The 144,179-nt window shown below is 39.3% G+C and overlaps 2 protein-coding genes across 2 annotated transcripts in view; both read right to left on the reverse strand.

The window, feature by feature from the left end:
* Positions 1-1,205: 1,205 nt before the first annotated feature.
* Positions 1,206-79,334, reverse strand: FANCC (FA complementation group C; the record flags this gene model as incomplete). Its single annotated transcript, XM_080637960.1, has 14 exons — positions 79,167-79,334; positions 77,503-77,587; positions 68,348-68,442; positions 37,864-37,983; positions 37,011-37,075; positions 33,041-33,205; positions 30,301-30,457; positions 24,489-24,541; positions 17,818-17,917; positions 13,489-13,564; positions 12,583-12,664; positions 6,689-6,860; positions 3,858-4,058; positions 1,206-1,349 (listed from the first exon to the last, which is right to left on the reverse strand). Exons 1-14 carry the CDS (start codon positions 79,329-79,331, stop codon positions 1,206-1,208), a joined length of 1,680 nt encoding a protein of 559 aa, XP_080494086.1. The 5' UTR covers positions 79,332-79,334.
* Positions 79,335-119,265: 39,931 nt separating this feature from the next.
* PTCH1 (patched 1) overlaps positions 119,266-144,179 on the reverse strand; it is a 69,815-nt gene continuing 44,901 nt past the window's right edge. The window contains exons 16-24 of the mRNA XM_080638703.1: positions 138,941-139,083; positions 136,674-136,857; positions 134,917-135,197; positions 133,258-133,395; positions 130,014-130,156; positions 126,965-127,064; positions 125,547-125,801; positions 123,941-124,469; positions 119,266-122,304 (exon numbers count right to left, since the gene is read on the reverse strand). Of these exons, the coding sequence (XP_080494829.1) occupies positions 123,942-124,469; positions 125,547-125,801; positions 126,965-127,064; positions 130,014-130,156; positions 133,258-133,395; positions 134,917-135,197; positions 136,674-136,857; positions 138,941-139,083 (1,772 nt within the window). The 3' untranslated portion in view covers positions 119,266-122,304; position 123,941. The remainder of the gene's footprint in view (positions 122,305-123,940; positions 124,470-125,546; positions 125,802-126,964; positions 127,065-130,013; positions 130,157-133,257; positions 133,396-134,916; positions 135,198-136,673; positions 136,858-138,940; positions 139,084-144,179) is intronic.

Consider the following 144,179-nt stretch of genomic DNA (forward strand, 5'->3'; position numbering starts at 1 on the left):
AACGGCATTACAGAAAATACCCTTCCACTCTTACAGCCAAGGGACACCAAGTACGTTGTTTTTCTTTTCTTTAGCTCAGACCCAAATGCTACATTCAGAAAGCTGTGTTAATCTAAGATACATGCCTCTGATTTTATATGCATAGTATTCCAAGTAGCATATTTGGACATAGCACAAGTATTGACATTAAATGACATAGGTAATATATAAAAAGAAATTACTGAAAAGTATTCAGATCCTCTGTCATTACTATGTACTTAAGATGGAAACAGGTTCAAAAAACTTTTTGGAACAAATACTTTCCTAAGTGTAAAACACTAAGCCATTGCTCCCTGTCCATGCTGTTTTGCCTGAGACAAAAAACCTAAACATCAAAGCAAGCAAACTACCTCTGGACGCAAAAAGGACGGAGTTGCAACCATATGGTCTCTTCAGGAAATTCTGCCCTCAAAATGGGAAGTTTCCTTATGCCTATGTTCTGCTTGCTCTGTTTTATCTGTATGAAAAAAAAAAGTTTTGTTCAACAAATAACGGTATCAGGCACAGCACACTGAATGTAAACTGTACTGCAAACAACCTCTGCCTGCAGTATTCGCAGACAAAATTCAGCTATCAGTATAGTACTATGCAGAGAACACTGTCCTGGGAAAGCTGCAGTATGGAAAACAAAAAAACAACGTTTAGTAAATCTGAGGAGTTTCATTTTGGAAACATTTTAAAAATCCACTAAAGAGTTCAGGAAACAGCGTTGATTTCCTGAGAACACTGAGTGCATTCACCATGAATCACTGTCAGTTGAGATCACTGTTAGCTCCATAAAAGCAGAATTATAGAACAAAACATTTTAGGAACAACTTATCAACCAAGCAATTGTATATGATTTGCAAATAAAACCATGGGTAATTTGGGAGAAAAACTGATCCTCAGAGAGATAAACAATAAGGAGATGATTAAACTGCTTTAAATGACCTAGGTCTCCTGTTAAAGAAGGTAGTCAGAACAAAATTTTCAACCATCTTTAGTATTTACTATTATGTTGTAAAGGGTGAACATTTCCAAAAAAGGAAATTCAGATATTTATGAAGGAATACAAAGTTGCAGGATAGGCTTAAGATATATTTTTACTGTTGGAAATGTTAATGAAACACTGACACCTGGATAAAAGATCTGATTTGTTTGCTTGATAAACAGATAATACTAAAAATCTAAACTTTCAGTGTTAGTTTTTTAAGAAGTTCATTCAGCAGCTTCACAGTCCTTGTGGTTTTTTCTCCATTATGGTTAATTCTGTATGCAGTACGGATAAGAAGGCTACAGACTTCTTTGCTTGAGTCAGTTGTCTCAGTAATCTGGAGGGAAACAGGAAAGATGGGAAATAATGTAATTATGTTGCTAGGTACTAAGAAATCTCCATTAATGTTTGCAACAAACCCACAGATTTGTTCCTCACCAATGAATATATGAAATGGTTCGAGTTTAGAAGCAACTTCTGCCAAGATGTCTCTTTCATCTGTCTTGGTGGAACTGAACAATTTTGAGATTTCTACTGTTCTCTCAAGTTTAAGTGAAACAAATAAAGAGGTCAGAAAGTTTTTAAAGGAAACACAAATGGCCAGACAGTGTAACTATTTATAAGTCATCTCCTTAAAAAACAACTGAAAGCACATGAAGGTTTTGGGTGAATCTGGGGAGACAACTCAGCTCTGTGAAGCTTTCAGAAGTTAAAAAAAATAAATAAATAAAGAAGCCTCCCACAAAACATGACAAAGTACCAGGAAAAGACTCTAAGTTGTAATTTTTGTAGATCAGGAGGTACTTTATGTACTTGTTAAACCCAAAGTTTACTATGCTAACCAAAACCACTGTCATGCACCCCAGTTTTGTTCCCCAGCATTCTGCTCTTCTTATATTGTCTTCAGGCCTTTTCAAATCACATTGAGAGCCTAGCTACTCATTAATGATTACACAGAATTATAGAATGGTTTGGGTTGGAAAGGACTTTAAAAACCATCTAGTTCCAACCCCACTACCATGGGCAGGGCACCTTCCACTAGAACAGGCCTTAAACACTTCCAGGGATGGGGCAGCCACAGCTTCTCTGGGCAACCTGTTCCAGTGTCTCACCACATTCACAGTAAAGAATCTTTTCCTAATATCTAATATAAATCTATCCACTTTCAGTTTAAAGCCATTCTCCCTTGTTCTACCACTGCATGCCCTTGTAACAAGTCCCTCTCAAGATTTCTTGTAGCTCCCCTTTAGGGACTGAAAGGCTGCTATAAGGTTTCCCTGGAGCCCTCTCTTCTCCAGGGTGAACAAGCCCAGCTCTCAGCCTGTCTTCATAGGAGAGGTGCTCCAGCCCTCTGATCATCTTCATGGCCCTCCCCTGGACTCACTGAAGCAGGTCCACATCCATCTTGTGTTGAGGATTTGAACATACTAGCCCAGGTGAGGTCTCACGAGAGAAGAGTAGAGGGGCAGGATCACCTCCCTTGACCTACTGGCACTTGCCCACCTCTCAAGACTTAAGGGTACCTCTGGATGGCATCCCTTCACAGTATTTGACAGATACGATCAGACTGACATACTCTGGCCTACAACAGCTCATGAGCATCCCACACTGGGGAAATACTCAGAGTTTTGAAAGTTATGTTGCTTTCTGTAAAGAAATCGCCTTTAGTCTTCCTGAAGAGGTTTAAAGTAGAAGACTAGTATGTATTGCAGAATCACTGCTCAACAGCCACACTCCTCAAAAGAGAAACTAAACCCAGGAGACTGTAAAAAGTCCATACAACCCCTTAAATTTTATCATTATATTCTTATGCAAAGGAGAAACTGATCATGTGTGAACTTACCACCTAACATGCTAGAAATACCTTAGCCCTTCTTAAACAGAAAAATGTTATGTCTGTTTAGTCAGACAGAATATCACCAAGTTAGAACAACCACCAGAATGAACACTAAAATATGTTACCAGTTGCCTGCATTATAAGAACAGGCTCCTTATACATGCCATATACCGTATACAGATGTACGAGCACACTGCTGCTGAAAGGAAAAACATGCTAAAACCTCACACTTGCTCTAGACCTGCTTGCACAGAAGGCTCGTACTTCTTAGGAAGAGTATGGTTTTGTAGTTAGAGAGGAATAAATTCCTAATCTCATACTGAGATAGCACTATTTACCTTGAGAGAGAAAAACACATTTTACTGTTTGTACCAATATACTTCAAGAATGTCAGCAACAATACAGCAACATGCTATGGGGATGCTTCCAAATTTCACTCCTCTTTAGTTTTTTTTACACCTTAAGAGACATTCTCTCACATCTGCATTCTTTTTTTCTCTTACCATACCATTTTCCTCTCTGGCTTTGGTAAAGCACCAAGTGTTTGCCTCATCAATGCTAACACTCAGTAACTAGCTGTTTTACTTAATAGAAAACAGAAGACAGTCCCATCATCTCTGCAGCAGATCAGCAGTGATTTATAATTAGGGAAAATAAGATGTTTGGACAAGCATGTCCAAATGTCTGTGCCAGGTATAAATGAACTGTAGATATCCCTTAACTGCAAGTTAGTGCTCCAGCTACTTCTGCAGCTGTATAGTCGGGACAGCAACCTCTTCAGTGAGATCTTGTCAAGAACTGTTAAGAAGGAAAGTATCTTGACTGTGGCTGAAAATAAAGATGTAGCAGGCTAGGTGTAGCTGGTGTAGTCATAATATTCTTTAATTCTCTGTTATGTGATTTGTGGAATTTTTTTTTTTATTTTTTTTTTTTTAAGAGACAGGAACTTAAATCTAAAATAGTAAAAGCCCCATGTTTTACTTACACTGAAAAAAGGGAAATACTTACATGGTAAATAAATTCCTGGGCAATCGTATGTCCACCAGATGAAAAGAGCAAAAAGTTGGTAAGAAGATGTGTTATAAGACGCTGGTTACAACACCGCTCTGTATCTGTTATAGTGTGTACAGCAGCCTCCAGATCTTTGACAGAAAGGACTATACAGTTGAAGAGCATCATTAGATGATTGTAGACTGCTTTAGCTTCTACCTGTAGGAAACAATTTCAAAGGATGCAGGATCAGAGAAGAGTAAAGGTCATACTTACAGTATTTTTCCTTTGGATTTATTCACTACCAGGAAACTGAATCCTTGGCAGAAATTACCCAAACATGAAAAGAGTCTGAGCAGGGAGAACAGGGAAGGAAGGGCTGTACACATTTCTTTCATACTGATTCAGAGAGAGGTGGACAGAATGGATTTTTTAACTTTCTTAGGTCTTGCAAATTAAGCAGGCAGGGCATCAAGCCAGGATTTGACCTTTTTTTAATAATAAATGGAAATGGAGAAATTCCCTCAGCAGAACACAGTCAGATTTTTGCATTGTGGAAAAAAGAACAGAGGCTCCTCAAGGGCTCATTTTAGTACTGCTGCTACAAATCAATTAAATCCCCATGCAACCTGGCCTCTCCTGATAAACTGTTCTCGTAAGAATGCATTTTTTTTCCTTCTTCCTGTGTTGTTTGCAACTTATGTTTTTACCTTTTGAGTTAGCCCATAAAAACTATTTTTTACTGAGAGTAGAAAACGGAAGATTTTGGCACCTACACAATGGAAAAAAAACTATAAGCAACTATTGCAAAAAACCCCAACAATAATTTTGTTTCCTATATTAAAAAGAAACCAAACTGGTAGAAAAAACCAAAATGAGTAAGTGCAGGAACAGTGGAAAAATACACCACTGAGGACCCAAAGGAAAAAGACACCCGTTTCTAAACTGTGTTAATGAGGAAAATTTGTTTCAGTCATTCACCTGACTTTGCCCTGCACTATTAACAATTCAACATAAAATAGTCTGAAAAAGCTGCTGTTCTTGAATTATGTCACCCACCCTCGGAGACTCAGTGCCAAAGTTACTATGTCCAACCTCCAAGATCTGTTCCTCCAGTGTTTCAGACTCTAAAGGTATAAAGGAGCCTAACAAATGATTGAGTAGCAGTATATTCAGTCCTGCACATATGAGTGAAGACTGGTGAACAGTAATAATTAGCCTCCTTCTTCTCCAAATCAATTTAACTCTATATATTCCACTCTCGCTGATATTAAGCTGCTATCTAAAGTAGCAGGAAGACAAAATGTTATGTCATGAGTGCATGCCTCTCTACACAAAAATAGGCTGCATGGAAAGTCTTCCAGCTTGGCATCTGCCAGAAGTTCCCATCCCATCTTAATCCTTAACTGGTGCAGGGGTTGAGGAAGAAAACACTCTATTTAAAAGAACTGATAGCTAACCTGCCAAAGAACAAATTAAAAGAAAAAAGCAAATATCTAACTAAAGGCAGAAGCTTTGCATGAACTGTGGGAATGCTTCTGAAGTAGCCTGACCTGTAGAAAAAATAAGTCTTACTTGAAGTAACTACAGAAAATAATCATAATGAATTGAAATATTAGACCCCTGGGAAGAGATGAGTAACTGTGTGGGCTGTCAGTGGAAAAGCTTTTTTCTCACTAAAGTTTGTCACACATTATCACAAAATAACAAACTGATAGAATAGGGTGGACATAGGGAGATAATTTTGGGTATGGGACAATGTGATTTCTTTCTGTGATGCTGGAGTTAGAACAACAATACAGGTATCTGCACCTACAGTCCTTCAGTTTTTTATTGCTTGGGTGTTGCCTTCTTTCCCAAAACCAATCAACCCCAGTTTCTTCACTGTAGCTCAGCCAACACCCGAGCCCACTCCTAGACTGTAAGAAATTAAAGAGAAAAAATTTTAAGTGACTGGGATATGAGCTTGTGTTTGTAGTGCCATTTGGGTTGCAGGAAGGGAAGGGAGGAAATAGAATGTTGAAGAACATACTGTGGTACATGGACCACTAGATGCAAAATGGAAGTATGATGTTTTTCTAGCACAGTATACGGGGCTGCATTTTTAAACCAAACAGAATCTGTTTTAAAATTAAAGAAAACTGGAGCTGCTGCAGCCAAATTTTGAATCTGAGCTTTGTAAATCAGATTGCTTAGGCCAGTTCAAACTTGTATAATAGGTCCAAATTAAAGGCTTTCATGCTATTTGCATGCATATGCAGACACACAGCACTCTTCATGCAGTGCAGCACATGAGGTTAGAACACAGTTTCCTTCTGTTAGAAACCTAGCATATGGGGGAATATAACATACTTTTTACAGTTTCATAAATGCAAAATATCAGTATAGATACATAAGAGAAATCAGAATAGATGTGCAAAGTTAGGAATCATAGCTGTGTCTGAAAAGTATCTTTACTGCTTCAACTGCTGTTGCAATTTCTCTTGTGTTTCCTTATCAGATGCCGTAACACAGCAATGCTACAGGGTGATTTAAAAAATACCATTCCTAGAGTAGTTTTACCGGTGATTAAAAACACCCAAGTTACCAAAAGAAAGACAAGAAGGTGCTTATCTATACAATACACTTTAAAAACAGGGAAAATGTTTTACAGACGTCAGCAAGTAAATCCACAAAATTATCTTTCAGCTTCTCCACTGGAACACAATTCCCCAGGAGACCTTGTAAAGCCAGTACCTTCTCCAGTACAGAACTTTCATTTTTCTGGTATGCACTATTTATTTTATAGCAATAAGATATAAGCAGACTATTGACTGCTTATTGCTGGTTAACATCACTACATTACGCACCATTGTTTGAGTCCTTTGTTGATTTTCATTTTGAGGACAGTAGTAAAACGCCAGCAGCCACAGCAAAGCATCTGGTTCTACAGCAGCCTTCAGTAGCTGTTCTGCAGCAATATCGAGCCATTCTCCAAAACAAACAACCAAAAACCAGATTTCAAAAAGGTCAGCAGCAGAACTGGAAAATGACAAAGATAGAATTAAGTATTTCTTGTTATTTAACATTTTTAAATGTCTTAAGTTAACTGCAAAGGGTGCTGGCATGCTGGCACGAAAATAAAAATCCTGGAACTACTCTCCCATAGATATGCCTTACCTGCTAAACATACAGCCATGTACTACTCTACTGTTTGCAGTCATGACCAAAGGAGACATATCCACTACTACTAAGAGATTAACTTTGTCAGTAGGACAGAATATTACACCAGTTTCTGTGACAAAATATTATGTATTAAATATACATAACATTACACCAGTTTCTGTGACAAAATATTACGTATTAAATATATAACACAAAATTAAACTTTTATCAACTATAATCTCCAGCTGAAGGATTTTCAAAACTTTTAGTAATATCTCAGATGCTGCATTCTAAGACACTGTTGTTTTATATTGCCTTCCAGTTTCTTTCTGTTGCTTTCCAGGGTTATTTTCTGGGTTTTGGTAATTTATGGGGAATTACATTTAGACAGACTCAATATAAAGCTTTTAAGGATATTCATCTTCTGGCTCTTAAAATTCAGGTACTCTTTAATTTGAAGAATTAAAATTTTTAAATTAAATTTGAAAATTTTGAAGGTATTTACATCTGGGTTTCTGCATAAGAAAAAGAAAGATGACAATGGACCACAGCTCATTGCTACAGTTTCTCACTTGTACTCTTCTGAAGTTAAAATAAAGAGAAATAACAGGGAGCTGCAAACCAACGGCAGGCATCTCGAAGCACAAAGTCAAACTAAATGTGGAAGGAAAGACAGAAGTACAGCTGGAAGGAGATTAAGAATCAGATATGATTATTCCTGTTAAGTTTGGGGAAAGTTTTAAGCATTATAGGTTTTTCTTAAGCTTTATTCCAGGGGACTTCAAGAGCTGCTGTGCCATCCCTTACAGGAAACTCCAAAAGATCTGAGAAATTTCAGGAGTTGATGAAGTTGTCTGATACCATCACATTATCTGGGGAATGTGACAAGATCATAGTTGGAATATACTACTTTATATTTAAGACCTTCTGGAAGGGTGGGCTGCACAGTTTTATGGATGAAGGTATAGAATCATAGAATAGTTAGGGTTGGAAAGGACCTTAAGATCATCTAGTTCCAACCCCCCTGCCATGGGCAGGGACACCCCACACTAAACCATGCCACCCAAGGCCTCATCCAACCTGGCCTTGAACACCGCCAAGGATGGAGCATTCACAACTTCCCTGGGCAACCCATTCCAGTGCCTCACCACCCTAACAGTAAAGAATTTCTTCCTTATATCCAATCTAAACTTCCCCTGTTTCAGTTTTAACCCCTTACCCCTTGTCCTGTCACTACAGTCCCTGATGAAGAGTCCCTCTCCAGCATCCTTGTAGGCCCCCTTCAGACACTGGAAGGCTGCCATGAGGTCGCCACGCAGCCTTCTCTTCTCCAGGCTCAACAGCCCCAACTCTCTCAGCCTATCTTCATACAGGAGGTGCTCCAGTCCCCTGATCATCCTCGTGGCCCTCCTCTGGACTTGTTCCAACAGTTCCATGTCCTTTTTATGTTGAGGACACCAGAACTGCACACAATACTCCAAGTGAGGTCTCATGAGAGCAGAGTAGAGGGGCAGGATCACCTCCTTCGACCTGCTGGTCACGCTCCTTTTGATGCAGCCCAGGATACAGTTGGCTTTCTGGGCTGTGAGCGCACACTGAAGCCGGCTCATGTTCATTTTCTCATCGACCAACACCCCCAAGTCCTTCTCTGCAGGGCTGCTCTGAATCTCTTCTCTGCCCAACCTGTAGCTGTGCCTGGGATTGCTCTGACCCAGGTGTAGGACCTTGCACTTTGCATGGTTAAACTTCATAAGGTTGGCATCAGCCCACCTCACAAGTGTGTCAAGGTCCCTCTGGATGGCATCCCTTCCCTCCGGTGTATCAACCGAACCACACAGCTTGGTGTCATCAGCAAACTTGCTGAGGGCGCACTCAATCCCACTGTCCATGTCACCATCAAAGATGTTAAACAAGACTGGTCCCAACACCGATCCCTAAGGGACACCACTCGTTACTGGTCTCCAGCTGGACATCGAGCCATTGACCACAACCCTTTGTGTGTGGCCATCCAGCCAGTTCTTTATCCACCGAGTGGTCCACCCATCAAATTGATGTCTCTCCAATTTAGAGACAAGGATGTCATGTGGGACAGTGTTGAACGCTTTGCATAAGTCCAGGTAGATGACGTCAACTGCTCTACCCCTGTCCATCAGTTCCGTAGCCCCATCATAGAAGGCCACCAAATTGGTCAGGCAGGATTTCCCCTTAGTGAAGCCATGCTGGCTGTCACCAACCACCTCCTTGTTTTTCATGTGCCTTAGCATGCCTTCCAGGAGAATCTGCTCCAAGAGTTTGCCAGGCACAGAGGTGAGACTGACTGGTCTGTAATTCCCTGGGTCATCCATTTTCCCCTTCTTGAAAATGGGGGTTATATTTCCCTTTTTCCAGTCATCGGGAACTTCACCTGACTGCCATGATTTTTCAAATATGATGGACAGTGGCTTAGCAACTTCATTTGCCAGCTCCTTCAGGACCTGCGGATGGATTTCATCAGGTCCCATGGACTTGTGCATGTTCAGGTTCTTAAGATGGTCTCGAACGAGACCCTCTCTTACAGTGGGCCCAAGGTCTTCATTCTCACAGTCCCTGCATCTGCCTTCCAAGACTTGGGTGGTGTGGTCAGGGCATTTGCCAGTGAAGACTGAGGCAAAGAAGTCATTAAGAACCCCTGCCTTCTCCAAATCCCAGGTAGCCAGTTCTCCCGGTATCTTCCAAAGGGGGCCTACATTGTCCCTAGTCTGTCTTTAATTTGCAATGTTCCTATAGAATCCCTTCCTGTTATCCTTAACATCCCTAGCCAAGTTTAATTCTAATTGGTCCTTAGCTTTCCTAACCTGGTCCCTAGCTTCCCGGCCAACATCCCTGTATTCTTCCCAGGCCACCTGTCCCTGCTTCCACCTTTTACAAGCTTCTTTTTTCCTTTGAATTTTCCTGAGCAGCTTCTTACCCATCCAAGGATGTCTCCTGGCCCTCCTGCTGCACTTCCTGCGTGGTGTATGCAGATAGTATTCTGCCTGGAGTATACTAGTCACTGATGTTTTCTACAGGTATCCCAGAAATTACTGATCCTGAAAATGGTACTATCTATATAACATAGAATCTCAGGGTCTTAAAATCCTATTCCTAGAATACAAATCCACCACACTGGTATTTTTGGATATGCGTGTTAACTGACATCAGACATAAGAGGTTGACATAGAGAGAAAATAGAATACTGAGGTGACTGCTATAAAAGTCACCATTGCTGATATTCCACAGCTTTTGGAGGGGCAGCAGGATGGCTCAGAATGCAGTGATGTGTGACAAAATCTGAGATTAAGCTTCCTTAGCTAAAGGAACAGGATCAGCACTGGTAAAGTCTTTGAAGATACTAGAATGTCGAAATTCAACATTAAAAACCTTTGAAAAAAAACAAAGACATGATCGGGATCTAAGACAACAGCCTACTTATCTGACCATAAGTCAATGCTGTGGCAACGTAAGTGGATAGGCTAGCTTTGAAACCCAGTGATTTACAATCAAAGATGGAATTGAATTAAAAGTACTGAAAACATGTAACTATACTTACGGTAATACTGACAGTATTTAGGACTGTAAGTGTTCATTGCTCAAAGGGTAAATACAAATCCTTAAACTTTATGCATTAAACATTAACAAGTACTTAGCAGAATAGGATTTAATTCTTCACTATATAGCCTAGGCACCACTTACAACTCACCATAACTTTCCTGTGTCATAGAAGTGCCCAGTTTGGATTCGTGTACCCTCCAATTCTGTCCCCGCTGCTGTTTCTGCCTGCTCAGAACAGTCAGAACAGTTTCTGACTGTCAGCTGTTCCACTGTCATTGCCAAAAGCAGTCCTTCACTTTCCCTGGGACTTCCCCCCGCAAAAAGTACATCAATTGGTTTCTGATTTAAAATGTCATATAACATCTACTGTTCACTGAGATGACTTCATGTAATAATAGTGGCACAGAAACAATCTGTTGATTAGAAGTACACAGCACCTTGCTGAAAGAGTTAACATTTGGTGTAAAATAAAACCACTTAAACCAGGCTATATAAACAGACAGCACTGATTATAAGAAGCAAGAGGAAACCCTGCATAGTGGTATTTTTCACTCCTCTGTTAATCTTACTACGTACAAAGGATGCAGAATCGGGAATAAAGCAATAAAAGAAATTTGTATACAGTTTCCTTGTGAATATTAATATTTAAAAACTCAAGCCAGATGTATTTTCTTTTTAACTGAGAGGGGTTTGGTAGAAAACGTAATTGTTCCATGAGTTCTAAAGGAAGTAAGGGAATATTCTGGCAAGTACAATACTATTCAAACTAGTGCACTATCAAACCAAAGGGGGAAAAAGACCATATAAGCTAAGAAAGGGCTAGGCCACAAAAGGAGAACAGATATTTTCTATTATTGTAATACAGTATGATGGATAATACTTGTTTTATTTGTTTATTCTAAGTTTCAGTTATGTGTTTCTTTAAGAAGCCAGGGTCAGCTACTGGTCGCACTCCAAGAGCGGAAAGGTTTAACAGACTTCAGGGATGAACATGTGAGACATAGCACTGAACTGCAGCTTATACAGAAAAGTGAGAAGCTGCCAGCAAAGAGCTCAGCCTCAGAGGGAACAGCAAAAAAGCTTTTTCTGCCACTCAACAACAACAACAAAGTCTCCATGAGTTAACTGAAACCAAGTGTGGATGCAAGTATCAGTCTTCCAGGACACAGAGGGACAGCTGGGTATCTTTTGCAAGTCTATCTGGCCTAAGCATTCTATGTTTCTTTTGAAATATTTCAGGTTTAAAATAAAAATTAAATTAGTTTATTTAAAAGCTGTTCAACTTTCTTTGGAAAGCTGACTCTTGGAGCAGGTCTAAGCAAGTCAGTTCTCATCACACCTGATATGAAAGAATTACAGGGCAGCAACAGAGAGATGTATCTTTTACCATTCTTTTTGATACAGCCCTAGAGCATCTACTAACAACGTAGGATTCATGTACACAAACGCTATCATCATGATATCAACTGTTCAGGGAAAAAAAAAGTGAAGGGCCACAGGTCAGAAACATGGGAAGTCAGCTCCAACAGTAATATAACAAACAATGATACTTCAGTCTAGCAGTCATATCTATATAAAAAAAAAAAATCAAGAAGTTGGAAATTCGGATGTTTGCACAAGCCTGCAAAAAGCAAATGCAGCTAAAATGGCACTGCTCACAACAAGCTCTTTCCAATACTAGCTGCTTTTCTGGTTGGAAGAGTTCTTGTTTGCCAATCCAGAATCGGTTTTAAAAGTTGGGGAAGGAAACAGGAGAGTAGGCAAGCAAGCAGTTCTGCTATACAGCTAGCTATTTGCTTGAAATGGAAGGAACAACAAGATTTTATTTACTCAGAGGCTTATTGGACAGGTCTATAGGTGCTACAAACTTCAGGTTTAGTAAGTAAACAAAGTCCTGTTCTTCAAAACAAATCTCTACTTTGAGAATAAGAAGCAAATGATGAAATGTAGCCACTGAAGACTTCAAATGACGTCTTTTCACAAATTAATGTAAAAAGGACAAAAAATTAGAAAATATAATACTGCTTACCTAACATTTGTCTCTTCTACCAATGCTTTGAGCATATCTGAAATGTGTTTCAAATGGGCAGACCAGTGTGTAGCTGGCAGCTCTGAGGAGGGAGGATAAACATAAAACTTTAAATTCTACTTTGTCCAGCTGGTGAAATTAACCATATTAATCTATCACTAAAATTTGTGCAATTTGATTCCGTTATCATAAAGCATTTAACATTTCATTCTGAAATTTCCTGATTTTCAACAATACTGATTCTAAGTTTCTAAGAACAATTCATTTACAAAGCTAAGTGATGAAGTAGAGCTAGCAATATTCAAATGAGGCTGATGTACCCTTGTGTAAATGCTATCTTAATATATAATCAGTGCAGTAACATTGTCAGAGGCTCTTGTACTAGCTGAAATTATTGCTCATGAAAAACTGTATTATATTGAACAGTATCACAAAACTACATCATACTGATCAGAAATGGGAAACCTGAAAAAATAATAAATTTTGCAATCTAAAATGTCAGCAGAATTCAAGCTTCAGAGACAAATTGGCAAGGCTATCTCTTGTAATATACATATGAAAATTTTCATGACAACTAATATTATAAGAATATTTTGTATTTTTACAGTCTCAATAACGTGTTTATTTCTAGAAAATTAAGCACCCTTTCTTTATAATTCACTTCTGGTTTAGTTTTCTTTAAAGTTACATCTGCATTATTGTTACATGAGAACTTGTTGGTTTTTTCAGGAACCTCTAAACCTCTCCCAACCAAAACATTAAAGGATTATTATTAAAACTGATAAGTCAACATAACCTTTTTAAGAAATGGCAAAATTTTTTCTTCATGCCTTTTAAAGTTATTTGAAGAGGTACACAGATGATGCAGGTTGGCTAATGCTACAGATATTTCATGAAGAAACTTACCAAAAGGACATCTGAGTAAAGCTGTTACAAGAGGCTGGTGATGGTAAGGAAAGTACGCCTTCAGTGAAAATTTATGCTAAGATACAAAATCATTATTTTGAGAGCTTTCAGGTCAGTTTTCAAAACAAACTCACAATGAACAATCTCATCTAAAGTAGTAATTAACAATACAGACTGAAGCAAGAGAACATAAAAGTAACTCTACACTTAATTTTAGGATTTTGTATTAAAAAAGATGGGGATAGTTACAAAAAGCTTGCTTAGAAAATGTACTTATGTATTTTTTAAATATATGCCTTAAAAAAAGATTTAGACTATGAAGAAAATTACATTTTAATATTCTTAGGTTTTTTTCCCTGTAATACCAAGTCTTCAACTCTTAACATGCAGAGGTTAAAAGAGACACCAATTAGTTTAATTTCATTTTCCAGTGTGAACAGGTTCATACTAAACTAAGAACTAATAACATCTACAATACCTGCGAGTGTGGTGTGGATTATTGCCTTCTATTCAGAAATGAAAACCTAAAGATCCTAGGATCTGATTCAGCACAAGGTAGGGTAGTCATACATAACAGACTTGTCCTCAGTTTAGCTGGGTACGTGTGACTTGTATACTATGAACATTGCTGCTTGTGTAGCTGAGACTAGCAGCAACATACCTTTAATCATACCTTTAATCTTCTAGTTCTGCAAATATCTACTGCAGGCTTGTCTAATGTGTGGTATGCATGTGCAAGTGCAACATGAACTGCCTTTGAGGTGGACTGAAAACTATCTGAATAGCCACGCCCAGAGGGTGGTGGTCAGTGGCACAAAGTCTAGTTGGAGGCCAGTAACTAGTGGTGTACCCACAGGGGTTAATACTGCATTTGATCCTGTTCGACATCTTCATTAACAATCTGGATGAAGGGGCAGAGAGACAGCAAACTGGGAGAAGTGGCTGATATGCCAAAGGGTTGTGCTGCCATCCAGAGGAACCTTGACAGGTTGGAGAAATGGGCTGATAGAAGCCTCATGAAGTTCAACAAGAAGAAAGTATAAAGTCCTGCACCCGGGAAGGAACAACCCCAGGCACCAGTACAGGCTGAGAAACTGGAAAGCAGTTTTGCAGAAAAGGACCGGGGGATCCAGATGGACACCAAATAGAACTTGAGCCAGCACTGTGCCCTTGCCGCAAAGGCAACAAATTGTATCTTGAGCTGCGTTATGCAAAGGATTGCCAGCAGGTCGAGGGAGGTGATCCTTCGCCTCTCCTCAGCACTGGTGACCAGCCACTCCAGCAGCCAAACCTGGAGTACTATGTGCAGTTTTAGGTTCCTTAGTACAAGAAAGACATCAACATACTGGAGAGAGTTCAACAAAGGGCCACCAATCTCAACCTCTATGATTCTGTCATTTCAGTCTTCAAGTCTCCATACCATTGACCTTAGAACTATTCCATCTCCTTTCTTTAGGAATAAAAAAGTATCTAATAAATAGGTCATCTCTTGAAAAACAGACTCCATGGAATATATATATAAAAAAAAGAAACACAGATTCTATAAAATATAATAATTTCTGAATCCAATGAAGACCATATTTAATAACTAATTTATTTTGGATATATAGATGCATGCATCTTATAAACAAAGACAATGTGACATTCTGCTTGTACTCATTTTTTGTTCTGTAAACAACAATTAATTGAAATTACAGCAAACATATTCAGTACTCTCAGACAATCACTTGTATGGTAAGACTCTAAAAGACTACCTGCCAAGTGGAATTAAGGTAATTAAAAATTAATAATCTCTATACTAAAGTATGCATGTAGCCAACTAGTTTGCACCAAGAATCATCATGAAAAAGCAGCTCTTGACACAGTTAATAGTAGCCAAGACAACCCACAACATGAGTTACATATGAAAATAGTATTGAAAAGTCAAAACCAGTTTTCAGCATACTGTTTCAACAAAGAAAAAAAAATTTGCTTCCTATCAAGCACAGTATTTTAGGCAGTTCTTTCCTTACATAACCCAACACAAAATGCAAAGCAAGGTTCAAAGAGACAGACTGAGTCTGGATGTAGCTGGTTATAATAATTGCCCTGATGTATAACAGGAAATAAAAGTAGAACACTGGCTTAAAATATTTATCCAGTGATTTAAAACAAAATTCCCAGGTGAAAACCAATGACAATTCTGAAATGATCAAGGGAAAATAATCCTGGAGGAAATTACTGTTTCCATCAACTAAACCTTAAAACTTTAAGTTTATAAATTTATGAGCAATATGACCCACATATCCTTTGGTCAGCTTTCACTACAGTAATAAACTTGAAGGAAATCTGCTTGTACAAAGCATGGAAAGGATTATCACAACAGTGATAAAACAGTACACCCACTATTAAATTCCTTATTCAATGCCTATATAAATGGTCTTTTTTCCTAAGTAGGTCTAAATCCCATGTTCCATTTATACCTTTTTCACTCTACCCAAACACAGATGAAGCAATTTAATTCCTAACCCCTGTAGCACTTTTTCACATTCTTCAGCTTTCCTTCTGCCAAACCTTGTTCTCTTTAAATAGTCTTCAAAGTTATTAGAAAAGACAGCTGTTTCTGACAGCTGTCACACTGCAATAGAGAGTCATACTCCTCCTCCCTTGCAACCTGTGCAACTGCCAGACATGACCTGGTTCTTTTGAAAATTTTGGGGACAAATCTGTTTGCCTAGCCTTTTTTAAATTAATTGTACTATAAATTCCTATGATCTTAAATGACCCAGCCAGAACCCTCTTCATCTTCTGTTATTAATGGTTTTACCATTCCTCTGTGAAATGCTAATGGAGCACATTATGTTCTGTCAAGGGCATCCAGATACCACAAAGATGGGTGCCTTATGAATAGATGTAATATTGGTATGACAAAAAAAATGTGATCTTACTGATGGAAACAAAGTTAAGGAAGCAGTCTGTGACTGCATTTTTCTAAGCCAGCTCTTAGTTAACATTATGGCTGATTCACAAACTGATACAAAGGATTTAACAATCTAAGATAATACCTTAATTGGAGCCTATGAATTAAACTTTATATACAAGTTAAATAGAGAAAACTTAACATTTAATAACACTTCAAAAAAAAGCGGGCAATAGTCCATGTTGCAATGTCAGTAGGTGAAGGACTTTCACCCTGAAGCAAATGTATCACCTGCCCAACCGGACTGCCTCCTGGCTGGCTGATGAGCATGGAATCTTTACATGTGTTTTTCCACACAGTGTGATGCTAGCATTCAGCCAGGGTGGCATAAAATTAACATGCACAGCACCTGCATATGAAGCAAGACAGATGCACTTTCATCCTTACTACATATTGCCTGAAGATAGACAGAATCAATCACACCACTTATTACAGGACAATGCACCACAGGTTCTAAGAAATCCCAAAATTTTCTTAACTACCATCTCCCTAAACAGATGCAAAAACCAAAGGAACTGGAAATTTTCTTAAGTCTAAAGTGAGATCTATTAAAGATACGACATTTTTCAAACTTATGAATTGGAGTTAAACAACCAAACAAAATTGTCAGGATGTGAAGTGACAGTGTAAGTTGGGAGCCTAAAAAGAAGTTTGCAACCTATTAACATGACAACACTTTTTCATATCTCAATTTCAAAATTTAAAAATGAGAAGCTGATCCTGCTCTTATTTAGATTAATACATACAAAAATAATTCTACTTAGTTCAGTAAGTGCTGTATAGGAATCTGTGCAGAAGAGACATTAAGCTGCAATATCTGAATCTTTCAGCCGAGGAAAAACTTCTGAAAGCAAATGGTAAAGACCAGGAACTGAAACCAGTGTGTATTGTGTCTTTTACCTTCTGAACAGACAAATCTGACTATCTAGTATCCTACTTACAATTATTTCGAGAAATGAGGATGAGGTTATTATCTCTGTTTCACTTATCAGAAACCCTGTTACTGCAAAAATAAAACGTGCTAAAGTTTTTCATCCTTTCTATAAAAGACAGATGATCATGATCATGTTCACTATACAGATAGAAACTTAACCACCAGGTGAACTGTTCTGTGAAAATCACAGTTTAGGTTGCAGGATTACTCCAGGGTGAAGTCAGGTAAATTGCTCTCACATATTGGTTTCATACTATAATTTTATTCACAGGTGAAAATGAATTGAATTGAACCTTGGCATATATATACAGCTATAGGGAGATGCTATTATTTAACTAATTATATTCAGTCACCATTCTTAAGAGCAAAATTGTTCTTTGTGAAATTTTCTGTTCTCTTACTGAAAAGAAACATTTAGAAATAGATCTTGACTAACCTGCTTGTTTTCATTCTGATGAGCCTGAAGGAAAAGCTGTGTAAACACCTGTATTATGATCATAACTTCTGGAGTTCCATCAGTTTCCAGCAATGCATTCCTAAGCATAGAGAAGTTAGATTACGACAGATCAGATACTGAGTCTGCCTGTCACACCACTCTCAGTTGAAATGAAGAAAAAAAAAGGTACATTTTTTGTATGCTGTAGATGCAAGCTGTGTCTGAGCTCATTATGCCTGACAAGTACTAACTTTACAGGCTTTTTAAATTCTATTTTACTTAAACAAACCCCACTCCCCCCCCACTCCCACACACAGCTCCTACAAATAAACTAGATTTTGTAAGTGTATATGTAGTATAAATGCAGACATAATTTATCCCATCAATAGGGAAAGAAGTATAAAATTAAAAAAAGAGATTACCACAACTTTATTAGGAAAATTTGGCATCTGAGCAACCTTATTGGTTTCAGATCAACTATTCCCATGTCTACAGTTAAGCATACTTCAGCGTTTTGTGGGATTGCATCCCATAGGCCATCTCAAATTAGAGAGAAAGTACAATCTAGTACAATCTCCTGGGGTATGGTCCCTGGAGAACAAAACCAAACCAAAAAAAAAAAAAAAAAAAAAAAAAAAATCCACCAAAACAACCCAACCAAAACTCCTACTGGAGCCAGGGAAACTAGCAAGAAAAGTTGTTGATCATATTCACAAGTTACGTATTTAGAAAACTATACAAAGACACTGAAATGAAATATTAAAAAATACAGCTGCTATTCAATTGCTGTGACTCCATAGTGATCATTAAGCAATGAATCAGCAGCACAAACAGAAATGAGTGTGTGCCAAAGGTGTACTTTAGGTCAGTCCTTGCTACAGATTTAACCAATGCATTTCAATGTGCTTTCAATGATGAAATCATAAAATCTGCTGTGGAGGTTCATGAAGGTGAAAGCTTTAAGTGGCCTTCCACAGGGCATAATGTAACCTTGAGCAAATGGAGCAGAAAAACACATGGGCAGCAAAGCATAATAATCTGACTCCATAATGTTCTAAAAGGCAAGAACAGCTAACATTACTGTAACAGAGAAATTTCACACAACTACTACAGGCAAATATGATCACTAATATAAACACAAAAACCAGTACACAGAAACTCAAGACAGTCTAAGTGTATGGACTTCTGTATAGATGCACATAGCAACAAAATAAGCTTCTACATGGGATATAAAACCAAAAGTTTTTATATCCCAAGTAGATAAAACAATACTAAGATAAAACAATGTAGCACAATCAACTTCAATGAAAAGCATGCAAATACCAGGAAAAGTTATACCTGAAAGAGAAAAAATGCTTAGATCTGTACTACTAACCTATTAAGTACTCCCAAAATAAAAGGAGCTTTTTGCCAGCTGTAGGAACTCAACACAGTTTCCAAGCAATGAAATACAGGTTCTTTATCAGCAGCATTCTAAAATCTCACATGACTAAATCTTGAATAGCATTTTAATGTCTACACGTATCTTCATAACAGCTGAAAGGAAGTTGTGGATGCCTGACACCTGGAAGCATTCCAGGCCAGGTTAGATGGAGCTTTTGAGCAACCTGGGCTAGTTGAAGTTGTCCCTGAAGGTTGAAAGAGGTGATCCTGCCCCTCTACTCTGCTCTCCTGAGACTCCACTTGCAGTACTGCTTACAGTTCTGGTGTCCTCAACATAAGAAGGACAAGGAGCTGTGAAAGCAAGTCCAGATGAAGTCACGAGGATGATCAGGGGAATGGAGTACCTCCCGTATGAAGATAGGCTGAGAAAATTGGGGCTATTGAGCCTCGAGAAGATGCGTGGAGACCTCAAGAGCAGCCTCCCAATATCTGAAAAGGGCCTACAAGGATGCTGGAGAGCGACTCTTCATCAGGAACTGTAGCAACAGCACAAGGGGTGATGGGTTTAAACATAAACAGGGGAAGTTTAGATTGGATATAAGGAAGAAGTTCTTTACTGTAAGGGTGGTGAGGCACTGGAATGGGCTGCCCAGGGAAGTTGTGAATGCTCCATCCCTGGTGGTGTTCAAGGCCAGGTTGGACAAAGCCTTGGGCAATACGGTCTAGTGTGAAGGTGTCCCTGCTCATGGCAGTGGGGGTTGGAATTAGAAGATCTTAAGGTCCTTTCCAACCCTAACTATTCTGTAACTCCGTGATCTGAGAAACATCTCATCCATTTCTACCAAATGGAAAGGGGGGGAAAGAGTTCTGTAGTCTCACGTTAATTTTAGAAAATATTTTAAGTACCATGCCCCTAAATAAGTCAAGAAATTTGAACAAATTTTGCCACTTTATACCATCACATACAGCCTCCAGCTTAAGACATTAGTAGAGGTCTGCTGAAGTCACATCAGTTTTCATATGGACCTGTCTTTGGGAAAGACCCTGGTCTCAACTATTCAGAAAGTGTTAGCTGCACTGAGACACTGGACTGCAGCAGCAGAAAGGGCTGCCACAGCAATAGCTGCCAAGTGGTCCCACTCTCACGCACAACAGTCTACAGTTTTTGCAGCAAAGACTCTTCTGTTTTGGCTGCACAAACCTAAACATGTACACAGACACACAAACACCACAAACATGTACATCTTTTTTTCTTAAGAAGGTAAACACTTGATGCACAAAGAATTTCAGTCACTAAATGTATTTTTATAGAAACAGTAATTCTGATAATCCTGGGAGTAGATCTACTTAAACAAAAGGATAAAATAAGTCATAAGGTGAAGAAGCCACTGAAAACTGAGTACAAAGTATTGGAAGCCCTCATGTGGTAAACAATAATAGAATCATAGAATAGTTAGAGTTGGAAAGGACCTTAACATCATCTAGTTCCAACCTCCCTGCCATGGGCAGGGACACCCCACACTAAACCATGTCACCCAAGGCCTCATCCAACCTGGCCTTGAACACCGCCAAGGATGGAGCATTCACAACTTCCCTGGGCAACCCATTCCAGTGCCTCACCACCCTCTCAGCAAAGAATTTCCTCCTTATATCCAATCTAAACTTCCCCTATTCAAGTTTTAATCCATTACCCCTTGTCCTGTCACTACAGTCCTTAATGAAGAGTCCCTCCCCAGCATCCTTGTAGGCCCCCTTCAGACACTGGAAGGCTGCCATGAGGTCTCCACGCAGCCTTCTCTTCTCCAGGCTCAACAGCCCCAACTCTCTCAGCCTATCTTCATACAGGAGGTGCTCCAGTCCCCTGATCATCCTCGTGGCCCTCCTCTGGACTTGTTCCAACAGTTCCATGTCCTTTTTATGTTGAGGACACCAGAACTGCACACAATACTCCAAGTGAGGTCTCATGAGAGCAGAGTAGATGGGCAGGATCACCTCCTTCGACCTGCTGGTCACGCTCCTTTTGATGCAGCCCAGGACGCGGTTGGCTTTCTGGGCTGCGAGCGCACACTGATGCCGGCTCATGTTCGTTTTCTCATCGACCAACACCCAAAGTTCCTCTCCACAGGGCTGCTCTGAATCTCTTCTTTGCCCAACTTGTAGCTGTGCCTGGGATTGCTCAGACCTTGCACTTGGCATAGACAAACTTCATAAAGCTGACATCAGCCCACCGTAAGCGTGTCAGTGTCCCTCTGGATGGCATCCCTTCCCTCCAGCGTATCAACCGAACCACACAGCTTGGTGTCATCAGCAAACTTGCTGAGGGCGCACTCAATCCCACTGTCCGTGTCACCATCAAAGATGTTGAACAAGACCGGTCCCAACACCGATCCCTGAGGGACACCACTCGTTACTGGTCTCCAGCCGGACATCGAGCCATTGACCACAACTCTCTGTGTGCGGCCATCCAGCCAGTTCTTTATCCACCGAGTGGTCCACCCATCAAATTGATGTCTCTCCAATTTAGAGACAAGGATGTCATGTGGGACAGTGTTGAACGCTTTGCATAAGTCCAGGTAGATGACGTCAACTGCTCTACCCCTGTCCATCAGTTCCGTAGCCCCATCATAGAAGGCCACCAAATTGGTCAGGCAGGATTTCCCCTTAGTGAAGCCATGCTGGCTGTCACCAACCACCTCCTTGTTTTTCATGTGCCTTAGCATGCCTTCCAGGAGAATCTGCTCCAAGAGTTTGCCAGGCACAGAGGTGAGACTGACTGGTCTGTAATTCCCCAGGTCATCCATTTTCCCCTTCTTGAAAATGGGGGTTATATTTCCCTTTTTCCAGTCGTCAGGAACTTCACCTGACTGCCATGATTTTTCAAATATGATGGACAGTGGCTTAGCAACTTCATTTGCCAGCTCCTTCAGGACCTGCGGATGGATTTCATCAGGTCCCATGGACTTGTGCATGTTCAGGTTCTTAAGATGGTCTTGAACCAGATCCTCTCTTAAAGTGGGCCCAAGGTCTTCATTCTCACAGTCCCTGCATCTGCCTTCCAAGACTTGGGTGGTGTGGTCAGGGCATTTGCCAGTGAAGACTGAGGCAAAGAAGTCATTAAGAACCTCAGCCTTCTCCAAATCCCGGGTAGCCAGTTCTCCTGACAGCTTCCAGAAGAGGTCTACATTGTCCCTAGTCTGCCTTTTATTTGCAGTGTACCTATAGAATCCTTTCCTGTTATCCTTAACATCCCTAGCCAAGTTTAATTCTAACTGGGCCTTAGCCTTCCTAACCTGGTCCCTAGCTTCCCAGACAACATCCCTGTATTCTTCCCAGGCCGCCTGTCCCTGCTTCCACCTTCTATAAGCCTCTTTTTTCCTTCGAATTTTCCTCAGCAGCTCCTTATCTATCCAAGGAGGTCTCCTGGGCCTCCTGCTGCACTTCCTTCTAGTTGGGATGCAACACTCCTGAGCTTGGAGCAGGTGATCCTTGAATAACAACCAAGAATCTTGGGCTCCCCTGCCCTCTAGGGCTGTATCCCATGGAACCTTACTAAGCAGGTTCCTGAAGAGGCCAAAGTCTGCTCTCTTGAAGTCCAGGGCAGTGAGCTTGCTGCACACTCTTCTCACTGTCCCGAGGATCTCGAATTCAACCATCTCGTGGTCACTGCAACCAAGGCTGCCCTGGAGCATCACATTTCCAACCAGCCCTTCCCTGTTGGTGAGCACGAGGTCAAGCATGGCACCTCTCCTTGTCAGCTCCTCCATTACTTGCAGAAGGAAGTTGTCTTCCACACAATCGAGGAACCTCCTGGATTGCTTGTGCCGTATCGCTCCTCCAAAAGATACCAGGGACTGATATCTGTCTCCCATGAGAACAAGGGCCTGCAAGTGTGAGGCTGTTCCTATCTGTCTATAGAGTGCTGAAGCAGAGTCCACAGATTCCTCTTGATCAGGCGGTCTGTAACAGATCCCCACAGTAATGTCCCCCATCGCTGTTCTCCCTTTAACCCTGACCCACAAACTCTCTGTCGACTGCTCACCCGTCCCCAGACAGAGTTCCATACTCTCCAGCCCATCCCTAACATAAATAGCAACTCCCCCTCCCCGCCTGCCAGGCCTGTCTTTTCTATAGAGCCTGTAACCTTCCATTCCAACACTCCAGTCATAGGAGCCATCCCACCATGTTTCTGTGATGCCTACTATATCATACTCCCGTAGTCGTGCACACATCTCTAATTTCTCTTGTTTATTCCCCACGCTACGGGTGTTTGTACAGAGGCATCTGAGCCAAGCTCCAAATGAAGCCGGCTCATTGGCTGAAGTGGCTGGAATATCTCTACATTGCTCCGAGCATTTATTGTAGGTGCTGGCAACTGACTGGGTGTGTTGGGATGGAACAATGCCCCCCTCCCCCAACACATCTAGTTTAAAGAAACCTTGACCAGCCTGGCAAGCCTCCTACCAAAACCACTCTTCCCCTTCATTGTCAGACCAGCTCCACCAGCCCCTAGTAGACCTGGTCTACTAAATTGAGTTCCATGTTCTAGATACCCAAAGCCCTGACTATGGTACCACCCTTCTAACAATTTATTAACCTGGTCAATCCTCCTAGCCTTTTTAAAGTCCTCCTCCTTATCCTGGAGAATAGATGAAAAGACAATCTGAGCTCCAGAGCCCCTAACCACTTCTCCCAGGCCTCTGTGGTCCTTCTTTATGTTCTCTGGGCTACTGCTATTTATATCACCAGCACCCACATGGATCACTAGAAGTGGGTAATAGTCCGTGGGACTTACTACAGCAGGCAGCCTCCCTGCAACATCCCTGATCCGTGCCCCAGGTAGGCAACACACCTCCCTTGAGGCTGGGTCAGGCCGACAGATGGGTGCCGCTGTTCCTTTCAAAGTAGAGTTCCCTACTATGACCCGCCGCTTTTTCCTGGCAGCACCAGTAGTGATCTTCATGCTGGCAGGGGCCAAACCATTTCAGCATTTATAAATTTCACCTTAATATCATATTTCAACCAGAAATATCTATTGAAGTACAAAATAAATTTTAAACGTTAAAGGCTAAAATACTATCTATCTATGATTATTATAACTTTCACAAGAGTTTTAACATTTTTCAGTATTTGCAGTATACTACATGGAAGGCAACATTAAGGCATGCAGAAAAAGACAGCCTGAAATTACATTACATCCCAGGTTTATAATACTCATTCTTGTAATGAAGAAAACCTCAGTGTTTAAACTGATTATTTGAAACAATTTCCACTGTAACTTCAACACTTACTTAAAAATTTCATTGACAATTCTGAAAATGGCAGGATGGTTTGCTGCTTGTGGCTGTTGGTAAACAAATGAAAGAAATTTAGTCATTAGTAAGAAACAACTCAAACAACTGCCACTGTATTATTTACATGTTATTATTTACACTGTAAGATTTAACTCATGGATACTATTACAATGCAATTATTAAACTCTAATTCTCAGATCAAATCTTACTAAACCCTCAGATTTTCTTAGGATTAGGTTCTGCAAAATAACTATGTCATGGAAGGAGATTCACAGTGATAGCAGGTAGGTCAAACAGCTGGTATATGCAAACACCTGGGATATCAAGCTGTTTATGACAACAATTCCTAACAATACTAAAAGTGACAGAGAGAACAGGTTGTTGCATGCACTTGCAAGAGGCAAGAGATAGAGAGCAGATTTACAAAAAGCTTTTCCTTTTTTTCACAGACAATCCCTTTTGGATGTGCTTTGAGATTCTTGCTACGTCTTCAAAATTAAATTCCAGAAAATAAATTTATTTTTTCACCTTCGTCTTTAATACAACCACACACATTTTGGTTGAAGACATTTTTTCAGTGTTATCTTCTGTGAATTTCAGAGTTGCTAGTGCAAGCTAAATATCTCAGCGCATCAAAATGTATTTTTTTTTTCTAAACAACTGAGGCTTTTTATCACGCTACCACACAAAAGACTGTTTTAAGTTATTATATTAAGCATGCAGTAGTATACATACTACCTTCTAATCCCATATTCCCAAGTTTTAAGATGTATTAGGCTTCTATAGAGTGCCAAGAATAATATAAACTACTTACACATTCCCCACAGTATATTTTTCCTAAGTTAAAAAACAATTCCACACTATGTGCTTCTCAAGTTAACACCTGAAGACTTGATAAAAATATAGTTCTTGAACAATCCAGAGTAAAGTACATTTAACAAAATGCATTCTATAAACTTCATCATGCGTGGAAGGAATAGCATTTATAAATGTCATTTATTTTAACAGCCTTATGTACCTGACACACTACTGAAAAAAACCCAAACTTTTATGACTTTGTTTCAAGCTAAAAAGCACTAGTAGATTTTTTTTTTTTTTCTGCACACAGGCAGAATAATGAATTTACTGTATATGGTCCCTATATGATAATCAGAAAATAAACAGACAAAATTTAATACAAACTTGTCTAGAAAATTCCTTGTTTCTCACAGCTGTCTTTGCCATACTGCAAACATTAGATGGCACCTCATTTTCTTGTTTTACCACTCTCCTTTTTTGTCACACGGCTGTAGCTAAGTTGTCCTGTTGAACGTGTGCCATCTAGTGCTCGAGAGCATTTACAGCCGGTTTTTTTGACGTGTGGAGAACAGCATGCAGCTTTTTGCAAGGCTGGTCTCCAAACTTCCACTGCTAGAAGGGGAAAAAAACTATCTGGATGAGACAAAAGAGAGACAAGTTCATATCTTATTTTTATTTTTTATTAAAAAAAAAAAAAAAAAAAAAAAAAAAAAAAAAAAAAAAAAAAAGAACTTGGGCTAGACAATCTCCAGAGGTATACTGAACCCCAGCCATTCCACAGTTCTGAGACACCTCACCTACTTCTTTCTGTACACATGCTTTTGTGATGAGGTACCAACACACTGTTGTTAAGATACTGAATAGAAACTAGACAGGATCCATTCGCACAGTGCCATACATATCAAGATCAAATCTTTTGAACAAGACCAAAATAAATGTGCTGTATGCAACAATGAAAAATTCTCCACCCTTTCCTGCCAGACAGCAGGAAAGTCACTGCAGTACTCACTACAAGAAACCACAGTTAATAGCTCCTAGTATTTAATCTACACTACTGAAATCAGTACGAATTTCATCACTGGTATTCAAAATGTAAAACAAAAACCAATCAACCAAACCAACCCACTCCCCAAAAAACCCCACTGTTATCTAATTCCATGAGATATTGATGAATGGACTGCATGGAATTAATTTGCAAGCACTAGAAGTAAGAATGCTATCATAGTGCAAAAGTCTCCAAAGCACTCTGAAGATGTTCCTGTTCTATAGCAGGACTTGAGCAGGCAGCACAATTCTGCTGCATCCAACTGCAGTTCTGGAGTTTGGGTGGGACTATCAGTTTCAGGAGGGATTCTCATAGCATTTTCAATTGCTGACATTACCTCCTTATTTTTTCAAAATGAAAAGCATTTTATATTTCAATAATCTTGTCTGTGACTATGCAGTATTTTTCACAGGAAGCTTAGAAAAACAAACATTTTCTAGGAGCTTGTCACTTTTAAAACATGCACCATACATGCACTAAACATGCAAAATATGCACTAAGCCAAAAAGATTCAAACACAAGGAACTGGAGCTACATGTGTGATATTATGATTATGTATTTCAAGAGCGTGTGCCCCTTCAGAAAAAAACAAACCAAAAACAACACTGGGATTTCTGAAAGAAATAGAACAGCTGAAACCAGGTCAATATATTCTAACATGAACTATTACAAACACAAGTTCTATAGAACCTCACTACTCTTGTATTTATATTATCAGAAAGAAGAATCATAAACCAGTACAATACAGTACAATACAAAGCCAAAACTGAACGAAGAAATAATAAAAATACAGTTGTATCTACAGGAACAAGTAAATGGCACAAAGAAGAACAGACTAATAATCATATAGTGCATTTTGTTCACATCATAGAATGCTCTCTAAAACAACCACAAGTAAGAGTAAACATAAGATCCTGGGCTCATGACCACACAACAACAGATTTAAGGTAGTACACCACAAACACCAGTTCTCTTGACTTCCAGACTCACATGAACTTAATTCTTTTCTCATACCAAGTGCCAAATGTATTTTTATTTTGAAGCATGCACTTACTTTGAACCACAAACATCTCTTCACTGAGATTTAAAAAGCTCCTGAATTCACCAACATGATGAACAAATTAGCTTGCACCGTTTCAAAAATTCTACCATAACACAGGTTTTGAAGACAGGTAATACTGTGGGAACTAATTGTAACCTAGCCCGAATGTATTATAAGAAAAAAAGCTTCTCCTTTTCTCTCTCTGTCCTTCTTCCTTTATCCCTCATTAATGCCTGTTTCATCGGCACAGTTCCCAATGAAAGGTGAGCTTGGAACCAGCTATATTCAAAATTTGGGGATAAGGCACAATAAGAGGTCAGTGCAAAGGCATGGGAACCAGGGCACTCTCCAATGTGGTATCCTGTCAGGCAACACAGGAGTCACAGTATCACCCACTAAAACTGTATTTGCTCTATAATGCTTAAGAAAAATAACAGCAAGGGAGACCCCGCACAGAGAGCTTTAACTGCAGAGTGTAACATGACTTCAGTGCTGGGCTGGACTTGGGAATGCTACGTGGAAAAACATAACACAGCAATAACAGATGGTTTATAAGGAGAAGCTGGCCAATTTTAGTCCCTATCACCCTATTGCATTTTTCTTTCACCGTAACTTTGAAATAAATAAAACCACTTTGGAAAGCTATGTAAGAACTGAACACAAACTATAATTGATGCTGATCCATTCACATCTCTTTTTACACACATGTGCTTTAAAAATGTGTTTATATACATATCTATGCATTTTTGGTAAAGCATATAATTACAGTATGTGTAATTATTCAAATTCTAGTTGGTAACACACACACACACACACATAGAAACCTTGAAGTTACTTCAGAAAAGAAGACATCCACTCATCCACCAAATTCTAAGAAGCTAAAAAACTATTTGTGATGGCCATTTCACTTGTTTTTATTACTTCTGAGTAACTATAGAATTTCCAATATTAATTCCAGTTCAGCTCCAAAACCACAAGCCTAATAGCATACTATATACACAAGTTAGTGGACCATCACACTACAATTACTCTTGAATTTAAAATGTAAGAGTAGTGCATATCAAGTTTCTTGCACAATAGAAGTGTGGTGGTTTACAACTACCTGGGTACCATAGACCTCTATGAGGTTTACATACAGTTTGGTTACTGTATCAAGATATTTTACTTAGCTAAATTACTCTGCTAATGAAATTATGAAAGAGTTTATTGTAATTTCAGTCTTATTATATACTATAATCAAATCACTAACATATTTGTGCCTATTTGTGCTCTAGAGGTTTTCCTCCAAACAGAAAAAAAAAAATTATAAATCAAATTTTGTCTTATTACCATATCCATAAGGCAAACAGAAGTCAAATCCTACAAATAATCCAACAGCCAAAAATGCACACCCACATTCCTAAATAAATATTCAAATATCTTTCTAGCAGGCTAAATTAATCATACTCTTGGTTTCAAAGCCCTGACTGACCTAATGTCACACAAGTGTCCTTATAGCACCATTACAAGCTGCACAACATATTAAATATTTGAGAACATGATTTCTGGATCAAATCTTTTTCTTCTATACTGCCCCTCTGAAGCTCCTAATCCTTTTGTTTTTAATTGGTATGCCATCTCCCATGTATGTATCCTCACCCTTATCAAAGCCTATCAACCAGCAATATCAATCTTTCAACTGCTCTGTTCTTTACGCTTTCATTCATTCCATTCCTTGTCCACAGGATGTCCTCTCTAAACCAGCATTAGAAGTTGCTGCACTGGTCTTTGCATTCTGTGGATATTTTATTTTGAAAGCAGACTTTGGAGCAGAGGCAAGTAAGGACAACCCTAGTGTGGCAGCACAGTAATGTTGCATTCTTTTCCGGGATCAGGATGTGAATGCAAGGCAAATGTGAACGTTGTTAATAAACAACAATAAACCAGTAATTAAAGCAAAGATTTTACTTCTTTTTATGTATAACCAAGATTTTTATATTTTATTTCTATAGCCATGTGTGGTACCATATGCTGTATTCAACTCACAGTGTGTCCGATACAGAAAAATGAGGCCTTGTATATAGCTCTATCTTCTAGAATACCTAAATCCCCAGATGACATACAAAGTGCTGTTGAAGCCAAGCATTTATGAGATTTGCAAGTATAGTAATAGATTCCTAAAATGAAAATTTGCAGATTCAATTAAAAAATTAAGATTATTTAAAGGCATCATTCTTTTCTTATCTACAATACATACTCTGTAAGCAGTTTCGTAGGCTGTAGATAGATACTGCATGCCATTTTTTAGTTCTATTTTCTGAAATACATAATGTAAGTGCATAACACACATGCTATTTCACACTGTAATTAACAATTAAATTTTCTGTTGCAAATTAGCTCATTATTTTGGAAAAGTTATTGTGTCATGCTTTCTCATAGGACAGATTTTTAGTGTACTGCATAAACTGCATTCGAAAACAAATTACAGTTAGCAAATATTTTGTACTAAGAATTTTGATCATATTTGCAAACAAAACCAAATATCTAAGTAGTCTATAATAAAATAATATACAAGGAATTTCAATTGTTTAAATTACTAAACTCCCATAGGCATGAAGATTGAAGAAACAACAGTTTTAAATCCTCCCTGGCCAAAGTTTAGAATTTTTTAAGACAGAGGCAGGTGCTGAGTACCTACACTCACCAGTCAGATTCTTTTCTCTCCATCCATTCTTCATCACTGGATGAAATATTTTTACTCTTCCACCACTTCAGTGTAAAACTAAATATTTAGTGACATTTTAAGACCCCAGATTTGCCTTTTTATTAGCAAGCTATATGCCAAATGACAGCTGTCTCCCTCAAATATGCTGACAAATCTGAAACTCTCTGTCACTTCTGAAGCATGACAGAGCAGTATCAAATGTACTACATGTTGTACATACCAGTAACGAGTCTTTTATGACACAAACCACTTCCTCCAGTGAATTCAACTGTATGGAAACCAGCTGGTCTAAAAGATACAATGTGGCTTTTTCAAGGCTTGGTAAGTGACGAAGCCACAGGCTGAAGACAGCAGTTTCAGGGAGGGAGATCTTCTTCCTGGTTTAGAGAGAAAAATACCGTTTTCTCTGAGAAACTGAAAGAAAGATGAAAATGTATTGTTTTGTTGGATTTTTTTCAAAGCACATTGGAGAAAAAGAAGACACAAAGATCAACTTGCAGCAAGAGAGAGAAAATCCTGTTTACACTAGTCTGTTCAGTATATAATGGCAAAGAATGACAGGGGACCACCAACATCTACAAATGAAACCTTACCACATGTCTTTAAAACAAAAAAAATTTATTAGGATGGATGCCAGCAAATGGAAACAGGAGGCTTAAGTCTGAAGTTCCCTTCCTCTCTAGAGAAAGGTCCTGCTCCACACCTGCGCTCTTCCAAACCCAGACTGCTTCCTGTAGACCAGTCTGCTCAGAAAGTGCCAGCACCTGACAGATAAGCAGGAAGACCCTGTATAGTATGATTGCTGTCCAAATCAAAGCATTATCTGTCTTTGCAGACAAAAAAGTAAAAAAACAAATGAGGTAGAGGCAGCTAAGTCTTCAGCCCGCCAACACTGATCAGAGCTGTTAAGAAGATAAATGGTCAAGAAGGTAGTTGTTGCTTCACCTGAAGCCTTCAGTTATAGCTCAGCTGAAGTACAGTGTTGTATCACCAGGAAATAAAAGGCAGAGTTTATTTTGAGACAACATGTAACTTGTGTGGATCAGCACAACTCAAAATACGCTAAAGTAACCACCCAACAAGAAAAGATAATCACAGCAAAAAACATCCTGGAAATTTTTTTGTAGGTATCACGATAGTTGCAAATTAAAATGTTAAAAAAAAACAAGCAAACCAATAAACAACAAGAAATACATGCTTTGGTCTTAAGATTGAAAAAAATTAAAATTAGGCTGGAGAGTACATGCAAACTAAAGCTTCTGATAAGAAAGATATAATTTTGGGATCCATTTTCAAGGTATGTATTTTGCCATACATTCGTTTAAATATCAGCCCTCACAGTCTTCTGTAACTGCCCTTGCAGATGGTCCCACTGGAACAATGCTCAGTTCTGTGGAGCACTGCAAGTCCCAGTATCTAATAACCCTAGTTCCTGGAGCAGAATTCACCCATGTTCAGAAGGAAAATGAGTGTTCAGAACACAATGACAGAGGTAGGGAACACAGAATTCAGCTATTAAAGTAGAGAAAGAAAAAAAAAAAACAGCAACCAAGCACATTCACAATAAGATCACATAAGCTTCAGAGACGGGCCAGGAGTATGGCATGCAAAGCACGTGTAAGCCTATATTGGCTCTCACAGTAACCATACATTTCTGCCAAGGGCCCTTAAAGACTCAGTCAAGAGCAATGTGAACTGAATAATTTGGGCTCACTGTGATAAACAAGGAGCCCTGAAGTTAAAGAAAGCGACGATTACTTCAGCCAGAAGAACATTTCATGACCACCTAAAGGATTCAGACTCTCATCATGAAGTGGCAAAAGTATGCCATGATGGGCTGACCATCGGCTTACTGACATCTGTATAGATCACCTGTGCTGAACCTGTAAACTTGCTTTGAAAGTTTCCCAAACTGTGTTACTGCTTGTGCAACACATCCAGTCTGAAGCCACAAAAGGTGTAAAAGTGAAAGATAGCTCTCTCTTTTTTGCGACACGTTTTTCACTACAGACTTTCACATTCCTTTTCCATGTATATTCATCAACTTCTAGTAACGTGTGCAAATTAGTAATTGTGCTTTTCCACTAATTATTGATTTTTGCTGGATTCCTCAGTGGAGCAATATAACAATTTTCATTGGAACATCTCAGAAATTACAATGTTGAGTACAGAGAAAGCAATTAAAACTTCGGTTAAAATGGAGACAAATGGATAATTTAAGTGTTCACAAAGGACCTTCTCTAATATTAAAAAAATAAATAAATCTGGGTAATACAGGCCCTCAGCTATAATTTGAATAAACCAACTCTCAACCAGAAGTAGGCTGTGCTTTCCCTGTCTTTCTTTTCCTGGCATAGATAATTTCCTGATGCAGCTTCACTCAGCTGGTTGTCATCAACAGACTTTTACCAAAACAGTGGGTTTAGTGTGAGCAAAATAAGCAAAGTTATATTTCAAAAATTGCTCCTCTCAGACTCATTAAAAATTATCTGCTGAAAACCAGGAAAATTTAAAATCTTGAAAACAAATTTCACAGGAAAAAAAAAACCAACCCAGAAATACAGAAGCACTCAAACATAAGGATGTATCTTGTGCCCAGAAAAATAAAGGTGGCTCTCAAAATACCAAGTTAGGAATGTTAATAGACTTATGTGAAAGGTAAATTACACTTCTATGAAAAGTGATCAGGTCTTTCACAAAATTCTTAAAATTAATTGAAGACTTTAACCTCCATTTTATGGAAAAGTTGGGACACAATTCCAGTCAATATTTGAAGCTGTTATTCCACAATTTTCACATCAGCAACATAAAATTCTGCTTTGGCCAACAACCTGAGCTCTGCTATTTGACTGTGGAAGATGTACAGTGCATCCAGCATACAAACACAGAGAAAAGACATTTAATTGAATTAATAATGTTTAGGAAAAGAGCATAAAAAGCATACAGACCATGCTACTTACTTTAAAAAGGCCTCATTCACAGCTTCCAGAAACTCTGAACTGAGAATTTCTTTTGATGCACCTCCATGGTAAAGAAGGAGAGTTTCTAGCAGTGGAGTTAGATCAGGCAAAGTAATAAGAGGGAGGCAGAAAAGGGACACAGCATTCACATGACTGGCTGAAACTCTGAGAGGAAAAATAAATACAGTTCATATTTCAGAAAAGTCAAAACTTCGATTTCTGAAATAATAAGGTAAAAGAAGATTAAATTATTTACAGAAGGTTAAATATAAGAGATGAATATCTTAATTGCAGAAAAAATACTTATCTGAATGACTGTTGATGTGTCATTACATATTGCCTGAAAAATCTCAAAAGATCAGATAAAATTCTTCTATTTTAGTGCTCAAGGCAAACCAAATGAGGAATATCACCTCAATTCTGAAGTGCAGCCAGTTGCATTCACTCAGTAACAACACCCTCCTTAGGAGGGAATACTTGCCTTTTTCAGGATCAGCAAAGCAGAGATTAAGACTATAGATTCACAGCTGTTGGTTTGCTAGACACTCACAAAAGACCACCTAGCTGCTTTTAAGGCCTCCTGTTCCCTTCACCTTTATCCTCTCAAAAGAGACAACTTCTATGAACCAAACAGTATAACTGCTGCTGTCTTCAAGTGTTCAGTTGAAAAGTTTTTGTCTTACAGGTCTACAGTTGAAGGAATGTTTAAGACTTTTGGATCTTCACATGAACCACTCACTTGACCTCAACGCTAAAACTACATGCTTGGAAATGATTAAAGACAGTGGAACCTGGAACATAAACAAAACATGGAAACTCTGGAACATAAAGAGGAAAATAGCACACAATGCAATTGCAAAAGGAAATCACAAGTTTCCCAGACCATATGTATTTTCCAGCATATGAAACTGCAGATTTTTCTAAATGTAGTTTTGAGGCAGAAATTACACTACAGGCTGCTGTGAATAAGAGCTAACTCTACGGCTCTACATGTATTAAACCTACTCCCAAATAGATGTTGCCTAATGATCACTGGCATATGCTGACAGAAGTGCTGTGACTTGTGGACACAGGGTACCATTGTGGCTTCCACAGTGAGAGAAATAAAACATGACACATTTTCAAAGACTCAAATTTCTGAGTAAGCACATAACCAAATATGTGTTTAAGGTTTCTTACACTAAAATACCTTGAGATGCAGTTTGACTATCAGGAGTGTTTCGGTACAAATAGTAATTATTAGGCTGTTATTTAAAGTGCAGTAGTTTGGTGTTTTTTTTCCAGGATATACATGTAAAGTTCACAGACCTGAAACTTTAAATCAGTCCCCTTTACAACATTCTATTTCTATTTCCTTATCCAGGTTTAGCAAACTTAAGCAGCTTCCCTTACTGAGAAGAAAAAGCCTGCAAAGGCTATTTTCTTCTTCTTCTACATAATCGTCAAAATATGTTCTTGGAGAATACTGCACAGTGCATTCCACTGTGTGCAGTGGATTTGCACAGACATTGTCATCTGTGTTGCTGTGAGCATCAGTGAACGGAGAAAGGAAACAATGTTTACCTCTAACTGCAAACTACCTTTGTCTCTGCAACTTGAATAAACAGCCATTTCATAATTCCTATGCTCAGAAATTAACCTAAATTCAAAGTTTCCCTTTTCTCATTGTAGAAATCAATTTATTCTCTTGCCAACAGTCTCATCAGCTTTCAGCTCAGTCTGCTTCATCCTACTTTATGATGAGAAACTTAACATGAGGACTGGAGGAAAGCAAATGTCACTCCAGCCTTCAAAAAGGGCAAGAAGGAGGACCCGGGTAACTATAGACCGGTCAGCCTCACCTCCATCCCTGGGAAAGTGATGGAACACCTTATCCTTGATGCCATCTTAAGGCATGTCAAGGATAAGAGGGTTATGAGGGGCAGTCAACATGGCTTTACCAAGGGGAAGTCGTGCTTGACCAACCTCATAGCCTTTTATGAGGAAATAACATTGTGGATGGATGATGGCAGAGCGGTGGATGTGGTCTACCTTGACTTCAGCAAAGCATTTGACACAGTCTCCCACAGCATCCTCATAGCTAAATTGAGGAAGTGTGGTCTGGATGATCAGGTGGTGAGGTGGACCGCGAACTGGCTGAAGGAGAGAAGCCAGAGAGTTGTAGTCTATGGGGCGGAGTCCAGTTGGAGGCCTGTATCTAGTGGAGTGCCTCAAGGGTCAGTACTGGGACCAGTATTATTTAATATATTCATCAATGATTTAGATGAGGGAATTGAGTGTACTGTCAGCAAGTTTGCTGATGACACTAAGCTGGGAGGAGTGGCTGACACTCCAGAAGGCTGTGCTGCCATCCAGCGAGACCTGGACAGGCTGGAGAGTTGGGCAGGGAGAAACTTGATGAAATATAACAAGGGAAAGTGTAGAGTCCTGCATCTGGGCAGGAACAACCCCAGGTTCCAGTATAGGTTGGGGAACAACCTGTTAGAGAGTAGTGTAGGGGAGAGGGACCTGGGGGTCCTAGTGGATGGCAGGATGACCATGAGCCAACACTGTGCCCTTGTGGCCAGGAAGGCCAATGGCATCCTGGGGTGTATTAGAAGGGGGGTGGTCAGTAGGTTGAGAGAGGTCCTCCTTCCCCTCTACTCTGCCCTGGTGAGACCGCATCTGGAATATTGTGTCCAGTTCTGGGCCCCTCAGTTCAAGAAGGACAGGGACCTGCTGGAGAGAGTCCAGCGCAGGGCGACAAAGATGATTAAGGGAGTGGAGCATCTCCCTTATGAGGAAAGGCTGAGGGAGCTGGGTCTCTATAGTTTGGAGAAGAGGAGACTGAGGGGTGACCTTATTAGTGTATATAAATATATAAAGGGGGAGTGTCATGAGGATGGAGCCAGGCTCTTCTCAAAGGCAAACAATGATAAGACAAGGGGTAATGGGTATAAACTGGAACACAAGAGGTTCCACTTAAACTTGAGAAGAAACTTCTCAGTGAGGGTGACAGAACACTGGAACAGGCTGCCCAGGGAGGTTGTGGAGTCTCCTTCTCTGGAGACATTCAAAACCCGCCTGGACACATTCCTGTGTGACCTTATCTAGGTGTTCCTGCTCTGGCAGGGGGATTGGACTAGATGATCTTTTGAGGTCCCTTCCAATCTCTAACATACTGTGATACTGTGATCCGGCTTCAGTGTGCACTCACAGCCCAGAAAGCCAACCTATCTTGGGCTGCATCAAAAGGAGGGAAGGAGGTGATCCTGCCCCTCTACTCTGCTCTTGTGAGACCTCACTTGGGGTATTGTGTGCAGTTCTGGTGTCCTCAACATAAAAAGGACATGGAACTGTTGGAATAAGTCCAGAGGAAGCCATGAGGATGCTTGGAGCACCTCCCGTATGAAGACAGGCTGAGAAAGTTGGAGCTGTTGAGCCTGGAGAAGAGAAGGCTGCGTGGAGATCTCATAGCAGCCTTCCAGTACCTGAAGGGGGCCTATAAGTATGGCAAAGAGGGACTCTTCATCAGGGATTGTAGCAATTGCACAAGTGGTAATGGGTTCAAACTAGAAGAGGGAAGATTCAGGTTAGATATAAGGAAGAAGTTCTTTACTGTGAGGGTGGTGAGACACTAGAATGGGTTGCCCAAAGAAGTGGTAAATGCTCCATCCCTGGCAGTGTTCAAGGCCAGGCTGGACAGGACTTTGAGCAACCTGATCTAGTGAAAGATGTTGCTGCCTGCAGCAGAGGAGTTAGGCTAGATGATCTTTGAAGGTCCCTTCCAAACCAAACCATTCTAAGCCTCTCAGACCATTCTATAAACTCTCATGTGAAGCACATCTTAATAAGCTTGTCAACATCTGAAATTATCTACATATATGTCAAAATCTTTTCAACCAAAGCCTAAGTTGCCCAAGACTGGGCCTCACTGAACCATAATGGTCCAAACTAAAACATATCAAAATGGTGTTTAGATAACACCTACCTCCCCTGAATACTAAGTCCATTGAACTGATTTCCTCTGAGTTCTGTTACTAATGAAAAGACCATCTGTTAAATAAAATAAAATAAATTATACATACTTCAAATAAGCAGACATTAGTTCCACGCTTCTCTGTGTGACTGACATACTGTAGAGGTTAATAACTTTCTTTGTTCACTTAGCTTTATTTTTAATTGTTTTTTTATTATTGATGCCAAATAAAGCTGTTCAGATCACTGAATAAACTATGCTGCAAAACACTTCTGAAGCACACATTATATACCTTTCACATCTGAAAAGTAAGAAGCTGTTTGCTTCAGGTCTGCTTCCCCAAGAGTTAAGGCAAAATTTCAGAGAAGCATCACTAATAATTTTTATATGCTTTATGTAATTTAAGTCAACATATTATGAAATATTATCCCCATTATTTTTACATATTAAACCTAAAAGACAATTCTCCCAAGATGTAGGGCTCATATACCATTTTAAATGCAGTTCACTCGGTCAAAAAAAACATTCAAAAAGTTACGTTCTAATACACAAAATAATATATATATAATTTAAACTTCACAGGGAAAAACAGTGATAGGGCAGATTTTTTTTTTTGTTATAACACAACAGCAACAGGAATTTTGTTTTTATGAACCTCTATTACAGCATAATCTAATAAAATTTTTCTCGTTTGTCCAGAGATCTCCCACTTCATTTTTTCCCTTAAAAGGCTGTAAAAGTAACTGAGGTAAGAAAAGATAAACAAAATTCAGACCATGTTCCTTATCACAATGACAGCTTCATGTATGTGCTTATAAACTGGTGATTTATTATTAACAAAATCTCAATTGCACAAAATACTTACATTTTTAACTAAGTGACAATAATAATCTGCTGACGTGTAGCCAAGAGTTGATATGAATGTACTGGTTTCAGCTTCATTACTTTCCCACTTAGAAGAAGAAAGGAGATGGCACAGCAAACTCTGTGAGAAAAAAACAGAAGTGCAATGAAAAAAGTATTAGGCTACAACATGCTGTGTAAAAAGAACTCACTGCTATTGGACTATATCGGTCTGCTATTTGGGGTAAGATCTTTTGGTCAGTTGTGGCCATTTTACACCATCAACACAAAAGAGCAAGTAGCTCCCATCAATCATAAGGAAAATACTGCAAGCTGCTATGCTATAGTCAAACATGGGTTCACACACCACATGATTTCAGTAGCTGTGCAATAGCAATGGAGGCCATCCATGACAAAACCAGATAGACCATAGGTAGGTTTCAATTCTCTGGGAGAAATTTCAGTGTGGTATCATCTGGATAGCAGTAGTCAACATTGCTACACAGCAAAAAACTCACCTGTAGTCTTGATCAAGAAGAGAAAGTTCAAAGTTAGCATTTACTTTTCTGTATTGCTCCTTCAAGAGGCCCCAGTATTTTTTACAGGATTCAGGATCTAGCCTCACAATTTAATTTGCTTAATTTCCTCATTATCTTGGAAAGATAATGATAAAATTTTAGTATGACATTTAATTCTCTACAATTTCATTACGAAATGCTGTTAGTCACATTTAATAAACCCTTCTGAATATAAAATCAAAACAATCTTTTGATGATAGATTCAGAGTGAAGTCAGACGAACACACTTGGTACATTGGTTCTGCAGGCACACACCAAGGACTCCAACACCACTCTGGTTTTGTGCTTCCCCAGTTCTTCAGAGCTCTTCTACAGCTCTGCTCTTCTTTTGACAGATGTTACACCCCAGTACCTTCCCAACTGAACTACTTTATGTAAACAGTTGCGGGAAATCTTAAGCAGGTTTTTGTATCCTGCTGTCATAACTGAGCAGAAGTAGTTTTATGTTGCTTATCAAATGATCTGCTCTGAATTTGTTACAGTTTTCTTTTCTTCCTGTCCTCTGTTGCTGCATACTGATATAACAACAGCTACATTCCCTTTCCAGAGGTTCATTTGAGGGCTTTATATATCATTGAGACTTAAAGTATAAACTAAATTATTCATATGGCAATAAGAATAAACTCCTTGTAACAAAGGGTCAGGATTAGCAAGCACCGAGAAAGACCTTCATTTTAAAAATATGTAATTAAAAGGAAAGTTCAGATGAAAGCTCTGTGACTTCTGTGGTCTTAGGGTGTGTCACTCTATATTCTTTTTAAAAGAGGGATCTGATAAAAGATTTGAGACTCAAAAAACCACAAATCAGTTAGTTAATTTTATCCTTTCAGAAATACAAACCAAATATGTATGCATATGCTTTTGCCAAATATCCCTAAGTGAAGCAGAAAATTTGAGATCTATGTAATTGTCAGCTATTTCTGGCAGTAAATCCATTACCACTCACTGTCTAATCCACTAGTGCCATATTCTACACGACAGAAAAAATGGATGAGTCTGTGGCAGAACTGCTGCATTCAGGAGGAAAAATAGAAAGGTGTCATGATTCTGGAAAATGAACTGCAGTCAGGCATACTGTGAGTTCAGAAATTATTTCTTTCTTGATTTCCCTTTCTATTGATTAAGTAGGAAACAGGAAGGAAACCACCCTGGCTCTAGCTGCAATCCATCATCCATCCTGATTGCCTTGGATTAATGTTCTGTTACATCATCCCTTTCAGACTGAAACTGAATTAATGAATTTTCATAAAGCCCTTACAATGACCAACTTTCTTGAACAACCTTGCCAGTGGCTTTATTTTATTGATGCAATTTATACTGAGTATTATTCTAGCTAATTCAATTTAACCACTGCTGCACAGAGATTTCAAATATCTTTAACAGGCAGACAACCCTAGGAACATCTGCATAAAGACATAAAATCATTTACGTTATCAGCGTAAACACAGTGCTTCATATGCTTTTAGACTGGATATTAGGAAAAATTTTTTTATCAATAGGGTGATCATGTATTAGAACAGGCTGCCCAGGGAAGTGGTGGAATCACTGTCCCTGAAGTTGCTCAAAACATATGTAGATGAGGCCCTCCGTGACATGGTTTAGTGGTGGTCTTGGCAGTCCTGGGGTAATGGTTGGAGCTGATGACCCTAAAGGTCTTTTCCAACCTAGTTTATTCTATGATTCTATATCTTCCAGCTTTTGTAGTGGAGGAAGCCTGATTTAACGTTTACTCCTCTGATTTATAGATTGGCTATAAGGCTGTCCCTTATTTATTCACTCAGGGAAAGTGGAGGGAATAGACTTGAAACTAAAGACTTCTGAGAATACAAATTAAGAAAACAGGCCACCATGTTCCCTGGTTATTGTCCCTCTGTATCTAAAGAGGACTAAGCAACTGAATAACATTTCCTACATATCACTTTTCAATTAATCTAAGCCAACTCTTTCAATATTCCTCTAACTAATGAAGGCCAATTTCCATGCGCTATAAGGGATTTGTTGAGTTACTCTATGAAGTTTGTTTCTTGAAGTTGGATCTCTTGGAGCACATGCATCTATGAAAGCCTGGAGATTACTTTCCTGGAGCAGAATTTGCCCTTCCACTGAGACAAGCAGCACAGCACCAGGCAGATACCAACTCAGCTAGTGTCCACAGCTTTGAAAAGAGGAGGAGGTGCATTAGTCTTCTGACACTATCTTCACTAATCAGGGATCCAAAGCTTTTTTCCCTTCTTTCTCTAATAGGAAGCATCTTACTGCTCATGTTGACAGGGAAAAATATAGAAGCCTGAATTAAAGGTATAATTACTTCTCAAATTAGACATCAGCACAGAAAAAGCACTTGATTTCTATTACAGGGCCAGATGACAAGTTTTATGCTAGTAACTGTATTTCTGTTGCAACTGTCCTGGAATTTATGACACAGTTTCAAAGACATTCCAGGGGAACTAGATAAAAACCAATCTGTTTCTGGAAACTTCTCAACACACTCTCTTCGAAGTATTTATGATACTGATCTCAGAAGTAGATGTGAAAATCAGTGGGGAAATACATTTTGGAGAGAGGAGATGGATGGTTTCACAGGGATGAGCCATTCAAAAAGCCATGACACTACTGGGCCCTTTTTGCCAACTTGGATGAGTCTGTCAAAGTGACAGGTAGAGCAGGACAGAAGAATTTATCATTTATTTATCATACAGAACATTCCTCTTTATTGTATTTTCCTTGAAAACACAGAGTGCCAATATTTTTTGAGAAGAGGTTATTAATGATATTCTGCTGAAAATTATGATCCATGCAAATTTGTCAGAGTAAGTACGACATGGATATCTGAGAGTAAATTTCTGAAATCTGGTCAAGAAAAAGGTTTATTTCTGACCTTTCCATCTGCTTTGAAAGAAACCAGATATCCTCAGCTCTGCTAAGAAAAAGCAGGTATAATAAGAAAAACTATTCAGAGGAAACATTAGAAGTTAGTGCTATTTCCTCTTTGCATTTTAGCAGATTTTGGATAGAGTATTTCTTGTATGGCAATGATTTCAAGAGTCTGTAGATCAATTTTGTTCTTAGATGTTCCCTGTACAGTCAGGTGGCACATTGCTTTCAACACAGGTCTAGAAGACAAGAGATCAAATTCTATTTCCAACCTGGCTTTAAAAATACTTCAAAACTATGTTGTCAATCACAACATTAATTATAAATTAGATAATATGATTTCCAATCATTATTAAAAAAAATAAAAATGCTATAAAATAGGCACTTTTTTTTTTCTTTGAATAGTTAGGATTCTAACATCCCAAATTAATTCCTAAATTATTTTTAAAAGAGTCCTCGGGAAGCAAGGTATGCACATTGCTCTGATTTGTTGAAAAGTAAATTAATTTGTTTGTTTACTAGCTTCCAGCAGATCAGTCCAAACCTAATTCCTACAGGGATTTTTTAGCAATATTTTCTTTAAAATCCTGCCTGAAGACTTAAGAGTTCTATTTTGCCCCATACCATATACATCATAAACACTAAAACACAAACAGGTCTTGTATTTTTAGAACCTTTTTACTATGAAATAAACAGACAGTTTTGGAGAATCGTGGTAGCTAAGTCTGTAAATGACAAGGCAGCATGGTATTTCAGAGGCTGTTTATGAAATCAATTCTATGACATAACACAATCCATATTATTTTCACATGCTTATTCATTCATAACAAAGCCTCTGACTTTTAATTTTGTTTAGAAGACCTCTTGCTCACTTGCTCCTTAGTTCCAGGAAAGACAGAAAATTAGTTTTCCACAAACCAAAATAAAAATGTAAAAGAATAAAGGTAGTCAAATATTATACAAATTTAAACATAATGTAGCTTCCAAAGTATTGTTTTATTCTAATTAATTTTGTATTCTTAACGTTTATGAAAATCTCAGTGTATACATTAGGTGAAATTATATGGCAGATATATTGGTTAACAACATAACTATTATCAGCACATGAGAGTATATTTTATAAACTGGTAAAAAAAAATTGCCTTTAACTGCCTACCACTAATTAATGAAAATCTCCATTTTCTGCTTTAAAATTAAAATTAGTTAAAATACACTTCAAATAGACTATGCACACACGGATATTTCAATGATTAGTTAGCCAACACAACCTCCCACTTTACTAAATTGAGTCTATTTGAGTAACCTCAGTCACTAGGTTTCCCCTAGTATCCAGTAGAGGATGGAGGTTCTCCCTGGCCCTCCTCTTTTGTTCCTAATATATCTGAAAAAATACTCTTATTATCTTTAATGGCAGTGGCCAGATTTAGTTCTGTCTGTGCCTTCACCTTTCTAACTTTCTCTCTGCGTAACCTAACAACATCCTTGTACTTTTCATGGCATGACAGTCCTTCTTCCACAGGTGATAAATTCTCTTTTTCCTAGAGTTCCAGCGATATGTCCCTGTTCAGCCAGGATGGGCTCTTCCCCACTGGTTTGATTTCCAGAAGATAGGGACCGGCTGCTCTTGTGCTCAATGGATTTCATTCCTGAAGAGTGTCCAGCCTTCCTTGGACCCCTTTATCCTTCAGTAATATTTCCCAAGGAATTGTGCCAGCCAGCATCGTAAACAGGCCAAAGTCAGCCTCTGGAAGTCTAAAGTGAAGGTTTTGCTGACCTTCTTCCTGACTTCTCCAAGGACTGAAAATTCTACCATTTCGTGATTGTTTTCCCCAACATGGCCTCCAACCATTAAATCACCCACCAGTCCTTCTGTTTGCGAAGAGCAAACCTAGCCAGGCGTCTTCCCTAGTTGGCTCACTAACCAGCGGGGTTAGGAAGTTATCTTCCACACCAAATCAGTTCACTTTCAACTTAACTTTAAGAAAGCTTAGCATATTTTTCAGTAATGTACTGGATCAGGGCCAAAATGCCTAAGTATAGGGTGAGGAAGAGTTTTCTTCCTACATTTCTTTCTGGCATTTACTGTCAGAAGTTTTTTTGTTTCAGCACAGTTCATGGATACATGCATTTGCAGGATGGTTTTCATTAGCCAAATTCTATACCACAAGTTTAGGATTTACTGGAGCTCTCATTTTTCTCTTTATTCACTTGGAATGACAATCTGACATCTGCCCACATCTAAATCCCCACTGATAACCATGAAAGACTAGTTGATTGTAAACAAATTATTCTGCTAAACACTCCTACAGAGACAAGGGTCTTGCCATTTAGGAGTGTGATCAAGTTACAGAAACTCTGTAAATAAATTGCTATACTGAATATTACTTAAAAATAATAAAAAAAAAAACAAACAAAAAACCACAAACAAACAAAAAAAACCCAAACACCACCCCCCAAACCCAACACACAACCCAAAAAACCAATCTAAAACAAAAAATAAATAATCCAGGAATATATTATTCTTTCACAAAATTAACATTGGTAGATGCGCAGACTTCATTCCTTTTCACATATTCCCAGGCAGAAAAATACAGATTCTATGAAATTCTCCACACTGTACCTGACGAAGAGCCTTTCACCTTGTTCTGTGCTTGAAGCATGTAAGCAGGCTCACCTTCAGTCAACGTTTGCAGTAACACTGCTTAAGTGCTCTTACACAAGGGCCAATTGCCTTAACTTCGCTTCAACAACAGTAATTGCAATTTGATTCTTAAAAAAGTAATAATTGCAAAAATACACAAAAGGACCATGAAAACCTACTAGAAAAACTTAACTGGGGAAAAAAAAAATAATCAAAAACCCATTCAGATTTTTTGTAAGAAATCAATGTTTGCGATGAATTGTGTTAATCTTGCTGATATATGTAACTTATTAAAAAGACTACCCTCATATTTTGCCTCTATTTCTTAAAAAATGTTACATATTTCCATATAATTCAAAATGAACTTCAGCCTAATCTCCAAATTATATGCAGGAAAGAAAATTCTGGGAAAGGAAAGGATGGGGAAGTTGTGGTGTTGTTCCCTCACCAGTTCAAGCTCAGTTAGCTTCTGTGAAACTAGCATAGGAAAAACATGTTGCACTACTACTGTGGGTAAGACCACACAACCGTTTAATGGATAAGTTCCAAAGCCTAAGCTCCATCTGCAAATCACTAACAAAACCCTTGGAAATCATAAGAAAGAAGCTAAAGACTTGTGGGGTTGGCAAGCTTTAAGTCTATTCTTGGCCTCAGACAGGAAAAGCAGTTTCAGATCTCCTTCTCTTTCCTTTCTCCTTTCTCTTTAAGAAACACCCACCTAGAAAGTGCTATTACTCTTTGTATTAAAAAGGGGGAGACTTGAGCTGCTGAAATAAAACACACATTTACACTAACTTACAAAAAGAAATTCAATAGCTTTACCAGAGACAACCATTAATCTTTTTTTTTTTTTTTTTTTTTTTAAAAGCTCTCTGGTTTAACTAGCCGGAGATTTAGAATTAATTTCCCCTTTTCTCTCCACAACTTCAAAAGCCAAAATGCAAACTTCCCACAGAATTCCTTAAAAAAAAAAAAAAAGTGGAAAAGAGGGATTAATAAATTTAAGTTTAGAAAGAGTGGATGCATCATTAAAATGGTTTCACTTTTAGTTTAAATCCATAAATTCAGTAATTTCCAGAGAAAAGATAATCCCAAACATGCTTTTTTCAATAAATGTGCCAAATGTCAGATTTTTGTATTTCCAATAGGTATATGCTGCAAATACCCAAAGATCACCTAACCTAGAATGTTATTCAGGAAAAAATACTTTTAATGAGTTGGCTTTAGACTTCATAAGTACCAAGCTGTTAAAAGTTTAAGGGGAGAAAAATGATGACTGTATTTTTTATCAAAAAAGCACAAAATACACATATAATGGTGATGCAACAACTTCTGGTCACTAATGATACTAGGTTTAGCAAAAGTATATCATGCCACCAGAATTTCTTCAAATAGAGACCTCTTTTTGTTTGTCAGTAACAAATCATTATTCTTTACTAGAGCCACCTGGCACTACTAAAGTGCTCTGAGAAATGTCAGCTGGCTAGCAAATTGTGACACTTGCTGTTAAAGCTCAAGCAGCCCTGCAGGAAAGCAGAATCCTTAGTTTCTAATTCTGTTCTTCGAGATACTTAGCTTTTGTTTATTTTGGCCCAGAAGCCCAGAAATTATTTATATTCACATTAGCTTGGCATTGTTAAAAGATTATCTATTTGAAAAAGAAGTCTGTTTTCCTCCAGCCCACTCATATTATCATATTATTTTTAAATAGAAGAAAATGGTAGTACTTCCAAATTTGCAAGCATTGCAAATTCTCTTACATCCTACCTATAGGTGACCAGAGAAAGTCCAAATCAGCTTAGAAAGGTGATTCATAAGGGGTTTAGTGAAAAGGCTAACTAACAATTTAGATGTATAATAATAGGTCAGAAAAGACCCAGAACTCCCTCTGGTTGCCTTTCCAAAAACTGAAATAAAACCATCATCAACAACAACAAATACTGTCAGTGAACTCGGTAAAACTTTAGGAAAATAAGCATCAGAAATTGACTATGTGCTGTGTATGAAAATCCATCTTAATTCTTAAATGGTCTCACTTCATTTAAAAGAGCCAACCCCAATCTCTTGTTGTATGAGTATCTCTGAACGTCTTCAATCACTGTCCTGTCCCTTATGGAAAATATTATTTTAGTACATATTCCATTAGAATTCTTGAATACACACTGTATATATACAATGGTATGTACCATACACCATATACCATTACTCATCTTTGATTTATTGGTCAATTTTAACTTTCACTGCGATTTTCCTCCTCCCACATAAGTTACCCACTCTAACCACAGCTAAGATTCTCACTTTTTAACCTGCTTGAGGCAGAGCTGTGTATTAGCAAGTTTAAGAGGCAGATACACGTCCAATCTTAAGCAGGTATTGCTAGAATTGGGTTTCCTTAGATGTTTATCAAATGTAGTTTCACACTCTTTAACAGCTGGTGCAGCTGAACAGAAATGTTAAGCAATGGTTCTGAAAACACTCCACCTCTGGCTTACATATTTTGTGTACACACAGGACACACACACCAGGGACAGGAATAAAGAGGGACAGCAGCTCTGAGGAGCACATTTTCCTTTCCAGGTTAATACCCAGGACACAAACAAATTGCACAACAGACTGAGAAAACTGCTGTTATCACTCCTTACTTCCTCAGGACACACTGCAAAACAAACAGACTTGGTTTTCAAAACTGCATTTTAACCAGCAATTTAAAATTGAAAGGTCCTACATTGCATTAGGAGTTCATTAAGTCACTGGGCTTTAAAAAATTACGTCAGATCATAAAATTGTGCATATATCTCACTTAAAAGTGCTTTCTGTTTTGATTCAAATGAAAATTGACTTTCAACTATGAGTTACCTAGTGAAAGTTAAGACATTTCTTTCAAGCTCATTTACGTGTTAACTCCACATATGCCTAAACATAATGTAAAAGCTCATCTATCAAAATGTATCCTGTCATGCCCATACACTTATATAACAGAATTACAGTAACTGTCTTCAACTGCATCTGATTTACATATTCCAAAAAGGCCTGTAAATCGCTGTGTACGTATCTGCATGACACTGAGTTTAGCCATTTAAATCTATTTCATGAAACTCAAGATTACAGAAGAATATTATGCAAAACATTAAGGAGGTGAAATCAGCTCCCAAAGCAGTAAACTGGCTACCAGGTTAAGGAAAAAAAACCAACAACAAAACAAAACATAAAAATAACACCACCAAAAAGACCCCCACACACATCCCAAAAAACCTGAAACAAACCAAACAAACACTCTCTCCCCAAAAAAAACCAAAACCAAAACCAACAAGTTCGTCTTCAGTTTGGTTGGAGGAAAAATGCTGTGCTAATGGCTAGAGCAACAGTAACAGTAAAACACACACTAAGCACTGAAAGAAGAAGAAGTTGGGAGAATGAAAACAACAAAGATTAAAGGCTTTTAAAAAAGGATTAAACATTGTACAGCATTTAATATAAGTACAGAGTTTATTATTGCCAAAAATCAACAAAACATTCAGGTTTTAAAGTAACATATATTTATATCTTCAAAACCAAACAAAAAACCACAACACCAACCCAAAACTAACAAAAGCAATCAACTTTTTGAAGAGTTTATATATATTACACTATATACTATTTACTTCAAGCAGAAAGCAGAACTGATTTGGTAGGAAGCATGACCTGTATGGTTATGGCTGACAAAGGCAAGCAGTCAAAAGGAGGGGCAGAAGGAAGCTATACTTTCTCAAAATTAAAACCCTGTAGAAGTCTGTGGATTGCTGTTTACTTCAGCTCTGGTTTACAACCACTGCTGCACGGAGAAGGGACTGACTGAAATGTCTGCAGCCTGTGGCCACCCACGCTATGGGAAGCACTATGATTAAAGAGAGTGCTACGTTCTTGTATCTGCCAGCAAAGTCTGCTCCATGCTGTAATTATTATACTTGCAGTCTTATAATCTGTTGCATCTGTTGCGGCAAGTCCCCTTACATTGTCCAACAAGAAAACCATTGAACATGAATAGCAAGTTATTTTTAATGTGCACAAGTGGCTCAAAAACTGGATACTTTAAATACTTCTCTTTTAAGTTTAGGAAAACATTCTGCCTTATAGTATAGCCAGTGCCATGGTGAAAGCAGATATACTGCTGAAACATCCACTTTAACCTACTTACCAAAAGATACAGCCTGACACACCACCCTTTCACTCTGTATCTTCATGAGATAAGTCTTTGCTTTAGATCTTTAAAGTACAAAAAACTATGTGAACTGTGGATTAGACATGTATCTAGAGAGCACTAAAATATTACAATCCCATCTGTCACTTCATTAAGTGATTACACACATGAACATTTCCAATGAATCTATTATTTAAATGCATAACTTATGTCTTTCTCTTTAAGAACATTTAATATTTCATAGTAAAAGTAACTTTAAAAAGCAATAAAATAAGCCCTAAATCAAAATAAGTAGCAGTTCTCCTAGCAGAAAATTTAATTTCAAATTCTGATCTCCGCAATAACTAATAAAAAAAGTTAAAAACATATTCCATGCATTCTCCTGAATGCTTGATGTGCTACCACACAAAATTAGGCAGTAAAACGCTGTTGTTGGAAGCACAACACATAGCTGTTATTGCACTCTTCCCTAACAAATTTATGAGGCAGTCTGCACCATTTCAACAATTTTACCAGGAGCTGGCTGCACAGATGCTCCTGTGGAAAGCACATATTGTCTGCTAGCTATAAATACGAAGTGTTACACTAACCAGCATGCCACTGCCTAGCAAAGGAGGGAAGAAGGCTGTACCAAAAGCAAAGCTGAATGAAAAAAATCAAGGACTGGGTAAAAGCCCATTTGTCTCCACCAACTCCAGACCACTTCCTGAGGAAATGTCTTCAGAACCCTTTGATATAAACCTTTGATTAGAAGCAAGGATAAATTCCACATATAGTGGCTGAGTGCCACAGACTCCTGAAGGACAAGAGGAAAATACACAAAAAGTTAATATGAAAAGTATAAACAAGTTACATGCTTTAATCACCATCAGATGTCTTTCATCTGAAGGAATACAGTGCAGTCTTTGCAGTCATCAAAGTTCCTGATGATTATTTGCACAGGTTAGAGGAGGAATGATTACTCCTCATTTCCAAACATACCAAAAAAGCCGTAAGATCCCTAAAACCACAAGAGTGAGTCTCAGAAAGTGGTTAAGTAACTTTGAGATAAATTGTGTTCCAGAAGACTTAACATTTTCTGTTTCTCTCTTGGATGCATGCCCCCCGGAAAATAGACCACTCGCTTCCCACAGCTGCTAGGGAAAACCAGATCCCCCACCCCATGCTTCTCCATCCCTCTTAAACAGGCATTGCCTTCTGATTATTTTCTATTTTAACTATGGCAAAACATTATAGTGATACTATCACAAAGATAAGGAATATTCTAAAGTAACCAGTTATTCATTTTAGTCTGAATATTACTAAAATTAGTATTCTCTCCTTAGAAGGAGAAACAACAAAAAGTTTTGAACATTATATTTGTAATAAAGCCATGCTAAAACCTTTGCTCTGTAACACAGATTCTTTCTCTGCTAACTTTCCCAATAATAAATAGCAGATGAAATATGGTCATAATTTTAACTGAAATCTCAGTTCTGCTCTTAATCTCTCTCTTTCAAAACTGTCTAGATAAGAAGAAAAAAACGTGTTTCTCAGTATGACCTCTAACAATTCATAAGCTGTTTAATAGATGCATTACCCATATATGTCATTAATATAGTATTCTTATCTCATAGAGACATCATTTATTTCAAATACAACATTATTTTAATATTTTTTTGCATCAAATGGTCTTGGGGCCCATTTGCCCCTGTGAAATGACAAATTATTCAGGCTCTTCCTAACTTAATAAAGCAGACTAAAGACCAGATCTTGAGGTTCACTACAATTTGTGCACTAAAGATCTTTTTCATGTCAGCTTAGATGCCCATCTCCTACAAAAATGTGAGCTTGTAGACTTTCTTTCATACAGAAGAATACTTAAAAAATAATAAAAAAAAAAGCTTTTTTACATTATATTTGTATTATTCTTAACATACGGTGTTCTTTCCTAAAAACCTTTTCTGAGGTGTTTTTAACTGACAAAGTGTGCGTAGAAATAAAAATAGTAGATAGCTAAGTTTTATTAAAAAGGTGACAAGTATATTCACCATGAAATCAAATCAACACTCTACACCTTTAAAAGAGACTTATCAAAATTGCAGTGTACAACCTACATCTCCATGTATAACTTAATGCATCTGTATTAAAGCTGGTAATGTTAGAGAGAATGAAGACATGTAACATTGTCTCCTTAAATCACAATGATCTAATTTATATTATTTCTATAGTTTTTACTATGTGTTGCTTATAAGCAACAATAGTAAAAAGCTGAAAAATGATTGAGGTTTTTTGGAGGGTTTGTTGTTTTTTTTTTTAGTTGTTTTTGTTGTTTTTTGGTTGGTTTTTTTTATGATGGTCATACTCTTTGTTAATGTAATTCCTTTTCTTCTAAAAAATACAGAATACAGTGCAGTTGCAGTTCTTGTACTGGCATGTACTGATGCACTGGCATGCTGTCATGGTTTAAGCCCAGGCCGTAAATTAGAACCACGCAGTCTACTTCCCCCCCCCACCTTTCTTCCCCCCACTCCTGGAGGGACAAGGAGGAGAATCGAAAGAATGCAACTCCCACGGGTTGAGATAAGAACAGTTTAATAACTAAGGTATAACACAAATCACTACTGCTACCACCAATAATAATAATGATAAAGGAAATAACAAGGGAAGAGAATACAACCGCTCACCAACCGGTACCTCACCCCCACGCCGCAGCAATCTAGCCCTTCCGGGGAACTCTCAGTTCTACATCCCGGGCATGACATGCTGTGGTATGGAATACCTCTTTGGCTAGTTTGGGTCAGGTGTCCTGTCCCTGATTCCTCCCGGCTTCTCCTCCGCCCTGGCAGAGCATGAGACTCACAAAGTCCTTGGTCAGGATAAACATTTTGACCAGCAACTGAAAACATCGGTTTTATCAGTATTATCCCCAGGACGAAAGTCAAAACACAGCACTGCACCAGCTACTAAGAAGGAGAAAAAAAAAAAATGACTGCTACTGTTAAACCAGGACACATGCAGATTTCTACTCCATCAAAAGGGCATTTAAGAAAAACGGAATGTTTTGCAGAAAAAAATCATATAATACCCTGCCCTAAATTGTGGTAGGTCTGTGACCTTAAAAGGATAGTATCCACCTCAATAAATTCAATTCCTATGAGAAATAAGTTGGTAAGAAAGCTAGTAAATGTTCAACAGACAACAGCTTTTCAGGTTTGGGAAGACAAAACTTCTCAGTTTTGAATACTTAACCTGAATGCAAATTCATACTGTGGGAAACTTCAGTTTATGAGAGGATTGTATAGGTGTCTTAGAATAAGTCATTCTGCCAAGGATGGAATTGTTTCAGGGAGCCTCCAAGATGACCTATTATTTTTGTATGAACAGAACTTCAAGTAATCATCTCACACATATCAGAACGAGGCCCAACTGCTGGTGGAGCGTGCCTGGATCACCTGAATACTACTGCACTCCTGCAGTACATCCTAGTAGAACTCTGCATCATTTTCTTTATATAAGCACTATGCAATGTTTACTTCAATAACTGAAGTAAAACAAGTGAAGAGAATAACAGAAGTATTCCTTTTGTAAAAAATGTAAACATGAAGAAATAGTAAACATGAGTTTTGGAAAAGAAAACAGCCAAGTGAATCTGAGCCACATATACAGACAAAAACTACAGCTGGCTAAAATTAAGATACGCAAAAACAACCACTGATCCTGGGGGAAAAAAGACGGGCATGGAGGAGATGTATCAAGTCTCTTACCAACAGATGAGGATGGAAACAGTAATAAAACAAGATAGGGAAAAGTTCTGGGCAAAAGGATCTCATGTTCATTACTGTGCCAAAATGGTTCACCTCAAGAAACCCAGATCCTGGGTCCTCAGCTTATAATCTTGTATTATAAAAATACCTGCATAAAATCAAGGAGAAATGTCAGACAAGTAGCTTTGATCTCCAGCTCAGAGAAGATCATGGTTTTTACCATTCTTTTTACCTATGCAAAATATTTAAAATGTTAGCCCCTATCATCTGGTTAGGATGATCAGCAGAAGGGCTTGAACTCGCAAATGTTAATGTGCAAACTTCTCTTGATAGGAGAACAAAAATATTCACCAGCTGTGAAACTCTCTCCCTGCCCAAAATGAGGTCACTACAACAATCATCTAAACTAAAGAGGAAAAAAGTGAAACTGACTCCCTTAACAGATGTTATAGGACTCACCATCACAGGGGAGAGTATATTGCTGGATGCAGAAAAGCTGAGTGGATTAGATATTGAGAAAACAATTGTACATTTGAAGCTTAATGGACCCTACTTGGAAGTCTTGCATAAGAAATAATCACATTTGACTCTTTCAGGCAAAATTCTGGTCTGACAGTAGGCCAGACTAGTCGGTCAGAGATAGGTTCTTCCTAGTGGACAAGTAGCAATGAAAGAACTATGCTGGAGACCAAGTCAATCCTAAAGGCCGACTATTGCTTCAACCACGTGTACCAAAGGAGAATGTATTTTTTATTGTTTACCTGAGGAACACGGATCAAAATGCACGACACGTACGTGAATCTCAGCTGCTGAAGCACTTTGGTGTAGCAAGTTGTCTTCACAGTAGAGAATAAATCTGAGATACCCACTGAGATACTGAGGAAGACTTTCACCACAGCTGCTAAGGAAAGCCAAACATCTGATCTGATAGGTATCACAGTATCACAGTATGTTAGAGATTGGAAGGGACCTCAAAAGATCATCTAGTCCAATCCTCCTGCCAGAGCAGGAACACCTAGATAAGGTTACACAGGAATGTGTCCAGGCGGGTTTTGAATGTCTCCAGAGAAGGAGACTCCACAACCTCCCTGGGCAGCCTGTTCCAATGTTCTGTCACCCTCACTGAGAAGAAGTTTCTTCTCAAGTTTAAGTGGAACCTCTTGTGTTCCAGTTTATACCCATTACCCCTTGTCTTATCATTGTTAGCCATTGAGAAGAGCCTGGCTCCATCCTCATGACACTCCCCCTTTATATATTTATATACACTAATAAGGTCCCCCCGCAGTCTCCTCTTCTCCAAACTATAGAGACCCAGCTCCCTCAGCCTTTCCTCATAAGGGAGATGCTCCACTCCCTTAATCATCTTTGTCGCCCTGCGCTGGACTCTCTCCAGCAGATCCCTGTCCTTCTTGAACTGAGGGGCCCAGAACTGGACACAATATTCCAGATGCGGTCTCACCAGGGCAGAGTAGAGGGGAAGGAGGACCTCTCTCGACCTACTGACCACCCCCCTTCTAATACACCCTAGGATGCCATTGGCCTTCTTGGCCACAAGGGCACAGTGTTGGCTCATGGTCATCCTGCCATCCACTAGGACCCCCAGGTCCCTCTCCCCTACACTACTCTCTAACAGGTCGTTCCCCAACCTATATTGGAACCTGGGGTTGTTCCTGCCCAGATGCAGGACTCTACACTTTCCCTTGTTATATTTCATCAAGTTTCTCCCTGCCCAACTCTCCAGCCTGTCCAGGTCTCGCTGGATGGCAGCACAGCCTTCTGGAGTGTCAGCCACTCCTCCCAGCTTAGTGTCATCAGCAAACTTGCTGACAGTACACTCAATTCCCTCATCTAAATCATTGATGAATATATTAAATAATACTGGTCCCAGTACTGACCCTTGAGGCACTCCACTAGATACAGGCCTCCAACTGGACTCCGCCCCATAGACTACAACTCTCTGGCTTCTGTCCTTCAGCCAGTTCGCAGTCCACCTCACTACAGGATCATCCAGGCCACACTTCCTCAATTTAGCTATGAGGATGCTGTGGGAGACTGTGTCAAATGCTTTGCTGAAGTCAAGGTAGACCACATCCACCGCTCTGCCATCATCCATCCACAATGTTATTTCCTCATAAAAGGCTAGGAGGTTGGTCAAGCATGACTTCCCCTTGGTAAAGCCATGTTGACTGCCCCTCATAACCCTCTTATCCTTGACATGCCTTAAGATGGCATCAAGGATAAGGTGTTCCATCACTTTCCCAGGGATGGAGGTGAGGCTGACCGGTCTATAGTTACCCGGGTCCTCCTTCTTGCCCTTTTTGAAGGCTGGAGTGACATTTGCTTTCCTCCAGTCCTCAGGCACCTCTCCCGTTTCCCAAGACTTGGTAAAGATGATGGAGAGTGGTGTAGCAATGACTTCCGCCAGTTCCCTCAGCACCCGCGGGTGCATCCCATCTGGACCCATGGATTTATGGATGTCCAGATTGCTCAACTGGTCCCTAACCCATTCCTCATGGACTAAGGCAAACTGCTCCAGTGACCTGACTTCATCTGAGGTCTCAGGAGTACAGGGCTCTTCAGGACTGCCTCCGGCAGAATAGACTGAGACAAAGGCGGCATTCAATAACTCTGCCATCTCAGTATCTTCTGTCACCAGGGCACCCATCCCATTCACCAGTGGGCCAACCTTGCCTCTGGTGTTAGTTTTATCAGCTATGTATTTGAAAAAGCTCTTTCTGTTGTCCTTGACCCCTCTGGCCAGATTTAATTCTAAGGAGGCCTTAGCCATCCTAGCTGCCTTCCTACATCCTCTAGCAGCAGCCTTATATTCCTCCCGAGTGGCCAGCCCCTCCTTCCATGACCTATAAACTCTCCTCTTCCACTTGAGCATACCCAGCAGTTCCTTATTTAGCCATGCAGGTCTCCTGGCCCTCTTCCTTGACTTCCTACGTGTCGGGATGCTCTGCTCTTGAGCTTGGAATAAGCAATTCTTGAATGTCAACCAACTATCTTGGGCCCCTTTACCTTCAAGCAGCCTTGCCCATGGGACTTCCCGTAGCAATTGCTTGAAAAGGCCAAAGTTTGCCCTGCTAAAGTCCAGGGTTGCAATTCTACTTGCTATTGTACTGGTCCTACCACACAAGATCCTGAATTCCACCATCTCGTGGTCGCTGCAACCAAGGCAGCCCTCAACCTTTACTGCTTCGACCAGACCCTCCTTGTTAGTGAGGATGAGATCCAGCAGCGCTCCTCTCCTGGTTGGCTGATCCACCATTTGCATGAGGAAGTTATCATCCATACACTGGAGGAACCTCCTGGACTGTGGCTGGGTTGCTGAGTAGTCCTTCCAGCAAACATCAGGGAAATTAAAATCCCCCACGACGACCACAGCCTGTGACTGTGAGGCCGCTCTCAGCTGCCTGTAGAAGGCCTCATCAACTTCCTCACCCTGATCTGGTGGCCTGTAACAGACACCCACAACAGTATCGCCCCTGCCAGCCTGCCCCTTAATTCTCACCCACAGACTCTCAACTCGCTCATCCCCTGTTCCTGGACAGAGCTCAGTACATTGCAGCTGCTCTCGCACATAAAGAGCAACCCCACCACCCCGCCTGGCTGGCCTGTCTTTCCTGAAAAGGACATAGCCCTCCATGAGTATATTCCACTCATGTGAGCTGTCCCACCACGTCTCTGTAATTGCCACCAGATCATGATCTCCTGACTTAACACAGGTCTCCAACTCCTCCTGCTTATTTCCCATGCTGCACGCATTGGTGTATAGGCATTTCAAGGAGGGAGCTGAGCTCACCAATTTCACCCTAGGATTATAGGAGGCCTCCCAGTCTTCATCAATCCTAGAGTGCTGCCCCACTGGAGCAAGCCCAGTTACAACCCCATCCCCCTTCGAATCTAGTTTAAAGCTCTCCAAATGAGCCCTGCTAATTCATGCCCCAGCATCCTTTTGCCTCTGTGAGTTAAACCTTTCCCACGTGCCATCATCCGGACTGGAGCCTTATAAAACCAGCCATTATCAAAGAACCCAAAGCCCTGCCTAAAGCACCAGTCTCGTAGCCAATTGTTTACGGACTGAATTTTCCCATTCAGTCCCACATCATCACCGGAAGATGGAAGAACTGAGGAGAAGATCACTTGAGCCCCAAACTCTTTCACCATCCGCCCCAAGGCCCTGTAGTCTTTCTTCATCCCCCTCAGACTGCGGGAAGCAGCTTCCCCCCCACCTGTCTGGAAGACCAGCAGCGGGTAGTAGTCTGTCGGGTGCACCAGGCTGGGGAGCGCCTTGGTGATATCCCTGATCCGGGCTCCAGGCAGACTACACACTTCCCTATGATGAGGGTCAACTCTGCATATCGGGCCCTCTGTTCCTCTCAGAAGGGAATCGCCTACAACAATGATTTTTCCACTATGAAGCACTGGTACTTACAGCAAAAGAGCGTTCATAATTTGAGATCAGACTTCGAAATTCTGTCCATGTGACAGAAAAATATGCTCCACTGCAAAATATAATAGTTAACCTCTCTCTTATTCACTGTAGCAGATCAAATCAAAATCACCTAGAGTCCCTGTGTGGACCTCTTACTTACCAGTTATACCACGTAGAGAATGCTTAGAGAACGTCCTCTGGGGTTTCAGCTTTGGGAGATTTAAAAAGTGTCTGGAGAGCAGATAAAGCACTTCACTGTGTCATGGTTTAAGCCCAGCCGGTATCTCAGCACCATGCAGCCACTTGCCCACTCCCCTCCTTCCCCGTCTCCCCACCCCCACCCCCACCCCCACCCCCCTTAAGGCGGGATGGGATGAGCAATAGAAAGAATGTAAATCCCACAGGCTGAGTCCAATAACTAAAGTATAATACAAAACTACTATTACTACTACTAATGATAATAATAAGGGAAATAACAAGGAAGAGAATACAAAACTAAAAATGGAAGGGGAAAAAACCCAATAAACACAAGTGATGTAAAATACATCATGCTCACCACCTGCCAAATGATACCCAGCCCTACCCGAGCAGCAATCTAGCCCTTCTGGGTGACTCCTCCCAGTTTATATACTGGGCATGGTGTGCTGTGGTATGGAATATCCCTTTGGCTAGTTTGGGTCAGGTGTCCTGTTCCTGCTTCCTCCCGGCTTCTTGTGCCTCTCCTCACTGGCGGAGCATGAGAGACTGAAAAGTCCTTGATCACGATAAGCATTACTTAGCAACAGCTAAAACATCCGTGTGTTATCAGGCCTGCTCTCAGACTAAAGCCAAAACACAGCACTGCACCAGCTACTAGGAAGGAGAAAAGAGAGTAGCTGTTACAGCTGAAACTAGGACACACTGTCGCACACTTTCCACACCACAAGATGCTCCTTTTGTCTACCGGCATACTTCCAGTTCCAGTAAGCTTATATATCCAGATCCCAGCTAGATGGGATCACAAAATCCCAGCATCAATTTATTCTCAATCTCTAACAAACACACACATCTTTGTTTCAAACATTACATCAACAAATTTTGCTTTGGCCATCTGGGAGAAACACACTGTGACCCCTGGGCACAAAAATTTACACATAAAAATCTGTCCCACTTCCCCAGTAAAAGTCCTTTCTATTGCCATCTATAGAGCTGTTCTCACAGTGCACAAATTGTCTAGTTACCTCTCGTATACAAGCAGCAACTGAAAGATACAGGAAAATTAGATTTACTGAAACCTAAGCCTTCCTAGGACTTACCATGCAAAGTTTTAGACACTGTATTTCTAAGTCTTCTAATTCACATCTGCAGAAACCTCACATTGTATCACTCAAAAGTAATTCAAGGCAGAAGAATGAAAGAAATCTCAATCAGAAAGCAAACAAAAAAAAACCCCAAACCACTACTGTGGCAAACCTCAGAAGAGCATACTGTTTTGGGGCCTGCTAATATACTATATAGAAGAGTAATTCAAGTGCTATACATAATATGCTATGGCTACTAAAAATAAGTGAATAGGGAAATAAACTTTAATAAATACAGTACCTTATAGGGAGGTTATGTCTGGGAAATACAGCAATAATCAAAAGTACTTTTTTTTCTGAAAAGTAAGTAACTCTACCTACCTAGCTTTAGTGGATTCTCACTTGACTTGGTCTGCATTTCGACTTCTGAAATAAGCCTTAATAGATCTATTTGTATTATGTCATATTCATTTGAGACCAGTCTAAAAAATCTCCATCAAAACTAAGAATCCTTAAATCTGGGACTGAACTTTTCCCCTTTTAATATGTTTTTTCCAGTATCCTAAAGAAACCAGCATGACAAGTCTTAAAGAAACCATAAGAGCACTGCAATTCCTTTCCTTTGCCCTCACAAACTGACAGCAGTAATCAGAACTATGTTGTTGTGATCCTCTGAACTAGTATTCTTAAATTACATTCTTGTACTTTTGAATTACATTCCCTAACGCTGCCTCTAACAATTACTATACATTGTATGTTTGAAACAAAACAAGTTTAATTATACAGGAACAGCAACACCATAAAAATAGTTTCTCAAGTAGCTAGTATCCTGCCTCTGATAACAGCAAGATGCAGAAGCCGTAGGAAAACTTCTACAAACAATGCAGACATCTAGTTGTGTCTTCCTTATCCTTCCTTCATGAGGGTTTGGCTGGCTGTGTTAGAGGCCAGTTGCCACATGGTACTGTGTGAGCAGGAGCTGTAAGAAGCTGGGTCCTTCTGGCTTCACTTGGGAGCTGCATTTAAGCACAGGCAAACAAGGCTCTTGGTCCTTGCCTGAGCTGTTGCAGCCATGCCTGTCCCTGGTCATGCACCTCTGCTCTGGAACCTGACCCAGACTTCCCAGCTTGACCTTGGACCTGCTTTATCACTGTGAGCTGTTCTGGCGATCATGACTCATGGTTGCCTTGGTGATTGTCACTGGACTTGCTCTGCTCTTGAGTGGCTGTGCTGTTTCTGCATAAATCCAGAGCCGTGTCTGCCTTCTTGTGACCTGCGGACCCTGGCTCTCCTTCCCCAGTGGAGAAGACTACTCTTGGAACTTCCTCACACCAGCTGTGCCAGTGTCCATTTATCTACAGAAACTTCCTCTGGCCTGTAATGGCCACAATAATCAAGCTCACAAGGTGCCACTAACAAGTCTTGTCAATTAGCCTGTCTTGAATAGTCTCAGATCTCATACAAATTAAAACAGTTGACCCACACCTAAGTTTTGGCTCGCCAATATCTTCCAAATGCTTCTTAGATTTCCCAGTAAACAGCAATTCTGTCCAAGGCCTGAATTTACTCTTGCAAATGTTACATTTAGAGGTGAAAAGTGTCTGATTACTAAATTTTTCTTTAGACTTTTTTCCTTAGTGGATGCAACTGGTTTATTAGCATTTCAACTGTAGCTTGACTTACACCAAATAAAAAAAGAAACCCAAACATTTCACTTCATTAACTGAGCCCAGTGAAAGAGAAAAGCCTTGCTTTTGTTAGGCCTATGATACAAACAGTAGCATTTTCCTATTTCAAATCACATGACTGCAGTGATACCATCTCTGTGTTTCTGCAGAGATGGTCACAATAATTGAGGATGTTTTTCTTAAATTAATCCCCTCTGTTCCTCAAACACTTTTCACAAACTACTCATTGAATGCCCATTAAACAGTTCTGCACAATGGTATACTTGTAAGAATGGTTCAGGCAGCTTGATTAAGTACATAAAAACTGTATCCTGAAGACTTTTTATACAGTACATCCACATACATGGTACTTTTCCTTTTAATACAATCTCTCTTTCTCTACACTTCTCCACAGATATGCTACATCTATGCAAAGGCACTTTTGTTTGTTTCATTTAACTCAGAAGTTCCGCTTCTTTTGAAACGGCTTGGGGCTTCTGACCGTATTATTGTTGTGTTAGGATATTTTTATTTTCTTCCAGATTCACAGAACTTCCTCATTTGTAAAAATAGGTTGCTGAACCCCAGTGACACAAACTGACTGCTGAACCCAACCCAAATGACAGTAAACAAAAGCAGTTTTCCCTATGGAGAGGGCTGAACTCAAAAACGTTTGCTCTGTTTTTCAAAGAGGAACCCTGATGTCACAGCAAGCCTCGTATGTGACAACAATCAGAAATGTCTCTCCTTGTGTGTCAGATGTCCTCTTTCTATATATTTAACTTAGAAATCTTTCAGTGGTCCACTGCCCTGCCCAGCTTCTGGAAGAGTCACAATGCTCCACCAGGTAATTTTAGATCTGCATGCCTTTTCAGCTCAACTTCCCCCTACCCCCATCAGATTTGATTTGCCAACTATCTCTAGCAAATCAGCACTCCATCTCCCCACGCTTTAGTACTGACTGACACTGTCTTTTGCTTGCTTTTGACAAAAGTTCAAGTGTCAAATTGCTGCTTAACAAATACAAGGCATCAGAAGTCAGGTCTACAGCTGCTAACACGTATCTCACCACGTTTGAAATCCTGAGCACACTGGGACCTCTCACCTGTGAGTAAGCCCCTAAGTTTGTAAGACTGGGTATTTTTGTTTTATTTACAAATCATTTTACAGAATTTGCTCTTTTAATTTTCCTTATGCATTCTCTAAAACATCTCATTTTTATGTTTCATTTTACATAATACATGTGCGTATACATGTTTTGCATACATATCTGAAATAACCATTTACCCAGCTTCCACTAGCTGAATTAACTGAAAAGTGTTTTAACATACCAAATAATCTATCTCAGATAATTACAAAGAGGAAAGCTGCTTTCTGACTTCTCTAGGTTTTAATACCATCACCTTTGACAGAATGGCACATCTGAGTTTTCTGTATGTACTTTCAGCGATACAGAGGGTGGTGTGTTGGCATTTAATCTGTTCTATCTACAGTTGGAATAGTTTTTTAATTTTTTTTAATACATGTAACTGAAAAACCACTGTGGAATAAAGTGCTTTTCAGATACCTGTTTCATTCTGCTCCTGAGATCTAGGCTTGAGATTGTGTGCAAATGCATCGTGTATCAACAGAGGTAGACTAGATGCGCAAAACATGATTTTATGGTTACTGCCATTATTACATATTCTTTGTACAACATGGTGGACTGACAACTGTCCAGAAGATAGGGTAGCACAAGCACTGCTTATCCTTTATTGCTCAAATAAACAATGGAAAAACCACTGGTTTAACTGTTGTGACAATTACATTCACTCAGGTATGTTTGCTGTTCTTTAGTCAACTTCATTATTAAACGGATAGGTTAAGTTTTAAACAAAAACCCCTTATATTTGGCCTCACACACACACAAAAAAACCCACAACCCTGTATAAATAGAATTTTGAACATAGAATTGATAAGCAGAATCTTTTATGTTTTCCCTTATATCTGGGAAACATATTTAAACCAGCTTTTCCTATTCAGAAACTAGTATGCTTCCTCATTACTCCTTGACTTACAAGTCAAATAAAACTTTTGGATTCCTTTGATGCTACTGTGGTGGCTTGTCAACTTACAAATACCATCAAAAACCTGCATTTCCCATCCTGTCTACAGGATATGAACTTACATGGGATTTAAAACTGGATTAAAATTTCCGTGAAAGATAAGAACATTAATAATTGCATTGCACAACAATAATACGTTTAAAATTACATAAGTTACAGGTGCTTCAGTGCTCTGACTAATCATGAAATATAAGAATAATATAAACTCTCTGAACACAAACAAAGCAGTATTATAAAAGCAATCACTAGCCTGTAATTACCCATAATCTCTTGCATGTTCTCAAAAGCCTCCAGAACAGGCAATGAACAGCCACACAATATTTGGTAGGCTGTTTTTCTTTGTTTCCACTTTTTACGAGGCATATTTCTTTAATAATTGCTCTTAGCTCTAACCAAGAAGGGAAAATATTTGTAACATAGAACAGCTTAAGTGAAAGTATAATGTACAACAGCTAAGTCCCAGTTTTTATTTCCTTTTACCAACTCCAGTGAATGTCCTGTTTATGCCTAGCCTATAACAGCATTATTTTATACCCATTAATTTGGCTGCAGAAGTTTAACTTGGTCCTTCCTTAGAGGAAGTACTCATCTTTACTTGTCATCCTCATGACAAATTAAAGGTAGAGTATCTCATAATACTGCCTTTCTAACAAAACACATCCAAATGGAATCAGGGAAAGGCCGCAACGTTATTCCTATTAGTTTAATCCCTAACAACATCGAAGTTACCTGGCTGTAAACACCAGTGTGCGAGAATGCGTGTTTTTGTGTGTCCCACGTTCGTGTGGGGTACCTGCAGACAATCACTTCATACAGAGGCTGACATCTACTGGCATTTAGTGGTATCAGTTCTCACAACTTACCTACACTTCCTTGAGGCTCTGCTAATGCATTGCAGAAAGGTGACTCTTAACAAGGTGCCAGAAACAAAAGAATGGCTGCTTTGTTGTACTCGACAGTGTGGGGAAGAGTCTCATGCCTATATCAAATAAACTTCTGAAACCAGCAGCAGGGAAAAATGGGACAGAATAAATTACAATATGGGAGCAGAAAACCAAGTAATATGACGACAGAGATACTAAAAGGATTTTAGCATAGATGACTTGACCATACGTAACAGAGTAACCATACATATATATATATATAAAAATATATATAGGCTTACATAATAGAAGAGGGGAAACAAAATATGTGTTGTGCAGAATACCATTTGTAATTTTACAACATGATGGAAGGATGTGGCTTGAAGAAAGGAGTAGTTACTTATTTTTTTGGTTTTTGTTTCTGACCGCATCACAAGTCATTCATTGTAGCCACTTCAAAACCAAGGATGTTTTCTAAACTCTCTGTGTGCAGTGTTTAACACAGATCCTCAGATACGAAGCCCCTAAATACTAAAAAACTCCCCATAAATATGAAGAATTAGTTATCATAACAAGTGTTGCAGAATTCTTCTACATCTCTGGAATACTACGGGCAAGACAAAAATCAGTCCAACTGCATGCACTGTGCATACAGGAAAGAAGATCAGTAAATTAGTTTTCCTATTAGTGAGTATCCTGAATTGTTGCCCAAAATTTCAGGACAGGAATCTTAACACAGAACTCTCACTACTGCAAGCATCATCAGACAGCTAAGACTCGAAACAATGCCACACAATCTGGGCAGCAATGAAGCTGGCTTCCAATCTGGAGACCACTATTAAAAGAAAACGTTCACCTTCCCTTAGAAGATGACGTATTAGAATGCTGTGAAGTGGAAAGCTGTGTACCTATTAATATAAAACAAACATATGTGTACCTGTATGTAACAGAAAGAATGCCATCTACTGGTATTTAAGAATATACACCACTGTTAATAAGTTAGTAAATAGCTATCATAATAAGCAACAAAGTTGTCATTGCTATATACTGGAAACAACTGTGTCCTGTTCCAAACTTTTCCTCACATACTTGGCATACTGTATTTTAACAAATACACATAAATCATATATCCTTAAAAAAAAATAAATAAAAAATCTTTTCATAAAACAGACACAGAAGAAAATACAATTTTCTAATTCTAAGGTCGTAAGACCTTATTGCAGACTTTCAATACTTAAAGGGGGCTTCCAAGAAAGATGAGGAAAAACTTTTTAATAGGCCTGTTGTGATAAGACAGGGGGTAATGGTCTTAAACTCAAAAAGCATTGATCCAGACTACATATAAGGAAGCATTTTTTTACAATGAGGGTGGTGAAACACTGGCACAGATTGCCCAGAGAGGTGGTAGATGCACCATCCGTGAAAACATGTAAGGTCAGGTTGGATGAGGCTCTGAGAAACCTGAGCTAGTTGAAGATGTTCCTGCTCATTGCAGGGGGGTTGCACAAGATGACCTTTAGAGGTCCCTTCCAACCCAAACTATTCCCCGATTCCACAGTGAGAAAAAACCTATTCTATGATTCTACTTCCCTTTTTCATCTCCTGTTTCATATAAAGGCTATTTTGCATATTTTATAAAGATATGAGGACAATTCCTCTATTTCTCAAAGATAACCTAGTCCCTCTCATTTCCTTCATGCCTTACAGATGCTTTACTATGCTCATTGCCATAGAAATATTGAAAATGCTTTGGTAACTCATTCCAAATAAAGCCAAAATACATGAAAACATGCACACCTACATATCACACTCCCAGATCTTGACTTCTTTCCATTTTTTTTCCATCAGCTATTCTCCACAACTTCCCTGCAGTTCCACTAATGTCTACTTTCTACCTTCGCTCTTGTAATATTCAGGAGTAACTAAATAATCTTGCGAAGTTCCAGTAAATCAGTGAACAACACTTCCCTGACAAACAAAACAGTAAATTAATCCTTAAATCCTAAAATTTTAAGAAATACAATTTTGCTGAACTCCCGTTTTTATAACAGTGCTGGTTTTATTCTGTTCTTAAATATTGTTGCCTAATCAAGATGTATGTCAATGAGTTAAACTATTAAGAATGACAAATATTGTCATTCAATACTCAACAAACACCTGATCAGACAGCTGGATGATCCAAGACACATGCAAAAAAAAAAATCTCTTGACATCTAAACAGGAAAGGAAAACCAAACACAAATGTAAGCGTACAGTGAGATGTAACTAAGCATCTTGATTTGTAACTAAGCAGGTGCATCTGTCCCAAAAAGTAAATCACAAATGTTTCCATTCTGAACCATTACTGAGCGACTATCCTTTTAATGCTAATTCATTAGCCTTAGATATACTGCTACACAGAAAGCAAAGGTCGTAAAAACCCATTTTGCTGAAAATTCTGGCACAGATTCAGAAGTACGGGTGAAAGGTCAGTGCTTCATTAACTGAACCAACTCAATTAAAATTGTAGTTTAATTAAAAAGTCAAGATGATCATAAAAAACGCAGGTCATCCGGAGAACATCACTAAAAATCTCAAACATCCTGTGCTTAATTGGCAGTAAATTTCTTGATCTGGCTTTTTTGAGCAATCCACTGCAAAACACTTCAATATTATTTAACACAATAGACAGAATTCCATAAAATTTAGTCTAAATAAATACAATTTCAAGGTAAATCAAAAAGCTGGCATGTGGAAGACAGATATATGCCTTCCATTCTTCTGGAAAACAAGATTCCCATTCAGACGCTCTAAGGTGTCCTCTTCAGGAGGCAAGTAACAATACTAAAAGTAACAATACTAAAGACAGAAGGACTTGATGTTGTGTTTTCAGATTTATAACTCAAATTTAAAAAAAAATACCAAAGCCAAACAAAACAACAACAAAACACACACACAAAGCCAAACCAAAACACAAACCCCTTTTTACAAGGAACATTTGAGCACTGCTGTACAATCAGGCATTTCACTAAATACACACTATATTAAGCAATTCAAACACGTTTCCATGTTTGCTATTCATAAAACCTCCTAGCTCCTTAAAAACCAGAGAAACTCCAGCAAGCAAATGTTGCAGTTTTCTGCAAACGCTATATTTGGCAAAATGGAAATCCTTTACCTGAAAACATGTTTGCATTATCAAAGAGGTACTCTCAAGTGGTGGATTTTGTTCACTGAGTTCACAGTTTCCAAAGGAAATAACAATATAGTATCTGCTTTCCACAGCATACATTTGGAAACAAGTGGTGTCCACCACCTTTCCAACATTGCTTAGCACAGCAGAAAATTGCGATGCTAAACTCTAAGAGGGGAAGGCAAGGACTGCAGACCACAATTCAAAACCTTGATCTTTACCTTTTTAAAAAATAGAGTATTCCTCATCAGTGTATGCTGAAGCATTAAGTGAGGAGAAAAAATTAACTCTCAGCTGCAGAGTCAAATGACAACGCTACTGTGGAGGTCACCCCCACAGAAGTTGAACAGCAGTTCTTACATATAAACCCCTCTTCAATGGCACTTGCATCAGTGTGTACGGACCCAAAACAGAGCCCTATTCTGTGTGGTCATGGATGGCTTTCCATCCATACCTTGTAGGAAGAGCTTAAGTACCTTAGATAATCTATCATTTCTTTTCAAGTACAGGAAAGTTTTCCATAATAGTAAAAACCTTTTAAGTAGCATTCAGTTTTCAGAGCTTATTTAGAATTAATTTCTGGATTTCAATATTCGTTCCATCATGTAGCCACAAAACTGCCTCCCTCTCAGCCCCCAAGAATTTATTTCATCTATATATTTTAGACTTTCAGACATTTTATCCATAGCGTACCACAATGTACTTGGCATCTTCTCCATCAGGGAGTGAATATCCCTGCTGTAAAGAGCTCCCGTTGTTACAAACAAGGCCAAGGTGAGATCAGACCACTGCAGAAGCTGGTCATCCAGTCAATACAAACCAGCTGACGCAAACCTGAGAATAAGACTGAAAGCAAAGGTATCTTGATCTCTTTCTGTGACAATCTTTTGAGACACATCTCATAGAATCATAGAATAGTTAGGGTTGGAAAGAGCCCCGAGATCATCTAGTTTCAAATCCCCTGCCATGGGGATGGATGCCTCATACTAGACCATGTCACTCAAGGCTCTGTCCAACCTGGCCTTGAACACTGCCAGGGATGAAGCATTTAGAAGTTCTTTGGGCAACCTCTGCCAGTGCCTCACCATCCTCTCACTAAAGAACTTCTTTATATCTACCGTGAATTTCCCCTGTTTCAGTTTAAACCTATTGCCCCTTGTTCTATCACTACAGTTCCTAATGAGGAGTCCCTCCCCACATCCTTGTTGGCCCCCTTCAGATACTGGAAGGCTGCTGTGAGGTCTCCGTGCAGCCTTCTCTTTTCCAGGCTGAACAGCCCCAACTTTCTCAGCCTGTCTTCACATAGAAAATGAAGCAGTACAAGAAACAATAGTATTAAGTGTGCCCTAGATGGGTCAACAGACTTACTGGATGTTTTGGGGATTTTTAGATATAAGTCATTATCACACATGGCAAAAGAAAACCTTCAAGAGCAGCCAAATACTTAACTTGGCTTTTCTGTGCAAACAAGCATGATAATTCTCATAATATCATTAAATTTCAATGCTGATTGTAAAAAAAGGAGGCAAACCCATTTTTTTTCAAAAAGTTTTGTGATAATGCACACTGGACAGTAAGAAACAGAGAATAAATTCTAAAGATTATAAAAACAATTTAATAATACCCTTTCTTTTAATCTCAACTTTTGTACCTTGGTGCTATGCGTTTTTCATTTTCCCTTACTTATCCTTTTTTTTTTTTTATTATAAGCTTTTCAAGAGTTCTTTCTTTCCCTCCAATTAAAATACAAAAGTATTGCATTTCATATCATATTTTAGGCAACTAGGGAAGTGCTGAATGATAAAAATAGCTAGTAAAACATGTTTGCGCTTTGGATTTCTCCATGCCCTCTTCCCTATAACTTTCAGGTTAACTCTTGACCCATCAAGTCACGATGACTACTAAGATTGATTCAAAAACACAGAGTAGGTAGAAAAAATCCTGCAGGACTACAGTGAAGCTTGACTCAAACGCTTACATGTTAGTCTCAAACTAAGACCCTTTCAGGTGGCAGTGCTACCAAAAGCAGTAGCCCCAACTATTAAGTAAGAAATAAACTACTAAAGAAGCCTACAAGTATTTTCAGCTTTAGCAGACACGCACATAAATAATGATTAGGCTGCTATATTCCCACTGGTTGTAAGGACTATAAGATACAAATAAAAGCACCAAATATTAGCAAGTCCATTAATATTTATAAGCATATTTTGACATGGACCCATGGAGCGCGCAAAGATGTAAAAAATCAACAATCCTCAAACTGCTATTCAGCAATGTAAAGCACTAAGCATCAATGTGCTGCAAGTTATTTACATGCTGATGTGCTTTGCTAGTTCAGTGTGGAAATACATCACATATGAACAGATGTACCATGCAAAACCCTAAATTTGGGATTAAAGTTAAACATTCATTATTCCTTAAGCCACTAAATATAAATCCACAGACAAGCACTAAGCCTCCCCTCTCTGACTGCTTTGAAGAAAGTTTGGATAGAATTATATTCTTCATAGGCAGGAGATTACACAAAAGCAAAAAGAATAAAATGAAAGAGCAAATGTAAGTTGTTTTCAAAACAAGCTATGGCATTTCTCCAAGTTATTTATTTTGTCCTAAATAAAAGGGGTTTGGTTTTTCAATGATACTTGCTTCCCTTCTGACTGGTGCTCACTGCTCACTAATCAGTTATTTGAATAGTGAGCTATTATATGAGTTATATGAATACCTTGGTGCATCTACGAGGTTAAAACTCATCAAAATTACCCATTTTAAAATGCCACATCTTTTTAATATTTAATATAACAAATTAATGTTATAAATACAGTGATATATACCTCAACACCATATGTATGCAAGTTGTGTTTGGAGCGGTTTCTTAAATGACAGTGTCTCTATGCTATATATGCAGCACCTTTAAATAATCAATTTAATTTAAAGCAGTCCTGGGAAGGATTCATTCACTTACCCGTATCCAGCTGTTGGCCTTCAATTCCACAGGGTTCCGTGGTTCACTGCTGTATAGACAACATAAGCACCACATCAGAGTCTTCTGGCTTTCATCTGCAGGGAAAAAAACAAATAAGGATACATGTGGGAGGTGAAAAAAAGAAAAAAAAAAAGGAAGAAAAGAAAGAGAAATCAAAACACAGAGAGAAGTACACACAACAATCCCTACCATCTGCAAAACTAAAGCCCTAAGTATCAGTCTTAATTCATTATACTTCTATTCTACCAGATTCACACCTCACATTTAATGTTATTCATACATAGGTTTTGTGTAATCATTTCCTTCAATAGAAGTTTAAAAGGTATTAAAGAGCTCAAAATCTATACAATACATGCATGACCTATTGATGAATTTATATAATAATTTCAAGCGATTTCAGAATCAATACATTTCAATTCAGTATCAAAATAATATAGTAATAAACAATAATCAACAGTAGTAAAATAGTTATTACATTGTGTCCAAAGCTTGCACAATCGAAGAATGCTCACTTCTGAAAAAGTTATGAGTTCACTCATAACAATAATATAAAACATCAAGTTTTCTGTAAGAATACATTAGGATTTTCCATGCTTCAGGAAAACTACATTTCTGCAGGCAGAATAATAGCTAAATGCTGATGGAAAAAAAAATTGTATTTTGATTTTCTATTCAGAATGAGATCAGGTTTTAGTTAATTCTAAGCCACTGTTGGAAATGAGCTGCCTCCTCTCACATACTGTTATGCCTCCTCTCAGGTACTGTTATAGAACAGCTGATTATTTGGAATAAGCACCTTAAGAGCCATTCAATTTGTCATTATTTCCTGCAATTTTGTTCTCAATAGGTTTATTTGTTTGGGTGGGGTTTTTTGTTTGTTGGCTGTTTTTGTTTTTTAACATTCTTTGGCAGACACCCAGAATAAAACTTCACTATTATTGTTAATAAAAATTATGAAAACTGGATATAGTATTGTAGCCCTGATATAATATTCACCTAGTAAGCATATTAATCTTGTTAAAAATAATACAAATTAGTAATATCATATGAGTTTTAAAAGTTATATTAGGAGACAATCTGATTATCAAACTCAGCAAGTTTTCTTTTGTTTTCTGTGTATGTTATCCAGGATGTAATAAACAGCATTATTTAGAAGTGCTTTGTTGGCAAAGCCTGAAGAAAAAATAAAAGCTCCATTAAGTAATGCCTGTATTTTCACCAGATCAGAGAAGCTAATATTGATTTAAACCAGTATTCCTCAATAAATGTCCAGCAAGCCTGTAGGCCATTACTGGCCTCCCACTGACTAACATCTCTGCACAGAAATGGTTACTCAAACATACAGACTTAACTGACTACAATTTGGGATATTCTGCCATTGTGTGGGGATTTATTTATTTTTTTAATATGGATTTTTACAAGGCTAACAATTTCCTAGGTTGTTCAAGATTGGAGTTAAATGAGGTATCTTGCATACTACTCAGCAGAAATTGAAAATGTCTGTACACTCTGATTGGAACTATGTCCAACTAGCATTCAGATATCAGCACTAAGAGACAACTCCATTTCCTTCAAAAAGTGTTTCACCTTAAAATTCTGATATGAAATTATATGGGAAGAAAAATAAACAAATACTGGTTTATTCATTTAAATGACTAAATGATAGCCATTTGCTTCTTAGAAAATTAAGATTTTAAACATTATTTATTATCAGTAGTAAAATATCTGTTTATAAAGTCTGATCATTTCCAATTACATTAATTATATTTAAAAAAACCCCCACACCTATATCAAAAAAGGCAAGGAGAAAAGAAAAACAATCAAGTCCAAATCGTCTATCCTAAATAATGTATATACATAGTTCAAGTGTTCTTTCTTTTGACTATTCATACTATACATCTACAGTATGACATTAAGTTATTTTATTTAAGTTACAGTTACTTTTTTGGCTATAACCAAAATGGAAGAAGCCTCCCATAGGTCTATGAAACCTATGGGTCTAGGAAAAGGGACCAACAGTCCTCTTGCTGAAGAACCTAATGACACTCTGAGGGACACTCTCAGGTTCATCATTTTCTTTTCACAACTGCTTTAAACTGATGATGAAAGATGGGAAGATCAAGAATAAGGAGGGACAGATCTCAAAATAATTATGGCAGCCACATAAGATAACCATGCCAAAAGACCAAACACAGCCACAGAAAACCTGCTGGTGGCTTTTTTCCTCCCATTCTTCTACTAACTCTGATCTCCACTGAAAACCCATCATCAATATATGCACTGAAAACCATTATCAGGATATAAATTAAAGCATTTGATCTTACGGTGCCATGAAAGAACACTCACTACTAAGATACCCGATCAGTACATCAAGAGGAAAAAATTAGTAACTCAAAGGTGAAAAATGCATCCCATAAAAGGTCACCAGCTATCTTCTTGAATTCTTAAGTAGGTTAATATTGTAACGCCAACTAAATGAATGAAAACTCTCCATGGCACAACAACAAAAAAAAAAAAAAAAAAAAAAAAAAAAGGAAAGAAAGAGAAGAAAAAAAAAAAGGCATAACACAGTCAGTTTCTAAATTCCCTCTCATGAACAGGGCCAGATGCAAGGAACTAATCAGAAAACCCTAATCTTACAGCCAGAAATACTCTTTTTAGAGCTTCTTGTAAAGTTTTATTGAGATATATCAGATAATGTTGATTAGCTACATTTCTTGTTGATTAAATACATTTCTGTGGAAATGAATGCATACGCAAGCATGCATGCTCACACACATATAGTGACATACAGAGCCACCAAGAAATTCCCCAGCATTTATAGTATTAGTTTGGGATTCAAGATACTTGGGATCAAAACTCAAACCAGGAGTGTCCTACTGAGAAGACAATCCCCCAGGCCACATAAAAAAAATATTAGAATTCCTTACCAAGACTGAATTCCTCATGTATCCCTTGTGGCTTAGGACCACAAGTACAGCCATGAGATTTTCTTCAGTTGTGCTTCCTTCACGTTAGCATTCTAAATAAGGCTAACTTGGTCACCTCCTGCTCAGGAGTGTTTATGAGGAGATTATTTTCCCTTGGAGACCACGCTTCCTGCACTGAGTGGTCAGCCATGTCAGCTTCCAGCACCAACAGACATTTATCTGACATGATAGGTATTGTGGTTTGGACATGATGCAGAAGTATAACGTTTTTCCTCCTCCATTTATTAGTATGAAAGACTGAATTGAACAAAATTAGTTCCTCCTATTGCAAGGGTGGCCTGGTCTCAGACACAGCTGAATGAGCTATTTATCCACATGAGAAATTACATGAAACCCACTTGAGAGTCAGCATCTGCTACAGCCAGCACTATCTTAAAGAGTGCCTTCAGAACTATTGCCAAACAAAATCAAAATCCGCTGAATCCAAAATAACAGCAGTTCAAAGATTGCTCAGGTGGCTCTAAAAAGAGGAAGTGGTGGGAATGTATAAGCAGACATCTTCAGGACTACTGATGTTAGAAAATCTACTTGACTCATCTTTAAGCATTGAAGTGAATGATTCAAACTTGAGCAAGTGAAGTTCGTTGACTCAGCTTGCTTGTAGCTTTGAGACCAAAAAAAACCTATACTAAAACTTCATTCTCTTGCAATCTTAAGAGGTAATGATCGACTTGCAAAAACAGTACTTTTCTTGTTTGAGAAAATGCTGAGGTACCCAAAGAAGAGGAAAGAAGTAGAGGAAACCAAAAGCGTATTGCTGGGATTGTTGTGAAAAGGAGTCAAAAGCAGAAACACATGGCTTTCAACTGTGAGGGAAAATACAGATGAAGCTGCTTTCTAGACCAGAACATATTGTCAGCTCAGAAAAACTGATGGTCTAAAGACTTGAATACTCCAAACAAAAGCTTAGAAGAAAAGAATATGTGTAATTGTAAACATCAAAAAATTACCAACATTCTAAAAAACTAGAACTGTGATCAAAACAGGGAGCCTCTCCATTGTAAAAATGTCTACAAAGTACAAAAAGGCTTTTCTCAAAAGGTGCCACAAAAGCACACATCTGCCGCTCTGCAAAAGTGATTTATGTTTAAATCAACAGTTCCTTCCCAATTTTTCCTTTCAGAGGGGAAGTGCTGACATAACATACACCTACCATGTGTTTTGCAGACAAGTTCATTCTGCTTGTGCTTGGTGCTGAATAGAAGACAAAGCCAAACCAGAAGACATATGATGTACTTGACTTAATAAGCCTATCTTAAGAAGCTTAAGAAGCACTTATCTGTCAGCCTGACCCGGTACCGAGGGAGGTGTGTTGCCTGCCTGGGGCACAGATCAGGGATGTTGTAGAGAGGCTGTCTGCTCTAATAAGTCGCACAGACTAATACTCACTTCTAGTGATCCATGTGGGTCCTAGCGAAGTTGATAGCAGTAGCCTGGAAAACATAAAGAAGGACTACAGAGCCCTGGGAGAGGTGGTTAGGGGCTCTGGAGCTCAGATTGTCTTTTCATCTATTCTCCAGGATACAAGGGAGGACCCCAAAAAGGCTAGGAGGATTGGCCAGGTTAATAAATGGTTAGAAGGGTGGTGCCATAGTCAGGGCTTTGGGTGTCTTGAACATGGGACCCAAGTTAGTAGGCCAGGTCTACTGGGGGCTGGTGGAGCTGGTCTGACAATGAAGGGGAGGAGTGGTTTTGGTAGCAGGCTTGCCAGACTGGTCAAGGTTTCTTTAAACTAGATGTGTTGGGGGAGGGGAGCATCGTTCCATCCCAACACACCCAGTCAGTTGCCAGCACCCATAATAAATGCTCGGAGCAATGTAGAGATATTCCAGCCACTTCAGCCAATGAGCCGGCTTCATTTGGAGCTCGGCTCAGATGCCTCTATACAAATGCCCGTAGCATGGGGAATGAACAAGAGGAATTAGAGATGTGTGCACAACTACGGGAGTATGATATAGTAGGCATCACAGAAATATGGTGGGATGGCTCCTATGACTGGAGTGTTGGAATGGAAGGTTACAGGCTCTATAGAAAAGACAGGCCTGGCAGGCGGGGAGGGGGAGTTGCTATTTATGTTAGGGATAGGCTGGAGAGTATGGAACTCTGTCTGGGGATGGGTGAGCAGTCAACAGAGAGTTTGTGGGTCAAGGTTAAAGGGAGAACAGCGATGGGGGACATTACTGTGGGGATCTGTTACAGACCACCTGATCAAGAGGAATCTGCGGATGAAGTGCTCTACAGACAGATAGGAACAGCCTCGCGCTCACAGGCCCTTGTTCTCATGGAGGACTTCAACCATCCTGACATCTGTTGGAGCGATGGTACGGCCCAGCACAAGCAATCCAGGAGGTTCCTCGATTGTGTGGAAGATAACTTCCCTCAGCAAGTAATAGAGGAGCTGACAAGGAGAGGTGCCATGCTTGACCTCACAGTATCACAGTATCACAGTATGTTAGAGATTGGAAGGGACCTCAAAAGTTCATCTAGTCCAATCCTCCTGCCAGAGCAGGAACACCTAGATAAGGTTACAGAACACCTAGATAAGGTTACCTCGTGCTCACCAACAGGGAAAGGCTCATTGGAAATGTGACTCTTCAGGGCAGCCTTGGATGCAGCGATCATGAGATGGTCGAGTTCGACATCCTCAGGACAGTGAGAAGAGCGTGCAGCAAGCTCACTGCCCTGGGCTTCGAGAGAGCAGACTTTGGCCTATTCAGGAACCTGCTCAGTAAGGTTCTATGAAATACAGCCCTAGAGGGCAGGGAGGCCCAAGACTCTTGGTTGTTATTCAAGGATCACCTGCTCCAAGCTCAGGAGTGTTGCATCCCAACTAGAAGGAAGTGCAGCAGGAGGCCCAGGAGACCTCCTTGGATGGGTAAGTAGCTGCTGAGGAAAACTCAAAGGAAAAAAGAGGCTTATAGAAGGTGGAAGCAGGGAGAGGCAGCCTGGGAAGAATACAGGGATGCTGTCCGGGAAGCTAGGGACCAGGTGAGGAAGGCTAAGGCCCAGTTAGAATTAAACTTGGCTAGGGATGTTAAGGATAACAGGAAGGGATTTTATAGGTACATAGTGAATAAAAGACAGACTAGGGACAATGTAGGTCCGCTCCGGAAGATCATAGAATCATAGAATCATAGAATAGTTAGGGTTAGAAAGGACCTTAAGATCATCTAGTTCCAACCTCCCTGCCATAGGCAGGGACACCCCACACTAAACCATGACACCCAAGGCCTCATCCAACCTGGCTCTGAACACCGCCAAGGATGGAGCATTCACAACCTCCCTGGGCAACCCATTCCAGTGCCTCACCACCCTCACAGTAAAGAATTTCTTCCTTATATCCAATCTAAATTTCCCCTGTTTAAGTTTTAACCCGTTACCGCTTGTCCTGTCACTACAGTCCTAGATGAATAGTCCCTCCCCAGCAGATATCGGGAGAACTGGCTACCCTGGATTTGGAGAAGGCTGGGGTTCTTAATAACTTCTTTGCCTTGGTCTTCACTGGCAAAGGCTCTGACCACACTACCCAAGTCTTGGAAGGAAAACACAGGGACTGTAAGAATGAAGACCTTAGGCCCACTGTAGGAGAGGATCTGGTTCGAGACCATCTTAAAAACCTGAACATACACAAGTCCATGGGACCTGATGAAATCCATCCGCGGGTCCTGAAGGAGCTGGCAAATGAAGTTGCTAAGCCACTGGCCATCATATTTGAAAAATCATGGCAGTCGGGGAAGTTCCCAACGACTGGAAAAAGGGAAATATAACCCCCGTTTTTAAGAAACGAAAAATGGATGACCCAGGGAATTACAGACCAGTCAGTCTCACCTCTGTGCCTGGCAAAATCTTGGAGCGGATTCTCTTGGAAGGCATACTAAGGCACATGAAAAACAAGGAGGTGGTTGGTGACAGCCAGCATGGCTTCACTAAGGGGAAATCCTGCCTGACCAATTTGGTGGCCTTCTATGATGGGGCCATGAAGGAACTGATGGACAGGGGCAGAGCAGTTGACATCATCTACCTGGACTTGTGCAAAGCCTTTGACACTGTCCCACATGACATCCTTGTCTCTAAATTGGAGAGACATCAATTTGATGGGTGGACTACTCAGTGGACAAAGAACTGGCTGGATGGCCACACACAAAGAGTTGTGGTCAATGGCACGATGTCTGGCTGGAAACCAGTAACGAGTGGTGTCCCTCAGGGATCGGTGTTGGGACCGGTCTTAACATCTTTGATGGTGACATGGACAGTGGGATTGAGTGCGCCATCAGCAAGTTTGCCGATGACACCAAGCTGTGTGGTTCGGTTGATAGGCCGGAGGGAAGGAATGCCATCCAGAGGGACCTCGACACGCTTGTGAGGTGGGCTGATGCCAACCTGATGAAGTTTATCTATGATAAGTACAAGGTCCTACACCTGGGTCAGAGCAATCCCAGGCACAGCTACAGGTTGGGCAAAGAAGAGATTCAGAGCAGCCCTGCAGAGAAGGACTTGGGGGTGTTTTATCAATGAGAAAATGAACATGAGCCGGCGTCAGTGTGCGCTCGCAGCCCAGAAAGCCAACCATATACTGGGCTGCATCAAAAGGAGCGTGACCAGCAGATCGAAGGAGGTGATCCTGCCCCTCTACTCTGCTCTCATGAGACCTCACTTGGAGTATTGTGTGCAGTTCTGGTGTCCTCAACATAAAAAGGACACGGAACTGTTGGAGCAAGTCCAGAGAAGGGCCACGAGGATGATCAGGGGACTAGAGCACCTCCTGTACGAGGACAGGCTGAGAGAGTTGGGGCTGTTGAGCCTGGAGAAGAGAAGGCTGCGTGGAGACCTCATGGCAGCCTTCCAGTGTCTGAAGGGGGCCTACAAGGATGCTGGGGATGGACTCTTCATTAAGGACTGTAGTGATCGGACAAAGGGTAACGGATTAAAACTTGAACAGGGGAAGTTTAGATTGGATATAAGGAAGAAATTCTTTACTGAGAGGGTGGTGAGGCACTGGAATGGGTTGCCCAGGGAGGTTGTGAATGCTCCATCCTTGGCGGTGTTCAAGGCCAGGTTGGATGAGGCCTTGGGTGTCATGGTTTAGTGTGAGGTGTCCCTGCCCATGGCAGGGAGGTTGGAACTAGATGATCTTAAGGTCCTTTCCAACCCTAACTATTCTATGATTCTAGGTGAGCCAAAAATTGTTCTTTCCTGTATTTCCCCAAAAGGGGGCATAAAGCACAAGAGACAAAGTGTGACTTTTGGGGGTTTTCTTTGTAGCTGTAGTAGTAGCAGAAAGCTGGCAAAAGATTATTTTAAGGTACTCACAGAGAAGCACAGTATTAAGTTTTCTGCTGAAAAGTAGATCACAAGTTATTTATCAACATATCAACATCTCACTTCCCGAAAAATGTGCTGGAGCTGCTGGTGAGGTACACAAGTAGTGTCTCCTCCCTCCCAACAGTTTTTCTGTCCCCAATTTAATTTATCTCGTTCATTCTCACGTACACATATATACACTAGCAGTAAGAGGCTTTTAGTTTTTTATACACTTTTTTCCCATGTCATCACTTCACTGTTTTGTTTTTGATTCTACATGCATTTTCACTAGTTCACAAGATGAAGAAAACACACATTCAGAATGAACTCAATAAATCCAAACACACCCATGATTTAGTACAGCTTTACACCAATGCAAAAACAAACCAAGTATCAGAAAAAAATAATTCTTTTATATTAGCATATAAAATAGAATATTCTGACGTATAAATGCAAGAAAAATTTCTGTTGAAAGTAATCTGGAACACTTGATTTTATACATATTGAGAACCTAACAAAAACGTAATTAATATGTCAAGAAAATAAGAAAAACATCAATTGTGATGCACAGAAACACTCATTGGGTTTAAAATCTCCTGCTTCCAAGTAAAGATTCTCTAACTAATCAATTAAATTAATTAGCTCCCAAAGTAAATTTAAGATTTCATAATGCCACATATTTTAAATAATTTGGATAATCTTTTAATCTCCAAAATTTACTTCAGTAAAAAAGATTGCTCTGCTTTTGTGTAAAAATCAAAGTATATAACAAGTCGTATTTTCCTAATTCCTGTAGAATAAAGTTCATGGAACTGCTGCAGAAATATCATTACATGTTCTTACCATATCCTATAACAAAAGGATTCCAACAAAGCCTTCCTAAAAGCTGGCCAATTAAAGGGAACTGCTGGATTGCTGCAACTGAATCCTGTTAAAACACAAAAACAAACAAAAAGATAATAAATATACTGAACATCAAAAGTAGGTTAGGAGAACTGCTAATGATACAGATTGTTGTAAATTACAATCCCAATGGTTTTGCTGTATAATGTTCTGGAAGCAGAACATCTGCAGGTATGTAATAAAAGCAGAACTTCCTGAGATTGGCTATAATGTTATAATTCAAATAAGTTAAATCTTAAGTAGGTAATTTCCTCTATTTAATTATGCTAGAAAATGTGTTCATTTGCCTCACATCCAGTAATCAGAAAACAGTATTAGTAAGCAAGATTTCATGATAATAAAAGCACAATTAAACTATATCTGTGTTCATCCTCACTGCTTTACATACTGTCTCAAAGTTTCTGAAGAAATTACTATGGACAAAACTAAGTGTCTTTCTGTTACTTTTGCTTGTTTTCTTCAACTTATGTAATGACTAACCAGCCAGTAACAAACTGCCATTTAACTTTTAACCAAACAGAAACCAGCTTCATTATAAAAGTAATAGACAATGTATTTTATATACAATCCTCTGCAATCAGTCTTTTTCTTCCATTTTTGTAGCTTTACTATCTAATAAATGAAGGCTTTTAAAAATGGTGCTGTTCTGAGATAACATGCAAGTAGCAGGAACGATAACCATCTCCTGCTGCTGCAATAAATTCCTTACATTTGTCTCACATTTGGGGCTAGCCCTAGACTTTCTGGGGCCATATTCACAAGGTCCATTTCAGGCTAAGCCTCAGATTACTTGAAGTAGCAACTTTTTTTTTTTTTTATTTCCCTCTTAAGAAAAAGACATATAGAAATACAGGAAGAAACACCACTCCCCCAAAAAACTTTATTTAAAAGTTAAATTCAGTTCAGAAAATGACAATGACTCTGTAGTCTTCAGATAAAAAGAATATTTAAAAATAAATACTTCCGTAAGAAGTCATCTTTATGCCATAACACATTATTTCTTAAGATAATTATACTGAAAAAGCCATGTTCAGAAAAACATAAACACAACTAAACATATAAAAAACTAAATTTGTTTTTTAAAAAAGCACTCACTAGAGTGCAGACAATAATTAAATTGCTAAACAGAACAGTCAGCAGCATACGCCAAAGATCTGACCATTCTGCTAGAATTCACTATGTCTGTCACAACACTGGGGTTAACGTGTCAACAGACTCTCTAAGATTTAATGGATCAGTTACAGTTTTGCATGTTAAGGCCTTTAAATAATCTAATTTATGACCTGACAACCAGAATCAAATTCTTGTTTAAAATATTTTTAAAGGGTTCTTTAAAGAGGCTAGAGCATTGGCTAGGAAATCTCACATGACAACAACCAATCAAGAAGAAAAAGCTCCTTTCACAATAAATCAGGGCAACAGGAAGCACACTCCTGTTTCCATTACCTGTGACGCCCCAATTTGCCTGTCTGATCCAGCAATACGTTAGGTCAATAACACAAACCTCTTTGCTACTATTAGCTTCTGGTTTTGTCAAAACATGGTGCAGATTGTTTCTGAGGGTGTCTTCAAAACAGGTCACTCTTCCTTTTAGAGTCACTTACCATATGTTTCAAAGTTTCATAAATCTCATGTAGGAACTTTTGGAGCTGAGGCAGATGAAGGCACACATCCTTCTGGGATTCCAGCGTGGTGGCTTGACCCCATTCAATAGCTTTATCCAACCAATATTCAAAGTTCAGTTCGGGCACTGGAGTGTCCTCAGCCATCCCACAATCCTAAAAAAAAAAAATTGTAACTCCACATCAGGCAGTCCTAACACTGTCTTCAAACCAGGAATGAAAACGGGAGGAAGGATTTCTGATAACTTTTTTTGTGCTCACATGTGAAAGGGAGGCATGAGGGGTGCCTGTGTTTACATCTCATAGGGGTGTCAATTTCCTTTGTCGTAGTAAGAGGGTAAAATAATAACCCCATTGTGACAAAGTAGCAAAGGGGTCACAGTAATCAGTAAATTACCTGAGAAAGTACCACCCAGCTGTGTCTCAGGCTTTTATTACCTGAATTTGTCATCACCAATATTTCACTCAAAGGATATTAGAATAATGTAAGTGTGCATTTATTTAGAATGCTTTGCATGATATAAAACTGAAAATGTCCATTTTCGGGTAAATGAAAGCATTAAAATAAGGCTCAACCAAAACAAAGGGGGTCAGGGGACCTTTGCTCGTAATTTCTACATTTGTAATTGATCATTAGTTTTAAGTACAAAAAGAGTATTCTCCTTCAAGGAAACATACATTTAGTACTTCAGCTCTTTTTTTTCTTTGTATTATTACGCAAAAGAGAATTAAAAATACAACCACATGCAGCTTTTCATATAACTCAGTTCTGAATAAAAGCTGTACCACATATAATCTATACCCAATGGCACACTTTGCTGTTAAAACTTTGAGAGATGAGCATTATTGCCAAGCCAGAATGTTAAATTCTGGACAAACTGCCAGAGTAAAAGACACAAAAAAAAATCCCAACCAAAACCCACAACACATTTTTCTTCTGCGTTGCCATTACATTTTTCGTTGGCAGAAGGACAGAAAATAGCACACGAGGCACTACAACCACCTTTTAATCTCTCTGAAAGAAACACCTCACAGGCTGAAAGAGCAAACAAACTCTTGCAGCCATTCAAACATTATTCTTTCTGTCAAGACTGTAAAGACAACTATCAATTAACACAGATGTGGTGGCAGTTTTTAGAAAGGAACTGTTGCTCACTTGGAGGCAATTCAGACACTCACAGATGCCACAGAAATCAATGAATATTTATCTTTGTAAGCTACAGACCAAAAAAATAAACCTGAACCTCAGCAGCAGGCCTGTAAATCAAGCTACCTTTATACAGCTAACCTTTACAATCATATCACTTATATAGCATGCTAATCTGAGCCAGATAAAAGTCTAAAGATTGTTAATAAACTTGTTTAATTTCTACAAGTAATAAATAAATATATTCCCCATAATGAATCACAGCCATTATTTGGCTTTGGATCCTGTCCAGAAAAAAAAAAAAAAAAAAGTAAGAATGTAAAGGTAAAGCTGTTGGCTTGCCAGAGTTCAATGCATATTTGTACTAGACATGTTCAAAGTAGTGTAAGCAAAGCCACTGCTTTTGTTCTCTATTACACTCCTCTTTCTACCTGCAACTACTGCTGTCAGCAGAAATCTTAATGGACATATACAGTGTCAAGATCTTGTTGGTCTTCTGTGAGTGTCAAAAGCAGGCTACAAGACTTCATCACCATAGCTTCCTGAAGGGACATAGGCACTAAGCAGCAATTAGCCATCAAACACTCTTATCATCACAGGAACACGATGAAGAACAAATTAAAACCAGGATCTGAATTTACATATTTTAGTAAATTAATAAGCCTGTTTGATGTTCCCAGGTGAGATTAATCCTCCCAAATAACTGAAAAACAAGTACCCTAACAAAATGGCTCCAGAAAATTCAAGGAGAAAAAAAAAAAAAGAGTGGGAAAAGGGGAGAACCACAAGCACTCCAACATTCTGGGGCCAGCCACAGGAGTTGATTAGGTATCAACAGAGAATCCCAGGTAAGGAAATCAAGGACCTTATCTCCTATACCAGATACCTGTAACTACTATTACAGTATGCCGAATGGCACTGCCACCACCAGGTAAGGTGGTCTTTTTCCAGATGTCTGAAATCCCAGCCCCACAAGAAAGGTAGTTTACCTCCCTTCTTAATTACAGCTTGTAGTGGTTTGCACCCAGCCAGTAACTCAGCACCACACAGTCAACAGGTCACCACGCTTCTTCCCCCCTCCCTGGGTGGGAAGAGAACTGATAAAACCCACAGGCTGAGGTAAGAACAGTTTATATACTGGGCATGATGTGCTGTGGCATGGAATACCCCTTTGGCTAGTTTGGATCAGGTGTCCTGTCTCTGCTTCCTCCTGGGTAATTGTGCCCCTCCTTATTGGCAGAGCATGAAAGACTGGAAAGTCCTTTTTCAGGAGAAGAGCTACTGAGCAACAATGAAAACATCAGTGTGCTATCAGCATTGTTCTCAGATTAAAGCCAAAACACAGCATTGCACCAGCTACTGGGCAGAAAAATAACTCTATCCCTGCTGAACCCAGGACACAACTAAATAAACTGGATTGCTGATTCAGAGAGACTCCTTAGCAACTCCTTCCTGGTCCAGAGCCTTTGCCTTGCAGAAAAACTGTCAAAAGATTTATATACATTATTTTTTAACTACAAACAAACAAAAGTCAAAAGGAAGGACATCAGCATAAATAGTAGGATAAAGGAAATCCTTAAAAGTATAGCCATTCTATATGCTGCTAGCTGCAAATGTTCATTTATTACAGTTTCTGATTGTTAATTCCCTTAAAATACCTGTTCTGAGTCTCCTGGATATGAGCAAAGTAGTGTTCCATCAACAGACTTGTTCTAGTCACATAAACCTGGTTTTTCTTCATCAAGAAACAAAGTAGTTCTGTGTGCAGTGCTATTCAAAATGCTCACCTGAAATGCATTAAATTTTCACAGTTGTCTTGTTGTATGAAAGCCTAAGCAAACAACTTGCACCAAAAAACCCAACTATACACTCTAGAGCTCAGAGGCCATTTTCAGAAGGATCAATCCTAAACTTGCTCCTTTCTCATCATTTGCTGTTGAAACAAAACCAGAGTTCTGTTTCTAAAGCAGTTAAGAAATTCCAGGTGCTGTCAAATGCTCCTTCATGGAAAAGTTTACAGGCAAAAATGGAGGAATCAGTTCTCTGTCTCATTTCTAAAGTGGATTAAGGGACAAATAAATGTATGTTTCTGTGCAATTAGTTTTCTGAAACTGCTCAAAATACTATAATATCAGAAATAAGGAGCAAGGATCTTTATGACTACGAGAACAGGAAATCTGCAGCGCGTATCTGTAATATACTCCTACATGTACACTGAAAAACAAGAGGAAATAAATCATCAAGAGTTACATGAAACAAGCATTTTTGTTTGCACTCTTTTTTTGAGGAGGAGGAATGGTTGAGCATTTCTGTGAAGCTTTATGTAACTATTCTCGTCAGTTCAATGGTAGTAGCATAAGCCCTTACAGCAACTATTAGGAACTGAATGTAGTTTTTCAGAAAAATATCATCACAAAGAAAATTCGTTAAGTGCTAAAAATATTGCTATTATCTGTTTTAGGATACAATCAATACACATTCTTGGAAAACTTATCCTGAGATCTACACGAGAGTATAAAGTGACATTCACATTTCCAAGAATTGCTGCATTGTTCATACAGGCCATTGGCCTTGTTTAGCATTTTAGTATGTGCTTTGATTCATCCTTGACCAGCACACTAATATGCACTAATATTTTGCTGCATCACATTACTTATCCCAAACTAAGACAAAACCAGAAAAAAGAATTATCCCAAGCACCTGTTCTATTTTGCAACAGCATAAATTTCAAGCTGAACTTACATGTTTGCTTTCTTGAGAAGCCTCTAATGAAATAGTCTTGGAAGGAAAACACAGGGACTGTAAGAATGAAGACCCTAGGCCCACTGTAGGAGAGGATCTGGTTCGAGACCATCTTAAAAACCTGAACATACACAAGTCCATGGGACCTGATGAAATCCATCCGCGGGTCCTGAAGGAGCTGGCAAATGAAGTTGCTAAGCCACTGGCCATCATATTTGAAAAATCATGGCAGTCGGGGAAGTTCCCAACGACTGGAAAAAGGGAAATATAACCCCCGTTTTTAAGAAACGAAAAATGGATGACCCAGGGAATTACAGACCAGTCAGTCTCACCTCTGTGCCTGGCAAACTCTTGGAGCGGATTCTCCTGGAAGGCATGCTAAGGCACATGAAAAACAAGGAGGTGGTTGGTGACAGCCAGCATGGCTTCACTAAGGGGAAATCCTGCCTGACCAATTTGGTGGCCTTCTATGATGGGGCCATGAAGGAACTGATGGACAGGGGCAGAGCAGTTGATGTCATCTACCTGGACTTGTGCAAAGCCTGCGACACTGTCCCACATGACATCCTTGTCTCTAAATTGGAGAGACATCAATTTGATCGGTGGACCACTCGGTGGATAAAGAACTGGCTGGATGGCCGCACACAAAGGGTTGTGGTCAATGGCACGATGTCTGGCTGGAGACCAGTAACAAGTGGTGTCCCTCAGGGATCGGTGATGGGACCGGTCTTGTTCAACATCTTTGATGGTGACATGGACACTGGGATTGAGTGCGCCCTCAGCAAGTTTGCTGAGTCGAAGGAGGTGATCCTGCCCCTCTACTCTGCTCTCATGAGACCTCGCTTGGAGTATTGTGTGCAGTTCTGGTATCCTCAGCATAAAAAGGACATGGAACTGTTGGAGCAAGTCCAGAGAAGGGCCACGAGGATGATCAGGGGAGTGGAGCACCTCCTGTACGAGGACAGGCTGAGAGAGTTGGGGCTGTTGAGCCTGGAGAAGAGAAGGCTGCGTGGAGACCTCATGGCAGCCTTCCAGTATCTGAAGGGAGCCTACAAGGATGCTGGGGATGGACTATTCATCAGGGACTGTAGTGACAGGACAAGGGGTAACGGGTTCAAACTTAAACAGGGGAAGTTTAGATTGGATATAAGGAAGAAATTCTTTACTGAGAGGGTGGTGAGGCACTGGAATGGGTTGCCCAGGGAGGTTGTGAATGCTCCATCCTTGGCGGTGTTCAAGGCCAGGTTGGATGAGGCCTTGGGTGTCATGGTTTAGTGTGAGGTGTCCCTGCCCATGGCAGGGAGGTTGGAACTAGATGATCTTAAGGTCCTTTCCAACCCTAAATGTTCTATGATTCTATGATTCTATTATTTAACTATAGCATCTAGTCCTGAAAAGAGCAATTTTATTCATATACTTTAGTCTTGTCTTCATCTCAACATTACTGAAGAGCACCCAGTAAAATTACTGAATGTATTAAAAAGAAAATATAACACACCAAACCTGACATACAGATTTCATCCCAAAAACTGTCACAGAATATTCAGCTTATTAACAAGAGAAATATAAAACTATTAATTAAATGCAATTTAAACATCCAGACCCCAGTAATATATAAAACATGTTAAAAGACCTACAGAAATTATAAATAATAAAAACTTGATAAATAACTTGACTTGTCATACTGTCATGTGTATTCCTGAATTCTCTTTCCAGTTCGTTTCCACTCTCTTCAATTAGCTGGGGCTCCTTTTACTTTAGCTGCCAAAAAACCAAAATCTTCTTCTTACTTATGACTATTTACTCCACAATACTGAGAAATTCAGAAGCTGGATTTACTGTGAATTGCCTTAAAATATCCTCTACTTCTCGGAAGAAGAGGACAAAACAGTCAAGTCTTCCGTGCTCAGAATCTCCAGTCAAACCCTCTCGGTCTTGCACTTTCAAGCCCATGGAACCTTGCAGAGTTCAGGCATGAAGGTACTCGCTGTATCTTTCACAAGCTGAAGGCAACATTTCTAACAACGGATTGGTTTTATTCTATCAAGTGAGCTATCTGGATTAGTGTCTAAAATGTAACACGTTAGTTACTTTTGTTACCAGATCCTGAGGCAAAGCCCGACAGCATACCAAGGTATTCAACAGCAGAGCTGCTGCTACAACCTCTTGAAGACACACACATGCAAATACCACACTGTCACAGTCTTCCATGTTAGGACATGTCTGATATACTACTACTCCTCTGTGACAGAGAGCGAACTATTTCCATAGGTAGAATACACACCAACAAAGTTTTTTGAAAACTTTGCACAACTCTCTCTTAACCTACAGTCTGAAAATGAAGTATTTGTGCATTCAGCATGTTAAATACTAAAATAACGGAGTTCCTTTCTTTTTTCTTTTTTTTCCCCTCTAGAACTGTAGAAGCAAAATATTTTAAAACAAAACCATAAAAACAGGAAAAAAGAAAAAAGTGACTTCTTCACTATTATGAATTCTGAAACTTGGGACTCAGATATAATAAAAAGATAATATGTTAAAACATTACACCTCCTCAGAAAGAATTTCTGTCAATCACAGAAAATTCAGTGACAAACCTTCATACCTTTCGATGTCCCCCACATCTGGCTTTAATAGACTGCCAAAAATTACTACTAAACTTTTATTACTTAGTTTGTCTTTAATCTTGTAAATTCAGCTCTTATTTTTAAATAAATAAAATCATTTCAAGTTGAAGGATCTTTGATATACCATTAAGGTACAATATTGCCTTATGTCACAGCATTCCAAATGAATGTGACAAAAACTTGCATTCAAGGCATAAAGCTCTCATTTGTGTACTTTTCCTTGAACCTGTAATAAGTAGCTCCACACTCCAAATGAACACTTTACTTTCCATTACTCCATCTCTCTTTCAAATCTTGCCCATCAGCAACCTCAGCTTGCAAGTTAAAAACAAAACAAGAAAACAGCTAAAATACTAATATGACATCAGGGTCCAAAGGCCTCAAGCAGAACAGGTCACCATTGAGCTAACACAACACATAAACATACATTCCAAATTCAAATTATTCTTAGGGTTGTTAACACTTACAAAAGCAGTAGAACAGTCTTTTTGTGCACCTTTATTACTCTAATAGATACTAGGAGACTAATACTAAGAATTAGGAGACTAGATATTAGGTAAGCACTTGAGTATATTTTATAAACAAAAGTACATTTGATGATTTTGACTCCTTAATCACCCTTAACTTGATTATGATAGATCATGGTTGATGCACTAATAGAGCAGAAGACTATTAACTACAGTTAGACTATTAACTGTTTCCATGTTTCAAAGACAATGATAATCATATCACAAAGTTACTATCTAATGAATGATATTTTGGGGTTATGTCAAAAGAAAAAAAAAGTAGCAGTTATCCAGAACATAGATACTATTTTCTCATTTATTCTTTCTCTACATCAAATGTCTATTATGTTCTTTCACCTTGTTGCTACAACTGAAACATACAATACACCACAAGCATATTTTTCATCTTCATCTTGACAGCTCTAATTTTACTTGCCAAGAACAAAAACAACCTGTAATGAATACTTAGACAGCAAGATCAAAGATGATTTATTTCCTACTTTAAAGAAAACCTATTACTAGCCCCCCAAAAATAAATTTGGAGAAAAGTGAACAATATTTTAGAAACTTCAAAAAGGCCCAAGAGTAGTAAATCCTAGGGAAAATTAAAAATATGTATTATTTATTAATGTCATCTTTTTTTTCCCACTGTCTCTTGCTGAGAAATTAGCTTTACAGGGTAGCTTATGGGTTGGTATTAAGTCTAATTGGCATTCACTGGCAGTTCAGCAGTCAAGAATAATCTAGAGAAAATTTCCATCTTGATTCTGGACTGTGCTTACATCCAGTGTTGACTTCTTATTAATTTTTCAGTTAGGAGCAAGTTTTCCTAATCCTCTTTGTGCCTACATCCACAGACATTTTACAGAAAGATCAAACCACTCATAGAAAACTTCTTGTCTACATGCAGACTTTCCAAATTAAAACAAATTGCATGCAAATGTATCTTCTTCTGGAAGTAAAACTAAAGAACAAAGATTTGTCAAAAGAAAGAAACCAACACTGGCTTAGCAAAATGCAAAATCTGGTAAATTAAATAGCTGTCAAGCAGATAGTTGTCCTTATCATTCAACATTTAGATCAACAATTCTCAACTTAACAAAGATGACTTAACTCATCTGTTTTACTTCTCTGTATTTATTTCCTCTATTTACCCTGATAATTAGTATTTCAACAGTTGTCAGATATGTCTTCTGAATTACATTATCAGATCTCACTGTAAAAAGAGCCCTATTTTAATCTTTAAGGGACTGTGGTCACTAACAGAGCTACTTATGTGGACAATAGGTGTATTAAATCTCTAGCACAGGTTCAATCTCAGTAAAACTGCAAACAGCAAAATGATGTTGCCAGTTGCACTCTGTTGCCCTGAAGAACTGCAGAAGAACTGACGCCCGGAGGAAGCATGCATTGCTGGGATTCACACAAGATGTCCCTTTCTAGAACACTGACAACATTACATCTCCCTCTCTCTTCCAAAAGGACTATATGATCATAAAAAAGCCTTCTTCTTCCTATTCATCAGGCCATAAGCTCCATGACCAAAAAATACTATTTATTAGCCTTCCCTGATAACAATAACCATTTCACACAAAAATTTATTTTAAAACTTTCTGGTTCTAATGGCACACTTGTCTTGCAGCAGCAGAACCTCCTTCTGACTTTCCCATTTCAAGAGGCTAAGAATAAAACCCCCTTTAAGGGGAAAGGCAAAAATACTATCTCAGCACATGCATCTACTCTTTATCTTTTGCCCAAGGGAATAATGAAAGATGTGAAATAAGGATTTAGGAGAGATATCACTGAATTTTACAGATGTTATTTGTTACCTTTCCTTAATGGATCTTATTACGACAACAAGGCAATTAATTATCACTTTCATATATAAAAGATAGAATTACCATCCCACAGAACGTGTTACTATGTTTTTAAGCACAAATTGAATACTAAGTCTGATCAAAAGCCACTGGAAGTTGCTCCTGCAGGAAAGGTGCCAACCAAAATATTAAGACCCAAACATCACAAGTATTTTTAATTTTTAAGTTAAATTTAAGCTGAGAAAACAGACAATGAAGTAAAGTCTCTTTGTTATCTCTGACAGAAAGCTCTACATAATTCAGCAAAGCAACAAGCTACACGACATCATAATTTAAAAGAATTTCAATGACAGGATTATCCAGATCAAAATCCAGCAAGGCCCACACAAAGCTGTCCATACCATTAGGCAAAATACGTACAAAACGGAAACTCGTTTCAAGGCAATAAAGCAAATCCCAGATTTGACCAGCGCATACTGACGTTAAACAGATCAACATTGCTTTCCAAAACAAAAGCCACACTTGAAAGAAACAGAGGGCTTCCATCTCACCCTTTAACTCCTTGTTTCTTCTTCCGTATCTGAATTGCTTATCTTCCGTCAGTACACAGGGATCTACCACAAAAAGGTGACAACGACATATCACAAAATACAGGAGAAGCTAGAAATTACATACTGGGCACAGTGAACAGAAGCACAAACAAGTACACACCTTCACAGTCTTCTTGAAATGGAGGCAGGGGGATGGTGGTGAAGCATATCTCCCTTTCAGTTTATTTCTGCAGTAAGGCAAAAACTTAAATCTTTTGTTTTGCATAATCTAAATAGCAAACCTTCCAAGATTACTTTGGTAACAGGTCGCTGTAATGTGGCAATCTCTCCTAAGTGCTAGAGGGATAAAGATTTTTTGAAATAGCTCAACTGCAGATAAATGTTAAAGTATTCTTGGATTTAGTTTGTTGGACAGAGCCTTTTCACTCAGCCTAGTTCATTTCCAGCTGACTTCTGTCACAACAGCTGCAATAAAGGCCACACAGAGAAATGTGACTAAGAAGACACTGCTAACAAAGGATAAATGCAATTCTGCAGAGGCACTAGGTCTGATTCAGCCTCTGAACTATAGGAAGCAAAACTGCTTCTGCAGAACATCTTGTAACAAAAAAATAGGAGTAACTTATCTTTATAACACTTTGCAAAAAAGGCAGTCATTGCTAACAGCAGTTTGGCTTCACTATGGCTAGTAACATCACACATCAGTTGTGCATGGGCCTCCAATATCAGTACTGTAAACACTACACAATTAGACCTTCTTTTGCAGGTTACAAGAAAAGGAATGAAATCCTGATTCTGTTTACTTCAGTGGCAAAATTTTCATTCATCTCATCAGAGCCTGTATTTCACATAGTACATTCAAAACACTGAAAAATTTATCCGTAAGAGCTGACCGAGTCACTACACCAGAAAAGTTAGAACTTTTAGCAATAATGGAAAATTCTTATTAGATGTAATTTATTATTTGTACCCCTTCTTCTATCCCCAATCTGACAGCTAATATATCACACAGTATCTTGAGGGCTGACATGAACTTTGACTATAAAGTTTTCATTACCTTCTTCTGGCAAATATTCTCACTACGCTGCATGTAAGCCAGTATGAATGTAGCATAACTGCTCAGGCAGAGAGTAATTTTTGTAGCAAATACAAACTACTTTTCAGTTAAACTTTTACATATGGTTATCACTATTCCCTCCAGCTTAAATCCACTATGAGACATTTTGACTGTAACTTCAGATCCCTAAAAGGCTTTGTTCAACCTCTTCTCTACTGAACACCACTTCAGGAAAAAACTGGTCTGGGGGGTGCTAACTGACAGCAGGCTCAATGCATGTCAGCTGTGTGCCCTGGCAGCCAGGAGGACAAACCCCATCCTGGGGTGCATCAAACACAGCATCACCAGCCAGTCAAAAGAGGTGATTATCTGCTGCACTCAGTGTTGGTGCAGCCTCACTTTGAGAACTGTGTGCAGTGCTGGGCCCCACAGTTTAAGAACGATGTGAAGGTCCTTGACTGCATCCAGAGAGGAGTAACAAAGCTGGTGACAGAGCTGGAGCTGTGTTCTGTGAGGAGCAGCTGAGGGCTCTGAGTTTGTCCAGGCTGGAGAAAAGGAGGCTGAGGGGTGACCTCATGGCTTGGCTCTCTGCAGGTTCCTAAGTAAGGGAAATGGAAAGGGAGCTGCTGATCTCTTCTCCCTGGGATCCAGTGACAGGACATGAGAAAGTGGTTCAAAGCTGCACAACGGGAGGCTCAGAAGGGACATTAGGAAGCATTTCTTTACCAAACGGGCAGTCAAACACTAGAACAGACTTCCTAGAGAAGTGGTCGATGCCCCAAGCCTCTTGGTATCAGTGGGCAATGGCTTTAATACCATGCTTTAACTTGATCAGCCCTAAATTGGTCAGGCAGTTGGTCCCAATAATCATCGAGGTCCCTTTCAACCAAAATAGTCCTAGTCTAGTCTAGTCTAGCCTGTTATGTTCATAAACCAAACCAACCATCCAAGCTTCTCTTATCATTGAGCCTTTTCTACAATTAACTTGTATCTATACAGTGCTTGAATGGAATACAGAGAGATTTATTTCCTTAGAATTTAGCTCCTCTGAAAAAAACTTAAGGGATTAATTCAAAGTTTTACCATGAAATAAACAGCATTCCTCTCTTTCATGGGTACACATACACCAAGCTTTGGCTTCTTTTTTTTTTTTCTCTTTTCAGATGTTTCACTTTAAGTTCTGCAATAAACAAATACACAGTAATCCCTTAGTTTTCTAGTCTGTACACAGCAAGTTAGAATAACAGTTCTCTCTTCAAAGAAATCATATATGACCTATAGAGTAAAGGATATTCTGCAAATGGGGAGAATGGTCTGAAAATATTCACATCAGTTTCACCATTAAAAAAAAAAAAAAAAAGAAAAAAGGTGGGGGGGCAGGGCTTGGGAGATTGGATGAGCAGCAAGAGACACCATCTATTTAGACATAGAGAAGTATGACTAGCTGTTCTTTCTTCCATTAAATTCAACTTATCACTAAAGGGCTTCACATTTCTGACAACTGTGTTTCTGTAAGAGCCATGCAACTTTCCCAAATTCAAGCTTTACCCCTGACTTACACAGATATAAGAAAAGACACATGGCCCAAACTCGTTATCACAAGTATTTGAACATCAGTTAAAAACCTGCCTACAGTATTGATATTCAGGGCTATGCATACAGTACGTAGAGTTGTCTTACTTATACTAAGTGAATTCCTTTTCTCTAAACATCTCGAATATTTACTATAGTGATGAAGCACATACCTTTCACTGAAATTCTTCATTTGTACCAAGTTATAGCATTTCTACATACACATAAGGAAACTGAAGCACAAACAGAAAATTACCAAAGTCACTGAGGAAACAAATGACAGAAGGAGATAAAAGATAGAAATCTCCTAGGTCCTAGCACATTAGACACCACTGCTTGTCAAGGATTTCCTCAAAGATAATCTATTATTCAACCAAGGCTCCTCAAGCATGACACAATTGTTTATGCAACTGTAAAGGGTAATATTCCACAAAAAAAACCCTAAAAAACCAAAACAACCACACATCAAAGTATTTGCTTTCCTGTTTTTATTATATGTACTTACTTCCACATGAACTCCGGTGACAGCATAATAGGCCTAAGTAAAAATTATACATACTCATCCTAACATCAGTTGAGGCTACTGAAAGTCTGTGAAAAGCATTCACATAGTCCACATACAATGGAAGCAAGTTTGCAAACGAAAGAATACATTTCTCTTTGGCATGAAGAAAAGCAACAAAACAAAACCAAAACAAAATAAAAATCAAACACCAAACAAACACAAAAATCAACCTTACCAAAGAGTTTCCTACTCTTCTCACCTCCCTCCCTGACTACTCACACCACAGAATAAAACCTTCTGAATAAAGATGTAGCTATGGCACTAAGTACACCTGACAGAAAAGAAAAAATGCATTCTTCAGAAGAATAAAAATAACTTCATGACATCCACATCAACATTTACATCTTTTTGTTATACATTATTTTAACACACTCCCACAAACACTTGTCCCTGGAGTCCATTGACAAGGTTTCATGCTATTCACAGGCATTAAATCAGGCTATTCATTCTTTGCAAACAGGAAGAGATAAGTTTCTTCAGAAACATCTAGAGCAGAGACTTTCAGTGATTCAGTCAGTCAGATTCATACTGCAGCAATAATTAGCTACGTGGGCATTTAGACTGGAGACAAGGCACCGATACTCAAAGCCATGAGGCATTTATTTGGGAAGCTCTCAGTTATTCCTGGATATTCTATGGGTATGGGCTTTTTAATGCACAAGTAGTGGATCCTGTGCCTTGCAAGTAAGATTTCTGTCACTTGTGTTCATGAAAAACTCACAGTTTAGTAATACCACCCTCATCATTAAATTAAAGCTATATAGTTCTAGTATACTATGGGAAGGGAGTTCCTTATGAATTTGGGTCACTTAATGATAGATGAGAACTTTACATGTACAACATACAAATAAAGTACTAGCTAGTGGTATGCCTCTTGGCCTCCTCTCCTTGGACACTCATATATGTCAATTTAGTTGTATAGTATGATACTTTATTACAGTCACTGTTTGGAATATTTCAATACTGTCACCTAGTTAATCAAGATTCATAAAATAAACATGTTCAGTGAATCTACTAGTAAGGAGGAAGGACAGCCTTGCAATTTAGCTGCAGTAATCACGAGACTGAGTCTGATTCTCACTTCTGACACATTTCACACATGATACGAAAGAAGTAATTTAAGTTTCCAAGGCCTGTTCTACTTCACCTCTACAGAAGACTCATCGCTACTGCTCTAATTTCAAAGTTTAATAGTACAGTGTACTTTTTTTTTTTATCAAACTAAAAATACATGTCTGATAACATCAGATTTGCTCCATTTGCCAGTAAAAAGTATTTATTCCTCTCAAAGATTTACAAAATTCCTTCTGCTGCTGTAGCCTCATGGACTTTATTTCACCACAGTACCATAACTGGTGCTATGCACATCACATTTGAGCAAGTCATCAGTCTTTAAATTGTGTCCAATGATACCTGTATAATTCATTACTAGTAAGCTTACAAAAATAAACCTCATAGCATTGCTTGCCTACAGAATTTCTGACAAAAGTTAAAAACACACACAGAAGTGCTATATCAGAACCCTGCAACTATATGCAAGGCTGACAGTTAAAAGGAATAACAGCAGAAACCTCTTGTGAACACCTTAAATCTGATGAGTCCATACTTCACCGTTACATACAGTAAAAGCACTCTTGAAAAGGTGTTAAATAACCTGTAACTAAAAATTCCCAAATTCAAAAGATTTAAATTCTAATTGTTAAATTAATAAAGAGTTGTCTTTATGATTTATTATTATGCTTAATTATTATTAACAGTAATAGAGTATTTTTGTATTAGGGATACAGCACTCAATTCCAAATCATCTCACAACATTTATCCTACCCACCTAAAATCAATATTATTTCTACAGTAAAATGCATTACTAAGTTTTACTAATTTTAAATACTTCAGCAATGTCCACAAAGTTACTGGCCCACACCAAGGTGAAAATATTTACCATGTTCTACATTCCTGTGACTTAGAAAGTAGATTAACTATGTGGTTCTAAAGTGGTTTCAGAAGTTTTCAGAGCATTATCATTGTCTTCATTTTAGCAATGCTAATATTAATTTCAGTCATTTACGATAACATTAACCAGAAGTTCAGTCTGGGAAAACCCTTCTTAGTGAAAGGTAAATTGTTTAATTCAAGATTTGACTTGATTTTTGAGAGCTGTTGTACTATCTACACATGCAAGAAGATCTTTACAACCTGGTATACTTTTGTGCCGTTTTAGATCGGGTTAGCACAAAATACATTGTATGAAAAAAAAAAAATCCATAAATCAAAGACTGAAAATTTTTATTTGTGATTAATTTCATACAATATATTTACCTTCCTGTAAACGTGAGAATTGATTCAATGTGTATCAAAAGACTCTTAACATTTTCTGTATTACTGTTGCAGGGAAAATTTGTTTGACCCATCCTTCACCCTTTACAGGATCCTTCACCCCTTTTGAAAGACATCTTTGTCAAAACCAGCACCTTCACAATTGGAAGTCGGTATACTGAAACATATGGCTTAGGGAAAAAGAAATAAAAGCAGTTATGGTTTAAAAGTACACTGAGTGCACAAGGCTGCTCCATTAACAGGAGAACAGCTGTGTCTAGTACCATAAAAAAGGTACCCTTTGTTGCTTTAACTCCCCATAACATCACCCTTAAAACCCCAGCTCCCACTGGTATTCCTCATGACATTTTCACCCATGATGCTCAGTGGTTAATTTCATCCATTAGCCTGTGGTTAATTTCACCATCCAGTAGACCCATATGCAAGTACTGAGTGAGGACCACTGACAAACAAAACACGGAACAACAGAAATAAATTTGTTTTCAAACCTTTATCCTGCTTTCAAACTTGGTTAAAATTGACTAACAAGCTCAATTCTTAGTAGCCAAAGACATGAAGATGTGGAATCACACAGATTTCATTTCCCTAGGAAACTAAGACAAAAAGCACAGAAATGATAATAAAAACTTGATCAACTCCTACAAGAGAAAAGTTAACCTTCAGGATCGATTCGTGACTCATACTATCCCACTGCCAAGTTCTCTAAAGGCAAGTTTCCACCGAGGGCAAACACATCCCCATCGCTATTCTCTTTACAAACCAACCACTAGAGAGCCATATTGAACGTCCAGCAAGCCTGCTTCTCCCCAAGAGATGGCAGTAGCGAACAAACATCCACATAGAGCCGGGGAGCGAGACTGGAACAGGGAAGAAATACGGCTAAGGGGTAAGAGGGCTCTCTCCAGCAATGTCAAAACGCTACAGACGCGAGATTTTCACCGACTTGTCAGTAGCTCACAATACACTTTGATAAATATATCAATTTCTGCTACAAATATAATGTGACGATGAATTCTTACAACACGATTTTTGAACTATGAGCAATGGCAAGATGTACACAAAACCATAGCAAATAATCCACGCAATTCAGAAAAAGAAAAATGGAACGTTGCTTGGTTTAATGGCCACAGAAAAGAAAGCTTTCATTTTACAAAGAAAAGATTCACATGAGCTTGAACTGGGAGGGAGAAGCTCCAGATCCTTAAAATTATACATTGGAAAAAAAAAAAATCCCAAATTAGTCTCAAAGATTTTTCAGTGGCCCATCACTAGAATGCTATGTTCCATAAATTTTGCATAAAGAATTCTTCGCTGTGATAGAGCAGCAACAACTACCACATTTTTAGACATTCTTCCACATGAACCATGGTGACTTTGAAAATTTCAGAGAAGTGGAAAAAAAATGCTTTAATTACCTACATTCTTGAACAAAAAACAGAAATAAAAATGGCAGCTTCTCCCAATACTTCTAAGGCATTGGTCTTCCCCAACCTCTACTGCAAATAAAAGGCCAGCATACTGACAGTATTCTGTGAAAGCATACTGTACTGGAGCTCCTCCACTGTAGCAGATGTCTGCGAGTACCAGACTTCGCAGTGCAAAAGTTGGCACATCTCATAAATCAGAAACAAACTTGTACACTTCTCACTGCCTCCCTCTGTGAACCATCTAGGAAGTTATCCACGTATTGTAGTTGCACTAGTTTCGTACATGTGCCACAGAATGACATTTTACCACTCAGTTCCCACTAGAACAAAGGGGAACATCAAGATGCAGGCAGCGATGTGTCTTTCTCTTTTCAGTTTTCAGTACCATACAATCAATACTGGCCAAGTACTGGGACGTGCATGTGGCCCCAGGTGCACTCCTTCATCGCAAGGCATTCCCACCTTTGACAGCTCACAGCCTAATCAGCATTCACGGAGTAACAGAATGGTTTGGTTTGTAAAGGGACTTTGAACATCACCTAGGCCCAAACACCACCACCACCCCCCGGCAAAACCACTCTCACTAAACCTTGTTTGAGGAAGTACAACACAACTACTTCCCCGTTAAGGCAAGAAGAGGCATAGCGGCAGCAAGGCGTGAAACACCAAGCGACGACCCCACAAATGCGGCGGCAGCAGCAGCAGCTCCTAAAGTCCCGCCGCGGGACGCCCGCTATGTAGTCCGCAGGATGTGCAAGGCAGGGCGGCACCGATTACAGCAAAAGGCCGCATAGCCGGGTCCGTACCGGCCCCTTACCGCCAACCTCTCACCGATCACACCGGGTCCAGCGCCAGCCCCGCCCTCCCGCGCCCCACCCCTCACGGCAGCCCCCCAGACCGCACGGGCGCTAATACGCATGCGCGGGCCCTCTCACCCCCGCGCACACCAGGGCGGGGGGTGTAGGGGCCGCAGCGGGCGGGACGGGCGCGGAGCGTAGCACTCCTTCCAGTCAGCGGGCAGGACCCTACCGCCGCGGCAGAGCCGGTAGCCCGCCCGAGCCCCTTGCGCTGAGCGCAGCCCCGCACGGCCCCGCACGGCCCCAGCCCCTCCCCAGCGGCTTACCGCGCGGCTCGGCTCGCGCCGCCGGTTTGTCATTTTCGCGGGCTGTGCTCCGCGCCAGGGCGAGGTGCGCCTGCGCGTGGGGCGTACCTCACCGCCAGACGGGGGGCGGGCTGGGCGGCTATGCGCGGGAACAGTCGTGTCGGCCGTGTGGGCATGGTGTGCGGCTCGGTTTTCCACGCATACTGTTGCTTCCCGTCCGGAACACGGGACTCCGGGAAGCGGGAACAGAAAACTCGTGGTCTTAGCGGCTGATGGGCGCAGAGGGCCCCTGATGGCTGGAGGCCGAGACGCTTGTGTTATTTGACTAGGTTAAACAGAGCGAGGTGGGTAGAACTGGTTTGGTGCTGAGTGCACAGCTGAGGTGATGACTCCACGGGGAAATCAAAATGTGAGAGGGATGCTCTCCCTCGGTGAGTGTTGTGGTGGGCCTAAGGAAGGTACCTGCCCCCCTAACCACGAATAAGATGGTTTGTTTTTTTCCCCTCTGGTAAGACTTAAATGCAAAACCTGTTAAATTTCTGCTTGATTTAAGTTTTGTCAACTTCAACAGGCCTTTACACCCACACGAAATAAAAAAAACAGTTCTGGTACAGGTGAACTGAAGATAAGAAACTTTGCTTTGAATAACCTTAAGGTTTAAAAAAATACTTGCTTTCTCTAACCGAAAACTCTGCTGGTGCTAAAACAAGAAATACGCACATGGTGAACCTAACTAGCGCTGCATTTGTTAAAAAGCATCAGTAGTAAAATTACCAAGATCTGTATTCTGTCACTTAGCCGAGTTATGCTGGTCCTGAAGGAAATCCCACTGAAAACACCAATACACACAGTCTCACCACTCTGTGCAGTTCTGCTCGTTAGTCCATAGCCCACTTACATGGTCATTTGTTACCTTCCTGTCATGCTTCCTTTTCCGCTCATCTACCTCAGCTGCTATTCACCATAGTGGTTTTTCCACCCCGGGCTGGTTTTACCTCCACATTCACTACTTGCGATTAAGAGCTGGTGATAAACTGCTGCAATATTTCCACCTGTCTTTTTGAAAAGCCATCAGCTCTTAAAATTACTTTCTTTCCTGGCATCTTCTTCCCACATGCATATGCTTACACCACTCTGCCCTTATTTCCTCCTTGAAGAAACTGAATAGTGAGGCACTCGTTGACATTCTGCCTGAAGAGAAACAAAGCAAGTTATTTGAAAGAATAAAGCCAGTGAAAGAAAATGCTGTCTTGAATTTAGGTCGAAATTTATCTTTTCAGATGGATTTTAAACTAAATCCCACTGATACCATTAGTCTATCACTAGTGAATTTACAGGCTAGTTTGTATTACATTTATGTTCAAGATTTGTGTTCTTCATGAACATAGGACTACCACTATTGCTAAAGCTGAAGTTGCTGGGTTTCTCTTTACGATTTACCCAGTTCAGCTGGTGTCCAAACTCCTTACTCTCATTGAGCTTTCGTATTGTTCTGTTCATGTTTTGTGAAGTGTCTCCTTTTCTGATAACCACTGTGTCCAATTTTCTCTAAAATGAGACAAAATCCCTTTCAGTACAAAAGCAAATTCAACCTACCCACACAGTGAAATCCCCATGCATGAATGCTTAACATTTGGGGTTTGGTGCAGCTGGGTTTTTTTTCATTTCATCCTATCAGATCGTCAGCACCTGGTGAATTAAAGGCTTGTCTGTGGAAGTTTCAAAGCACTTTCTTGGGAAACAGCAATTGCTCATTAGGCAACTCATCAAGACAAACTGGCAGGGATGTTTCCCACGCATCCAGGACATCTGCAGAGCGCAGCTCAGAGCTTTGAGTGTAATGTCCGTATTCGCACTGTGAGTCCATAACTCATGCAAGTCTTTCATCATTCTACTCCTTCTCTTTCTTGTCAAATGAAAACATGGGAGGATTTATATTTGTTTTCTACCATCAATTGTATTAACACTTCCCTAGATGTCAGCATTATTAAGTATTTCATTGCTGAAATATGTAACTGTTCTGGTACAGTGGAAAAAGCTTGAATGGAAGAAGTTTGATAACATCATGTTTCTGACTGAACATATTCCATTGCTGTCCAATATCTATTTCTATCCCATAGTCACACAGCAGCAAAAAAGCTGCATTTGTTAATCAACTTGATGGTTATACCATCAGCAGAACCAATTTTCTTCTTCCTATGCAAGAAGCCATATCCCAGTTCTTATGCACACCCAGATATATGGCCAAAGATCATTATAATATACCAGAAGCTGTGAAAAATAAACCCAGGAATTAAATTCAACAACAATAACACACACACACACACACACACACAAAAGGCATTTAAGAAAGTCATGAGAAAGGGTATAGTAGACAGTTGTCTAAAAATAGGAATAAATATAATGCAAAAATGAAAGCAACTGATTAATATGCATACACTCCAGTGGGTGGAACACTTGCTAGAATTACCTTCAAATGACTCTCATTTTAAATATTCACAAAAGAAGTGGCAATGATATGAATAATGAATTAGGTAGTACAAATCAAGTGAATGCCAATACAAATGTTATGTTACTTCAGACATTATGTATGCAGTTTGTCACTCTCCTACATTTAATAAACGCAAAACATTTGAGTGTTAAAAAAATGTTACTGGGGCTATTTTTTGTAGTCTTGATATTTAATGGAAGGTACGATTACACATAGAGCTAATCCAGCTGCCTAGTCTGAGAGAATTACTAATAGTAAATCTTTGAAACTTCCAAAGCTTTCATTTGAAATTGTTAAAAGTCACCAGAAACAGTACTCCTGTAGATAAGAATGCTATGACTTCAAAACCTGAATATTTAAGAAAAGATCTTCCAAATACTGAAGAATTGCTGGCTCCTCCCTGAGAACCCTAGCAATCTCATCTTCCCTAGTGTGGGCTGCAAAAGCCTTTGTTAAGCTTTGCACTTTGATGAGACACAGCAGATACTATGCTTCGGTTCAGGTCAAAATATCACCATTTCGTCTTTCGGCCAGTATTAACTTGGTAGGAAAAAGTCCCTCATTGAGGGAAAAAGAAGGAAATGTATCTTTGACAGGTTTTTGGGGAAAAAAAAAAAGTCCCAGCTGTTTGAAGCTGCTCAGAGGTTTGGAATGTTGGAATAAATACTGAAGGAGATAGATTGATGGGCTAAACTGCAGGTGAGGCACACAAAGGTGCATGCTAAATATAATTTATCAGTGCACAGGACCACCACATATGTAATAAATTTTATGCACATTATAGTGATTAGCTAAAAAGCTCATGCTGCTTTAAGCAACGCTGCTTTACGGAGATTCTGCTTAAACAAACAAATGCACAGTACCAAGGAAAATGCCCTCAGACCCATAAGCTGAAGTAAACATGATATGCACCTTCATAGAGGTCAATGGCTAGTTTGAAATGTTTGCTACAGCACAACAAAGAGCTAATGTAGCTATTGTGTATGTATTGTTGTCATTCATGGACGAAATTGGAAATGCCCAAGTATTGGAGTGGCAAGCAAAGCAGCAGTAATAATCAAGAGGTTTCCTGTCCTTCCAGAGAAGACTGCAGTGTGTAACAAGTCACCAATACATTTCAGTTTACTGCTGTTTGTTAGCCACATTAGAGGATTTCTGAATATGCAGAAGTGTCACTTGAAGGTGCTGATTATATCTTCAAAAATTCCCCACTAAATACTGTATTTTGGGTGACAGTGTAATATCTAGGCATATTAACATCCTGGAGTTCCAGGTGTTTGTTCTCTCCCATATCTTCCATTCACTTTCTGGCATAATTCATGTTCCAGCATTGCCTATGTTTTCTGTAGTGTTCTATGAAAGAAACAATGTACTGTCTTCAGGAAGGAGTAAGGGAGTTGCTTCTTGCAGGCGTGAGGCTCTGCATATCTGGTTGATGTTTTTTGTGAACAGTGTGTGTCACAGAGTCTTTATGTTGACACTGGCATAATTTTTCCTCTCATTTTGATTGCTGATTCACTTGTACCTTTTGAATTGAAATCCTGGAGAGATGTTCTTGCTCCTAAGAAGGGCAGGAACATTTGCTATGTTCTGCGTCCCAAGTGACAGATGAGCATGTATGGTTTCTTCTTAATACAAATACTATCAGGTCCATAGCTGGGGAGCTTCTGCAGGGTTCTGAAAAATTGGCACTGAATAGGCCAGTGGTACTTAATGTTCCTTAAACCAGACCTTAGGAGTTCTCCTAGTATCTATTAAAGCTTTGCCCTTAGTATTTCTCAGTCTTGTATAATCCATATCTTCACAAGGAGAAAATTGGGAAATTATACTATATATCAACCAATCAGCTAATCTTGACTCAAGATGTGAGATTTTCATAATTTGTCTTACTGCATATCTTTCCAATATGTTCATTATTAGAGAAGCTGAAGTATTTAGCTTGGTGATTGATTATGTTTCTGTCTGCAATTTATAAACTTACTCCTGTACCTGCCTGCACTCTCAGCAGGTGTTACAGAAAAAACATGAGTGAAGCCAGTGATTCCCAAGACACTGAGACAGCAAAGATATGAGAATCTTCCATGATGTCCTGCTGCTGTTGAGTGGTGGTTGAATATTTGATAAATACTGGAGAGCATTTCCAAGGCTTGGTCTGCAGGAACTAAGCATAGTGAATGAGAACAGGGAGCTTACTCATTCCTATGGTATTCCCTGTTGATACTCCAAAAAGCTTCTATGGCATATTCAGGAGCATAAAATACCTGCTACAGAAAGGACTTTGCCTTGACCTTTTCTGTTACTGACATCTGTTAACAATATCAAATACTTTAGAGTAAGAATTTCAGTCTCATGAGTGTGACTATATTCCTTCTTGCTTTATATAAAATACTCTTCTTAACTAGAAGAGGTATTTACACATTCTAGAACATGAAGTTTTAGCAAAATTTAAGATAATAAAAAGGGAAATGCTTGGTAGCAAGCAAGAGCCAAAATAACAAAGCAACAAAATGCGATAAAGGTCACGCTTGAATCAATTTGCAGAGGTTTGGATGCATAGGAAACAGCCTATGCATCAGAATGCAGCTACAAAACTTTATATTCTTTCATGACTTACATCATTATTGAAACTTGTGTGAAGTTATGAAGCATTAAATCTCAGAAAAAAAGGTTACCATCATAATTTAAAGTACATCAGTGAACTCAAAGACATCATGCACTGAAAGTCTGTAATTTATTTTCCTTTGCAAACTTGATTATTACAAATGAGATTTTCAAATTAAGAAATTAGATCTCAATAAATTCCTTTCTGTTCACAGTTTAAACGTACGAGAAAGCTGATCTCTACTTGAAACTGAAATTTCAAACAAGCCCACAACATTGTAAAATGTTGCAAGTAAAACAGTTTATAAGTTCTTACTCCATAAAAATTTTGGAATAAAACAAAAAACAAAATTCACACACACAAAAGGTATGCTTCAACTTCCCACAGCATGATACAAGTAATAAACTGACGTAAAACTAGAACGTTGCCTGTACTAAAGTACATCCTGCAGTACTAAATACATACTTTAGTACATCTAAAAGTACATACTAAAGTACATCCTGCAGTACTAAATACATACTTTAGTACATCCTGCTGTACTAAAAATGCAGTAAAACTGAGTCACTGTCCATGGAGAAGACATTTCTCTTATAACTGCCTTTTATCATTTGAATGAAATGCTTATATTAAAAATGGGAGCACAGCTGCCAAACTGACATAGTTTTGTTTGAAACATGAGACTGCCTTTTCATCTATAAGATTTTCCAAGCATATGTCTCCATCAAAGCCAAACAAAACCAAAGTGTGAACATAAATACTTTATATCAGATGAAAAATGAGGAAATGAAGATCAATATTTAGTCAAATCATGAATTTCCACCTATTAACTATAGTGTTCTTAATGCTGACTTCTGTGGTTCATATTAGGAAAAAAAAAAAGTGTTAAAAGGCTATAGAACACAGGAAAAGAATTCTGGATGGAGAGACAGTGAGAAGATACTAATGTTTGCTGCATGTTATGTATGATCCTCTGTTCACAGTAAGATAGGCAAATCTGCTACTTTGGCCTTCATGCCTTTGCAAATTCTGTATTTTTCTAGTGTTGCAAATCCTCGCCTCACCAGTAAGTCCCTAAGCAGGCATTCCCTTCAAAATGGAAGAGATCTCCACTTACTGAGTATTAAAGTAGCTATTAAATAGTATATAGCAAGTCTGCAGAATCAGTCATTCCAGAGTTAGCCAAAGCAAGGCTGAAACAATACAGCTCTGTGGCACAAAACAAGAACAAGAACTGCAATTTGCGAGTTGCCAACTTTGCCGCCACTTTCTCTATGTGTTAACCTAAACCCTCATATTTCTCTTTCTTTCACTTAGCTTATTGGACACTACAATATGGTGCTTCTTTGACCTCCCAAAGGAAATACAACTCCAATATTCCAGTACCTTTACTGCTTCTTTAAACAGTTTGTCATCCACACTCCTTTGCCTGCAATACTCATAGCTGCAAATCTGTGGAATGCACTCTTCCATAAATCTTTCTGTTGTTTTAGCAATCCTTCTTCCTTTATTGGTATTAACCTTTCTTTAACCTTGTCTATCTTCAGATTTAGTCCCTTCCTTGTGACATCCCAGACAAAATATCATTTTGTTTTCCATCATTCTCATTAAAACAGTGTTCATTTTTTTCCCTTAATTTCCTTGCTGCATTAACTGAATATTTACATTAGACCTTTAAATGGTCTATAATTTAATATGGTGAATCTGAGTCATAACTGATAATCATCTACATGCATTTATAACACATACAGTTCAAAAGTGCTTTATACAACTTTGTACAGACCATGTAAAGCCTGGTTTAAAGGCACCATTTCATATGCCTCTGTAAATGAAAGAGGCATATGCAAATACATGATGCATACTAAAATATCAAAGACAAATTTTGTATTATGATAGAGATAAGGTTGAGAATATGTATCTGTAAATTATAAATAAATAAAACCAACTCAAACTGTATTAAACTAGCCCAAGTGTGGGCATCACAATGCCAAGTTGTATAATTAAGATCACATAGAAAATAAATCTAAACATATTAAGAAACACAGTAAGAGCTCAAAAACCCATAAGAGTGTTCTTGCAGTAATCATAAGTTTAAGGCATGGCATTTGTTGCTGTATAGAAGATTTTATCAATTTTGGAAATGGTTTCCTGCCCATGTTTCCCTTGTACCCACAATGTCACACCCCTTGTTTTTTTCAGTGGTGTTCCTGGAAGCTTGGTCAAGACCTTTAGCTCAAACTTAGAATATAACTCTGCATTTCCTTACATTTTTTTACTTCTTTCATTTCATATTCGTTTCATAAAGTAACTCTGAGGGCAGCTACAATGTCATTAGAGGTTCTGCTATCAAATAAGAATACAAAGCTGGATCTCCTCCCTGCTGAGTGCTACTGTGTGGAGCTCCTAGTGACCTGAAAATAAGTGCAAGCAACCTTCTTGCCTTTTATATTCTCATCTGAAATTCTCTGATCTGGACAAAGCATCAAGTAAAGAAATTGTGCATTATTAACCTTTGATGTGTCCCTTCAGGCACTCCTTAGTTCTGTCTCAGTCTGCCCAGCTGTGAGGGCGGGACTGTATGAGGAAGCCTTTCACTTTACTGAGCTGGCATAAAACCACAGAATCTGCAGTGAGCAATAGAGCTACTGTAAGCGATTCTGCATCCATGAATAACAGCTCAGAGTTGTATATCTATGAACTACTGCTGCAATCAGATAACCCTGCTTGCTATACCAGTGGCCTGATACACTAAGGTAACTTCTTTGCTCCTAACCTTCAGTTCAAACAAATGAGAACTGAGAATAATTAATGTTTCAAATCTTCAAGTGTAAACAGTCAGAAATACTGGCTATGCTTGATCCCCCAAATATCAAGTCCTAAAAATTTCTCAGTAACTAGGCTCTCACTTCAGATGATCGGATTGTACAAGCTGACCAAATATCCAATGACATTTGAAAGTCTCAAGAAACAAGTGGTAATTGACTGTAAGAGAATAGAGGTTGTGCCCTGAGCTCCACCTGTGCCTGAAAGTAAAATGTGTCCAGCCTGACCTCACCTGAACATCCATTTCTATACCATACAGAAATGTTTCTCTCTCGTTGAAGTCACAGTGCCATGTGCTTGTACAGGCATATCATAGGCAGTAAAATGATATTCAAAATACACCTCATAGGCAATGAATTTTGTGAAGAGTGCACTGGATTAACAATGAATCTTCTGGGTGGCTGACAGCATTTAATTTCCTTCTTCCAAGTGGCAATTTTTCCTCATCTGGAAATAAGCAAAATGATATTGACATTGTAAAAAGTTCTAGGAATAAGGACTAAGGAGCATGATGCAAAAAGTAAGTCAAGTAATTGTTGTAGAAATAAGAAGACATTCAAAAGATAGACATCAAGAAGCCTGGTTCTTCAGTCTTCATAATTGGCTTTGTGATTTCTAGGAAGTCATCAACCTTTGCCTTTTCCATGCTTTAACTAAATACTGTAAGGCTATAATTAAAAGAAAAGATAAACAAAACAAAAAAAAAAAAAAATAAAGCATCAGTACCTATATTAACTGAGTAAAAAAATGAAGTGTCACTGGGAAAGTAGCTAGAATGCAAAAAGGCTTTTAAGTGGTTTCCCAGTGAGTGAATTTACTGGAAATATACAGGATACAGCAGTGAAATGTCCTTTAACGTGCTAATATGTAGGTGTGCATTACAGCACATGAAATGCTGCAAACAAGTAACTAAAGTAGTTAGGGAGACATTATCTACCTTCAATGGTTCCAACTTCCTCAATATTCAAAACCTATGTAGGGTCTGCAACATTACTTGCCATCTCCCAGAAGCCCTTCCCCATGCCACGGGGTGAGAGACAAGCTGTTGATGGGAACAGATGGCCGAAAGACTGAGGAGTCTGGGAGCTTGACCCCCGTCTGGAATTTTTCTCAGGCTGTAACAAGGGTGGAGTTAAAACTCCACCAGCAAGACCTTGTGCGTCTGTTGTCAGAGCTGTCCATGTGCTGCTGCTGACATCTTGATGATTCACACTTTGTCAGGCACTCTGTTTGGTGATGGTGGCTCTGTAGCTCTGAGAGAATCAGAAATGGAACATGATTAAATGCTGTTCTGAGTTGCGCCAGTGCATTAATGGGAATGGGAGTGACATGTGAAGACTGATATGTAACTGGATAATAGTGTGATACCCATGTGTCATGGAATAAAGAAAGTCTAATTAAAAAAAACAGCAGGGGGAAAAAGCAAGAGGTCTGTTTTAAGAAAATCTGCAACTACTAAAAAAGAGGTTTTAAAATGTCGTTTTGCTAGCTTCAACAGCACTCTATTTAAAACTGTAGTGAAATCTATTTGTGCATGTTCAGAGAACTTGTAATCATGTTAGATCTAGAAAAGTCATAGTAAACCAGTTACAAATAATGGTATAATTTAAAAAAATCACTGCTGTGTAATATTCTCTATCAGAATAACACTATTTTCTCTGACATCTGTGGATCTGAGGTTGTGAAATCTCTAGTAGCTTTATGCTCATCATTCTTCATCCATATTCACATGATAAAATTCCTTAATCAACACGTGCCAAAAGGAATATGTTACAGGATATTTAGCACTGTACAAATCTGCAGTATCAGTCTCCTCTCATCTAGAATTTTTAAACAGGCAAGTTTAACAGTGGCTTGCTGAGTTCATTTCAGGCTCCAGAAACCTTGTGTTTCTGTACAGTGCAGTTGCATGCCTAGCAAAGCCTTCTGTACAGCCTTTGCCGATAGCCTGGCAAAGTCTTTGGTCCTGTGCTTAAGGTTAGGCAGAGTATTTTGGCAAGCGACAATGCAACTGGTCTGCATGCTGCTAAACACAAGCTTACACAGTTTCACAGCATCAGGGCTAACTTCCTCAGCACCTCACTCATGATTCCAGTTGAATGAAAAATGGTGGCCTGAACGCTGCCCTTTCTGAGCACACCAGTGGCACAGAGTAAGCTATAAAAGCTGGCTTTCAGCTGTGTGATTTCTCTGGTTTACCAGTCACTGGGTCTGTCCTCATCCTCCTGGTTACTGATGTCTCTGTGAACGAATCTTGAAGACATGGCAGAAATCAAGACTTCTTTTGTCTGGTTTGTCCCTTTCAGTTCTCCTCCTAATTCCCTTGCAGCATGCAGCCATCACAGATAAGGCTATACTACCTTACATGTTGTACCTATACAGTAAGTCTTAACCGCAAATTACCTATATGAGCTTTTTTTATTTTTTTTTTTTTATTATTATTTTTTTTTGCAAGTTGGAGCTCTGGTGGCAGACGTTTGCTGACTTTTGACAGGGTTAGCAGAGGATAATGCAAATGCTTCTCTAGCTTATAGCCAACAGCAGTGGACAATGAGAAAACCCCAAGGATGTCTAATTTCTCAGAGACACACTGAGAATGTGCATCTTCTTAGCCCTGTGTGTTATGAAATAGGCTATTTTCCCAGCAACAAAAATCATCTTTGCTTACTTTTTTTTTTTTTTTTCTTTCCCAGAACCCTTGGCTTGTAAATATTTTTAAGTTTTTTCTGAAGGAAGGTACTATGTGCATTTAACAATAATATTTTCTCTACTAACAGCTATTTACAGTCTGGGTTGTCATGCCATTAAGCAGTAACAATCAAGGAACAGAGCATTTCCTAGGAATTAATGGCTGGCTAGGCAGAGTTTAAAGCCTGAGGTACAGCCAGAGGCTATTAACTCCAGCTGGTCATTAAAAATCCTTCGGAAATACCTTGCTCTATGGTCAGTATTACTGTTAAAATAAATGTAGGCAGATGGATTTATTTCATGGGTTGCATTTTCAGTTGGTATGCATAGGGCTTTTCTGGAGAATTTACACCTTCTTAACATTAACCAGCCAATTACTTGAGTCACCTCTCAACATTGCCGTCATACAGTTTTAGTTAGACTTATTATGAAAAATGGAAGGAAAGCATGCTGACAACTTTCAGATCAATTTATCTGACTATCATTTCAGATCTGCTTGCCTACTGAAGAAAGGAACAAAACCCCTGAAATGTGTGTGCATTCAACGAGAAGTAAGTACTCCATCTTCTTCTTCTCATTATATAGTATGTTTGCACAAAGACATGATCATTCAGAGTACTAGCTGGCCAACAGGCCAAAATGAAAATTTATCACAGTCAGGATTTTATAGGCTTTAGCAAGGGCCTATAAATAATAAATAATTCCAATTAAACATCTTTTGGGGAGACAGTGTAGTAGCAAAAGAAGATTTCAAGAAAATACATTTAGAATCAATTTGCTGGCACAGTAAAAGAGCATTTGGTGGAAGTATTCCTTCTCATAAGCAGTGATGGGCATAGGTTGGAATAAAAGAGGAATTGATTTAAGCTCTACAAACCACTGAATAAATCTTGAAACTTTGATGTCTAATAGATCAGGTATCTTTCAGAACAGCCATCCACACATGGCTTTATATTTTTGTAATTTTCTGATTTCAAAACCAAAAAAACCAAAACACAGTAAAAGGATTGTCATCAGCATATTGCTATTGCTACTGAAGTTAAAAAAGAAATTCTGGAACTTTAATAAAAAACATAATTTTTTACTGTTTCATATGTATGTACTGTTTCTTATGTATGTACTGTGATAACATAATAAATAAGCCCTGGTACAGATAAAGCTGCAGCCTGTCATGCTGCCACTTCTATAATATCTTAATCCTTTATCTCAGTACTGATTTTCACACTGAAAGTCAGGTGACTTACCTGGAGCTTCTGAGCTTGACTGGTGCATAAAACCAGTTCCACTCTTGTCAGAGACAGATTTTCATTTTACCAGACTTTAACTCCCTGGGTGATTAATTTTAGGGAGAGGTGGCAGGGCTTTGGGATTAGACTTCACCACTTTCAATAAGAGGAAGGTAAGTATCAACACATCCCTCTCAGCTGTTCTTAGAATCACTACCAGTAAATGAGAAAGTTTCTAAGGCCAGTCATCCTGCCAGGCAAACTATGTTTCAGCAGTGAAAGCAATTATTTTCTTAAGGTACTCGGAGCTGTAGAGCAGAAGATGATTCCAGCAATCCTGTCAACATCCTGTTGCACTACAAAATCTAATATCACTTCTGCTGAAATAATCCTGTAGCTATCTGCTTGCTTTCCTTACGCATATACGCAGCCCAAGAGCTGTTCCATCCTATTTTAAGATTATTTCCACTAGCCTATGGGTTTCTTCTATTTTCATTTAAAAAATGTTTCAACACCTCAACAATGTGCATATATGTTACCTTAAGGTTTCTAAGTGTCCCAGACCCAAAACTCCATTGAGTTTGGTAGGTTATAGAGCAAGTCCTAAGGCACAAATCCTGCAAACAGTTACACATCTGCTTAATTTTACAGACTTAGGAGTCCTCTGAGAGCTAAGCGCTTAGTAAATATTTGCAGGATTGAAGCTTAAGTATTTTTAATTGTAATGTAGTATTATGTACGTAGGAGTATGCTTATATCCCATGACTGTACTATCTGTTCAAATATAGATTTTCCCTCTCAGCCACCAACTTCTGATAGCAACAGTTGAGTGCAGTCCGTGAAGTCAGACTCCAAACCTGAATTCAATGTTGGTTTCTCCAACAAAAAAAAAAAAAAAGGGTTCTTTCCCAGTTTAAGCTGAAATAGTTGCAAATGCTGCCTATGGCTGGGCATGAATTATGGACTTCTATAGAGTGTTTGAAAATCTGTGCTTTTAGTGTAAGAGACAGTGTGTATAAAATCAAATTTTGTCCCTCTAAATGTGCTTTCGAGATGAAACATCCACCCCTCCTACATTAACTGGATAAGTTGCAGCAGTTACAGTGAAAGGATGCCAAGACTAAACTATTTACTTAAAGGATTCCAATTCATGCAAGCACCAAATGGTTTAAGTCTCTCAACCAGACAATTAATAATAAAACTACCATTACAAAACACAATTTAACACCCCAGATATATACCCGAGTTTAGCAGTATCTGATTGTCCAACATGTTGCACATTGCTCTGAGCAAAAATTTCTCACCAAATGGATAGCTTCAATCCTGAAATCCGTATCAGACATTCCAGGGGTATACTGGCAAAAAATTTAAATGCCTTTACATTTTAAACTGCAGCTTATCTTCCCGCGGACAAATACTTGAAAAAAATAAACCAAACACCACCTTTGACATTACTTTTGTTTTCACTGGAGTGTTCCAAGAATTTACACTTCTCAGTATTCATCAGGCTTTAGGCAGACTTCTTTCCTTGTGAGGATGCCTAGGTGTCACTCAGCTGTGTAGAAAGTGCATTTTTCCTGAACTGAATAGGTTGCATCAAAATAAAAGGAAACCTTGCAGAACTACACCTTACAATTTCTTATTTCTACATTACCTGATACTGGTTTAGAAGGCCAAACTCAAGTATCTCAGTATTTTATGTGGACAGAAGTGGGAAGTCGGGGCAAATGCAAGTAAAAATGCAACATAGGTGAGCATATATGAGCAATATGGAGGTCCAAAACAGAATGCTGGGAAATGGAAACAAGCACCAATTTCTGTATTTTGATAAAAGAGATTCAGCCACTGCAGCAACTTTCAGAAGTCCACTGAATTCAGTTCACAATTCTGAACTCAAGCCAATCGGAAGAGCAGATGTTCATGCTCGTGTGGTTAGATTCCACGAAGGATTAAACTAATCTATGTCTGAAGTTCCTAGGTTTTACTGCACTGCCGGAACCACTAACACCAATGCCCAGAATAACAATTTAGATGCCCGCCTACTAAAAAGATAAGTTACTGAATGTAGTATACACATACTATAGTCACAGCATTTCATGGGGAAAGCAGCACATCCTCTGTACTAGGATGTACTAGGATTTCAGATCTCATTTATTTATTCCCAAGGTCTTCCTCAAATCTGTCTTTATTTGATCTCATGTACTTTAAGATACTAGAGAGAACCTCAGAGAGGTGCTTTTGCATAGACTCCTTGAATGTGTATGAATTGTTATATGTAGTAGAACTGTACATTTCATAGAGGCAAAGTTTTCTTTCAGCAGCATGCAAACAACATGCAGTTTCAAATTTCATATGCTGTGGAGCACTGTACATCATTGTCCCCTGGCTATGACAATAAACTGCTTAAATGAGCACGTATCTAGACTTACCATTTTTATGAGAAGGTGTGGGAAGAAGGACTAGTATTGTAGCTATGTTTCTGCTGACCCAGTGAATGCCCTTTTTCAGCAGCATGCTTTGATATACATACGAAGCTTGAAAGTAAATACCTGACCAGACTACATGTTCTAAAGACTTTGTATTACCATAAACCCTGCTATCAGCATTCCACATTGACTTCAGATCATATAATCTCAACTAGTTACAGAAAAATCCTTCCTCAGTGCCTTGTTCTGAGCTAATAAACATGGAACTTTCCTGCCAAGGAAAAGCACAAGAGAATTAAAACCCTGATAAAGATATGGAAGACAGCTTTAATCAGGTTTAGTTGTATGGATCTAGTAGTCATTCATCTTTGCTATTAGTCTAAAAGATGACACTACTGGTCCATTTATTGATCTTCTACTTAGAGGACCACTCAAAATCCATTTGTATTAAACAAGCAATATGATATTTACAAAAATGTAGTGATAACAAATTAATCTCTGAGAGCACTAAGGTAACTAATCTAATTACAATAGTATAATTATGGAATTATGGTAAATGAAAGGGCTTGATTTTGTCAGTTATTGTAAGATATAATCATAAAAGAATGGGAAAGGAGTCATGGTTCACAATAAATATATAGCTACATTTAATTTTAAAGCAGACATTAAAGAACTCTTAAATATCCGTATTTTACTCATAATTTACTACCGTAATTTTACTGTAAATTACTGCTATCCATTATGTCTTCCTTTATATTGTCAAGTGACAATACAGCTACCTCTGTTCTTCTGACAATGCAGCGCTGGGTGAAAGCCTGAAACACAGAGCAGCAGTTGAACAGATGAACAAGTATTGAATTTAAGCCATGATTTACAACAGTGAATGTTTCCAGAGCTCACTTCCTTTGGAACAAAGTGTAGCAAGAAAAATAAGAAGAGGAAGAAGAAGAAAGCTTTGATAAGTCTTTCCTACCTCTGTAGGGTGGAACAAAAGGCCCAGCATCCAACTCAGCAACCATAGCTGAGTTCTCAGTGCTCTTGAAAACTTGGTGACCTGTTCTGTTGCCTAAATAAAATGCTGTGATCCCAGAGAAGACCTCAGGATAAACCAAAACCAGAAAGGACTTGTGGGAAGGCAGAATTCTCTATCTACTTGTCACAGCTCCACAGTGTCACTTCTTTCTGTCATGGCTCTTTCTTGTTTGTTTTTAAGGAATATTTTGTTCTCAAAGCTTTAGAGAAACAAATATTCAAGATGCTAACTTGGTGAGAAGTGTTCGTTGACTGTAGATGTGCATCTATTTACAAACATTTAGAATTTACATTCAAGAATTTACAAGCAGGATTTCTGTAGTTAAATAATATCTTTAATTTTCTGGGTATTCTTAGTAAGGTTATACTCATACTGACACAAAATCCTATTTGCCTTTTAAATACTTCTTTATAAAAAAAAACCAAAATGTATTAATTTGATCATGCAAAGAGCTTGTATCCAAAGCAGGTGAAAAAAAGAAACCAAAACCCAAGCATTCTTCTCTGGTGGTGATTTCAGTGTAAGAGAATTTTGAAAGAAAAGGATCTAGAACAACACTGGCCCCTCTTATATTTTGGGGGGGTTTGTGTCATTGAGAATTATAAAAGAAATGATGGCAAACTGGGCAAAGCACTGACTGAAGCACTTTATAAGAAGATAAAACACAAGACTCTCAGTTCTATGAACTGCAGGTGCATTACTTACCACAGCAATGGCGGTGCCTCCAAACAATGGCACCACTTAATCTTGTGTAGTATTTATTATCATTACTGTAAGTTAGGACCCTTAAATATAATATTTGGACTGAAAAAATTATAATTACTCCATGCATTTAATGAGTATTTTACATGGCCTGATTTCTTGTGATGAAAATAACAGTTTTGATGATGTTGTATTACGTTTTAATTGCAATTGCAATGTCTTCTGTTTTGTGTAGTATTCCTTGGTCTGTCATGAATTTCTATGAGTATTTTAAAATACTTTGAATATGTTAAAATGCAGAAGTTAGATTTATTCCTCAGGTGTATAGATTTCATTCACTTTTCATTGAAAATTCACCATTTCCCAAACTGATCCCAGCTTCTTGCTCTCTCCAAGCTACCAGCCCATGCTGCCATTTTAGAAGTGTCCTGCTCCTTCTAAACCACCCTCTCCTGGCTCAAGCCCCTTTTACCCTTCCCCAGTTAAATCCTCAGCTTTCCAATGCCTCCCAAATCTTCCTTGTCACTGCCTGAACACAAAGATGGGCTTTCTTCCCTAGCTCCCATGGCTGTTCAAGGGAATACTGCTGCTGTCCACAATTCAGACCCGGACAATGCCTTTTCTGGCACTTTTCTTCCCATCTGCCACCCTCTAACTGGCTTTCATGGCTAGCCAAGTCCATTCACTCTTTCTTTTTTGCCAGAGTGCAGGGATTGAAAAACACACACCGAGACACACTTATCACACATCCCCAAGAAAAGCCAGGAAAAGCCAGCTTGACAGCCAGACTTCCAGATGTCCCATAAGCGATGGCATCCTATGCACTCCTACTGCATTTCTTCTTCACGAGGGCTTCCGGAGTCTTTAGTTTTTCACATACTTAACCTGTTAGGTGGCATGTGAGGAATAATATGGTGGTTATTAGGGGGTTGTGTGTTCTCTGGAACAGGAAAAAAGTGTCTGCTGGACCACAGCCCACTTCTGGGTCTGACACAAAATTTCAATGGGAAAAAATTAAGCGTTAGTCCAAGTATCCATGCAAAGAAGACCTTAAAAGGAAAGGCACTCTGATGCCAGAGAAAATAATGTTAAATGACACAGTGAAGTGTCATCAATTCAAAGCCTTTTTCTTCTATTACATGTACATTAAGGAAGCTAACAAGACCATTTCCAGTAAGTATGTGCCCTTCTGTTCTGCTTAATCCTACTTGTACTCTGAAGAAATTAATCAAAGCAACATGAGTGTGGAAAGGACATCTAGAGACAGCCACAGTGTGCAGGATAGTGCAGAAGAAAATTTGTTAGGAGAAGTCAGTGAAGCCAGCCCCAAGACCAAGGTAAAAACACTTGTCTGGAGTGTCTTCTTTTAAGCTTCCCTTCAGGAGTTTGCCAAACAACAAAAAATTAGAGCAGAAACAGAAAATGAAGCTATGTGCACTGGGAACGTCAGCCCCGAGAAGGTTGTGAAACCCCAGGTGCAACTTCCTGCATTTTGGAAGACTTTTGAAACATTTCAGGACAAAAAAGCACATGCAAAAATATAAACCTACCTGGTATTTATCTTGGACTCGGTGCTAGAATAACTTGCCAGTAGCAAATTCCACACACTGAAACCACAGTTCTTACTACACACTCGCGTGTTTCCCATCATACACACTCACACACACATAGACACACACATACGTTGCATAGAAAAACATTCAAAAAGCCAGCATCAACATTATAAAAAATATCCCCCAAAGCAAGCTATCACCTCCCCTATGAGTAGGAACACTGGGCTGTTATGCTCAGCATCCAGGCTCAGCCAAGCCTCCCTTGTCCAGCAGAATGACACCCTTAGTCATTTTACACAAACTTCAAATGCACCTTTAAAACAAATTTTGTGAGTCCCCCCACAAGGGATCAGGTACAGCTCCCTCTCATTTCTTTTTCTGCTGTTGCCTTTCACTTTCCACAGTACGGTTCACTGCCTTTTTTGCTTTTCTATGTCTCAGCATCCGTTCACCATGCATCTGTGAAGGCAAGCTAACAAAGCACCACAGCTTGTGTGTTGTGTGTACTGTTGCATGCAGAGTATCTGGGTTGCCATGTTATCAGGCTGAACCAAGTCTCGCCATCATTAGTAGTAAAACTCAAGCTTTCTTACACGTGTTTTTATCAGTTACAGCAATCACAACCCATTTCTGCAACTACAAACAAGAGTTTGAATAGTCTAGCTACTCACTGTGTTTGTGAAACAAAGCACTTAACTATTCAAATGAACAGAGCTCATGTCACTTTTTGTAAGGAGAATCTTGAGTTTTCTGTAATAGTACTTTCTCTTTTAAAAATCTCAGATATAAATGACTTGGCTTCCAAAAATGTGAAATTCACCTTTGGACCCATGCAAAACCTGAATCATAAAACAAGTGGTGGCTGCCCCATTCTTGGCAGTGTCCAAAGCCAGGTTGTGCGGGGCTTGTGCAAGGTGTCCCTGCCCATAGCAGAGGGGTTGGAACTGGATGATCATAGGATCATAGAATCATAGAATAGTTAGGGTTGGAAAGGACCTTAAGATCATCCAGTTCCAACCCCCCTGCCATGGGCAGGGACACCTCACACTAAACCATGTCACCCAAGGGTCTGTCCAACCTGGCCTTGAACACCGCCAGCAATGGAGCAGTCACAACTTCCCTCCAAACCATTCTGTGATTCTATGGATTTGTGAAGCATATGCAAAAAGGAGAGAAAGAAAATAAAGCAAAATAAACTCACATAATCATTTCCCAGGGATCACATTCTGAGAGGGTTGTTAGATTTATTTTCTGGGATTCCTTAGGCCTTTCCAGACCCACATTTGTACTATCTATCTTACTGGTGCACTATCTTCTACTTCTGCACCATCTCTTTTAACTGGCTTTTTGAAACAACTCCACTGATATCTCTGGGCATAGCTGCATTCACCGGCTAACCATGAGCCATACTGGATGACATGCTGAGGATGTGCAAGGACAAAAGCAGAGAAGGGCTTGGAAGGGAGAAGAGCAAAGAAGGTAGGAAGGGCAAAGAGATGAAGAAGTGTTGTAGCTCTAAGTAAAATCATATTTATAGTAGGAAAAAATAAAAATACAAATTTTTTTTTTTTTTTTTAAAAAAGCTTTTTCCCTGCAGAGATCCAGTTCCACAGGGGGAAAAGGCACAGTGTAGGTCATTGCATACAGGTTTCAGCAATTTTCTTGACAGAAAAAGTTTTGTAAGATCTGTAGAAAAAGCAAATAAAAGGCAATAATTTAATACAGAGTGGCCAAACCAGAACACAATTTAAAATATCACAATAATGAGAGAAAGACTGTACACAATGGCAGTGTCCTGGAGGCCTAGGATTAAGGTTCACAAGCATATTTTAGGTTGGATATAAGGAGGAAGTTCTTTACTGTGAGGGTGGTGAGGCACTGGAATGGGTTGCCCAGGAAGGTTGTGAATGCTCCATTCCTGGTGGTATTCAAGGCCAGGTTGGATGGGGCCTTGGGTGACATGGTTTAGTGTGGGGTGTCCCTGCCCATGGCAGGGGGGTTGGAACTAGATGATCATGAGGTCCTTTCCAACCCCAACTATTCTATGATTCTATGGTTCTATGATATTCCAGCATACCTCTTCTGCATGTCTCAGGTAGGTGTAAGGAAGGTCACTTCCACAAGCAAAACCTTCAGCTTGTTGGTTTCCTTGTACATCTTCTTGTTTCAGACGCAGCTCAAAAAGGCTCCTGAAGTATGTGAATCTATTCAAGAAGTCCCAGAGTACCGTTACACACTGTGGATTAAAGGAAGGGTTTGAATAGTATACCATATACCAATAGCCAGACATTCCTCCCTAGAAGTCTATTCCTCAGTATAGACTTCAGAACAAAAAATCCAGGGTTGTTAAAGTGGACACAACCTGGAACAGAAAAATCAGTCTTACGTGGGTGCTGAAATACATTTGCAATACCATTATGGGTCTCTTAAATCAGATGGTGGAGCTCTCTCTCTTCCAGTGCACCCGGGGTCTCTCACTTACACCATAAATCACTTTTCCAACACTTCAGTGGTCTTTCCCCCTCAACAGATGGGGAAACCCACCTAATTCACTCACTCGTGAATGAAGCCTGGATCCAGATTCCCAGCCCTTCCTCTTCCACTGAGACAGAGCCCTCCCTTGCCTGGGAAGCGGTTTCCAAACTCCAGCTTCCAGCCCCCCCTTCCCAGCTGCTGTGGCTCTCAGCCTGGCTCCCTGGCAGGCTTCACGAGGCTATGGTGTCTGCAGGCAGATGGGGAACTGCAAGGTCAGACAGAAAAGTCACGAGGGTTTTGTGCTCCGTTGTGCAAAAGCGTATCCACTTTTACCTTTTTGTGAGGTCCTAATTGCAATAACAAAAAAGATCCCACAGCTCCTGACTGGCAGCTTGAGCTAAGCCTAGGGAAGAGCCTGGGAAGATGATCTGAATAGCAAAACAAACCAAAATGCATGTTGTCTTGTGTTTAGTGGTAACAGGCTGAGTTACACCACGTTCACTAACCCACAGTTGTCTCCACTGCAGCCTTACCCTGCATCAGTGGCAAGCATGAACAGCTGCAGTGGCAGCAGAAACACCAGTGACACATGCAGTTACAGCTGTTACAAGAAGGGTGGAAGTGTTCCTATGAAATGCTATTGCAGGGTGGTAAGTGGCCTGGGTGCCACTGCAGACAACTGAGAGTCTGAGGCAGAGGTTTCCTTTGCTTACGTAGTATCCACACGAGCGGAACGGTTTCTGCAGTGCCAAATGTTCCAGGATATATGTTAAACTTTTTTTGTCAAAGCAGCAGTACTGCTTCATTTTTGTGTTTAATTAGCTGCAATTAACCACGTAAAGTTAAACTGGACATGTGTTTTTTTAAGCCACTGAGGCTGGGTAGTGCAGTTTCCTGGCATGCATCCTGTTCCAGCAGTAAGGTTCAACTTGTCTGCAACAAAAAGGACAAGAATGATTAAATGGAGTAGGGAAGTAGTAATTGTTCTCATTACTTGCAGCAGCCATTAAAAGTAATTACAATTTGGCAACGGTGGTTTTCAGATATAAACAGTTGGTGTCTCAAATGCTCATTGGGAGTGAAAGTTAACAAAAATGAAACACCTGTTCATATATCAGTGCTGCTGCAGTTTAGCAGCATGCAGCATTCCTGAAGCTGTTAAATATATGCGTTATGCCAACAAAAATTTGGCCACATGTTTACTTAAGGCCTGAATAAATATGGCCAATCTCTGATAAAAACTGCAGGTCTTACCTGGGGCTAATAGGACTGACAGCAAGAAGAGCCATTTAGGGGAAATCAAAACATGACAAGCAGTGTAAGGTAAATAGCTATTGCTGATGCAAAATGGAATTTATAAAGAAAAATCCTGTGTTCTGACTGGCAGAATGTACTGACTTATTCGTATAATTTCCAGTCCTGTGAATGGAGCTGCTCTCATGGATGGCTGGGACACAAAAGGCCTTTTAAGTCAATGAGCTGAGCTAACGCCAGACTTTGGTGGCCAGTGTTCCCACGGGCTGTAACATGCTAAGGCCAAAATCTGCAACCTGACTCAAGTCTGTCTGGTACTGAGGATCGAAGGAGAGTATTCTGAGTAACACAAAAACATGTGCAGGAGTTTTGCAGTTCAAGTCCTTTCACTGTATTTTTCTCTTTTCTGGTTAAACTTCCCAAATACATAAAATAAAAAGTTGCATTTGTAATTCCTCTGACCATGAAAAGCAGAGGCTGAATCATAAATTACCCCAAGACATGTCTGGGGTTTTGTTTGTGAGAAATTTACAAGACCTGTGAAAAAAACTCACCCAGGAGTTTTTGAAGGATAAAGGAAAGGATTGCTGGCTCTGTGGCACTTAGCTGGATGCTCAGCACAGTATGTTTGCACAGCACAAACCCCACTGGGGTTTATGATACAGGTGACTGCAGGCAGATGTTGCTACTTACACCCTTCACCCACCGTAGCCTCTTCGTCTTGTGCAGTGCATGGGAACCTGTACGCTGGCTTGCACAGGTCACAAGCATACTTCCCAGAAGGACTGTCAAGAGTCTCCTTATGGAGCGCTGTGGTTTTCAGAACTCCACGTTTGTTTATTTTCTGTTCCACAAAGTGCGACAAACAGACTATTTCTCTAATCCACTTTAGGGAGCAACCACAGAGCTGGAAAAAGGCAAAGAATTTCCTCCTGCTTCTAAGCAGAAATAACCTGTACATAAACTGCTTCACCCATGGGTTCAAAGCATACACAAAATGGTTCAGTGAGAGTTAAGAATGAAAGGTAATCCTGTTCTCCAAGACATAACATGGGTAACAGAATCACCAGAGAAGCCCCAGCATGTTACAGTTTAGACACTGGTCCCTGGTTCCACATTGGCAAATCTGGATCTCCCAAAATCTCAAATACTAAAACACTCCAAATTCATGCTCATCAGAATGACTGCATGCCCGTCACTGCACAGCTGACCAGCAACACATAAGCATTCTATAAACAACCAAATCAACCAATAAGTTATAATATTTTTTTATTCATGTTAGAATTTCTATCAGTGTTTGAACATTAATATTTAGAGAGTTTGTACAATTTCCATTCAAAGTTTAAAATGAGAACCACACTAGATCACAAATGGCAACTAAAACACAGTTCAGAATTGTATGATTATTCACACTCTCTTTCTCTGTTAACACTGTTAAACATTTTCTTTTCTGCCAGGGGGGTTACAAGGAAAAGTGTGCACCATAATTGTATTTCAGCAGTGTTCCAAAACATAATGGTATCATCATTACATATAAACTCTTTAAAAATATACTTCTGTCAAAAGACTTGATGACTACTATGTACACTACAAAAATAAATTTTCATATAAATAAATTATATGGCATAATTTTATCTTTGTAACTGAAATGACACAAACCCACTCCTACCAAAACAGGCAGGCAATGAGACCCAGTTCGGATATTTTTTCCTTTTAACTCCTTACACAAAAAGCTATGACGAGTCTTTAATGTAAATGTTATATACTCTTTCCTATTTAACATTAGTAAGCACTCTATACAAATAAAAATCCATTAAACAGTAACAACGTAACTGTAATAGTGTTTTCCAATAGAAATAAAATCCCTGCATCTTGTTTGTTATAAACTGGCATGACAAATACTGTAAGAAAACATTCTTATGATACAAAAATATAAATATCACCCATGATTAAAAAAAGTTACAAAATAAAACAAACGTTGCCAGCCACTGAGTTCTCCCCTTCCCAATGTGACTATGGAGAAGCAGCAGACAGCTTACCCGCACACCAGCACACCTCGGGCAGGGGCAAGCAGGAGACACCGCGGCTCACCCTGGTGCCCTTCCCTCCTGAGGAAGAGGAGGAAGCGAGGAAGCCCTCGGTGTGGTGGAGGTGTCAGTGGGAGCCCTGCAGGCGCTTGGTGGTTAAAGGCAGCTTCCAATTAGCATCATACAGTTTTGTGGCAGAGTGTGTATGATCTGAGGTCACTATGCTGCTACTGCTAAATGGGGGCCCCTCATCTTTTTGTCATTCAGAGTTTCCAGGTTAGACAGTGAACTGGACCAGTAGGCAGTTGTGACATTAACCCTTAGTGTGCATTGAAACAGTAGCTTATGTATCACGGGAATGACACCAGGCTCTCGCCACCTGCTCTTCGAGCATTCACATTGGAGATCTGTAAACAAGTGCCTCATATCAAAGTGTTTTCAAGTGAGCAAAAAAAGGCATGGAAATTTGTGCATTCTAATTATCCCCATTCGTTATGCTGGCAAGGTCTGTGGGCAAAGATAGACTCCCTGAAGCCACTGGAGAAAAACACTTTCCCATCAAAGAATTGGCCACCGCTGTTCAGGCATTGTACTCAAAAGCCCCACCACTGTTGTGGTTAGGAACAGAATATTGGCTGTGTTTGTTTGGCTCTGAATACATAACCGAACATCTTACCTGCTCGAAAAACAGCTTGGAGAAGGGCAGAACAAAGATGAAGAAAGAGGAAGACAGAGATAATGAAAATTTCTATTTTTTAAATTAAGGTTCTCCATTTGTAAGGTTTCCAGCTGGAACACAGAGTGTGGTGTTTTTTACAGACCCTTCACCTGCAGCTATCCCCTTTTAGTTTAAAAAAAAATAATGCAAGAAGCTAAATTAGTTTCGCAAAGAGATCCCAGTTTAGCTGTTTTAAATTAAAAGTGCCACTGCAGCATGGGAAAACAAACTATAGAGAAAAGAACATCCCAGGCCTTTCATGTCATTACAGTCCTGGGCTTATCCAGAAAGCCATTTATATTTATAAAGTGAAAATAGATTATTTTTTTTATCCTTCCATTTACTTTTTATCACTTACTATTAACTTCCTTCCTGCCATGAAAGTAAGGTGACCAATGGCACTGCTTCCAATGCTGGAAGGACACAGCCAAGCTGTTTCTCACCACCAAACAACTCAATTATCCACTTTCTAATGCCACGCATAGTTAATAGTATCAATATCAAAATAAGGCATATGCTCACTGAATTTCTATAACCAGCGTTTCTCAATATCCAGCACCTTTGGAAGTGGAACAATGATGGTTATAGTGTTTGCACTTACTTGGCACCTTTTGCAAAGAAAAATTAAAAAAAAGAAGAAAAATCAAAGCACTACAGGAACAGTAACTAAGCCTCACAACATTCCTGGGAGGTAGGCAAGTGTAATTACACCCATTTTACAGAATGAGAAACTGAGGCACAGGGCAGTTAAGTGACTTGACCAAAGCCATGTGAACCAAGTCATTTAAGAGTGTGGGAAACTGAACCACAACCCCAACCTTGACTCCCTGTCTTCTTTTCTATTTCACTTGAGTCTTTCATGATGGCAGTCTATGGTGCATGTTCATAAACACCAACAAGGTTTTCACTAGTGCCTGCTAACAGGGAAAGCCAGACTTACATCAGCATCAGTGGGTTGATATGCCCACTAAGTGTTGCCATGCAGCAAAAGAGAAACTACAGTACACCAGGAACATACACACAAAAGCATGCAAACTTCCAGATGCAAACATGGATACACACAGCAAAACAGAAACTGCACATAGCTAAATCTATTAAGCCTCCCAGATTAACTTGCTTTTCTTCATATCTGCTTATTTTAAAAATTATCACGCATAGCGTGTTTGAAAGTTAGCAGTAACATCTCATACTACCACAGGGTTGTGATACGCAAACTTAAAATACTTTAAAGAGACATGTACCTTAAAAAAAACCTATCACATAAGCAGTATTTGCATAGAGTTATACATGTACATTACAAAATATTTAAGCAGCAGCAACTTATGCTGGAATTTAGAACTAGATTAAGCTTAGTTGTGGCACAGAGATCAATGTACAAAAAGTACAAGGCGCACACAATATTGTCCCCATTCTATTGCCCAGAGGCAAATGACTCCAGACTATACTACTTTACATTGTTCTTTTGTATATTACATATGTGTACATCTTTTAAATACTTAAAGAAATATTTAACAAAATAATACAATAGGTTACAGTAACAGTGAACTGTTGTCCTGATGCAGCATGTCCTTTTCTACAACTTCAAGCAGTTCTTCAATTCAAGCAGTTCTGGAAATAGAGTTTTCTATCTTTGGCCTTTTCTTTGCTTCAGTTATTACCTTTTACAAATAAAGAGAAAAGAAAAGCAAATATTCATTAAAGTTCAAGAAAAACAAACAAATCAAGCTAATCCAAAACTCATTTCATGATTCTTGTGGTTACAGTTAGCGGTCAGGAAACATGAGCTCTGCTTTCACATCAGTCATGAATTTCCCACTAAAGAAATACTTGGGCCAATTAAAAAAAATGCAGATGCTTTAATTGCAGAGTTCCCAGCTCTAGATACCTGCAACAAACTCAGTCAAACACAATGAATGCTTCAAGGAGGAATATGCTACACTGACTACGGTGCACACTTAAGAATCTCACGCCACCATGCAGCTCAGCTTGAAAAAGCTGAGCCCAAGTATTTCCTTATTCTGTGGATACTGTTACTTGCCACATTTCTAGACTGCAAGGCTAAAGGCAGTCATGTCTATTTGCACTTTGGGATGTTTGGAGAGACATTTCATAAATCAGAGGGTGATGTTTTGATTAAGTCAGCAAAAATTTTCCATCAAAACTCTCCGTGTGTGTGTGTGCATGCGTACATGCAAAATAGTTCAAAAACGCAAATAAAATGGTTTCGTCTGGTCAAACTAGTGCCTGTCACTGAAAAGCTCTGAAAAGCAAAGAGAGAAAACAGGGGTCCAGAGGCAAGTAACTATTGTAACACTTTCTCTTTATCCCAGAAGAGAAAAACAGGGTTAAATTTGTGAGAAATGGCTTTTCAGGCACAAGCCCCAGAAACCTGTCAGTGTAAAAGCTAAGTAGTTTCTCCCCTTCAAAGTATTCCCTACAAAATTAGTGGAAAATTTTCAAGAACATAAACAGCTTTATTCTTTCCCAAACATCTGCTAAAATATCCTGTCTGTTCTAAATAGCACTGTAATCTGCTGTTGCCAGCCTAAAGACAGGCTATGATTTATGTATCACATCTCACAAGTTCTTGGGTGTATCTGTTGTTTCACAGGAACATCTTAAACACCACAGTAGGTTGGCTCTGTCCTATGCAAATCTGCCATAGCCACTGCAGCTAACCCAAGGTAACCCAAGGACTCCCCCAGGGTCTCCAAATGTTCCCTCGCACACAGCAGTGCACTAGGCATGGTGGGGCCTTCCCACCTCTCACTTAGCCCATCTCCCAGAGGGACTCAGTCCTCAGACTTCAAATTCTTTCACAGAGTTTAATTCAAGAGAAGGACAAGCCTCGAAGCAGCTGGCAATGTTACACTCTCCTAGGCAATGTCATTCGGTATGATGTTTCGGAACATGCTTGATTCAGGATGAGAGGACAGGACTTACCAACAGTAAATGCAGTTGCACAGCTTTAGATATGTTGCTCATGATCTCTGCTTCATTCTCCTCACCCACTAAGCTGGGACTGCATGATGTACTTACCCACTTTGCAAGGCTCTTGGAAGCAGTTAATGTCTGAACCCACTAAAACTGCTCAGTGTTGGCATGTACTATCCTATCCAACCTGATTTCTAGTGCAAAATGTACTATATTCACAGCAGATTTAGGATGATCAGCGACCAGTAAGTAAGCCTACCTGAGGAGCACGTACCTCAGAGAATTTTATCTTTTACCTTTCTTCTGATCACACCATTGCCCAACACAGGCAGAGCTTGTAGCTACAGGAGATGGACCTACCTTACTGTGAGCTGTTGCTGGGTGTCCTTTCCTCACATTCAACATCTTGCAGTTCTATAACTTCTACTTTAGAATTTCTTCTTTCACATCGCACATTAAAAGGCACATGGGGGTCCTCAAATGGCCCATGGTCAGCTTCATGGTATCCCTCATAGGACGGAAAGCTCCCTCCCCGAGAGCTGTGGCTGTGCACCGCAGGGTGGACAGCAACAGTCACTGAAGCTGAGGCAGTCACAGTAGTGATAGGCTGGCAGTATGCTGGTCCTGCGGCACCCAGGGTGCTGAACGCTGGACTTCTTACGTTATGAGAACGAGACTTGTGGCCCAAGCGATCCCTGTTGCTGGGTCCTGAATGCCCTTCAGTAGAGATTTCAAACGCGTCCCTGCGAGGGCGGTAAGGAGGTGGTCGCTGCCCTTCCCTTGCTTCCCGTTTGGCTTGTCTGCCCTGGCGCCATGTCTGCTGCGTGCCAGGCTCTGGATTTGACTGCGATCTGGGACTCGACTGATGCTGCGCCTCTGGCTGAACCACCTGAAAGAGTGATGCGCTGTTATGCCTTTGGCAAAGGCAAACAAATACCACACTCGCTTGTGTTTTATGCTGGGAACAATTGTAATAATGCTGTCCTGGCTCTAACAATTACAATAAAGCTGACCTGGATCAAACTCTACAAAGGAAATGTTCTAGAGTCCGATAACTGTTGATTTTCCAGATAGCGTTTGCCTAAAGTTATTAAAACCTGGAAAGCATACCTTCAGGAAAACACAGGATGACAGCTGAAAACATTAGTGTAAGCTTCCTACATACTAGTCCATCTTTTCAAAGGGATCAGTGACAAGCACTTGATCTTAACTCGTTCAACAAGAATTGCAAGCATTTGGAAAAGGCTCTATTCCATGGAGGGTACACACACAGGATGTTAGTAGGGTAGTTTGTATAGACTGTAGGAATCTGTTTTCTGATTTCCATAAAAAGCGTGAAGCACAGTGGCCACATCAGTCAATAAACCGTGACCAACTTCAAATGTGGCTGTGCTTGTACCTATTTCTAGGCCTCTGCTGAACAAAAACAGATCCGCATTGCAGCTCAGCATGCAGCATCAGCAGGGGTAGGAGACAGAGCTTTTTCATTTTCCTTTGAAAATGCAATTATGGCAACCCAGCAGCAAGATGCAACAGGCTCGAGGTTTGGTACAACCCTGAAACTGTTTTCTTCTGGCTCTATTAATCTTTTTCCCCAAAAGGTGCTGGCAGAGGAGAGGTATATGAGATGGTGATCCACAAGGAGTTGTGTGCAAGAGGTCTGGATCTTTTAATCTCTCCTGTTCTCTCTCCGAAAATGTAATCAAACAGATTGAGAGCTCTCTCTTGTGGCTGGTGCCAATATGATGTAACAGCAATTACACATGCCAAAGACCTCTGCTTTCAAACCATCACTTTACCCCAAACTTGATCCTAAAGGAGGGGACCTTCACTCCCTGCTTACAACTTTCGGCACGAAGTCACAAAGCATAATCAGCAGAAATATGAAAGAGCTTCCCACAAAAATAAATAGGTGTAAATAAACCCAAAACACTCTCCTTGCCCTCCTGCCAGTCAATATGCTTACACTGGATCTTGCAAAGACAGGATTCTCAGTGGCTTCCACTATTACTTGATGGACTGGTGCCCCAGGGCCTTGGGTGGCCTCATACTGATGAAGCTCTTCACTGATGCCGGACACTGTGGTTTGAGAGCTGTACTCTGAATCAGAGGAATCTGACCCATTGTGTGTGTGCGTGGGTGGCAGTGCAAACCTCACGATGCTGGGGGCCGGCTCAGGAGACGGTGTAGGCAACCTGGTTTGTCCATTGGTTGGAGAAACCTGATAATGACAGTGCATTCAGTAACATTCAGTTAGCATTAGCCTTTTAATCACTCGTACTTGAAGCAAATGTTCTTCTCCAAATTCACCCTCTCATGCCATGGGAACCCTAGCACCAGCTTTCTGATGAACATCTATCCTGATAACCCATTCTTCTGGGTTACATTGTCTCAAGAAGTACATGTAATGTGTGTGTGTGCATGCATGCACTTGCATTTACAAAAGTAGTAAGTGGACTTCCACTTCAGCATGCATTAACAGTGATTTCATGAAATCACCTCAAATGTGTATGTATAGCGTATTTTACTAATACTAAATAAATACTTCTAAAATATTACTACTGCTGTACACACGTTTTACTCTTGTACACACAGATACACATATAGACATAATGTGATAAAGACTGCCCTATGTAATGCAGCAATTGTAAAGTAGGTATAGAATTGCGTAGAGCAAGTAATGAACAGTCAACAACCAAATACAAATTTGTCATCTATGAATGATTTTTGGCTGGACTTGGGCTTTATACTGTAAAGTCATCAACATCTAAGTGAAGGCTTTCACCCATGAAGAATGTTGCTTGAGCCAAAAGCATACCGCAAGGAGGAGCGACAGAACAGGAGGGACCTTCTGGCAGACCAGTCATGGCTATCAAGGTGTGGTCTGCGGACCGCCACTGCTCTATGTTGGTCCACACACACCTTCCTGGTGGTCTGCTCAGTCAAACATTTTGAGGAAAGCAGCAGAGGCAGTGAGGTAGGAAAGAAGGTGTGTGTACAGAAAGAACTGTCTTTTGCAAAATACTGGGAAAAATCCCTATTTTACAAACTAGTCTGCATATCACATTATGCTTTTAAAAGCATAAATAATCCTACACTTGTGTCAAGTTTGCTGATTGCAGCCTCTAAAGCAATACTTATTTAAAAACATAGAGGAGTATCAACTACATAACAAACAGCACTTTTGATAAAGATTACAAAAACTCCAAAACAACTAGAGCAAGAAACTTGCAAACTAAAACCAAAGAAATAAATAAACAAAAAAATCCAAGATAATTTAAAAAATAAAGAGTTTCTAATGGAGGGGCAGAGGGGAGTGTGATCTGGGAGGGCAGGGGTGCAAACATAATATTATTTCTTCTGTTTGCCATTAATTTTACTGACCTCAGGGTATGGTCCAAAGAACGAAAGAAGAACAGGAAGCAGCACCAATCCATTAAGAACTCCCAGAATGGTTAAGATTGCCAAAACAGCAAAGAAATACCTGAAGTAGGGTTTAAGGGTTTTGGGGGGAGAGAACAGCCACAGATATTGTTAGAAATAAAAGATTAAAAATCACTCCTACATATGTTAATACATATACTAAATTAAATCTAAATGTTACTAACATTGCTCAAAATAATTATATCACTTCCTATATATACAGAGAGATTTTTTTTACCTTTTGAATTAGAGAAGCTACATTCCACAACTCAAAGTGTTAGTTGATAAAGGAAAGAAAAAAATTACATTTGTTAATTTCCCAGAATCTGGAAGCATGTAATGTTATTTATGAATGTGTTACACAAACACAAAAATATGGAATGTGCAGGGAATAGCTGAATGGATTGAAAGCACAAATACAATGCAAAGGGGCCCCCATTAGTGAAAACCCAGCAGAAGCAAACAAATGAAGTGAAGGGTGTAGAATTCAAACAATTTAGCCTAGAAGTAAAAGAAGCCCTCTTCTCCCAGCAGCTAATCCACTGTGAAATGCTTCTGCATCTTACAGCAGAATCTCTAATTAAATCTCCAGTGTATCAGGTAAGGGTTTCCCTTGCTGTTCATTAATCACAACTTTCCGCCTAGAATTCTGTGAGTTCCAGTTTTACCAAATAGCTCAAATTGCAACCTTTTTACAACACAGGAACCCACTTTCTGCAAAGAAAATGCTGCCCATTCTATAGTAAGCTTCAGCATTGTACTGAGTAAGAGCACTCCACAATGGCAGAGCTGCATTGCAGGCTAATCTTTTGTTGAACAATTTAGCATCTCTGAATACTCTTGTTTTGCGTCAGCCAATTCAAACATAAAGGCTGAAGTACTATGGAAGAAGAGGAAAGTGCACAAGTGGTTGTCCTTTCCCACCACTGAGGGCTAAGGTCTGGGATCCTTCATGAATACCAAGGTAAACCTGTCAGTAAAAGGAAAGCCTTGCTAGTTGGTATTCGGCACAGCTGGGGCTCAGACTAAACTTAAGGCTGTGTTGTAACTAATGATTTTGAGGACTCAGCCTTCGTAAATTCCGGGAGGAGAAGGCAAAGGAGAGGGACAGAGGGCAAGTTTGCTACTAATGGGTCTGCTGATTACACTGTCTAGTTGGCAACAAAGTTTACTGCCTCCCCATTTCTACATCTGATCAAATATATAAGACTCCTGCAAAACCACAAATATCCTGCTATCGTAAACATTCTGATCTGCATTAGCAAAAATCAACAAGCCAATCTACTCTACGAACATAAACCAAGAGAACTTTATACAGGGACAGAGATCAACAACAGGCATTAAAAACATTTGCATCTCATCCATCTAGCGCTAGGATAAACAGGAGGATTATAGCTCTGACCACTTGGTGTATACAATGTCTGTTAATTTACTTAATCTTCCACATTGTTGGACTAATCTATCACTTTCCGGAAGTTTGGGATCTTCTTCGCCCAATATAACAATGATCAGGCTCCCATAGTTTATTTTATTTTAGTTTTTTAAACAAGGCATACTAAAGTCAAATTGTGTTAGAAAATGAGAAACTGATGGCCAAAAAAAGTAAAATAAAGTGAAGTTGAAAAGTTGAAAGGCTCACTTTATAAACTGAGAGAACATCCAATCCAAATTTGGTGTGAAGGGCTGCTACAATCTTCCATTTGCTGTGACAGAAAATATGTTTGCCAAAATCTGGTAGGTTAAGTAGGAAATTAGCACAACAAAGTACCCTTGTAAATTTAGGTTAAATCTGTAAGTAACCTAAATGTCAAAGTGTTCCAAACATTACAAGATCAGGTCCTAAAAGAATAATTCTCCTTGTTTCTTCAGTACCAATAAAGTTAAAAATACTGACTTGATGAAAAACACTATTTCAGGACATGCAATATCTGTATAGTAGTAATACATAGGTTTCATGAGGTCTAACTGCAAACTGCTTGCTTTCTTCAAATCTCCTTCATACATAAACAAAAAACCTTGATGAGATTTAGGAGCCATCCTCTAAATTCCTGCCTCTGACATTTTGTTGTCCTTGCTGTCAGGATGTCAGTGAAGTCTTGTCATCTATCCAGCTTATGTCTACCTAAGCAGTTAAGTAACCTTTCAGAGCATTTTTATTTTGCCAGTTCTATCTCAGTTCCATTTTAGAGACTGGATTTTTTTTTTTTTTTATGTAGTAGTTTGCCACAAAGAACCTGTGTTACTTTTAAGATTAGCCATTTGCAGAGCTCCACAGGTTGTTTGGAATAAAATAGGACCTGTTTCATTGCAGTTCTCAAATTCCCCTGAATGAAAAACTTGCTTTCCACTCATACTTGATGAATTCACATTCTTAATTAAATTCATAAGAAACAGTCTACCTGTAGTTCTAAACAGAAGGCCCTTCAGGCCTTGCTTTACAAAATTTTAATATGAAGCTCCGTGTTCATACTTATGGTTCCCCAGCTCCCAAACAGGGCTTTTTTTTCCTCTCCCTGTTCTACATCGCTGTAAACGTCACACAATGATAGAAGGCGGCCCACAGAGAGTCATTTGCAGCACAGTTGCAGCATGTTTGTATGTTCGTATGTCCTTTGCACACAAACTGTTGTGCATACAAGAAATCTGGAAGACCTAAAGGCTAAAGGTCAAACCCAGTTGATAATGGACAATGAACGTCTGACAATTCAGACACTCTGAACTAACTCAAACCCAGAATTAGCAAACATTGCTAAAGAGGGCCATTTCTGTGTTCTTTCATGCTGGGTGTCAGATTTTCCTGGAACAGATTTTAATACCAGCAATGGAAACACTACCGCGTCTAGCATGTAACAAGGAGTTAATAAAAACAGAGGGAAAGCAGGACTATGATGTAAGCATGCTTGACACACCATGCATAGTAATAAAATGACAGATACACTGAAGTGACCAAAATTAAAAGCATACTTATTTTTATTTAAAAAGAAAGTCAAGACACACACATATGCTTTACCTGACAATAAAATCAAACTCTGATCCTGCAAGCATTAACACTCCAAGCAGAGTGGACACAGCCCCATCCAGCACTGGTGCGAACATGTGTTCTAATGCAAGGACAGCCCTGTGGTTCCTGTCTCCTATGGCAGTTAAAAATGCCTGTAAAACAATTAAATCCATTTCATTAGACAGATGCACACAAGCTTCCAATAGCCCTTCTCATAGCATGCACACTTTTTCAGCAGTTAACTACTTCAAACCACAGTTTATAGAACTATCTCTATAGCCAGCTAACCTTCAAGAGAAGGCCTGGTTCTGCAGACATACCACATAGCTGCTGCTGCTGAAATCACACAACCAGAGTGAACACTGTTTACAGAGTCAGACCATAGTAATAATTTTGGAAACAATGCCTGCTTGCATCAGCAGGCTTTTGTTACCAGGTTTGTTTATTTCTACCTGCAAGAATTCATTTCATGGTGAAAGCACTTCAGGTGTCATAATTACAGGGCTATTCCTTTCACTCCCATGGGGCCAGGGCTTCCATGACTTTAACACTTTTATTTCACTGAAAATAAATGGTTTTGCAACTTCTACTACTTCAAAACTAGCAGAACTACACATATAAAAATGCCTTACAAATAGTGCTGAACATGGTAGCACCTGAGCAACAATGTGACTAAGTGAAAAGTCCTTCTCTCTCCAACTCCTTAGTGAACAAGCTGTATCTAGAACAGTCAAAGGCTGCTGTTCCGTATGAAATTTGCCTTCTCTGTGTATGACTTAGTTGTTTAAGAAGACAAGAACCTGGTTTATCTTCTTCCTGTGATTTTTAAGGGGTCTCTCTGGCAATTCTCTACTGCCTATTAAGATATGGGCTCCAGCAGCTATCTTCCTCTTGGTCTAAGAATTTAAGTCTCTCTTCCTTAGCAGCCTATTTTCACTTTTCTGACAAATCTGGAGGGAAATCAGTCAACACATTAAAATTTATCTGGTGGGACAAGCAGACCAAAAAATGGGTACAGGTGGAGTGAGATTTCCAATCCTCACTTCTGTAGGTAGCCAAACCATGTATTGGACTAAAAGTGGTCTGTGAAAAATTAATGTCTCCAAGATATTGTATATTCCCATATACATAAATAGATAAAGAATCCCATTCAGGGTAAAGGCAGCTGTCAATAAGACGACTCACATGAATGTGAGCTATGGGATCTGATTCACAAACATATTAACTACTTACATAAACATATGTGTATGTATGTAATTAGAGAATGCATAATAAAAGAGTCTACTCTGAAGTCGGAATTTATTTGCAGAATTAAAAAGATGAGGTTACATTACAGTTCACAAGCAATGATGGAGAACTGAGCCACAAATGGATAATGAATGACTCTTAAACAAGTTCAAGGAAGTTTTTTATCAACAGTTCCAGCATTATGTTTTTTGTTTATGCAACACTAGTTTGACTGCTTATATGCAGGAAGTGCAGTGAAGGTCAGTACCGCTGCTACCATCTGAGGTCTACCAGACACTCTTTTATTTAAAGGCTATGTTCGAAAGTTTTTGACTCCAGAGTCAATGTGAAAAAATGGCAATTTTCAGAAAATGGACTTTTCAGTTTGCTTGGCATTTTATCTTCAGCTATAGATGACTTTATATATATATATATATATACACACACACATATATATACACACACACACATATATACACACACACACACATATATACACACATAAAGTCCTGTAAATTAGCTTAGTTTCTGTCCATTCAGAAACAACTGTTTTGTCCTTTTCTTATTCCAGTTTTCCTGATTTAAATCTTTAGTTCTAAGACACTGTCATTTATTTCTTCCTTTTGTACATTATTAGTTTCTGACACTTCTCAAACTATTTCAGTCCTAGCAAACAGGTTTACCTCCAAACGCCTAACTACCCATAGCAGGAGGGCAAAAAAAAGATGTCACCACTTCAGTGATCCAGTTGCTCCTCTTTAACCTTACCCTACTTCCCCTACAATTTTTATTAAAATTATTCTTTACATCCTGTCACTTTATATGCCCCAACTTTGTACATCATCTGCAAATTCCCAGGATCTGGCCATCTCCAGTGTGCTAAGATCCCTATTAGTTCTCCTCTCTTTGTCACCAGATCCTCTTAGCAGTCTACAAGTCCTCCTTTTGAGTCTAAAAGGCCTGCCACATTCCCATCCAATGTCACCACCACTTTCCAGCCCCCTCCCTTCATTTCTTGTTGGATTGCTACAGTACTAACATACTACAGACTATAGCAGACTACAAGCACCTCATCCCTGAAATTATACAGACCACTCATTCTTTACTACTTTTTAACACAGTAAAATTCAAGTCCATGAAGACAATGATATTCTTAAAATTATTCTGAAATACCAATTAGAATAGCTTTACAGGACAGTTACTTACACTAAGTGTGCATAATGTTGTAAAGATCAGTGCTGGCATTGTCCAATGTGAACACAGAAAAATAGCCCTTTATTCTTTGTCACCAAATAAAGCAAGATGAGTTTGCATATCTTGAACACCCAAATCCGCCCCCTTGCAAGCACTGTAATCTTTACACATCTCTGCACATTAGCTTGAGTAAGCTGGATGAGTAAGTGCACACTCTATTCAGACTCTTAACCTTGAAAATGTTGAAAGTCTGCATATAAAACATACCTTTTTCTCCTCTGCTCCTCCTCATCACATTGGAAAACTATTTTCCTACAGACTGCATGTTTGTGCCCTATTGATAGCTGATAGTTCAGAGAAGAAAGTGCAGATTTTTCAAGGGGAAAATGAATCCAAATACATTTAAATTTTAGTGGTCCAGTGAGATCAAATGACACTATATGTGACTTTGAAAATCTTCTCTTTCACAAGATACAGAAGCTATATGCAAGAGGGAACGAACAGTCACATAGCATTGCACAGGGAGGATGCATACAAGGACCAGGAGAGTCTGCAGTAAGGTGCATTAAGAGCTTTGCTTTGTCTATATATTTGCATCACTCAGACAACTAGGTATCACAGGTAATATATCCCCTTTTATCTCTGTGATACTGACTCAGCAACTACCTCTATCAAGACAAACTGAATGGCACACAAAACAGCTTGTGACCAATTTCCTGTGGAGAATCAGGTCACTGATTTAGGAGACTAAGTATGGATTTGTGATCCTTTATTTTAAATGTGATCCATTTTATTTTAAGATATTTTGAAACTGCTTCCTGATCTTACGTACCAATGCAACGTGAACAGTGAATTCCACGCCAATGCCAACAGAAGCAATCAGGATAACCACAGGAACTGCACTCAGCTTTATTCCAATTAGACCCATCATGCCAAACAGCTCCACAGTCATCAGAGCCAGCACCACCACCTAGATGATTTCAAACAGCTGTTAGTAACTTCTTATACTCCAGACAAATGAAGAGAAAGATATCAGAACAATATGGTGGCTTCAAAACATATCATCAAAGCCATGCTATATTCCCAAAGACCATCTGCTTTTCCTTGTATCATTGTGCTCAATGGCAATGACTTGCAGAATTGCTAGTCTAAATTATACTCCTAAGAAGCAGTTATTAGACCAAACATCAATTTTGTATTGATTACAATTTATCAGTGATTTGAAAAACAATTTATGTTTCCTTATCACAGAAAAATACATTTTCTATTTTTCACCTTGGTTCTTGGACAATTCTTTCAGAAAAAGTAACTCAACTACCTGTATTGGAATTTCTTTTCCACAACTGCAAATATAAGTGAGGATGACATCTAAGTAGGTTTAAAGCCCAGAAGAAAGTGAATGCCATAATCAGCTGATGAGTCTCAGGTTATAGAGGAGCTCTGAGCTTTTAAGATACTTTGAGGGATTGACATGGACAAAGTGAACAGTTAAATCTAAGGGAAAGCTTTTATTTTTCTTTCATCTACCTTGTAAAAAAAATGAGGAAAAGGGAGGGGATGAAATCTGTAGAATCAACTTTAGAAGTTGTTAAAGCCAAGCAGGGAAAAAAGATAGACATACTTATAAAAGCAATGGTGGACTTTGAAAATAAATGCCTTTTCCAAGGGAAAGAGTATGCACTACAATAAATGATTTTATAAGCTAATGAATCAAGAGTAATAACATAAATTGCTTGATTAACTGCTATGAAAAATATTCTAGACTAAACATTTACCTTTTAACATACCTGTCGTATAAACATACATTACAAAAACTAGTAACTGTTTTACGCTTTTCTACTTCTGGCATTTTATAAACCATATGATAGTTTATGGAATTTAAACATAGGAACATCATCATTCAATTTAACTTGAATGTTTACTGAGAGGCTTATGGTGCCTAGCAGAAAGCATGGAGGAGTATTCTCTACAGTTTATAATTTTATGGCTCTTTCTCCTCAATAGCTCAGTTACCCTCTTCCCACAGTGCACACTGTACAACCTAACCATTTCAGATTTTCCAGAAAGACTGCATTCAGAAATAAGTGGGAAAATTTACGGCCAAGTTAGTCTCAAGCAACTGCCTTGAAAAATAACTATGTCTGATAAAAAGGGAGAAGGAATAAATAATTAGGAATAACTTTAAATATTTAATAAAGCTCTTAATTTCCCTCTGTGTCTTTATTTCTCAAGTATCTGAGCAAGGGCAAAAGTTTATGTACTTTTCCAAGAAACCTTTAAAGCTGGAAAAAAAGGTGGCCAAAGGATTAAGGTTATTAAGGTTTGTACCTTCAGCATGAACCCTACCCCCTTAAGTTGAATAAATATATAATGAATGATGCAATATACATACTCCACCAGAGGCCCAGACATAAACAAAACCTTCCCGACTACAGCAAGAGCTATGCTGAAAGGAATTTGACTTCAACAAAGACCCTTATAATAAACTTACAATGATCCCAGCTGTCCAGGGGTTTAGGAGGAAGAGGGCACACACAAGAAATGTGCAAGCCAAAACCACACTAATTGATAAGAGGAGCCAGTGACGAAGCCCAATGTACTGCTCCCAAAACAGAAACGGGTAACCATTTGGGTAGCTGGCGATCCCGAGGCTGGTGTAGTTATTACAGATAGCTCTCACTTTCTCAATAGCCTCCACAAAGTCAGAAGTTTCACGCAATCCGTTGAGGTAGAAAGGAAACTGAGCATATTCTATGGGCTCAGCTGCTGGAACTAGAGAAGGATAGCAGTGTTAAAATGTGTGCTTGGGAAGAAGGTACCCAGACAACAAGATTAACAAAACACTTTGTTCTCTGCAGCAAAATGCTTAAAGGTGTTAAATTTAAACTTTACTTCTTGGAACAAGTGACATTTTAAAAAATCATTGATAAATCAAACACTGAAGCAGTACATGAGATTACTAGATTTTATCATGCAGTGCAATTGGATGAACAGTCTACACCAAGTCCCCAAACAACTCTGTATAATTTAACAGATATATTTCAACACATGTATTTAATTCTCATCAGTGCTATAGTGGTTTTTACTGAATACCTGGCCGAAAATCCCTAACTGCAATAGAAATAAGATGATCACATAATCTTAAACACTTTATCCAAGCACTCTTCTTTTATGCAGTGTCTTTGAACTCAAAGGTAGTTTCCCTGGGATTAACTGAGGTTCACTGACACAAAACTAGAGAAAAACTATGCTTGATCAGGCCAGTTGGTTTTTAAGATTTCCAATGAATATTTTGAAAGTCAGATTCAGAAATCCATGTGTTGTTACTGATGCAAATGACTGGGGAAAAAACCTAATATAAAAATAATGGTTTACTGAAGAAACATGTAACTTTTTATCCTTTAATAATTTGACCAACCAACACCCTCCATACTTCTATTTGAGCATAGTGCTAAGTCTACTGTATGACAAGGAAAAGAAAAATCTTCCACAACAAGCATTTTGTTACTGCCGTTGGGTGTTCCAGACCCTGCAGGGTCATTCAGTTGACTTGCTAAACATTATTTGCCCTATTATAATCTCAACTATAAATTTTCATTAAGACAAGACTTGGCGGTCTGCCACAAAGCTCTAGGGTTTGTGAATCACGGCTACCCAATCACATTTCCAAGCATATCAGTCCTCCCCTATATGCCCTCTCCCTTTTCCCATTGGTGTCCAACTAGTAATCCTCCCAGTAAGTTGAAAGCTGAAGCACAGCAATGAAAACTGGCACAGAATGGGACTACTTCCATACCTAAGTAGCTCTGGTACCACATCAGTGTTGGTAACTTAGCATATGAGTTAATTTGGTAAAAATCCCTCTAGGCATTAATAATTGAGGGTAAACACGATGTAATCTCAGTGACAAAATTTCAGAATGACACAGACAGGAATTTCTTGCAATCTCCAAGTTTCTTTCACAGACAGAACTCTCAGGTGACACTAAAAAGAAATGCTTACTATAAATTTTTAGAGCTTTAAACTGGTATAAACCTTATTTCTCAACATGATAAAACCCTGCAATGGTGCCGTATCTGCAATGGTGCATAGGTCTCCTAAGGCTACAGAGTAACACAATATATTGCTTCTGAGCCCTGGTGCAGCATCAGACAACTACAGAGTTACTGGCTCTTGAAGGAAGGAGTGCGGGCACTCTTTACAGTTTATATAATAAACGGTAAGACATTAAGATGAAATGCTACTTACTTCTCAGCCTTGTTTCTGGCATATAGTCTGCTTTGTCATGGACCCACTCTGGGCGGTGAGGCCGGATGTTGGCTTGCGAGGCAGCATAAGCCACAGGGTCATTGCTAACCCAGGCTGTCAGGTAGATGTAGAAAGCATTTGGGTTAATGATTCCATCTGCATCCACCAGACGCTGTTTAGTCAACTGCAAAATGGAAAAAATTAGAAGCCTTTCAGAATGAGTTTTGCTTTCAGGGCTCTTGCCATAAAGCTTTCAACAAATGACCTGGAAATGCAACACACGTATCAGAGGGGAAGAGCAAAGGAGTATGGAGATTCACTCGAAGTGACTTATCTGTAAACTATTGTTTGACAATGGAAAAAAAAAAAAGTACAACAGTGACAGTAGAAAGTGGTTATTTATAAATTAGTACTCATATAATATTTACGATAACCACTAAATCAGCAGATGGTTCCAAGATAGCCAATTGAATCCAAATTCTGAAAGCCCGCAGCCAAGAGTGAAAAACAACCAACTTCGAGAAACATATTTAAAGACAGGGAAAGAAAACCTGGCAAGAGTCCCTATACACGTCTGTGTGCAGTTAACCTCTGTTGTTAACACTGAAGGAAATGCCACCCAGTAAATGGAGGAGAGCTATAAAAATAAAACAACATCTGTATAAATTTTTCTAACACTTGCCTCCTATGACCTATGTATTCAGAAAATGCCCAGCATCAAGAAAGCAGATGAGTGCCCTGTGTTATTTGGGTCACTGTGGGCAAATGCATCTGTGGGGTAAACAGCAGTGGTACGCTTCTAGGGTTCTGCAGCCAAATCCTGCACAGCTAGGGCTCTGACAGAGGACTCTGTGGGTGAAAAGTATTACTGGGGTTTTCTGTTTTGTTTATTTAAAATACTGGCTTGGCTCCAGTTTCAGGTCTTTTTAATGAAATGAAAAACAACAGTGACAGCAGCTGAAAAAAAAACTAAAAAAAAACTAAAAAAAAAAAAAAAAAAAAAAAAGCTGGATTCCAAGGATCTGGATTCAATTAGTCCACAGGATATGCAACAACTGTATGTCTTCAAGCTGTCTCTGGAACTGCATAGTACAGCGCTCAGCCCCTGTGGGTGCACCACACTTTTCTCCCTCCCAGGCACAGGAAATTATATCAGCAGCCGCAGTCCAATCACATGTGTTCCACAGCGTACCTGGTACACTCTGCTAAACAAAATCTCAATGAAGGTTTTCTCTTCAACTCCCTTTCTTTGCTTAATTCATAGCTGAAGCTTCATTCAGACCTGACAGCATGCTGCATGTTGCTATACAACTGTGTTTTACACACCATAGTAACTTTGAACAATGTACTCTGTAAATCTGTCACCTTTAATGCCAGGAAAAAAAGAAAGACAATAAGCAGATCTGCCAAGAAGCTCATTAGAAAGACTATTTTTCTGCCTGAAAGCACAGCCAATAAGGACTCTAGAAGAGGAGAAGCTAGGTTACTGCAGGATTTCATCTTAGAGGTTTGAAACCTAGTTTTACTGTAAGAAGTCAAACCTAACATATATATATATATATTATATTATATATATAATATATATATTCCCACCTACCAACAGCTATAGCAAATACAGTCATAAGCTGTGATAACCTCAAACATACTTTACTTAGGCAGCTCAAACAACTGCCATTCTAAGTTCTACAGCAGTACAGCTGCATCTAGTGATGATTGTACAAGAATAGGGACAGCGTGTAAAATTTTCAGTCCCTGTCCACTGTCATCTTTTTTTAAATGTTATGAGTATATCAGTAGAAACTAACCAAATAGTTGCAAATGCTGGATTCCCAGCACAAAGCTGAGCAGAGGTCAACCCTACAAGGCAATCTGATTCAGATCAGGAACAATGCCAGCTAGAGCAACAAGGCTAATGTTGGCTCTGTCTGGCACAGGACCAGACTCAGTCTACCTACAGATGCAGCAAAATATTTTTCACAGTTTCAGTGGAAACCAAGTCTGACACAGGAGCAGCTCCAAACACATACCAACCACTAACAATCAAGGGCAGGCATTCCCAGCATTGATTCTGAACACTTCACAACACAGGCCAGATTGTATCTAACAAGTGGCTTCAGCAAAGTCAGTGAGGCCATGCAGTAAGGTGCAACTCAGGCATTTAACTCACCAAAATGAATAAAGCGACTACAACATGCACTTTGCATCTTTACCCACTCCTTCTGACTTGTGTATTCCTGTACAAACCAGTATGGAGTCCGATACAATACCTGGCTGATGTCAATGGGCTTTGCTCTGTTGCCTGTTTGTACCAGGAGTTTGTAAGCCAAAACAGCATCATCAGATCCATTTTTGTAATTATTGTAAGTGATCTTCCCACTTTCCCAATCGCTGTCAAATGCATCCTGAAGTCCTGAAGAGTTAAGGGAGGCAAGCAGAAGACAGAACAAGCAGGTGAGCAACCACTCTTAGAAACAGATCTCAGTAGGATGACACTTTTTCATAGCTGAATCAGGAAGTAAATTATCCACCTGCAGCCTCCTACATTTGGTGCTCCTCATTCACTGACAGTGTGTGGGAAGATAAAGTATGAGTTACATGTCCACTGTTTTGTGCAAAGAAAGACAAGGGAAGCAGGAAAGTGCAAGGGACAAGCCTCAAGTCTTCCTATGTTGTACAGGCCAGCAAGGCTGAGCTAGCAAGCTGCAGATGCTATGTCCACTGGTGCAGAGCAACTTCCAGTTAAGGCAAAGAGGAGATTTTGGATGGGATCTGGTCCTGCATCCTTCTCAGAGCCTCTGACAGCAAATTAGTGCTGTGGTTGGAGAGGTATATGCAGAAGACCTAAGCTTGTCTAGAATAAAAAGCACTTCGCCTCATGAACAATTCCAGAATGACCACACTCAAAACTCCACAAGCACATTTGCATTTATACCCTCTTTCATATATATGCTCCTCAAAACACAACTGAAGTCTTGCCCTAACCTGCCAGAACATATAGGGGCTGAGTTCAGCCCTGATCCAATTTCACCACCTACTGTGGACTTTAAACCAGGGGAAGCATTTAGTCTGTTATCTAAAGGGGAAAAACTCTCCATACTCCCCTCTGGCTCACCAAAACCCTGGCTGAGTGCACTGAATCACAGAGGAGGACACACACTGCTCTCATTAACTGGCTTGGGCTACTGCAGAGCACTGAGGCAATAGATTCTACAATATAACCAGAAATTCCACTACAAGGGGAAAAAAAACACACTCCAACTTTCAACTTCAAACAGCAACTCAGCTGCTCCTTGAGCACAGCGTGAGTGAACACGATTTTGTCAATTTGTTCCATCTGTTCAACTTGTGCAGCTAATACAAGTCGTGGGACCTGCTGCCAGCACATGTAAAGATCACAGCCAACACCTATTCACTCTCAACTGTTATATTCCTCCTTGCCACCCTTCAAGGGGGAGGGAATACCTCACAGCACAAATTTGGATTAGATTTAGTACAGGAAGCCACAGCCCAGTACAAGGAAGTTCTGTGCAAGCAGATGACAAACCGCATGTCCAGGGAAGGGAAGAAAAAGGCCAGGGAATGTCAGTGAAGGAAATCGCCGACCCACCTCACAGCTGTGCTGTGGAGCTGTAATGAAAACTGTCATTACAGATTGCACAGGTTAGCCACAGCTGCACAGAGATAACAGCGCTGAAAGAGAAAACGCACTCAGCCGACACTGCCTCCAGGCCACAGTTCCCACTTCCATGTACAAATTGATCCCCTCTCCCTTAGAAAACTGCCTCCCATGCTGTCTAGCCAAATCGTACCCCCATGTAAAGCCAACAGGCTGAGAACCAAGCAATGAAAGGAGCCTGTCGCACCTCTGCACGTGGCCCTCCAGCACCTGCCCAGGAGTAGGACAATTTGCAATCAGGTTTTCTGGCATCAGCAAAGGACTTCGAGGCTCCCTTCAAAAAAAGCACTGTTTGCTGTGCCCTTGGACAGGGTAAACATTGCTTAGAACATGCAAAAATACCAATCCATCCTTCCTGTGCCAAGTTCAGCTCCATGTCAGTCCCTCAGGAAGTGGCCAGGTGAGAGCATTTGTGCTATCGTACCAGTCATGTGAAAGAGGTTTGAGAGGTTAAGAGAAGGCTGTCAAAAAGCATATGGGAAAGAAGGAGACCACCAAAGAACAGCTTGATTTCAGTAAAAATGGCTCCCTTCAGCAGGAAGAGCACACAAATCAGTATGACAGACAGTAGAGGGGAGCAGAACTTTCAGACTAACATCCAATCCCCGAGTGCTCCACAGACACACAGTAACAAATATATCCATTGGCATGTGACATTACAAATCTGTGGTTGCAGGGTAGGTCAAAAAGGGGCATGTACATTTAAGATTACTGCAGCAGGTGAAAACTCAGCTCTCTCGCATCTTCCTCCCTCTCCCGCCCTTGCAAGTTTGGTCATCACTCAAACCCTGCTCCCTGTTATATCTTAATTCCTCAGTGGCTTAACCATTTCATGCTCTGTTTTATTTAATTACTGACCTTGCTGACACTGAAAGCCTGTGGAAAGAATACCAAGAAACCACAATCAGTTCTGTGTAATTTCTAAAGAAATTCAGTCATTAGTATTTCCCATAACACTTTGAAGTTAACAGCAGAGTTGTGCTTTCAAACTAAATAGTACTTACATTATAAACTGTTCATAAAAATGATTTTAAAAGACATTTAGTCCTGTATAAATGAGATTAATTAAATGTATAAATGAGATTAATTAAATTGCAGAAATACAAAAGTAACTTGTTGACCTCTGTTGCAGAGAAGTTATAAAAGTTTAGGGAATTTTAAAAACATTTATATGGGATTTTTTCATATCAGTGGTCACTTTTGCTTAATGCTTCGGAAGAAAGCGAGATCCTCCAGAATTATGTGGGATGCAGGAATGGGGGTGAGGAAGGAATTCCTACTGACTCATGTGAACAGCTGGCACCATGAAACACCAGATAAGATTACCCTTTGCAAAAACAAGCCTAATTACAAGTCACCAGGGAATTCAAGCTACCTGATTATATTCAGTCAGTTACAAAAATAATGTTAACATTTCCAGTTTAAATGAATGATTAGTGTTAATTCTTCTTCTGTTGCATTTTCTGTAACAGAAAATATGCTAACATGACATGACATCAGAAAGCAGCATACAAGGAAACCTCTGAAAAAAGGAAGTGCATTAGGTGGAAGGCACACCACTAATAGTAAATGAGAAGACATGTATGGCTAACACCAGAGGCACCTTCTTGATAAAAAAAAGTTTTTGTTGACGTGCTGTCTCTTCCCTCATTCTGCCAGACAAATGTGTGCATGTCATAAGGCAATCTTGAGCCATTAATCTCTATAGCACTGAATTCCCAGTCAAGTCATCAAGAATTAGCCATTAAGTTCAAAGTTGTCTCTACTTTGATTATTCTGCTCCTCCAGCATGTAAAAATGCACCAGTAGAACTGTTCCCGCCTCACAGGCGATGCTCCTCCTTGAATCCAGCCTAAAACTATACCTTGTTTGCAAATTCTGTTTTCACCTTTCCTCCCCCACCATCAGCCTCTGTTGGTAACAATCAGGTATTATTTTGTCTATTACTATCTGCTCCTTGAGATAATTTCCTAACTATGACAAGTGTGGCAGCTTTTAGTGTAACAGTTTAGTTCCCTCCGTTTACCATTTAAAATGTAACTTCTTTCTATTGATACATTTCAATATCCTTCCTCTTCACAGTTTTGTGAAAGCAGCACCATACTTTGAGAAGACAGTCCTGGTTTGGGCTGTTTGTACTAATTGTGCAGCTGTTTGTATTAATTGTTGTGCCCCTCTTGGGGAAGGTACGGAGGAGAGGTAAGGACACAAACCTAAACAAAAATTAGAAATCATAATGATTAATTCTAAAGCTGTGGGCAATCAACAGGCCAAGCAATGCACCTTCTGTCACACGGCTGGCATCTTCACTTGAACCACCTCAAGTCACTGCTTCTGGAGTCTCCCTGACCGTTCCAGTATAACATTTTAGCTCCATGCACCCTGTCAGGAATACTCATAGCTCCTCTACTGGAAGACAAGGGAGAAGGACAGGTACGCTAATATGGGTTGCAAGGTAAGTGAGGGCAATAAGAAGAGAATAGGAGCACCCCTAAGAGAAAAGCAAATAGGGAAATGTGCACATACAGCACGGAGAAGATGTGCAGGCCCTTGGCATTGGGCCAGAATGACACAAAGGATCCTTAGCACAAGGAAATGATTACAAAGACGATGGGGAGACATTCAGAATGGAAGAGGCTCGGGAAAGTATGCGGTGGACCTCAGAGAGTGGCACTGGAAATGCGAGCACCTCTGGGAGCAACACCAAGCAGGCTAGCCTCCAGCATTTCACTTCAGGAAGCCAGCAAGGGAGCAGACCCAAGGGCACCTCTTCCCAACTCTACTGTTGGCAGACTCTGCTGAGGTTCAGCATTAATATGTGAAGATCCTGAACATGATCTCAACTTTCTGACTCCCTCACAGGTTTGGAGGCAGGTGAGAGGTGGAAGGGGGGACACCAAACACGTTTTTGCCTACTGATTCGGAACAACCACAAAAAATACCCACAAAAGAAATAAAAAAACCACAAAAGTAAAAGAGAATTTGGAAAGGCATGTAGAAATATGCTTGCTTAGAAATCTAGAAAGTATAGTAAAGTTCCAGTCCAGCAAAACATCTAAGGTATGCTGAATTTTCTTCCTGCCAGTAATACCTTCCCTTACAGCTCAATGTGCTTATGTGAGCAAAATATTTTAAATAAAACTTCCAGTAAGTAGACTGTACTGAATGGATCCAATATACTTAAAAATTATTAAGAAAACAAAGACCAAAGCTAACAGCTGATTGGTCTCATAGCTTTGCATGATTTATCAGTACATTAAACACACAGGAAACTTGATCATTTTGTTTAAATGCATCACTAAGATGCATCTGCTTTCCTAATACTGCCCAATGTATTTTCAGAAGGAATAAAATCCTCCAAACACTGGCAGTTACCTACCTGTTCTCTATGAATCACTGGCTGCACTGATTGTCTCTGAACAGTTAAGTTTAAAATTTACAGTCTCACTAGGTCAGCACAATTTATTTTTCTACAGGCAAAAGCTTCCTGGAGATTCTCCCAACAAAAAGACAGAGGTAGGACAAAAGTACTCCTGGGCAGGGTATGTGTGCTGTTAAATTTGCTGAAATGTAACAGTATGATTTATTTTAAATACAAAACAGTTATTTGTCTCAACATGTGCAATTATAGTGTCTTTAATACCTTTAATAGGCTGACTTCAATATAATTATCATCATAGTACCTGAAAGCCCGTGCCTTCTCTTGTCTTCCCCTGCCCTGCTACACTTCAGTACAGAAAAAGCAGCACCACAGAAACAGTGAGGATATTTGACTGGAAATCTAGACTGTATAGTGAGTTCCAAATCCAATAAAACACATAAGCTACACT

The sequence above is a fragment of the Psittacula echo genome, assembly GCF_963264785.1.
Source record: "Psittacula echo genome assembly, chromosome: Z".
Taxonomy (NCBI): domain Eukaryota; kingdom Metazoa; phylum Chordata; class Aves; order Psittaciformes; family Psittacidae; genus Psittacula; species Psittacula echo.